Here is a 144,031-nt window from a genome sequence, read left to right on the forward strand (position 1 = left end):
TTAAAAGGATTATTCACCACGACCAAGTAGGATTTATTCCAGGGCTGCAAGGTTGGTTCAACATCCACAAATCAGTCAATGTGATACAACACATCAATAAAAGAAAGAACAAGAACCATATGATACTCTCAATAGATGCTGAAAAAGCATTTGACAAAGTACAGCATCCCTTCCTGATCAAAACTCTTCAAAGTGTAGGGATAGAGGGCACATACCTCAATATCATCAAAGCCATCTATGAAAAACCCACCGCAAATATCATTCTCAATGGAGAAAAGCTGAAAGCTTTTCCGCTAAGGTCAGGAACACGGCAGGGATGTCCTTTATCACCACTGCTATTCAACATAGTACTAGAAGTCCTAGCCTCAGCAATCAGACAACAAAAGGAAATTAAAGGCTTCTAAATCGGCAAAGAAGAAGTCAAATTATCACTCTTTACAGATGATATGATACTATATGTGGAAAACCCAAAAGACTCCACTCCAAAACTGCTAGAACTTGTACAGGAATTCAGTAAAGTGTCAGGATATAAAATCAATGAACAGATGGAACCAGAAAAGACCTCGAATAGCCAAAGGGATATTGAAAAAGAAAGCCAACGTTGGTGGCATCACAATTCCGGACTTCAAGCTGTATTACAAAGCTGTCATCATCAAGACAGCATGGTACTGGCACAAAAACAGACACATAGATCAATGGAACAGAATAGAGAGCCCAGAAATAGACCCTCAACTCTATGGTCAACTAATCTTCGACAAAGCAGGAAAGAATGTCCAATGGAAAAAAGACAGCCTCTTCAATAAATGGTGCTGGGAAAATTGGACAACCACATGCAGAAAAATGAAATTGGACCATTTCCTTACACCACACACAAAAATAGACTCAAAATGGATGAAGGACCTCAATGTGCGAAAGGAATCCATCAAAATCCTTGAGGAGAACACAGGCAGCAACCTCTTCGACCTCAGCCACAGCAACATCTTCCTAGGAACAATGCCAAAGGCAAGGGAAGCTAGGGCAAAAATAAACTATTGGGATTTCATCAAGATCAAAAGCTTTTGCACAGCAAAAGAAACAGTTAACAAAATCAAAAGACAACTGACAGAATGGGAGAAGATATTTGCAAATGACATATCAGATAAAGGACTAGTGTCCAGAATCTATAAAGAACTTAGCAAACTCAACACCCAAAGAACAAATAATCCAATCAAGAAATGGGCAGAGGACATGAACAGACATTTCTGCAAAGAAGACATCCAGATGGCCAACAGACACATGAAAAAGTGCTCCATATCACTCGGCATCAGGGAAATACAAATCAAAACCACAATGAGATATCACTTCACACCAGTCAGAATGGCTAAAATCAACAAGTCAGGAAATGACAGATGCTGGCGAGGATGCGGAGAAAGGGGAACCCTCCTCCACTGTTGGTGGGAATGCAAGCTGGTGCAGCCACTCTGGAAAACAGCATGGAGGTTCCTCATAATGTTGAAAATAGAACTGCCCTATGACCCAGCAATTGCACTATTGGGTATTTACCCTAAAGATACCAACGTAGTGATCCAAAGGGGCACGTGCACCCGAATGTTTATAGCAGCAATGTCCACAATAGCCAAACTATGGAAAGAACCTAGATGTCCATCAACAGATGAATGAATCAAGAAGATGTGGTATATATACACAATGGAATACTATGCAGCCATCAAAAGAAATGAAATCTTGCCATTTGCGACAACATGGATGGAACTAGAGCGTATCATGCTTAGCAAAATAAGTCAAGCGGAGAAAGACAACTATCATATGATCTCCCTGATATGAGGTAGTGGTGATGTAACATGGGGGCTTAAGTGGGTATGAGAAGAATAAATGAAACAAGATGGGATTGGGAGGGAGACAAACCATAAGTGACTCTTAATCTCACAAAACAAACTGAGCGTTGCTGGGGGGAGGGGGTTTGGGAGAAGGGGGTGGGATTATGGACATTGGGGAGGGTATGTGCTTCGGTGAGTGCTGTGAAGTGTGTAAACCTGGTGAATCACAGACCTGTACCCCTGGGGATAAAAATATATGTTTGTAAAAAGTAAAAAGACATACTGAATATGCAATATGTACAAAATACTGCAATATGTACAAAAATAAACATATAACATACCAAAAGACAAACAAACAAACAAAACCTTAGAGGATGCAGTGAAAACAGTTCTTAGAGGAAAATGTATTGCCATAAACACCTATATTTTTAAAAAGGAGACCCAAATCACTAACCTAGTTTTCTACCTTAACTAGAAATAGGAGAGCAACCTAAACCAGAAGTAAGAAGTTACAAAGGAAAAATAAAATTTGAGAGCAAATACAGAATATAAAAGCAATATAGAAAATCAGTGATACCACAAGATTTGTTTTTTTAAATCAACAAAATGTTAAAACTTTAGCTAGAATGACCAAGATAAAGACTGAATTCCTTATTGTCTGTCCTACTTGCCAGACTGCACACTCCTTAAAAGCACAGATATCATGGTTGAATTGTCAGTTCTGCGTCTCCAGTACCTATTTCGGTTTTTGGCACAAAGCAGCAGTCTGCTAAATATTTGTTAAATAAATAAATGAATAAATGAATGAGTGCAACTCAGTGGAATAGAGTGACTTCCCTATATTTATACATTACTAGCAGTCAATCTTCCAATTGCATCCATTTATGATTTCCAGCCCAGAATTCTACCACCTGCCTCACAAGATGTGTTAAGCTTCTCCATCTCATGCTTTTACTACTAAAGTGAGCCAGATATATTTTGTTTCCTTTTTATCTGATCTTGCTATTCCCCACCCACTTCTTTAAATTCTATTTGAGAAAACCTCTACAGTGTTGGACAATAGCACTTTAAACTTTTTTTTCAAGTTACCCGATGTGGTTTTAAATTTCCTGTTAGGAGACTAAGATAAATGTAAGCTAGGGACATAAAGTTCCAGAGCTTGAATATGAAGATCAGTAACAAAGATTTCTTTTTAGCAAATCTTTTCAATAATTGTTGCAAGTTGTTATGATTTTCTACCCAGTAAGCAATTTCTCCCTTCTTTTCTAATACAAGAGAGAGTCTATTCAGGCATTCAATCTCTTCCATGTGACTATGGTGTTCCAAGGGACAGTAAATACAATCATTTAACCTAGAAGATGAGTCCCCGTTGGTTCAATAATCATGGTGATATGCATTCTTTGCCAGCATCTGGGATATGAAAGACTAGTGAGAGATAAAAGCTAACATTTTTGTGAACACCAGCTTTGGGCCATGCACTATCTCACGTGATTTACATTGAACTTTTGCAACTGCCTCATATAATAGTTACACTTATTTCCACTTTAAGTTTAATATAATTAATGGACAACTAGAATAACTGGAATTTAATTATTGTAGATTTGACAAACCCTGATAAAGAGGAATTGGGTGGATTATCTAAAATAAACTTTCTCAGAAATATGTTGCATCTGGTCTAGAACTTTGAAATTACTAAAGTTTCTGGTACCTGTGTAAAAAGCCCAAGAAGAAATATGCTGATAACTAGAATGTGACTTATCTCCAGGCAGGAAGAAGAGTAAGAACTAGGAAGACTTGGAAAAGAAGGTTATTTCAAAGGATATGGTAATAGCGATAACCTGAATGCTGTGAGAATTTGAGGAGACCAAGGAAAATAGAAATGCTTATAAAGTCTAGTGAATTCTCACTGACAGACCACTTTCACTTTTTCCAAGCAGCATAAGCAAAAGGTCTGCTATTAGAGAATATATATATTCCTCTTCTTCACTGGTTGCCCTTGTGTCTGTATGTGATTCTTGGAACAGATACAGCCATTTTGTGACCATTGGTGACAATAATTCCAACTAATAAACAAAAATAACAAGATAAAAAGATGGAAAGCTCTTGATCCTTGAACTATTGAAATTGCTCTCTCTGAAATTACCCAGATAATGTTAAGCCATCTTGAGTCAAATTACCTGTTATGTGCATCCAAATGATTAATACAGATACCTTTCCTTTGACTTTCTTTTTTTCAGGAGACATTGATTCCTAATTGTTTTAGTCAACTGACATGTGTTTTTTTGCTGTTGTTTCTTGCAACTAAAGTCACCCTTGTTTTTACTGGAATGCAAGTTCAGAGTTATTGAAGATGAAGAGTGAATAGACAGACATAAAACCATCCTAAAGAGGAATTTCAGTGTCTAAGAAGTAACAGGTTGAATATTTAGAATGTTGACGTTAAAAGGATAATAAAAGTATATAATTACATAATAAACCAACAAATTCAAGAACTGAAATGAAGTGGCCAAAAACTTGTCTGTTCTCTCTAAAGATTGCTTTGACTATTCAAGGTCTTTTGTGGTTCCACACAAATTTTAGGATAGTTTGTTCTATTTCTGTGAAAAACATTTGGAACTTTGGTAAGAATTGCATTGAATCTATAGACTGCATTAGGCAGTAAAGACATTCTAATGATACAAATTCTTCCAATTCATGAGTACAAAATATTTTTTCTATTTATTCAAGACTTCTTCAATTTCTTTCATTAATGTCTTATCATTTTCAATATATAATTTTTTCTTGTAGTTTTCAATATATAGGTTTTTTACCTCCTTGTTTAAATCTACTTTTAAGTATTTTATTTTTTATGATACAATTGTACATAAGATTGTTTTCTTAATATTTTTCCAACAATTCATTTTTAGTGTAAAGAAATGCAGTAGATTTTTGTGTATTGATTTTTGCATGAGAAAATATAAAAATAAAATCACTATGATAAGAGGAAATAATCTTAGAGTTGTTAGATATTAAAATTATCTGACAAAAATTTTAAGATAACCACCATACAAAGTCTTCAACAAGTGATTATGGACACATTCAAAACAAATGAATAAATGGAATGTCTCAGCAAATAAGTACAAGATATGAAGAAGATCCAAATGGAAATTTTAGAACCTAATATGAAAATAATGCCCCCAATTTTTTCATTTAAATGAATAAATAGGATCAACAGCAGAATGCAAGGGACATAGGCAAAAAGTTGGTGAACTTAAAGATAGTAAAATAGAAAATAAACTGAACAATGGAGAGAAAATAGATGAGGGAGGAAAAAGCAAACGAACAAAGCCTCAGAGATCTATAGGACCATAATAAAGGATGTAGCATCCATAACATAGGAGTCCCAGAAAGAGAAGAGAAAAGGTAGAGCTAAAAAAGTACTCTAAAAATTAAAGGTTGAATGTCAAATCTGGCAGAAGATAGAAGATTTCATATTCAAGAAGGTGGGAAAACCTTGAAAAATGACAAATATAAAGAAATTCATGGCAAGACACATCATAATCAAACTTCTGAAAAGTAAGACAAAAACAAAATTTTGAAAGTAATGAGACAAAAACAAAGTTTACGTATAAAGAAGAAAAACTGAATGACAGGATATGGGAGTACCATTGCATTTTCCAAATGCTGAAATAAAGGACTGAAAATTCAGAATCCTATACCTAATGAAAATATCCTTCAGGACAGAATGGGAAATCTGGACATTCTTTCTTGAAAGTGAACTTTGAATTTGTCACCAACAGACCTATCCCAAATAGGTGGAATAGTAGAAATAATAGTTGAAGGAATGATAGTTAAAGAAAGTTCTCTAAATAGAAAGTTAGCATTTCAAGAAGAAACATTTGAACACAAGCGGGAAGAAAGAACACAGTAAGAGCAAAAATATGGGTAAATATGATAGACTTGACTTCTCATTTTGTGTTTTCCAAGTCTTTTCATGATTGATATGGTACTAAATGTATTTACAGAAAATATTTGTAAATTATATTTACTTAGGAGAGGACAAAGAGTAATAAAGAGATGTAAGTTTTCTACACCTGACTCAAGTTGGTATGTCAATGCCAGTAGACTGTGATAATTTTTATATATAAAATGAAATACCTAGAACAATCACTAAAAAAGCAATAAGAGACATCCATCCAAAATAATATAGGGAATTCAAAAGGAAATTTTAAAAAGTATGTTCAAGTAGTCCACAAGAAGATAGAAAAAAAAAAAAACAGAGAAACATAGAACAGACACATATCAAAAAATACAAGTGACTGGGGCGCCTAGGTGGCTCAGTGGGTTAAGCCGCTGCCTTCGGCTCAGGTCATGATCTCAGAGTCCTGGGATAGAGTCCCGCATCGGGCTCTCTGCTCAGCGGGGAGCCTGCTTCCCTCTCTCTCTCTCTGCCTGCCTCTCCATCTACTTGTGATTTATCTCTGTCAAATAAATAAATAAAATCTTTAAAAAAAATGTAAAAAAAAAAATACAAGTGACAAATTTAAGCCCTAACATTTCAATAATTATGCTGAATATAAATGGTTTAAATACAACACTTAAAAATAGAGATTGACAAAGTAGATTAAATATTACACAAATATGCTGAAAAAATAAATTAATTTTAATTATAATGTACATAGGTTGAAAGAAAAATTGTAGAAAGAGACCTATTATAGGCACCTTAATCAAAGGAGGATAGGAGGGGCACCTGAGTGTCTCAGTTGGTTAAGCAGCCAGCTCTTGATTTTGGTTCAGGTTATAATCTCACGGGTTGTGAGATCAAGACCTGAGTCAGGCTTCCCACTCAGAGTGGGGTCTGCATGGAAGTCTCTGCCTCTCCTTCTACCTTTCCTCTGCTTGTGCTTTCCCTCTCTCAAATAAATAAATAAAACTTGAAAAAAAAAAAAAGAGTAGGAGTGGCTATTTAATATTTAATAACAATTAAAATAGACTTGTAAGTTTTTAAAAAAACATTACCAGAAGTGAAGCTGAAGTTAATGATAAAATTTCACTTACCAAAAATATAATCTGTCTAATATGGGACGCAAAAACTTACAGAAAGAAAAAGAGATGAAAGCATGTCTGCAATCAGAGTAGAAGATGTTAATACTTCTCTTTCAACAATTGGTAGAATAAACATAAATTAAATAATATAGAAAGATGCAACAGCACCATCAACCAACAAGATCTAATAGACACTTATGTAACAATCAACCTAACAAGAGGAGGACATTCTTTTCAAAAACCTGATAAACACATATCAAGGTAGACTGTATCCTGGACAATTAAACAAACTTTAGTAAATTGGAAAGTATGAAAACAATACAGAGAATTTGCTCTGACCTCAATGGAATCAAACTAGATATTGAAAAAAAAGACAATAAGAACGTCTCCAGATACTTGTGAATGAAACAACATATTTCCAAATCATCCATGGATAAAATAGAAAGTCTCAAGGAAAATTGGCAAAGTTATTGGACTGAATAAATACAATCTATCAGTATCTGTGGGATGATTAAACGAAGGTCATGGTGAGAGGGGAATTTATAGTGCTAACTGCTTTTTTTTTTTATTGTGCCACTTTTTAAAATTTTTTTAATTTTTTTATAAACATATAATGTATTTTTAGCCCCAGGGGTACAGGTCTGTGAATCACCACGTTTTTACACTTCATAGCACTCACCCAGCACACACACCTCCCAATGTCCACAACCCCACTACCCTCTCCCTTCCCCCCTCCCCCCAGCAATCCTCAGTTTGTTCTGCGAGATTAAGAGTCTTTTATGGTTTGTCTACCTCCCAATCCCATCTTGTTTCATTTATTCTTTTTCTACCCCCCAAACCTCTTTTCCTCACCATAGCACATGCCCTTCCCAATGTCCATCACCCAGCCACCTTTATCAAGATAAAAAGCTTTTGCACAACAAAGGAAACAGTCAACAAACCAAAAGAAAACTGACAGAATGGGAGAAGATATTTGCAAATGTTATATCAGATAAAGGGCGAGTATCCAAAATCTATAAAGAACTTATCAAACTCAACACCCAAAAAACAAATAATCCAATCAAGAAATTGGCAGAAGACATGAACAGACATTTCTGCAAAGAAGACATCCAGATGGCCACAGACACATGAGACAGTGCTCCACATCACTTGGCATCAGGGAAATACAAACAACTGCTTTTATTATAAAAGAGAGAAAGTCTGATATCAATGATCTAAGATTCTACAACAAGAAATTGAAAAAGAAGAACAAAATAAACCCCTACAGGACTAAGTAGAAATACTGGTAGACTAGTAAACTAGTCTACTAAGGACTAGTAGAAGGAAGCACATAATAAATGCAAGATTAAAAATTAATGAAATTGAAATCAGAAAAACCATACGCACTCAATAAAAACAGAAGACTTTCGCTCTGTAAAAGACTCCATGAAGAATATGAAAAGGCAAGCTGCAGACTGGAGGTAAATATTTGTAAACATATATCAAACAAATGATCTAGATTTGGGCAAAAGACACAGATATTTTATTTCAGAGGACATACAAGTGGCAGCTAAGCACATGAGAGATGTTCAACATCATTAGCCCATAGGGAAATATGAACTAAAATCACAATTATATGTCACTGTATACTATCAGTATAGCCATTGGGAATGTACAATGCAGTGCTAATGGGAATGCACAATGGTACAGCCACTGTAAGGGTTGGACAATTTCTTAATAAACCAATATGAAACCACCAAACCACCCATTAATTACACCTCTGAACATTTATTCCAGAGAAATGAAAACTTAATTTCATGTAAGGATGTAGACACAAATGTTTGTAGCAAGAAATTTTATTCATAAGAGTTCCCAAACTGGCAACAAACCAAACATCTTTTGAAAGGTTTGTCTGTGGTACAGCTCTACAATTGAATGCTACTTAGCAATAGAGAAGAAGCTATTGGGAAAACTGAATGGGAAGAAATCAGAGAGGAAGACAAACCACGAGAGACTCTGGACTGAGGATTACAGAATGGAGGAGGGTAGAGAGATGGGGTAAATGGGTGATGGATATCAAGGAGGGCATGTATTGTGATGAGCCCTGGGTGTTATATGCAACTTATGAATCATTGAACACTGCATCAAAAATTAATGGTGTTATATGCAACTTATGAATCATTGAACACTGCATCAAAAATTAATGGTGTACTATATGCTGGCTATTTGAACATAATATATATTTTTTAAAGATGGAACTATTGATGCTTGCAGCTATTTGGATAAATTCACAGAGAACTTTACTGATTGAAAAAAAAAAAAAGCCAGGACACCTGGGTGGCTCAGTAGGTTAAGCCACTGCCTTCAGCTCAGGTCATGGTCTCAGGGTCCTGGGATCGAGCCCTGCATAGGGCTTTCTGCTCAGCAGGGATCCTGCTTCCCCCTCTCTCTCTGCCTGCTTCTCTGCCTACTTGTAATCTCTCTCTCTATCTGGGTCAAACAAATGAATAAAATCTTAAAGAAAAAAATCAATCTCCAGATGTTACATACTGTATGATTCTATTCATATAACTATGACAAAATCATAGAAATGAAGAATGGGTTAATGTTCGTCAAGGCTTATGGACAGGGGCAAGGGCAAATAGAGATGAAGGAGAGTCATTGTTCTTAAAGAACAATCAAGAGGATTGTTCTTAATGAACAATCAAAAATATTTATAGGGTAATGGATTTGTTCCATAATCTTAACTGCCTTGATGTCAATATCCTGGTTGTGATATTACATCATAATTTTCCAAAATGTTGCCATTGGGATGAATTGGTTAAAGCTTACAATTGCATTTGAATCTAAGATGATCTCAAATTTTTAAAAAAATAATTAAAAATGTTTGACCCTTTAACTTTTATTTGTTTATTTTTTATAGGTATATATTCATTCTCCCTGCATTAATACAACATCCTCATTTCTGATTTTACAGGAACGTTTTCTCAATTATTTATCCTTAAGTACAATATATTTATAAACACTCTTCTATAATCTATAAATTAAAGAAGTTCACAAAACTCTTAGTATGTTACAGGCATCAATCATGAATTTATGGTTAAATATATCAAATACATTATTTTATATTTTTGAGTTAGTTTTTTTTTCCTTTTAATCTGTTAATGTGGTAAATTTGGGTGATTATTTTTGAATGAAAAAACATTTTTTTTCCTGCAATAAAACGAATGCTGTTGTGGTATATTATTTTATATGTTGCTGAGTTCAATTTTCTAAACTTATTTTTAAAAGTTGTTCATTAATCTTCATGAGTAAGACGGGCTGGTCAGGTTTTAATTACAGTGTTTTACTGACAATATCTTTTTATCTTTGAAAGAATTTTTAATTTCTTATTTCTTCCTTATATGTTTGGCAAATTGGAACATGAAATTATCTGGGCATGGAGTTTTTGTTGATATGTTCTCATGTTTTATTTCTTTCCCAAAAGGATGTATTTAGTTATGGATTCAATTTATTTAATAGTTACAAAGCTATGCCATATTTTAAATATTTCTTCTTGTTTCAATTTTGGAAGAGGTGTTTGTCTGGGATGTGTCAATTTTACTTACATTGTCATCTATGTTAGACTAAAATTATTCATAATACAATGTTATGATTTTTTATGTTTGCCTTGACTTCTCCTACATTTGGAAAATTCCCTTTAAGGGTCTCCATTTTCCTTTCCTAACATCTTGCCTCAGTAAAGACAAACCCAATCCATCAGAAATATTTTAATGTGGGACGCCTGGGTGGCTCAGTCATTAAGCATCTGCCTTCTGCTTAGGTCATGATCCCAGGGTCCTGGGATCAAGCCCCACATTGACCTCCCTGCTCAGTGGAAGCTTGCTTCTCTCTCTCCCACTCTCCTTGCTTGTGTTCCTTCTCTTGCTGTCTTCTTTCCGTAAAATAAATAAATAAAATCTTAAATAAGAAAGAAGGAAAGAAAGAAAGAAAGAAAGAAAGAGAGAGAGGTAGAGAGAAAGAAAGAAAGATTTTAGTATGTTAGTGGTGCCTGGGTGGCTCAGTCAGTTAAGCTACTGACTTGGTTTGGGTTCAGGTCATGATCTCATGGGTCTTGAGTTTGAGTTCTAAATAGGACTCCAGGGGGGAATCTGTCGGAAGATTCTCTCCCTTTGCCCCTCCCCACTCGTGTGTTTTTTCCTCTCTCTCTCTCTCTCTGTTTCTCAAATAAGTGCAAATCTTAAAAAAAATTTTTTTAATTCATTTAAACTTTAGATTGATTGGGCAAAAGAATGGTAACAATTCCTGAATGTCTTCTACCTACAGGTTTTTCTCCCAGTATGTAAGCAAGTGCAAAGAGATCTACAAGAGGTATAAGTAGTTCTGTCCAAATTCATTGTGCATCTATCAAGATTCAAATATAAATGGATACATTATTTTAATTTTTAAATGTGGCTTCTTATGTTCTAAAGCTATATTTATGTATTTGAGAGAGAGAAAGAGCACAAGTGGGGGAAAGGGCAGAGGAAGAGAATCCCCAGCAGACTCCCCATTAAGCAGGGACTGGGAGCTTGATCTCAGGACCCCAAGATCACAACCCAAGCCAAAATCAAGAATCCATCACTCAACTAACTGAGCTACCCAAATGCCCCCAAATGGATATATTTTAAATCACTTAATGGATCAAACCTTGACCTGTCTAAAATTTCTATGTTACATTTGCCATTTCTACACTATTGTTTTTGAGAATATTCCCCCAAAGTGTTTTCTACATTTACTTGTAGAAAAGCCTGGGACTAATTTCTGTAAAGTACTAAGATATGGTTATGCATTATATCTCATCTTTGTTACAGTTCTTTTACATCTTCTACTTTCAAAAATAGCCAAATTTCTCAGAGTCCAAGTTTATGTATATGTGAACACTGTATTTAACCTTCACTGTTTCAAGTCAGGGAGAAGAACTATAACGACTCATACTTTCCAAAAAATTCAAAGAGAAAAGTCAGCGAGCAAAGAAGATTGGAAAGTGTTGAGAACTGGAAATTCCCCCACTTACTCATGGTTACCTGTGTTGACCCTTTACAGTAAGCAATTAGAAAGTACATGCACACCTGTGATTTAAAAATAAATTTTACCAACTTGCATAATTTATACTAATTTGAGCAAAATGTTAAAAACTAAAGGTTTTATTTCCAAGATTAAAAGCCATTCAGAAACCTAATTCACCCATTGAAAGAAAAAAGAAGTTTCAGGAAAAAAGAAAATGATGAACACTTTGTCTCCGGAAATTGTCTTAGGTCGGAAGTTTGCGGTCCCTATGAACGTGTGCTACCAAAAGCGTCCTCCTGAGCTGCTGTCTGATAAGGACTGTACATCCTGTCTTCTCTGCATCACTTTGCATCTAGCTCATATTACTTCATTTCCTTTCTGGGACCTTGCCCCGGATTCTTCATATAAGGTCAAGAGCTGCACTGACTTCTGGTGTCCTGAGTGGCTTCTTCCAAATTTGTCCAGACACTAATTTCTCTAAGCCTCACTTTTCTCAAATGAACTATGAAATGTTAATGATAATCTCAGCCTGTGGATATCCCTCAACTTTTTGATATGCTATGCATGAAATAAGACATATATCTCTGAAAGTATACTCATACGTTGTTATGTATATAGGAGATTGAAAAAAGTTTAGTTGCACTAGTTTTGTTTCTTTAGTTTTCTTCATGTGTTTCTTTGCTTTGGAGAATTGAATGCATCTGGGCTAACCACACAGGAAACTTGCTTCCATATTTAGATGAATAAGGGGCAACTGAAAAACCTGACCCCAAAATCTTTCCTGCATTGCATCCTGACTCTCTACACTTGGCTTTGTCCTATTTACTATAACTCCACATGTAGAAACACCTTTCTTTGATTTAACAAATACTGATTAGTAATATGAACATACAATTTGTTGTATATAGTAAGACACTCTGGTGAGTGAAGTGGCACCCTTTTTCATAATGACATCAGGACAAGTGTCAACCAGAACTGGGCTGGGCAAACCTCATTCATTGTTCTTCCACTGCTTTATGTGAATCTCATTTGATTGCTTTCTCAAATCTATGGGAGGTTTCTTACACTTAAAAAAAAAATGACTGGGGAAGCAGATTAGGGTCCATGGAAAAATATTAATTTTGCAGTGAAGTTCAGGTTATTGTCAAGGACTTGAATAGCAGGAGATCTGGTGGATACCTAGAAGGCTCATAGATGGCATATGTTCTCAGTAATTTGACTCGTTTTTATGTTTGTAGAGGCTGCCTACTTCCACCAATACAAGTGTTATTTCAATAGAATACTTTGGCTGCTCCCATAAAAACAGAAAAATTACTTCAGAAAAAGGTAACAGATTTTGATCAATGTTATAATGTTTACAGGTATTTATTTTCTTTTTTTAAGATTTATCTATTTGAGAGAGAGAGAAAGTGAGAGAGAGAGATAGAGAGAGAACTTATGTGGGAGGGCAGAGGGAGAGAGAGAATCTCAAGCAGACTCTGGGCTAAGCACAGAGCCCAACATTGGGCTCAATTTCACGACCTTGGGATCATGCCCTGAGCCAAAGCCAGAAGTTGGACCTTTAACTGACTTACCACTCAGGTGCCCCCAGATATTTATTTTCTTAAAATAAGATCTCATTATCATTTTTCTGTGCCCAGTGGTCTATATATATAGTACATATTACACATATGCAGTATATAATAGATGTCACATATATATGTAAATGTGTTTATAAATATTAGCATATAAAAATATATACACTTAATATCCATTAAGTTGATTATGGCTGAAGAAACAAGACGACTTGAGCACACAGACAAGTGTCTTAGTATCATGATCACTGTCAGAGGTGGACCTAGGAGACAGCAACTTCCTCTGCCTGTGTCCTAGACAGACACGGGCCACATTGCATCATTGCAGCAAGAATGCTGTGACTTCTTAATTTTATCTTCTACATCAAATTCAAAAATTTCCCTTTTTATGACGTATGTCAAACCGATTCCTTTGTACATCATTAAATGCCTAATATATACCAAACACCATAGTAGAACACTAATTTTCTAGTTTATTATTTTTTCTTCACTAAACTTTATAAGTTGGATGCTATTAATTTAATTTACTGATAACAAAGCCAAAGCTCAATGGAGCTGCAGAGTTAATGAATGTTTGAGCTGATATTCACATACATTCTGTCATGTATCTACCCAATGAATATTTATTGAACTCCTTCTGTGTTCTTGGTACTATTTTATCCTAGAGATTCATTGCTGAATAAGTTAGCCATGCCCCTGCTCTTAAAGATGTTACTTTCTAGTAAAGGAAATAATAATAATCATGATAATTATTTTTTGAGAGAAAAAGTGTGTGAGCAGGGAGGGACAGAGGGACAAGGAGAGAATCTTAAACAGGCTCCCCACTGAGTACAGAGCCAGATGTGGGACTTGATCTCATGACCCTGAAACCATGACCTGAGCTGAAATCAAGAGTCAGATGCTTAACCTTAACCAACCGATACTTAACCTAAACCAAGTGATACTTAACCTTAACCAACTTATACAGCCAGGTGCCCCAATAATGATCATTTTTAAAACTATAGAGCTAAACATACACATATATCTAATGAGCTACAAAATTTCAGACAAGAATATATTCAACAAGAGAGTGAGGTAATAAGTTGTGGCCGATGGGAGGTAATTTATATAGGGGGTTGGAGAAGTTCTTACTGAGAAGGTGACATGTGAGGTAACATAAATCAGAAGAAAGTGTCAGCCATGGAAAATCTGAAAGTGGGGAGAACAAGAGCAAGAACACACTTCATAAAATTAAGATAAATTCAACTTTTTCAAGAAACAGGAAAAAAGCATAGTGACTTATAGGGAGTAAGAGGGAAAATCATGGAAAATGATTATTTGTCTGTAAAATCTATACTTTTTAAATAATGCTTATCAGCCTAATTGTTCTTGAATATTCATATCAAAAATAATTAGTGTCTGACTAAGAAAGTTATGTTTTTCACACAAATATGGGCATCATCAGAGGGGAAAAGCCACATTAGTTAGTGGTTATACTGGAACACAATGCCTAGGATAGTCCAAGGAGCTGTTGAAAACTGCTCTGCATGTGGAGAACATGCAAGGCAAGGATTACCAGTGTGTGTAAAGATACTTTCTTTCTATCTCTTTATAGAGAGACTTGAGAGAGTTCAAATACTGTTGCAGATTTCTAACTGCTCTATTATCCTGTTACCGGACCCCCAGAACCATTCTTGAGCCTCAGTGTCATAAAAATGAACACTGGACACCAGACAAAGATAGCCAGGCAGAGTTTATGAGAAATAGCTTGTATACAAGGGAATCAACAAGAAGGAGGAATATCGCTCCCCAAAGGGGTAGAGTGCAAGGCTTATAAAGGCGCTCTTCCAAAGGAGGAGCTGGGAGTGGGGAAGCATACTTCAGTCCCATGGTCATCTGTTGTCTTTACTTTTCAATGGATATGAGACAATCACAGGATACCTTTCTCCACAGTCAACATTCTCCTAGGGCACCAAGAAAGTAGAAATACCTGTGCAAACAGACTAAATTGTGACTTCTAATTTTGCCCAGGCCACCATTAATCCCTAAAAGCTGTTATTTCTCATTTGTTTGCGTTCCCAGAAGCAGGTATTTGTTTCTAAGAATATGGAAACTTTTAACCTCAGACATTTGCCTCAGGCCTGTGGCCTTATAGGAATTAAGTCCCCTTTGATTTTCCTATACTGTTTCATTCCCATGCATTATTCACAATATAGGGTATGGGATTAGTATCAGAATGTGGACATTAATCCAGATGTCCCAAATTTAGAAGAAAATACAGATCTGATCTAAGTTGCTTTCATCCCAAAAAATTAGCAAAAGTATCAGCTGTTTCCCATAAGTACCCAACTTGACCCTTCCATCACTCATCGCAATATTCAAGTGTACACTTGCCATCCAGTGGCCATCTATAATCCTACATACGTCCCCAAGTAGCACACTACAGTTTAGAAATTTTGTTTTTATACATATAATCTGAATCATTAGTTCATATTTATTTACTCAACGCATTCAATAATGCATTGCTGTACTGTATGTACTGTACGTACTGAGTACATACCAGGTTCCAGTTACTATGTCAGGTGTTAGAGACACAGAAGGGACAAGTCAGAAGAAGTTCTTGTCCCCAAGCAGCTTACAGTCTAGTAGGGAAAGTAGACAATAAACAATGCTATAATATCAGATATCACCAAGTCATATAAAGAAAGGTAAAGGTATACAGTGGCATAGAGCATGAAGTTCTATTTTACATAGATAAGGTAAGTAAAGACCTTTCTGGGAAAATGACAGTTGAATAGTGAATCAAGGGAGTTGAAGGGAGAGGAAGACCTGCCAGGAGATGGAAGAAGAACATTTTAGAGAAGATACAAAGACTGTAATGAGGATGTGCTTGACATTTTTGTGGTATAGCAGAGGTTACAGCTGAAGAAGACAGTGACTAATAAAGAAAATGGCAGGAGAGGTAGCTAAATCATGGACCTTCTCAACTTTAAGAAGGCCTTCGGATCTTATGGTAATTTTGATAAGAAGCCTTTGGTGGGGACGGGGTTGGGAGAGGAAGAGATGAACATCTCACCGAAGTGATACGACTTAATTGTAAAACAATCCTTCTTGCTCTTATGTGTAGGAAATTGACTGAAAAAGTGGAGTGGAAGCAAAAAGAGCCCTTAAGACCAACATGTATCTCAACATGTCCTAGGTTAACAAATAAATACTATGGCCAAACTAAGCTGTGGTCGATGATAATTCCCAACCCACTTGGGTACAATACTTCCACAAAGGCTTTAATCTGAAAACACATAGTCTTTAAAGAGGTGCTATTATTAATGATGAAAATTCTGGCAGCAATATCAGTAACCAGAGTGACATTTTGATTCCCTCCTTAAATCACCACACATTCTGCCTTCATAGCTCATTGGGATGGTATTGATACTATGGCAATACATTTTTTATAATAATCACACTCCAAATGTCTGGCACCTCAGAGATACAGGAAAATAACCTAAAATAGGGAAAATTCCGAGAAGAATAAGATATTAGGACAAATTAGGGTAATCTAAATGAAAGTCAAATATGACCAAAAAGTTAACAGGAGATAAATGAAATAGATAATTTAAGATAAACAATTTTAGAACATAGAAAGGAAGTTCCAGACCACAAGGTTTCTATTTCCTTAAAGCAAGTATGTACTAAATGATACCTTAAAAGAACTAGTCCTTAGGGAAGAAGTGAACGATAACCCTTCTGACAGCCAATTGATAGTTTCCGAAGTAAAATTCTTCCAGAGTGGAGAGAGATTCATGAGGACAGAGATCTTAAAATTCTCATTGAACAGTAAATCCTCTCACCCCAGTCAGTGTCAGGTTCATACCGCATGTTCAATAAATACTAGTCATTAATTAAATAAAGGAATGAGTTTCCAAGGGAAATAATTACTCTCCAAATTATTTCCACCTCAAAGTTAGGAATCCTTAACTTTTCATTCTTTACTTAATATGTCGTCTCCTAAGTTATTTGTGTTTTTCACAAATTTAAAGAAGGATGTCTCAGATCCTGGGAAAACCCCGCTAGTCTCTTCATGCTACACCTACAGTTGTGAGAAAGCACATTGCAGACAACAGGGAAAACCCGCAGCTCACCACAATAACACGTTGTAAATTGTCTGGGCCGCTGGAGCATAAATTAAAGAGAACTGATGTAGTTGAGTGGTTAGGAGGCAGGAGGAAGAGGGTGGAGACAATACAACGGAATATAAAGGCTGAGATAGGTCATAGACTCAAGAGACTCAGTTAGAGCTTCAGCAAAGACTTTCACTCTAAACTGGCTTGGCCTGGGATTCACCAAGGAATCGTGACTAGAACAAAGATGAATTCTGAAGATTGTTCCATAACAGAGAACAGCTCCTTGCATCCAGAGGGTGGACAGCAAAGTAAGTCAGACCTTTGTTATACATTGGTCAGTCTCTTTCTCTCCCACACATCTACCTGTCATCTCTCTTTCTCTCTCTCTCTCTCTCTCACTCTCTCTCACACACACATCAATCTATCATCTGTCTGTCATCTATCATCTATCCCTCTGTCCTCTTATATTAGCAGTATTTTTTTTTAATGAGCATTTGTCTTTAGAAACATTTGATTATGATTTACTTTGGTCCAGGTAAAGGAGAAAATGAGAAAAAGTAAATATTTCTCTATCCATGAGAAGACAGGATACCTGAGATTTGAGGGAAACCACAAAGGTAGATTTCTGAAGATCATTAGAAATATGTTTTTGTTTCAGTTTATATCACATCAATTCTTCAGATTCAATTAGAAAACTCCCTGCACTGGCCCACCGCGTGTGTTCACCACCTTTTCCCCGTATCCATCTGTACATGCTTTGGGAAGCATTGCCCCTCTTTAGAGCAATGGTTTTCCCCATAACCAATTACACTCATTGTCTTCACCTTGCATTCTTGTATGCTTTCTGTTTGCTTCAGCTTGGGTTCCCATGACAGCACCCTCCAGTTGCTGGGAACGAGGGTTTCCAATCTTTGAAAGAATAGCTATAAACATATCTGAACATTAACCATGTCTGGAGGTAATTTCTTAGGAGAATGTCATGAAAAATTCTTGAAAATACAAACTTCTGTTTTCTGTACTCTTCATGGAACTCTTCGGAACTCTTCATTGCATCATTCTGTTTCCCCCTTTCAATCTCGGGCTTCAAATTCTACGCAAATGATACGTGGTTCTTCCTTTCTTTTGTTTTTCATCAAAATACATCAAAATAGGATCACCTTAGCTATTTACCTCTTCCTCTTTTCTGTTCATCTGTTCTGTCCACAGATCTGTTCTACTTCTTATTACTAGAATGCTCTCATTGCTTCTCCTATAATATGTTTCTGTGATCTTTTCTTGACTTCTTCTGTTTCTATCTCTTCCTCTCTAATTAATAAGATGCTCCAAAACACTAGCATGTGGCACAGACAGTTTACTTATAAGCAAAGTTATCCAGAAATAAAGGGGTGTGTTACAAACAGCAGAGCTGAACAATCTGGAGGAAGGGATTATTTTGTGAGTGTGTCTCTTAGACTGATTTACTTTAAAAAGACATCAGTCACTTCTGATAAACCCATCTTTTACCTAAGACAGAATCAACTGTAGATAGCAACTACAAGCCACAGAGATTTCTGGTGGCTAGGTAACCATACTTTCATGGCCCAGTTGAGCTGTTGAAAAGCAGAAATGTATATAATAATATATACTACAATAATGTAATATATATATAATAAAACACAGTATCTATTATGTAATATAATATAATAATAATATAATAATAAAACTACTCAATAAACAGAGAGCATAGTCGAAAGAACCTAATTCAGGGATCCTCAGCTTTTTCTGAGTTCATCCAATTTCCTGCTGAATGTTTAGTTTATGCTGCTCTTGTGGCTGCTTTATTAGTATGAACAATCCTTGAGCATCACTTCTGGATGTCTCAATATACAACTGTGGATCTATTTTCAGTTTCTTCATTAGTGAACAAGGACCATAATCAGAGCGGAAGTTTGCTGTTGGGGCAGTTTTTGTCACCTAGGTGATAAGTCAAACTGTGAGTAACAATAGCCCTCACGAATGGAAAACAAATGTACAGTCTGAGAATCATGTCCACAGCTTACCCACTGGATAAGCCAATAGACTGGTCTAGTCTCTGAGTCCATGAGCTATCCAGATGGGTTCGTGGGCCCTAAGGAACCAGAACTGTAGCTTCATTGAGTCTAAGTGGCATGGTTGACTCTCACATGGGGAGAAGTGAAACTAGACAGACAGCTCTGAACTTGTTACCCTACCTACCAAGGGCTGCTTCCGGTGATCAACTAGTGGAAAAAAGGAAGATTTGCTTTGAGAAGCTGTGAGAAATAGAAGTAGATACGGGCTTGGTAAAGGCTTCTCTTGCAAAATCTGAATGCAGACCTACACTGGGAAAAACAATCCCGAGCAGCAAAAACTGAATTGGCAACCAATAAACAATGAAAGAAAGCACATCTCTTTGCTCAGTTTGACTTCAGAGAAATGTTTAAGGCAAAGAAATAAAAAAATTTCAAGATATGTTCTCTGCTAACATCCTTTTAATTATGAAGGTCATACACATTGAAAAATGGGGTCTGTTTGCATTTGAAGCTATTTTGTATGGTAAACTCTAATATCATGCAAGTGGCCATTTTACATTTCAGGTTTTGAGAACGTAATAGGGAAATATGGATTTCTCGTGAGGCCAAATTTTAAAAATCCTGAGAGCTCATCCTAGCAAAAATCAAACTCAGACTCTGGACACAGAATCCACTCCACTTATTCCTCAATTATTTATTTATATTCTGAAACACATATTCTTCTAGTTTTCTTTAAACTAAGAATCATCATTCACATGAGATTCATATTCCACAAAAATATTTCTTATTGGTGAAATCAAATTTTTTACTCTATTTCAGCATTATATGGAAGGTAAATTAAATAATTAACTTCCACATACCATTTGTTGTTTAATGTTGTTATGTTTCTTCTATTATTTTGACTTCTCTTGGAAAATTCAAATATCTGACTCCTTATTCACATATTTTTAATTGAGGTATAATTTATGTACAATGAAAGCACAAATCTTAAATATGCAGTTTAATGAATTATAAAAATTCCAACCAACACTGAAATTTTCTTTTTTTAAAAGAATTTATTTATTTGACAGGCAGAATGAGAAAAAATAAGCAAGGGGAGCAGCAGGCAGAGGGAGAGGGAAAAGCAGGCTCCCCACTGAGCAAGGAGCCTGATGGGGAACTTGATCCCAGGACCCTGGGATCATGACTGAGCCAAAAGCAGATGCTCAAATGACTGAGCCACCTAGGCACCCCTGAAATTTTCTATCACCCTAGAAATTTCCTGTATTTCTTTCTGGACAAATTACATTTCCTACACACATAAAAGCAATCACTTTTCTGATTTATATCACTATAGTTTAGTTCAACTATTTTTTTAAAGCATAGTTTACACATATCGTTACATTATTTTCAGGTGTACAACACAGCACTGCCACATCCCTTTATGTTATGCACACTCACCACAAGTGTAACTACCATCTGTCAATACAGTGCTCCGACAATATCATTGACTATAATCCCTATGCACTGCCTCTCATCCCCACAATTTACTCAGACTTACTCATTCCATAACTGGAAGCCAGTATCTCCCATTCCCTCTTCACCCATTTTAACCATAACTTCATCCTTCTTCCCTCTGACAACCGTCATTTTGTTCTCCATATTTATAGGTCTGATTCTGCTTTTTGTTTGTTCCTTCATTTGTTTTGTTTTTAAATTCCACACATGACTGAAATCATATGGAAAAAAGACTTCTTATTTTTTTAAGATTCGATTTATTTATTTGACAGAGAGAGAGAGAGAGAGAGAGATCACACGTAGGCAGAGAGGCAGGCAGAGAGAGAGGCGGAAGCAGGCTCCCTGCTGAGCAGAGAGCCCAATGCAGGGCTCGATCCTAGGACCCTGAGATCATGACCTGAGCCGAAGGTAGAGGCAAACCCACTGAGCCATGCAGGCGCCCCATATTTGTCTTTCTCAGTCTGACTTATTTCACTTATAGTTCAGCAATTCTTGAAAATCATATCAATGGAAATATATAGTATATGATTGTAGCTGCAATTTCTTTAGTCAACATTTTTTGGTATTTATGCATTTTGTTGCATTTATCAGTTTTTCTTAATTTCTAAATAGTATTCAGATATACCATAATTTATCTTTATTCTTGTTGATGGATATGTGGATTATTTGGCTCTTAAGAGTAAAGCTGCTATGAACATTCTTGTTTTGTACAAGTCAAATTGCTGGATCATAGGGTAGGTGTGTATTTATTGTATAAAAAAGTTCCCAAGTTATTTTTCCATTTTGCTCTCCATGAGTAATATTTGAAAATTTCAATTGCTTCACATCTGTACCAATCACACCAAAAAGTACCATCAATCTTTTTTTTTTTTAATTTTCAGTCATGCTAGTTGTAGCTATTTATATATCGATTCAGTATTTTTTTTAAATTTGTATAGTTTTTTATTTTTTATAAACATATATTTTTATCCCCAGGGGTACAGGTCTGTGAATCACCAGGTTTACACACTTCACAGCACTCACCAAAGCACATACCCTCCCCAATGTCCATAATCCCACCCCCTTCTCGATTCAGTATTTTTTATTCATTATCCACATCTATTGTATTTATGTCATCTCTCTTAAACAATAACTACCCAGGGGTTAAAGTACTATGCTTAGGATGTCCATTTTATAGGTCTTCTAAGATAATCATATACTTAATAAATGTTTTTGCGATTCAAACAACAAAATTATAATATATTTAGAGTTTTTGGAGCTACTAAGTGCACAGATTGGGAAGATATTTTATGATCTCATTATCATCCCTGATTTGTTTCACTCTCCCAGCTCACTCAAAATTTGGGAGAAATTAACTTATAAATTTCAGATAAGAAGATAAGGAGACATTGAAATGTAAATGATGCCTGAATTCATCATCAACTTTCTCTCTTCAGATAATGCATCCAGGCCTCATTTTGCAACACAGCGTGAAGGGTGCCTTCAAGTTCCTATCCCATGTGCTGTCATGAATGTGGTCTTCATCACTGTTTTAATCATAGCTCTCGTTGCTATATCAGGTGGGTCTGTACTTCATGAATTCATTGAGTCTCTGCTGTTAGCATTCATGTCCAGCTGAAATCAACAGGGATTACTTGTTCTAATTAATCAGAAATTCTGATTAATTTCTGATTAATCAGAAATTCTGATTAATTTAGAATCACCTCAATCATGATATTTGGCTGATTTCTTCAAGAATACTAAATATAATTCCATATTCCTTAGATGATCAGTGCAGTGCTTTCTGAGTTTTTGAGAACTTCTTTATAAGTATTAAAAGTGTCTATGCTTTATAAATTATTGTGGGGGAAAATTACATTTGAACATATTTTAAGATCTGAAATAAAGGGACTGATTTAGATCCTAAATATATAGACATTTAGTTAGGCAAAAAAATGTGGGCTTCACATTCATTGTTGATAGGAAAAAAAATATATCTAATCCACAAATTAATCAAGAATTGATCAATCTTTTGTCTTTTATTTCCAAGACCACATAACGGTGGTTATGAATAATTTAAAATATATCTAGAATCTCCCGAAGAGTCAACTGTTATATGGTATTCAAAACATATAGCAACACCAAGATACGTTTGTGTCTTTACAAACAGGAAATTTTACAACTTTATGAAACATCCTGAGCCAGAGATCTTTCTGTATTCTGAATTAGTTCCCTGAAAATCATTCTGTCCTTCATCTCCCAAAAGAGTGTTATATTGACTTCATTGTAATTTATAATGCCCTTTCCCCTTTCCAGTCCAAAGACTACTTGCAAGATTTTTCTATTTTCCTACCCCTTTCTGAGATTATGACCCAAAAGATACCCTCTTACTTCTTATACTCTGACAATAACAATGAGGCAGAACAGATTAGACAAGGTGAGAAACTGCCTTCTTGCTTTTCTCAGAATTCACTCCTTGTCTCTCATCCTAAACATTGTCACCTAGCACAGCACAGCACCCCCTGAACTGATCTTGCATACTGTGAGTATTTACTTTCTTTTGTTACTAAAACAAACCACTTTCCTGTTCACAGTGGGCCAATACAATTGTCCAGGCCAAGATATGTCTCTATTTCCATCAAAGAGCCACGTTTCTTCATGCTCGGATGGTTGGATTGGATACCAGAGGAAATGCTACTTTATTTCTACTGAAAAGAGGGGCTGGACGCTGGCCCAAAACTTTTGCTACGAACAGGATGCGACTCTTGCGTTCATTGATTCTGAAAAGGACATGGTAAGATAGTATTCAAAAATAATTTCATAAACTACTGCTATTTTTTAAGAGAGATAATCTGTGATTTCTTTCTGTTTCCACTGTACCTAATGCCCTTGTAGGAAAATTTAGTCACAGCAAGCCATATGATCAGTCTGAGGTCACAATCAGGATTCCATTTAATCTTGTAAATTTGCTTTGATTACTTAATGTCAAAGACCAAAAATCCAAATGAGCTTGTCCTAACTAGAGCTAATAAGTGATCAGCTTTGCTATCATGCCTTGAATTGAAGCTTCTCAAAAATAGGATGAATTATATACTTACGCAGAGGGGTTATTTAATACACACCTCCTTTATGCTTTCTTCAAGAGCTTTTTAAAACGATATGTGGGTATAACTAATCACTGGATTGGGCTGAAAACTGAAGATAATCAAACATGGAAATGGTCAGATGGCAAAGAATTCAACAACTGGTAAGTTTCAAGATGTCTTTTTAAAAATTTTTTTATTATTAACATATAATATATTATTTGCTCCAGGGGTACAGGTCTGTGAATTGTCAGACTTACACACTTCACAGCACTCACCATAGCACATACCCTCCCCAATGTCCATAACCCCACCACCTTCTCCCTACCCACCTCCCCACAACAACCCTCAGTTTCTTTTGTGAGATTAAGAGTCTCTTGTGGTTTGTCTCCCTTCTGATCCCACCTTGTTTCATTTTTCCATTCCCTACCCCCCAAACTCTCCAGTTTGACTCTCAAATTCCTCATATCAGGGAGATCATATGACAATTGTCTTTCTCTGATTGACCCATTTCGCTCAGCATAATACCCTCTAGTTCCATCCACATCATTGCAAATGGCAAGATTTCATTTCTTTTGAGGGCTGTATAGTATTCCAGTGTGTGTGTGTGTGTGTGTGTGTGTGTGTGTGTGTGTGTGATACACACACACACACACACACCACATCTTCTTTATTCATTCATCTGTTGATGGACAGCTAGGTTCTTTCCATAGTTTGGCTATTGTGGACATTGTTGCTATAAACATTTGGGTGCTTGGGCCCCTTCGGATCACTACATTTTTATCTTTAGGGTAAATACCCAGTAGTGCGATTGCTGGGTCATAGGGTAGCTCTATTTTCAACTTTTTGAGGAACTTCCATGTTGTTTTCCAGAGTGGCTGCACCAACTTGCATTCCCACCAACAGCATAGGATCAAGACATCTCTTTATCTTCCCCAGAGTGGCAGCTCAGGAAAGCCATTTTTCTTTCAAAGCACTGTTGGATATGACTGTTGTGTCCTTGTGAGCAGAGCATTATCAATCTGATTTACGTGCTTATACCCCTCTGAATTCTTTAAAGAAGGGTTTTAATATTGCTATTTTTTTCTTTTTATCTACTTAGAAGTCATACAACAAATGCTTCTAGTAACTTTGTCTGAGTAAATTTTATGTGAATAATAGGCTCAACATAGTCCATAAATAATTACGATGATAAAAAGAAACACAGAACACTGACAATCTCATATACATTTTTTCCTGATAAGCTGACTTTTTAAAAAATAATTCCCTTTTACTCTTTCCCAGTTGTCATCCCCAGAGGAATAAAGCACAATATTTCTAATAGCAAATTAGAAGATTTTATGAACCTGACAGAAAACCGTCTCCAGAACAGAAGATGTTGACTTTAATTTTATTACCTGTAATTGATGTATATTTTGAAGTTTGAAGAACATTTTGTATAGTCAGTGTTAACGTTTGCCATCTGAAAACCCAGAACTGAATAAATTTCTTGCCTTCTAAATAGTTTTATGATGATTCCTGATATAGAAAATAAATTCAAATTTCTAGAAAAGGCACTCTTAATATGTGTCCTATGGTTCTTTATATGCAGATTGGCTTCAGGGGCCTTCCACCCTCTAACATTATATGCCTAACAGTTGAATGTGTAAACTTTCTGGGAACTGCTTCTCCAGGAATTTAGCTGAGAAATAGCCAAGAGTCAGTCCTCTGGTGGTATGCCGCCCAGATCATTGGAAGTCTTTGCTCTTAGCTTTTTATCTTCCTCCCACAGACCCTTTCACTCAATTTTTGTTTAGTGTCTCTATAGATTAGTTTATGGTCACTTGATCACCTGACTTGCTTCATGAACTCCTACCAAGCAAAAAAGAAATCAGAGGTTACCCTCACAAAGTTCATTCTCATGTAACTGAATGAAAATGATGAACTGAAAATAATTCTAAGTTTCTTTATTGTTTGACAGGTTCAATCTCACAGGATCTGAGAATTGTGCATATCTGAATAGTATGGGGGTCAGCAGCACAGCCTGTGGAAAGAATTTACACTCGATATGCAGCAAAGCCGCTAAATAACAAGGAAACCTATTTGCCTTTAGACTATTATAACACGAACTTGAGAAAATTTGTGTTGATCAATGCTGCTCCACAGTTAGAAATTTTCCACAAAGACTTGGTGAAAAAACTTTGTCTTATTTTGGAAATCTTCTTCCAAACAAGACTATGGAAAAAAGAAAGGGAAATTCCAGGAATATCTGCAGCGTGGAACACTTCGCCGTGAGCTGAAAAAGTCACAGGTTTGACTGATCGTTACATCCAAGAATGAGAAGAACAACTTTAAACCTTATGGATGCACTTTATATTTTTTAGAATTTAGAAATAATAAAATAACTAGGCTTAGAGTTACTATTTATTGTTAGATGACTACCAAAACTGAGTGTGCTTCGTGTATTTGCACTATTTGAAAATGTTAGGTGGTGGTATTAAAAACTGAATGTAAACATAAGACATTTTAACTGGTCACATGGACATTTAGTCTAAATGCATTTTTTTTTAAAATCAGAGAACATGTATAAGTGGACAAATGCTTACGAAACTAAGCTTTGTGATATTTCTCTCTTTTTAGAGAAGTTTGCCAGGTTACAGAATCATTTTCCCACCAAAAGTGTGGGGTGATCATGTATTTCTATTGTTGTTTTTACTTCTGTGTAACTCATCTTTTTCAATGATACATAATTCTCTGTCTTAAGAATCTTACATGTAGCATTTTACAGAGATACAGACAAAAACAAATTTGAGGAGTATTTGTGAAATGGATGAAAGTATTGAAAAATGTGCAATATGTGATGTGGCAAATTCCTGTCAGAAAAACTTCCATATTATTCAAACTTGGAATAATAATAGTTTTACCTGACTATAAATGTGTACCTTTCCTAATCAATTCTACCATGTGCAATGCTTCTTATGAAGTATTTTCTGAGTGCAATAGTGTTTCTTTGTTTGTCTTTTGTATTCAGTGCCATTATAAGCTGATTATATGTATGTTAAAATAAAAGTAGAATTGCCAATTGGTTTCTAAGAAATGTTTATTTCTTAGAATACACTAAAAATTATATATCATACTAAAAAAAGAAAACAAAATACTATATTTTTAAACTTATCTATCATAAATCCTTAGCTTTATAAATTTATACTTTTTGAACTGTTTTCATATGAATTTCCAAAAGAACTATATTTATTTTCTGTATAGCTGATGGTCAGTGAACATTCTAATTGACTTGGGAAGAATATATGTCACTTTTAACTCTATTATTTTCTTCCTTTCTGTTATTATTCATCACCCTCATACTAAAGGGGCATAGGAAATTAGGAGACCCCTAGAGTCATCTTGGGAGGACCTGTTTATAAAGCTCAATTTCTCTCCAATAAAAGTTTAACTGGTCCACGTAACTGATGGTCTGAAAGCATCTTATTCAATTTTGAAGCCCCCAGCATAATTTAGTAATTGACCCAAAGTAATCCATGAAGGAGATATAAGGCTTTGTGTTAATTTCTATGAGATACTTCAGTAAGGAAAAATTCTGTTACTTTCAAAAATGTTCTGTGAATGTATTTCACAGTGTTCTTCTCTGAAAGCTTCTCTGAATGCTATCGTGAGATCTCTAAACTGTTGTCCTTATTATAGCATACTGAAAAAAAAATGTGGATTCCAGACATTGTTTAGTGATACAAAATATAGAGGTTACTTCATCTCCATGTGCTTCAGTTCCCACAGCTGTAAAATGAAACAAATGGCCTCCATCTCTAATATCCTATCATTAGTAACAACAATATGCTCCTGAGTCACATGAGAAAACAATGTCTTTTAATTTATGTGTTATGAAATGTGTAAATGTAAAGGCTCACTAAAAGCCAGAGCACAAGAGAAGTACTGTCTGTTTCATCTTTGCCACTAGCTAGTTGCCCAGCTGTTTTAGTTAGCATTAGTGAGAAATTGCCCCCAAATTGGGTAGAAATTAAATTAATTAATACATGAAAATGAGCTTAGAATAGTACCTGGCTCAAAGTAATGTATTAATTTTTAGTGATGATTTTTTATAAATGACATTATGTCATTAAGTTTGCAGTATTGGCATAAAGCAGCATTTCTACATAACATGTATACTTCTGCATAGCCTGTCTTTCTTTTTGAAGGAGCTGTTTGAAAAACAAACAGTAAAGCAAACAATTACATTAGGGTAATGATGAAGTGTATAGTAGGGAAAGTGTAGGGGGCTGTGGAAGTATATTATAGATATATACTTGATTTGCTCCTGTGTGCAAGCTTTTAGCTAATTTTCAAAATGTTGAATTTATAGACTATATTCACCCCGGATAATTATGTTAGTATGTACTGAAGGTAAGTAGCAGTTGTTTGTGTTTTATTTGGCTTTTGCAACATAATTATAATTCCCTCCTCTAAAAAGGGTAATAACTCCTGCTTATTTCACATAAATATAGGGATTCAATAAAGTTAAAGCATTTTTCAAATGATCAAATGCCATTGATGTGTTAGGTCCTTGAGCCAGTATTGAGTTGATTCAAAATTTTTATAATACTATTATAGAAATTATCTTTCTAAGATTGTTTTCAATTTTCATAATTTTGACTAGATTTTAACACATGAAAATCTATCATAACTGAGATTAAAATGCTAATAAAATTCTAGAGAAAACGTGGTAAAATGTATAACCAGAAAGATTGCAGATGATCGCATAAATTGGTATAGTTTGACCTTTAGAATACAGTTTTAAAATACTTATCAAAAGCCCTAAAAAGATTCCATATTTCTTTTGATGTGATAATTTTTGGGGGGAGGGAGGAAGAAGGACACTAAAGGAATCATCTCTGATGTTCAAGACATAACCACAAAAATGTTTACCAAAGAGCTATTTTTACTAGTGATAAATTGGAAATCAAAATTAAAGATTTGGTTAAATAAATATGATTCTACTACATGATGAAATAATTTGACAACAATGAAAGATAACAGTAAAAAGAATGTTTAGGTATATAGGGGAACATACACACTATTATTGTTAAACCAGGTAAAATAATATAGCCATCAAGATTCTATCCTGTTAAATATTAAATAGAAATACAAAAAAATAGATATGCTTTGTGTTTCTATATGCTTAAAAAGAAAACTATGAAGGTAAGCACAATGGTGTGGAGGCCAAGAAAAACAGGGCTGTACCCACCTCGAGTCTATCCCTGACATAAGTATAGCCATCTTGGCAAAGCAAAAGCTGGCACCTTGCACCCCCTCTCCACCTGCTCCATCCCCTGGGCAGTATGTTTGACATTCCTCAGCCACCTCTAACTGCCCTAAAAGGAAAACAAATAATTAACTTGCAGAGATCACAATCCTGCAAAACAGGAGTCTCCCTAGGTTTACAAATGTCCTAGAGATCTACAAACAAAGAAGCTATCCAACAATAGCACAATTTCCAGAGGCAAATAACTCAGTTCCTCAAGCCCTAAATAAAGTTAAATTTCTTCTAAACCCAAATCTCACTAACAAGGATGCTTGATAGCAAGAATGTGACATTCCACCAGGAGACTCCCAATTGTCTTCATACTAGTGCCTCATTAAAGGGAAAAATGGCCTTGGCTTGATAGTAACCAGGCCTTCAATATCCTGACAGTCTTCTTTACCCTGATAGGCCTTCTAAACACCCCCTTTATCCTCACCCACCCCCAAGTCCACCCCTACTCTGCCTTTAAAAACTCTGACTATAATCTGGCTCGGAGTCCAAGTCCCTACTCCGCTGTGTCGGGCATACTTGGGCCCAAGCTTAAACTTGTCAAATAAACCCTCATGTGATTGCATCGGTGCTTGGCTCCTTGGTGGTCTCAGACGCGAAAACTTGGACACAACAATGGTTTTCCCAGAGTAATAAGAGTAAAGATAACATTTCTTTTCTTCTTTATGTTCCTTTAGAGTTTCAAGATACTCTATAAAAAATTATATTTAAAATAAACCCAAATATAATATCATTAAAGAATTGATTTATTATTTAAAATACAACTCTGTTTTCTAGTGACCAATTACAAATATCAAAAATCAGTTTGCTTTGAAGCAGACCCAGAAATAAGAGAACAAACTAATGGTTGAAGAGAGGAGGGGGCGGTGGGATGGGCAAATGGGTGAAGGGGAGTGGGAGTTACAGGCTTCCATCTCTGAAATGGGTAAGTCAGAGGGAGGAAACGCACAGCACAGGGAATATAATCAATGATAATGTGCTAACGCTGTGCGGTGACAGATGGTAGCTACAGGTAGCTACATTTGTGATGAGCACCACGCAAAATACTGAGCTGTTCAAACACTATGTTGTACACCTAAAATGAATAATATATTTGACACCATATTTCAATAAAGAAAAATAACCAAAATGAGTTTGTTCAAAAATCTCCTCTACCCTAAAGAACTCGAGTTCCCTCAATGCTATGGGCAGCCACAAGCTGCAGTGCCATCTAGTGACTGAACAAAATCACTGCAGTTTTGTTTTCTTTGGTTTCTTGATCCACGAGATGTATTTAACCCGAGAAAAAATATAATTTTGTTTTTCTTTTTAAATATAGTTTAAACACAGTTTAAAGTCATGGGTAGTATAATAAGGTTTACGTGTTTTGTTAGAAAGACACTGAATCTGGTTTCTGCCCCACAGTACAAACCAAGGAAGTGATCTACACTGCAAATAATAATAGCTAACATGTATCTTTATGTCTCCATTTGTTTTGTTTTTCAGATTAATTTCAGGTACAAATAGTATACAAAAACACCTGCCCATAATTAATGTATACAAGTTGGTGAGTTTGGGCACACTCATGCTCCCATTGCCACAATCCAGATGATAAACATATTCATCATCTCCAAAAGTTTGCTTGTGTTCTTTTGGGATTTGTTTGTTTGTTTGTGTTGCAAGATTACAACATGAAATCTAACCTCTTAATGGATTCAATACAGTTGTAGGATACAAAATCAACATACATATATCACTTGTGTTTCTACACACCAACAAGAAACAAAAGAAAATTAAGAAAACAATCCCATTTACAATAGCCTCAAAAATAATTTTTAAAAACTTAGAAATAAATCTAACCATAAAGGTGAATAACTTGTACATTGAGAACTTATAAACACTTATGGAATAAATTAGAGCACATACAAATATATTTTGTGTTCATGGATTATAAGAATTAATATTCTTAAAAGGTCTATACTACCTAAAGCAATCTACAAATACAGTGTAATTCCTATCTAAATCCTAAAGGCATTTTGTATAGAAATAGAAGAAAAAAAAATCCCAAAATTCATATGGAACCACAAAAGACCCCAAATAGACAAAGTAACCTTGAATAAGAATGAAACTAGAGGCTTCACACTTCCTGATTTCAAAATATATTAGAAAGCCTAAGGAACCAAACAGTTTGGTACTGGCATGAAAATTGACATGTAGAACAGTGGAACTAAAAAGAAAGTCCAGAAAAAAAAATGCATACACAGACAGTTGGTCTTTGACAAGGGTATAAAAATACACAGCACAGAAAGAATAGTCTCTTGAATAAACAGTGTTGGAAAAACTGAATATCCACATCCAAAAGAATGAAATCGGATCCTTATCTTTCACCATACATAAAAATTAGCTCAAAATGGATTAAAGACTTGAAAGTAAGATTTCTTTTTTAAAGATTTTATTTATTTATTTGACAGATAGAGACCAGAAGTGGGCAGAGAGGTGGCGGAGGGGGGGGGGAGCAGGTTCCTGTGAGCAGAGAGCCTGATGTGGGGCTTGATCCCAGGACCCTGAGATCATGACCTAAGCTGAAGGCAGAGGCTTTAACCCACTGAGCCACCCAGGCACCTCTTGAAAGTAAGATCTGAAACTATAAAAATCCAAGAAAGAAAAACATGGGGAAAAATCTTCTTGATGTTGCTTTCCGCAATAATTTCTTCTTTTTTTAATGATTTTATTTTATTTGAGAGAGAAAGAGAATTTTAAGCAGGCACTTCACTGAGCCTGGAGCCCAGGGCTTAATCCCACCACCCTGAGATCATAACCTGAGCTGAAATCAAGAGTCAGATGCTTGGATAATGAGTCACCCAGGTACCTCCACAATGATTTCTTGAATGACACAAAAAGAACAGGCAGCAAAAACAAAAATAGAAAAGTAGGATTGTATCAACTAAAAGCTCTTATGTAGCAGAGGAAATGGAAGAATAAAAAGGTAACCTACTGAACAAGAGAGAATATTTGCAAACCATATATCTGGATAAAGTGTTAATTTTAAAATTATATAAGAAATTCTTAAAATTCCATGGCAAAAAAAATAATAGTAACAATGTGATTTTAAAATGGGCAAAAGACTTGAATAGACATTTCTCCAAAGAAGAATGCACTTTTTTGTTTTTGTTTTTTTTAAGTAGCTCCCTGTGAAAAGACATGGAAAAGACGTCTTGGTTCTTTTCTGTGTGTGGTAATGATGCGTGGTTTCAGTAATGCCTCCTTCTCCGATTCATGAATGAAAGCGGTTGTGGTATTGACTCTCTCTCTCTCTCTCTCTCTGACAAATAAATAAATAAAATCTTAAAAAAATAAATAAATAAAATAAAATAATACATGTAAAAATGTTTAGACAGGTATTAGGTAACATGTGCAAATATGCTAAAACACTTTGTATATGCTAAAGCCTATACTACCAAAACATACTTCAAAATTTCTACTTTTTAAAACCTGAAGGTCACATTTTTCTTGATATATAATAATTAATTATTAATATAATATTAATGATTAATACAGAATATATTGATATAATGAGAATTAATACATTATCTATTTTATATATTACATAATATATTCTATTTTATATGTTATATGTGTTTAACAGCTTTGCAATGAACACAAGACTGTATTACTTAATATCAATCAAATATATTTAATAACTTGCAGCCAGCATACTGAACACTGCACAGGACATAAATGTAGGTTTAATGATTTTTGCAAAACAAACATCTGTGAAACCTCTACCCAAATCAAAAACCAGAACATTCTAGCACCAAAAAAATCACCCTTTTCTCCTCTCTTAATCTCTATCCCTTTCCTCTCCCCCAGATATAGAGAGATATCTGTTTTCATGATTTCTAAGACTGATGTCTAAGGCTTGTTTTTAAGACTTCTATAAATGGAATTATGTGGTAAGTGTTCTTCTGTGTCCAGTTTCCTTCAACATATCTCAAGCTAAAACTCATAGTCAACATCATGTGCATGAGTTTCACGCTTGCTGGTAAGTGTAGATGTAGTTAATTACTTTTCATTACTATTACTTTTTATTATTTCTTGCATGAATAGGGAATAGTGATAGATATTTGGGCTGTTTTCTATTATTGACGAAGAAAAAAATTTCCTTCTACCCTTCTAAGACTGGTCTATTAATCAAATTAACGTAAGACAGAGTAACAGGAGAGAAAGAAATGTAATCACAAATGTACAGGTGGCCCATGAAAGTATAAGGCCCAAGGACAAGCAGGTCATCAAGATTTACATGTCATCTTGAGCCAGAAAATAGGATAGAGCCTAGGGCTTCAAAGGGATGGAGAGTAATCACAAGACAATGAGAAGAGCAGATATTTGGTAATTAGATATTTGGCCTGCCACACAGATAAATCATTCAGGTAAAAAGGTTATCTCTTAGTAATCTCTTAGTGATGCCTTTCTTTCTGAGCCAGGCTGCTTAGCTAAATATTTTTTAGGTAGTTTAAGGGAGTGGTAAAAGCATTCTGGAATCGGCTGAGTCTTGACTGTCTTCAGCTCAAAATAGTCCATTTGTGGGTGCCTGGGTGGCTCAGTGGGTTAATGCCTCTGCCTTTGGCTCAGGTCATGATTCCAGGGTTCTGGGATCGAGTCCCACATTGGGCTCTCTTGTCAGCAGGGAGCCTGTTCCACACCCCCCTCTGCCTCCTTCTCTGCCTAATTGTGAACTCTGTCTTTTAAATAAATAAAATCTTTTTCAAAAAAATAGTCCATTTGCCAACGTGGCACATTTTAGAATTATGATTGGTATTCTCTCTGAACCCCTTCATTACTGTTTTTAAACAATGCTGTGATTGGTATTCCAGGACCTTTTATATATATATATATATATATATATATATATATATATATATATATATATAAAACATATATATATAAAACATATATATATATATGTTTTAATTTCTATTGGCCATATACCTGCATCATCCTAGATATAGGAATCTTAAATTTTCAAAGTAGTTTTATCAATTTACATTTCCATTAACCATATATCATTTCTGTAGCCCCCACACCTTGCCAAAATGTGACAGCTCGATCTTTTAATTTTTAGTTATTTTAGTACATACATAGAGGTATCTAATTGTATTTTAAACAATTTGCATTTCCTTTATTATTACTGAAGTGGAGCACCTTTTCATAGGTTTACAATCCATTTGACTATTATATTTTGTGTGGTGCCCTTTCAAGTCTCTTGAATATTTTTCTTCCAGTATTTTTATTATTATTATTATTATTATTATTATTTTAATATTTTATTTATTCATCTGGCAGAAGACATCACATGTAGGCAGAGGCAGGCAGGGAGAGAAGAAGGGAAGGAGGCTCCCTGCTGAGCAGGGAACCCAATGCAGGGCTTGATCCCAGGACCCTGGGATCATGACCTGAGCCAGAGGCAGAGGCTTTAAACCACTCAGGTGCCCCAGTATTTTTATTATTGGTTCATAGCTTTTCAGATAAATGATAGATAGATAGATAGATAGATAGATGCTTTTGTCAATTACGTGTGTTACAATATCTTCCTCTCTGTGGCTTTCCTAGTCATCCTATTATGGTTTCTTTTGATAAATAGGAGTCTCTAATTTCAAGATAATATAGCTTATGCATTTTTCCTTATTTTTGTACTTTTAGCTTTCCAAAGAGACATTTTCCTACACTGCAATTCTGTGTTTTCTGTTATCTTCCAGAAGCCTTATTGTTTTATGATTTATTCGTATTTGCATGTATAATCCAATTGGAATTAGTCTTTTGTGTATGAGGTATAAGGTATGGGTCAATTTTTACTTTTTCTCAAATGAGTAACTAGTTGCAACAACACCATTTGGTGAGTTATCTTTTCTCTACTGCTCTACAGAGCCACTGTGATCGTAAGTCAAGTATTCAGGCTTAGGCTGTCATTCTCCTTCATGGATATATTTATCTATTATTCTGACAAACTATATTGCCTTAGCCACTGTCACTTTATAAGAGCCTTGATAGTTAATGGAGCAACTTTTCCCTACTTTATTTTTCTTTATGAGCATCTTGATTATTCCTGACATGTTATTTTTCCAAATAAATTTTAAACTTATCTTCACTACTTTCACAGGAAACCTGCAGAGATGATCGAATGAGTTGATAAACCAAGTTGGCAAAAATTGATATCTTTATTAATCTTTTAATCCCTGCCTATCACATAATTCTCTTTTTATTTTAGTTTTCCTTAGTTTCTCTCTTTAGTTTCTTTTTGAATTTTGCAGATTTGGGCATAGAGATCTTGTATATCTCTTTAAATTTATTCTTATGTATATTACATGAGTAATGCTCTTGTAAATGGTATCTGTGGTAGGTGAAGGCGAGCAGAATTTGTTGCCCCAAAATATGCCTCTTTAAGAAATAGCAGACACAGTTGAATCTCTGGAAGCTGAATAGAAGTTACCCTTTTGTAAGACAGGCATTTGGCTGAGCACAGATGATAGAGGGACAAAAATTATCGTATCCACAACCACAAGAACATCCCTCTGTCACTCTGATTCCATCACTATCCTAAAAACACGAACTGAAAAAAATTTCCCTTTACAATGGACTCAGACATGCTACTAGACTTCTCCTGAGAGTTATAGCAAGACTGTATTGCAAGCAAACCCTGAAGTCTGATGTTGAAAATGGCATTCTCAGGTGTGACAAGGAAATCAAAAACAATTCTACCATAGAGGTGTGCCAAATTGCCAAATGTTTTACAGATCAGGCAGGTACAATGTGGGCTGCCTAGCACGTTAGATCACCTAATACCACAAGCTATATGTGAGTGGACCAAAATCTAGACTTCCTTGGATGGGTGACAAAACTAAGCTCTCTGGGGCACCTGGGTGGCTCAATCAGATAAATGTCTGCCTTCGGCTCCAGTCACGATCCAGAATCCTGGGATGGAGCTCTGAGTTGGGCTGTCTGCTCAGTGGGGAGTCAGCGTCTCCCTCTCCCTCTGCCTGCCCTTCCATCTGCTTGTTCTCTTCTTTCTCTCTCTCTCTCTATCAAATAAATAAATAAATAAAATCTAAAAAACCAAAACAAGGGCGCCTGGGTGGCTCAGTGGGTTAAGCCGCTGCCTTCGGCTCAGGTCATGATCTCAGGGTCCTGGGATCGAGTCCCGCATCGGGCTCTCTGCTCAGCAGGGAGCCTGCTTCCTCCTCTCTCTGCCTGCCTCTCTGCTTACTTGTAATTTCTCTCTGTCAAATAAATAAATAAAATCTTTAAAAAAAAAATAAAAAAAAATAATAAACCAAAACAAAAAAACCCCTAAGCATACTAGCTGCCAGAACCAAGCTACAGGCATATTCAATCATTTATTTTTCAACTTGTTCTGCTCTCACGGACTGACAGAACCACACGAAAAATGGAGGCATATGGATGTTAACATTATCGGTGGTTGAGCTCATGAAATAATCCAGACTTTTGAATATTTCAGGTTTTCAACTTAATCTTGCCTCTAAACCACACTGGTCTTTCTATTTAATGTGACAACAAAATATAAATGGGCTTCCCTCTTACACGGTCAGGACAATGTGATCTTGGATACCTGGCGACTTTTTGTCACTTAGTACTCCACCCTAAATGCCAGCCAAATTACAAACTCGTGCAACGTGAACATGTCCATCAAGAAATCATAGAAAAATTCCCTAGCATAGCGCAACTCCAAATTCTATTCCGCAGTAAGGGTCTCATTAGTCAAGTTTGGGAGATTATGAATTAGAAAAGCAATCCTACATCTCTCCATGGTAATGGAACAGGAGTTCAAACCACAAAGTAAACTTTTAATAAAACCACCTTTTTGTACCAAAACAAAACAAAGAAACCAAAAACAAAAACATCAGAAATTCACAGCTTAGCCTCTATGGTACGTCAATGTCCTTATGCTCTAGATACACTGACTACTCAGCAAAGAATGAACAGGGCAATCCTCAGTGAAAAATGTCACTTCTGTGTAAACCAAAAGGAGCAAAGGAGATCTAACTTACACCTGTTAAAAGAAAGAATTAATATTTTTCATCAGGTGAAAGAAGAACAGACATTATATTCCACTGGCTTAATGGGATGTGGGAAATGTGCTCTGATTTGTTCTTTTCTGTTTATTCAACCTCATTCTAATCTATCATTTTTTTACTCTTTGCCGATCTCTTACCAAGCATTTACTAATTCACTTTCTCTCCCCATGGTCACCAGCTCAGCTTTTAATGTTGACGTTTCCAGGGAAGTTTCAGAGCCAGGAACTGAAGGGGGCCAGGCAAGCCATCCCCAAATACACTACAATAGCATATTGATTATTTTGAATTACAGCTATTTGAAAAAAAAAAATACAAAGACACACCCTCCTATGTTTCCCTGAAAGCAGGAAAAAAATCTCCCTGTGAAAAATGTCCTCCCCGTCGCAGAAAGTAAAAAGACATCCTTATCATCAGAAACAGGGTCTTTGAAGTTGAGAAAGCTGTAGAAAAAACTTGATTACTTTTTTACTACAATCGACTACCTCAGCCCAAATTGTGCTTAGAATTCCTTGCTAATTACAGTTCTCAAAAAAACCTGGCGTTAGTTTTTTGTTTTTTTTTTTTTTTTTTTAATCCTGTCAATTCCTCACAAATTTATTGTCTCTTTGTCTAAAATGTATCAAAACTGCCTGCCTTGGTCATTTCTTTTGGGCTCAATTTCATTATTGGGTTTCCATGTACATGTCATAAAACTTTGTCCCTTTTTCCCCCTATTAATCTGTCTCATAACAATTTAATTCCTATATAGTGAAAATAACCCTGGGAGAGAGGGAAGAAGCAAGTCTCTCCTTCCTTAACACTAGCAATCTGGGATCACTCCCCTTCAATTTTATCGATGGAAAGTTTCGAAGTTGAGCTCCATCTCCTTCAAAGGCGGGTCCGCTTTTCGTCAGCCTTACTCCATGGGCAGTGTTTTTCAACCTGGGATGATTTTGCCCCTCAAAGGATATTTAGCAGTGTTTACAGATATTTTTGATTGTCCAACATGGTGAGCGGCCAACATTAGGAAAGGCTTGATATTGGCTTCTAGATGGTAGAAGTAAGAGATTATTTTAAACTATTCAGGGCACACAGGACAACTCCTAAAACAAATATGTGACTCAAAATGTCCATAGTGTCAAGGTTGGAAAATCTTGTCCTGAGGTGTAGCTTTTTGGTGAATCAACCAGATATATTGATTTTTCGTCTCTCTATCTCTGCTTGAGGACTGGAACCACCTTAGCTCTTAGATTGCCAAAAGCCTTCCTCTGGTCCTGTTTCTCCTTCTGACTCTGAGAAACTTATATAGGAAAGGTAACTCTTCTTTCCGGGTTTCAGCTTTCTTTTGGACTTGCATTGCTTTATTCACTAATTTGTTATCTCACCAGTGTCTTTATTTATTTGTTTATTTACTTATTTATTATATTTTGAGAGAGAGAGAGCATGTGAGTGGGGGGAGGGGAAAAGGGGGAGACTGAACCCCAACTTGAGTGTGGAACCTATTGTGGAGTTTAATCTCATAACCCCAAATTCATGACCTGAACCAAAATGAAGTGTTGGACACCTAACCAACTCAGCCATCCAGGTGTCCCTCACCAATATCTTTAATATATTTCAAATATTTTGCTAGCTTTACAGGTTGTCCTTGGTGGAGAGAGGATTGGTATTACCTAGTGAGTGATTTTTCCATGCTCCTTTGAATAGTCAAAAAAAAAAAAGTACTTGAAGTCTCATCCTACCTTTAAGAAATCTCGTCTTTTGGGTAATACACAGGCTCAGGTAGTGCTTAAAAACTTGTGCTCCATTAATCACATGTTGCTGATTTATACCTGCTTCCACATGGTACAGCATAATCGATGTGCTTTGCTAAATGCAAGGACATTTGCTCCCTGTATTATTCAAAGCACCAAAAAAAAAAAAAAGTAACAAGTTTGTATTGAATGATGGATGATATGACTATTGAAAAGGATAATAAAATATAGCAATAATTATAACCAACACTACATACTGCTTCTATATGTCAGAGACTAAACAGGTTACAGATGATAATTCACTGATTCCTCACAACAGTTCTATGACTTAGGTGTTACTAATATCTTACTTTATATATAAGGACACCAAGTTACAAAGAAAGTAAGTTCTTTGCCCCAGGCCTTAAAATTTTAGATGGAGGCAATCTGACACTTTGGGAAAACACGACTTACTTTGGCATATAAAAAATAAAGAATGTTTCAAACTAAGAAGCAAGTTTCATTGCTGTTGAAGTTAATCACAGAGAGCCCCCTACTGGCAAAACATCTTCTCTTCTACCAGCTTGCCCCCACTTACTACTAAAGCTTGCCTAGCTGACTTCAAATGAGACTTTGTAAAAAACCATCTAGTCTTTCTCAAATTCCTGTAGGTGTTTGTCCAAAATGTCAGTGACAACTGTTTTGCTTTCAGAGACAACAATAATAACACTGGAGATAATGTATTATATTTCCTGCATTTTGTGGGTTCAATGCAAGTCCTGGGTTCCACCCACACTTAAGGAGAGGGGATCATACAAGGGAAGGAGGACCCGAACAGAGGGATTGGGGGGCGGTCATACAGTTTTTCCACCACATCCAGCTTAGAAATGCATGCTCTCTCTCTAATTCCTTAGCATCCAGAGTTCTGTGGCTTAAGTCACTTGATATATTATTCTAAAATGTGTGAACATTTATCTTTTGTGTTCATTTCCTCCTAATCCTTTTTATTCCATTAAATTTATTTTTCAATGAATGTTGTTTTAATGGCGCTCTTGAAGAAAGAAGAAACAAATACAGCTATTTAATACTACAAGGGCATCTGAAAGTCCCCTACTGAATTAAGTAATCTTCGTTCAACAACAAAAAAATCCAGTACTCTTTTTATATATATTATATACATAATACATATAACACATACATATAAAAATACATATAATGTGTAATAATATATACATATAGTGCATATACATATAAATATATAATACATATTTATATATGATGCATATATGTATAATATAAATATATAAATACATTTAATGTATTTAGATTTAATATAAAATACATACAATATATAATAATATAGTATAATGTATAATATATTATAATATACATGTAATATCTATTTTTAAAATTACATAATATGTATAAAAACATATATGTAATATAATATATAAAATATATGTATATAAAAAGAGTAACATGTCTATGTTATTTCCAAAATGTAATGGAATTTATATATATATGTAATTATACATATTATATATGTACATGTCATGTCTAGAATCCTAGCACACATAAAGTGAGATAATAAGTAAAATTATTTTATTTTATTGTTTTTTTATTTTTATTTATTTTTTATAAACATATAATATATTTTTGTCCCCAGGGTTACAAGCCTGTGAACCACCAGGTTTACACACTTCACAGCACTCACCATAGCACAAACCCTCCCCAGTGTCCATAACCCCAGCCCCCTTCTCCCAAACCCCCTCCCTCCAGCAACCCTCAGTTTGTTTTGTGAGATTAAGAGTCACTTATGGTTTGTCAGTAAAATTATTTTAAACTACTAAATGTATGGTGATTTGTTGGTCAGAAATAAAAAACTAATACAATAGAGGGAAAATAAGGGGAAAAACTAGAGTATTAGTTGAAAATACATGACAAGGAACATTTTAATCTCTTGAGATCCTTTCCACCTTCAACAACCAAACTGCAAGTTGACATCTCTGTAAAAAGTTGGAAGTTTACTGGCTGGCATGACTAAACCAAAAAGAAATCTGAATTCAAGTTGGGAGTCTTTAGTAAACACTAAAGGTGGAAGCATTTTATTAAAAAGAGATATTAATTGGAATTATAATTAATGAGATCAGAGACTCTGACTATATTTTAATTAGCTTCAGGATCTTAAGAGACCAGCTTACATCACCCAGGCCAAAAATGAGAGATTGTTTTTTTCTGTTTTTCAATTAAAGTGTAATTGACACATAATATATATTAGTTTCAGGTTTACAACATAATGATTTGATATATGTATATATTGTGAAAGCATCGTAATATCTAGTTGACATTCTTTAGCACATATAGTTAGTTACCTTTCTTCTTGTAATGAGAATTTTTAAGATCTTCTATTAGCAACTTTCAAATATACAAAAGGATTATTAACTATAGTCCCTATGCTGTAAATTACATTGTTGGAACTTATTTATTTTATAACTGGAAGTTTGTACCTTTTGATCACCTTCACCTATTATTTCCACCATGAAGCCCCACTTTGGGCAACCACCAATCTGTTCTCTGTATCTATGAGTTGTTTTTCTTATTGTTGTTTTTAAAAGTTCAGAATTTCAGAATTCCAGGGAGAAATTGACGATTCTTAAAGTTTCCAAGTAGAAAAGTTAGGCCACAGATACAGAATCAGAAATTGGAATGATAATGTATTTTTCAATAACAATATATGGTCTTACAGAAAGTGCCACTAAAAATTCAGAGAAAACACAATTACTTAACTTTACATCCAAACTATACTTCTAGTTAACAAGTATAATAAAAATCTATTTCAGACAAATTACTGAAAACTCTAATCTCTTTCTTTTTTTCTCTTTCATATGTATCTCATACTGGACAAAAATCTCTTACCTGTATGTGAACAAATTTCTGTGCTGAGATGTAGATGTCTTTGAGTTACTTTTGACATCACTGACTAGTTAGAGAATATTGGACCTTTCACCTTTGATTAAACCTAATTTCTTTATCTGCAACTGAAATTAATGATTCTATGATTCCTCTTAAGCTAAAATTTTACTATTTATTTCAGAACATATTTCCTCTTTTTGTCACGAACACTCCTGATCTCACAACTTCTCTTTTTGCAGACTTCCCCCAAATGTGGTTAATTACTTAACACACTATTTTTCTGTTCTTTGTCTTTTATACTGTAGACCTTTAATCTTTTATTGAGATGTTGTATCTTATTTTTCTGCCTTGTACTTTATTGATACTGATGGAGAAAGGGAACTTTACAAATTCTTTTTTTTTCCCCCTTGGGAGGACAGTATGTATTTTTTTAAAATTGTTTTCAGCGTAACAGTATTCATTATTTTTGCACCACACCCAGTGCTCTATGCAATCCGTGCCCTCTCTAATACCCACCACCTGGTTCCCCCAACCTCCCACTCCCCGCCCCTTCATAACCCTCAGATTGTTTTTCAGAGTCCATAGTCTCTCATGGTTCACCTCCCCTTCCAAATTCCCTCAACTCCTTTCTCCTCTCCATCTCCCCTTGTCCTCCAAGCCATTTGTTATGCTCCACAAATAAGTGAAACCATATGATAATTGACTCTCTCTGCTTGACTTATTTCACTCAGCATAATCTCTTCCAGTCCCATCCATGTTGCTTCAAAAGTTGGGTATTCATCCCTTCTGATGGAGGCATACTACTCCACAGTGTATATGGACCACATCTTCTTTATCCATTCGTCCGTTGAAGGGCATCTTTGTTCTTTCCACAGTTTGGCAACCGTGGCCAATGTTGCTATAAACATTGGGGTACAGATGGCCCTTCTTTTCACTATATCTGTATCTTTGGGGTAAATACCCAGTAGTGCAATTGCAGGGTCATAGGGAGGCTCTATTTTTAATTTCTTAAGGAATCTCTACACTGTTCTCCAAAGTGGCTGCACCAACTTGAATTCTCACCAACAGTATAAGAGGGTTCCCCTTTCTCCACATCCCCTCCAACACATATTATTTCCTGTCTTGCTAATTTTGGCCATTCTAACTGGTGTAAGGTGGTATCTCAATGTGGTTTTAATTTGAATCTCCCTGATGGCTAGTGATGATGAACATTTTTTTATGTGTATGTCTTCATTGGAGAAGTGCTGCCAACATATTATTAGAAGTCCTAGCAACAGCAATCAGACAGCAAATAGAAATAAAAGGTATCCAAATTGGCAATGAAGAAGTCAAACTCTCTCTCTTCGCAGATGACATGATTCCTTATATGGAAAACCCAAAAGACTCCACTCCAAACTACTAGAACTCATACAACAATTCAGCAATGTGGCAGGATACAAAGTCAATATACAGAAATTAGTGGCTTTCTTATACGCTAACAATGAAAATACAGAAAGGGAAATTAGAGAATAGATTCCATTTACTATAGCACCAAGAACCATAACATGCCTAGGAATAAACCTAACCAAAGAGGTAAAGGATCTGTACTTGAGGAACTACAGAACACTCATGAAAGAAACTGAAGAAGACACAAATAGATGGAAGACCATTCCATGCTCTTGGATTGGAAGAATAAACATTGTTAAAATGTCTATACTGCCTAGAGCAATCTATACTTTTAATGTCGTTCTGATCAAAATTCCACTGGTATTTTTCAAAGAGCTGGAGCAAATAATCCAAAAATTTGTATGGAATCAGAAGAGACCCCGAATCACTAACAAAATGTTGAAAAACAAAAATAAAACTGGGGGCATCACGTTATCTGATATCAAGCTTTACTACAAAGCTGTGATCACCAAGACAGCATTGTACTGGCATAAAAACAGACACATAGACCAGTGGAACAGAGTAGAGAGCCCAGATATGGACCCTCAACTCTATGGTCAAATAATCTTCGACAAAACAGGAAAAAATATACTGTGGAAAAAAGTCTCTTCAATAAATGGTACTGGGAAAACTGGACAGCTATATGTAGAATAATGAAACTCGACCATTCTCTTACACCAAACACTCAAAATGGATAAAAGACCTCAATGTGAGACAGGATTTCATCAGAATCCTAGAGGAGAATATAGGCAGTAATCTCTTCGATATCAGCCACGGCAACTTCTTTCAAGATATGTCTCCAATGGCAAAGGAAACAAAAGCGAAAATGAACTTTTGGGACTTCATCAAAATCAAAAGCTTCTGCACAGCAAAGGAAACAGTCAACAAACAAAGAGGCAACCCACGGAATGGGAGAAGATATTTGCAAATGACAGTACAGACAAAAGGTTGATATCCAGGATCTATAAAGAAGTCCTCAAACTCAACACACACAAAACAGATAATAATAATAAAAAAAAATGGGCAGAAGATATGAACTTTACAAATTCTTAAGAATGTGTACAATTTTTAATTAAATAACTGTTCTTCCTTAAACATTACTATACTGTCTTTTTTCTAAACACAAAGATGCCTCTTTGAAAACACCAGATTAATAGAACAGGCAAAATGAAATAAAGTCTTGGAGCTTGAGAAAGGGCTTTAAAAACTACTTGAGTAAATGTCACAGAAAGTCAGTTGTAAGGATTCACACAGGCAGCTCCAGAATTTGCCCCAAAGGCATATTGATTACTCTGAATTAAAGCTATTTAAGAAATAGCCAATGCAAGAAGGACACGCTGACCCTCTTTTGCCTCTCTGCAAATGGAAATAAATTTTTCATGTGAAATTTACCGTCCCTGGACCAGAAAGTCAAGAGGCATCCTTATCACCTGCTAGGCGATTTAGAGCCAGGAAAGTTATATAAACAAACCTTGGTACTTTTTATTAATTTGCTACCTTAGCCAAAATTCTGTTTAGAATTCCTTATTAATTGAAGCTCCCAAACATAACACTCTTTGTCCTGTCAATTCTTCACAAATGTATTGTCTCTTTTTCTAAGATGTATCAAAACTTCCTGCTTTTGTCATTTCTTTGGCCCTCAATTTCATTATTGGGCTTCCGTGTGTACGTAATTAAACTTTGGGGTTTTATTCTCTTGTTAAGCTGTCTCAGGTCAATTTAGTTCTTAGTCTAGCTGGAAGATGCTTAAAGGGTAGAGTAAAATTTTTCCTTCCTCACAGTGGTAAACAAGAGATAAACAATAATATTTTTATAGTTTATTAAAGGTTACAATGCCCCATGTGTTACAATAGTGGTTTAATATTACTGTATATCTGTTGTAAATTGGAACATTTCCATTAAATAGATAAATTTGCCCAAAGTTGTCTAGGTCCAACACTTTGAAGTCAGAATTCAAGCCCAGGTGTTGTGAATTCCAAATTCAATATCTTATAAGGGTTATGATAGAAAGTCAAAACCAAATAATATAGAAAAATAAAACCAAAACAATTAGCAATATAATATTCACCTTTTAAAAATATTTGATTATAAAATATAATATGAATGAAAATATGTAAATATACAACACCACTTGTCATGATGGATTAACAATGATCATTCTTGGGGCACCTGGGTGGTTCAGTGGGTTAAGCCTCTGCCTTCAGCTCAGGTCACAATCTCAGGGTCCTGGGATCAAGCCCCACATTGAGCTCTCTGTTCAGCAGGGAGTCTGTTTACCCCCCACCCCGCCTCTCTCTGCCCACCTCTCTGCCTACTTGTCATCACTCTCTCTCTGTCAAATAAACAATTAAAATCTTTAAAAAAAAAATTCTTAACTTCCTATAATAATCAACTAGAAAATTCAACACATATATCAAAAAATGATTTCAGAAATTATACAACAGATAGCTCAGAACTTTGACCCTTCAGAAAAGGGAAACAAGTAAGGTGGACACTAAGGTGACCCCGGATTTTACTGGAATAATTTTCCATAATCCAAAAACAGGAAAAAGCATCTAAAGGAAGATAGCAGTCTCACTGAAATTGAGGAGACAAAGAAAAATTTTAGGAGTTTGGGGCAGCTGGAAGTTGTGGGCAGAATTTCAAAAAAGAAGCTCCTTTGATTCTGCTGAATTTTCCAATGCTTATATCTAGAATAATAATGCACAAAGCTGGGTAAATATCAACAAAGTAGTTACCTGCAGACCAATTCTCAGAGCCCAAACAGGGTGGGGAGACATTCAAGCTCTTACTAGCCAAAATGGAGAGTCATTAGTATTTACCATTGCTACAGAAGTTATCGGACCTTAGCAGTAGGAGTAGACTATCCCTGCAGTGAAGGCACAAGTTTCACAATGTTAACTTAACCTGCAGGTGGCTTAACTGTCTGACATTCTCAATGAAGACAAGAAACATAAGGTTCTTTTTCTTTTTAAGATTTATTTTAGAGAGAGAGAGAGTGAGGGAGAGAGAAAATCTTCAGGTAGGCTCTTCGTTTCGTGTGGAGCCCATCCTAGGACTCCATCTCACCACCCATGAGATCAGGACCTGAGCCAAAACCAAGAGTTAGGCACTCAACCGAGTCACCCAGGTGTCCCAGGAAACCTAACATTCTTTAAACAAAACCCAGAAAACCAGATGACCATAACCATGAAGTCACATTTTCCCATATCTAATCAGATTTTACCTATCATGTCAAAAAACAGGACATGTGAACAATAACAAGTAACTATGTAAATAAAAATATATCCTGAAATGGCAAATGATGCAACTAGCATACAGAATTTTTGCATTAACTATTATAATCATTAACTATTATTATCAAGGCTGCCATGTGAGCAGCCTTCTTTTTGCACTAACCATAAAAATCCTTCCTTTCAAAAACTTAACAACCCAAGTGTCCATCAACAGATGAATGTATAAACAAAATGTCATCCCTCTATACAAAGGAATAGTATTTTATGCCATAAAAAGAAACGCCACAACCACAAATGGAAATGTACACATCATAAAGCATATAGCCCTTCCACTAAGAGAAATAGTTTGATGCAATTACTGTATTTATCTTCATCTCTAGGATCTCAAAACTATGTATATGTCTCCAAGTCAATTTGTGTATAACTTGTGGGCTGTTGATTTACATTTGAATTGTAATTTGAGCACTTCTAGCATCAAGAGAAAATAAATAGGATGACCTTGTTAAAAACTCATATCTAAAAGAGCTATTTTGAAACAAACTTTACTGGTTTAGGTCAATAGACTAATTCTCTATATTGTAGATAATAATGACTCCTTGCCCGATGTGGGATGCAAGTCTTTAATAATTCAACCAGTTGATAATGATAAGAATGATGGACTTGGTTTGTTGTACTGAGGATTCTTGCTGGGGAAATAAAAGAGAGAGGAAGAGGAAGAGGAAAAGAGGAAGGAAGGAAGGAAAAAACACTACACCCAAGTAGGAAAGGAAGCAGAAAAAAATCTCTATTTGTAGTTGACACGATCTTGTATACAGAAAATCCTAAGGAATCCACTAAAACAACAATTAGAGCTTTAAAAAAAAAACAAATTTGTCAAGATTACAGGACACAAAATCAATATACAAAATTCAATTGTATTTCTATACCCTAACAATGAATAATCCTGAAATAAAATTTTAACGGTTTTCATTTATAATAGCACCAAAAAGAATAAAATACTTAAGAATAAATTTAATAAAAGAAATGTAAGTTATACCAGTAGAATAGCTATGATCAAAAAGGTGAAAAGTAACAAGTGTCCCTAAGAATATGGAGGAAATTGAATACTCATACATTGTTGATGAGAATGTAAAATGATAGAGCCTTCTGTAGTAGACAATTTAACAATTTCTCAAAACTTTAAAAAGTTACCAAATGACCTAACAATTCCACTTTGAGGTATAGACCTAGAAGAACTGAACGCACATTCACACCAAAACTTCTGCATGAATGTTTGTTGCAGCATTATTAATAAAATCCATAAAGTGGAAACAGCACAAATGTCCATTAACTGACGAATGTATCCACAAATGTGATATCCTCACACAGTGGAATAGTATTCTGCCATAAAAGAAAATGAGGTACTGATACATGTGACAACCTCAATGAACTTTAAGAACATTCAGTGAAACAACCAGAAACAAAAGACCACGTATGAAATGACCAGATAGGCACATTATAAAAATTTTATCAATATAAAAGTGTTCCATAAAAACAGTCCAACTGGCTGCCCCCAGTAACCTCCCCCTGGGAGGAATTTCCTTGTCCATTGTTCTAAATCATTGTATTTCCTACCTGGAATTAGGAGCCATACTTCTTGATGTTGCTGGTTCTGGACTAAAGAATATTTTGATCATTAAGGCGCCATAGACTCTTTGTTCACTGGCTCCCAGTTTTTATGGAAAAATCACTTAAAACTTCAGAAATCTACAATTTTATTTGATTTCTAGGAATTTCTTATGTTGAAAACCAAAGCTAAGTATCTTGTTCTTTTGAAGTCTTTGTGCTTTCTGGCTGTATCTAAAGTAAGTTTTACTTTTTCAGGCAGAACATACATAATAGAAGATATTTGGGAAATATCTGGAAGAATGAATTTTTTTCCTAGTGCTCTGGCCCTCATTTATTGTCTCCTTTTCTTTGTTCCAACCAACTTTTTTGTTGTCAGAACTTTGTCTCTTTTGTTTTAATGAATGTAAAACTTTCTAGCTGCATGAGGATAGATCTCTTAGATGGCTTCTATGTTTCCTCTCTTCTTTCAAGGAGGATGCGCTGGGTTTTCACCCTCCTTATTTGGGGATCATAGTGAAGTCCTCCAGATACAAGCAACAGTTAAAACATCTGGATCTTTTCTGGTCCTTAAGTCTCCATGCAAGTAAGCAGGTCATCAGATAGCTCCAAAAAAGATGCTTTGCTACAACAGATGGCAAATTGGTCGTGGCTGGAATAACAGAACGCTGACTATCCTGCACTTCTGCTAAGTTTAGAATATGCAAACCTAGGAGCAGGAACAGGCAACATCATGCCTCTCAAATCCATTAAAGCACTGCAGATCCTCCAACACTTCCTACTTTTCCTCTGCTAGAAGGCAAAGGGTATTATATCCACGCACACTCCCTTAGTTGTTTTATTTCTGTAGGAAGCATTTCCAAGACTCATTCTATAGGGAATAAAGACAACTGGGGTAGGCCCATGGATCAAAAGCAACCCACGGATGCATTTCATTTAGTTCACACTGAGTTATGGGCTCTGTTCTGAAAAAGAAATCAAAGCTAACTTAGAAGAGTCACATGTTCTCCTTGGGTTTGGCGTCTCATACTAAGGCATTTCGCCAGTTTGGGAAAGTTAATAACTTTGTTTTCATGGGTGCTTTGGTGTATAGGAACCTGGTCTCTTCTTTGTCAGTGGTGCTGCTATTTCCGCTTCTTTCACAGATGTCTGATTTTTTCTTCCTTTTTTTGCAAAATCTGTACCTCACTCCAAACTCACAAGTGAGAGTTTGACCGTTTTCAACCTTGACTACATATGGAATCATATATAAAGGAAATTTTTAAAATTCTAATGTTCAGGACATAACCCAAATGAAAATTGAAATTCCTCACATAAAGTTCACACATCACTTTTTTTTTCCTCTTAAAATAACGTGTAATTGACATATTAGTTTCAGGTGCGCAACAGAATGATTCAGTATTTGTTTTTTGTTTTTTTAAGATTTTATTTATTTATTTGTCAGAGAAAGAAAGAGTACACACAAGCAGGCAGAGTGGCAGGCAGAGGCAGCGAGAGAAGCAGGCTTCCTCCTGCTGCGCAAAGAGCCCAATGTGGGACTCAATCCAAGGATCCCGGGATCATGACCTGAGCCAAAGGCAGCGGCTTAACCACCTGAGCCACCCAGGCATTCCTCAGTATTTGTATATATCTTGGAAAACCGTCATCACAATAAGTCTAGTTAACATTATTATCATATATAGTACCAGAAATTATTTTTCTTGTGAGGAAAACTTTTCAGATTAACTATTTTAGCCACTTTTAAATATGCAATACAGTATTATCACTGTAATCACCACTCTAGGCATTACATCCCTATGACATATTTATTCTTTCTTCTTTCTTGTCTTTTTTTCTCACTTTACTGATAGGAGTGGGATTGATTGAAGGATTTTTTTTTTTGGCAATAACTTTATTTATTGTTATTTATCTTTAAACTTATTTTTATTTCAGTTTATCTTTTATTGGAGCATAATTAACACACACTGTTACATTTCGGGTGTACAACAGTAATTTGACAAGTCTAAGCATTATGCTGTGATCACCACCAGTGTAGCCACCATCTGTCACCATACAACACTATTACAATACTACATTCCCTATAATGTGCCTTTCATCCCTGGGACTTACTCATTCCATAACCAGAAGCCGGTATCTTTCACTCCCTTTCACCCATTTTGCCCATCCCACAACCCCTTTCCCTCTGGCAGCATAAGTTTGTTCTCTGTACTTACAGGTATGTTTCTGGATTTCATCTTTTTGTTTTGTTCTTTAGATTCCACATATAAGTGGAAATCGCATGCTACTTGTCTTTCCTTTTTTTACTTATTTTTCTTATTTTTTATTTTTTTTACTTATTTTTTACTTATTTTTTATTTTACTTCTTATTTTTTTACTTATTTTACTCCTTTTTCTTACTTATTTCACTTAGCGTAATGCCTGTTAAGTCTATCCGTGTTGCTGCAAATGGCACATCTTCTTTATCCGTTCATCTGTTGATGGACACAGGCTGCTTCCATATAAATGTAAATAATGCTGCAATATGTAAATAGTATGTAAATAATGCTGCAATAAGCATAGGGGTGCATATATCTTTTCAGATTACTGATTTTGTTTTCTTTTTGTAAATACCAAATTACTGAATCATAGGGCATTTTCATTTTTAATTCCTTGAGGAACCTCCATGCTGTTTTGCACAAATTTATATTCCCACCAACAGCGCAAAAGTGTTCCTGTTTCCCCACATCCTTTTTCTAATGGTCTCCAAAAGATTTCAATGTCCAGTCAAGGCTGAAAACAACTAACCCAGAATAATTAGATAATTAAGAGAGCTATACATTACCAAAAAAGGGCAAACAATATCATTCCATCTAAAATTAAATATTTCTTACAGCTGGGGTACCTGGGTGGCTCAGATGGTTAAGCATCTGCCTTTGGCCCAGGTCATGATCTCAGGGTCCTAAGATCGAGCTCCAAGTCAGGCTCCTGGCTCAGTGAGGAGTCTGCTTCTCCCTCTCCCCCTGTCCCTACCCCTACTTGTGCTATCTGTCTCTTTCAAATGAAAAAATTTTTTTTTAATTTAAAAAAATTTCACACACTTTATAAAGTGTTTATGTCTGGATAGATAGATAGAGATATCATATATCATTAACCTTAAAAATCTCTATGCACATGCATACATACATACACACGGAAATGCACACACACACACACACACAAATCAATACAAATATATCACAGGACTACTAATTCTTTCCCACTACCCAAGGTCTAGCCAATCTGCAAAATAAAACTTCTCTTCCCTTCAAAAGTATACAAAGAAATACATTTTTCTATTTCACATGCTTACCATTACAGAAAGAGTTTACTTACATGATTGGTAAGCCTTTAATCATTCTCTGTATTTTCCTTCCTCACCCACATGGCATTATCTTTCTCTGAGCCTGTTGTCAATAAAATGCTCCTCTAAATTGAAAAGGACTCCATCTCAAATTAATAAATTATTATATGCTACTGTCCATCACTCACCCACACATACATTTTGGAATATGACAGGAAGTATACACAGGAGGGATATTAAGCCTGAGTTTCTTCAAAGGAAATGAGGCAACCAAAAGAAAGTGGTGACACAGTGGAAGGAGAGGAGAAGTTGGATTACTTTTGATTATTTTGAGTCTGAGGTATTGGAAGGCAGTTGGAATTTAGAACTTTTACTCCAGAAAATATGCCAAGATTGAGGATTCCACTTGGAATTCATGCATAGAATCATGATTAATAAAATTAGGGATAAGACACATTTCAAATGTATACTATTTAACTAGTGAGATCTGGTATCCATCAATAATGATAACACCACATATTTTAAAGATTTTATTTATTTATTTGACAGAGAGAAAGCACAAGTAGGCAGAGAGGCAGGCAGAGAGAGAGAGGAGGAAGCAGGCTCCCTGCTGAGCAGAGAGTCCAATGCAGGATCGATCCCACGAACCTGGGATCATGACCTGAGCTGAAGGCAAAGCCACCCAGGCACCCCAACACCACATATTTTAATCACTAATGCTTAACTGAACTCAATGTTTAAAATTGAACTCAATATATAAAAAGTTATAGACTGGGAAAGTTGTCACCAAATTTGAGAATATCATTTTAAGCTGTCATATACATCTGATGAATATTAGATGAATCTAGGGTACTTAGCTGAACAGTTCTACCTTGTTTCTGGACATATTTTATTTCTATTATGTAATGACACATATTGCAAGCCACCACTATTTTTAATATCCCACTATTTAACTAATCCACATGTTGACTGTCTATATATATGTCCTTCCGGCTGAAGGAGCCCTACCTACAAGAATCATGACACTCAATCAAAGTTAAATCGCAACAAAGTTAGATATTACTTCAGAACTCATTCCTTGGTTACTTACTTTGGACATAGAGAGGAGACAGATATTATTAATATTAAATGTGGATATCCCAAGGATTTATCACCTAACTTATAGTAGATTCTCTACATGCTAGTATTTTTTTAATTTTATATGATTAAACTCTCAATAGTATTTTTCATATGAATAGAAGTCTACTTTTTAGTCAAAAATCATTGCTCTCATTTTGGAAAAATGTTAAGAGTACAGTAATAAAATTCAACATAACATTAACTGTTTTGGTAACCCAACATACAATTATCAAGTATCTGTTGTGTTTCAGGCATAGATTGAGTGATGAATATAACAAATAAGAATAATAACATGTGATTCTCACTCTTAAAATCTAGAAAGCATTATCACATCACAGTGTGGGCTTTGGACTGTTTGATAGGAGTTCAAATCCTCACTCTGAAAATGTACTGTTCATGCAACTATTTGCATATAACCTCTCAAAGTCAGTTTTTCATGTAAAAAATACAGACCAACATATAAAGTATTAGACAACCCGGGAAAGAGAGAGTGTCTCAGCCATCTTGAGAGGCAGAGGTCCTCCCATAGTCACTCCATGTCAGAAGCCTTGTGGGTTAGCCATTATACTGAGGGAACCCTCAATGCCAGAAAACCAAGGTCTGTTCTCCAGCTATTTGATTAACGTAGATAAAATTCCTTGGATCCAAGGGAGTGAGGATGATTACAGTTTAAATAATTCTATGCAATGTATTTGGGTGAGTGTTGAGGGAATCAGCTCCTTCATGCACAGAATTCCAATTAATCTACTGGTTATAATAATGCCTCCTGTCATTTTTTATATCTGATATTTCTGAGCTCTGTATCTTATGAGGTTTTGCAGGTGGTTGGTCCCTCCTCAGGTATTTCCCTCTGCTTATTCTAGACTTCACTTCCTTCTGCTTTGTTTCATCCATGATTATATCTTTATCTTTCAGAAATTGGCTGATTTTTTTTTCCTTAGCTGCCAGAACTCACTTCTTTTTCATTATTGTTCGAGGCTTTTAAATTTTTATTCCTTTAATATAATTTTAATGGAGGTTTAGAAGAACTAGGAGATTAAAATCTATGTTTTCTATATTGTGCTCAAAAGGAAAATTCTATGAACATTTTTTAAACATAAGATTTACTTTTTTTTTAATGACACAACCTTGAGTTATTTTGACCGAGAGTTTATTTCTGCCTCTTAAACATAATTTTCCAGTTTGGAAATTCTCTGCAGAATCCATGCTTTAACTCAGTTTGATGCTAATATCATAAAGCACATGAGAGAATAAGAGGTTTAAGGGAATTTTTATTTAGGTGTTAAAAAAAAGTATTAGCTAGGTAAATGCAATGTATTTCAAGATAAGAAGTCTATCAATTATTTCTATCATCTCCATAATAAAATCTCTTTTTCTTTATCCTCCTTCCAAATTGCTATTCCACGTTGGAGAGAATGTTGAAAGATCAGAGCTCTGCCAGAGAATATATGTCTGAACTAAAACAGGAAGTGGTTTATAGAAGGGAAAAAAGGGTTATGATATCTTCTGTGGTATTAGAATTATTCTAAAGTTAGAATTATTCCAAACTTAGAAAACTAACCGTAGAGCAAGAAAACTGCTATAAGAATAGTAGTTTTCTTCCATATCACGAAGTGTTCAAAAATCTATTCCTTGATTGGTAAGACTGAGCACATTGTTTTTGTCCTATATTCATAAAGGAAATCCACCAAATTTGAGAGAGCAAAAGAAAATTGTCCATCTCGATTTATTTCACTTACCGGAAGTTTATTTGCAGAACTATGAGACTCCCTTCAGGAGAATGTCATTTTTGGTCTTCTCTCTCTTTTTAAATGTGCAATGGCTGGAGATACAATCTATGCTGATATTAAAATTGATAGGACTGTTTCTTTAAAAAAGTCATCGTCACTTCAGAAATCTGGTAAGTTGACTTTAGGGGTCCTTTTAAAATTAATATTTTAATTTTAATCTCCTTTATTTCTATCCTGCATTTGTACATGTCTTCAATAGTTAGCAGGCTGGATTCCAAGAAAAGTTGATTGAATGCAAGAATAAGAGTGACTGGGTGATGGACATTGGGGAGGGTATGTGCTATGGTGAGTGCTGTAAAATGTGTAAGCCTGATGATTCACAGACATGTACCGCAGGGGCAAATAATACATTATATGTTAATAATTTTTAAAAATAAAATAAAATAAGTGTAATAAAACTAAAATAAATAAAATAAAATAATAAAAATAAAAAAGAATGAGTGAATGTTTTTAATCAGACAAAATTAATTGTAGTTTTGGTTTTTTCTTTTCATTTTCAAGTTTTTTTTTTTTTTTTAAATTCCAGTTAGTTAACCTACAGTGTAATATTAGTTTCAGGTATAGAATTTAGTGATTCATCATTTACATATAACACTGTGGATGCAACTAGACAGTATTATGCTAAATGAAATAAGTCATTCAGAGAAAGACAAATACCATATGATTTCACCCATATATGGAATTTAAAAGACAAAACAAATGAATATAGGAAGAAAAAAACAGAGAGAAAAACCAAAAAACAGATTCTTAACCGCATAGAACAAACTGAGGGTTCCTGAAAGGAGGGTGAGTAGGGGGATGAGTTGAACTTTGCTTTTGATTGTCATAGCCTTTCTATTCTTTTTATTTCTTACAGTGAACATTTATACAGTGACTTCTATATTTATGACCCCCTTTCTTTACAGTTTCATGTACGTCTGATTAAATCTGTCCTTTGACTATAATATAAATTCTCTTAAACAAAGGAAAAAAGTACTTGGCTATAATTCACATTGTTAATTATCTTTTTGAAATTTGCATAATGTTAGGATAACAATGTTAAACTAAACTAAGAGGACATGAAATGCTGGTATTTTATTTCATGAAGTTTAGAATTAATGAAACTCTGAGTAATAGAATATTTGTGGAATACGAAGAGAAAGGCACATAACTAAGGATAACATTGTACCTTAAACACAAGCCACCGCAAAGGGTGGTAGATTTTCATATTCAGTGCATTTTTTCGTCCTCTAAAGTATTAGGGAAACTTTCGTGTTGCATTTCTGTTCTTTTCTCTAGAGTAAGAATTTGTTATATTATAAAGTTTATATAAAATGTTTACATAATTTAAGTCTCATTGCATTTGTACTGTGTAATGAATATAATGTTTTGCTTTACTATATTTCCAAATAATGTATTTCTTCTTTTATATTTTTTAATTTGCTGTTACCAAATAAATCTGAGGTGTGGTTTTCTCTGATTGTGAAAACATATTATTCCTTATTTTTAAACATTACCTCTCTGAGCTTGTCCAATAAAAGCTTATCCGCTTTCTTTTCTCCCTAGTCTGGGTGCTTTCATTTTCAATGAGAAGATAGAACTTAATTTAAAAAATAATGTGGACTAGAGTTGCCTTCTTATTCTTCCACCCAGAAAAACTCTCATACGATTAGTCCAATTTCCCAGAAGTTATTTTAGCGTAGTTCAAGGAACAAAACTAGTATTTTCAATTCTGCATTCCAGGGTTTGATTTCCTTTTTGTTTACAGATAGAACTTTACTTCCTTCCTGGTTTAGAGATTTGGGGATAACATTTTTAATGCTATCTGGTCCAGTCTACTAATATTAAAAAGAGAACACCTAAATATATAAAGATTAAGTTACCTACTCACAATGGTGCTTGTGACCAGAAGCCAAATATTTTATTACTTCTTCACTGCATATCCCTAGGGTAGGATAAATAAAACTTCTGTTCTCATGTGTCATATCATTGTAAATGGAAAGAATTATTTGATACACTGAATTGTCATGTTCTACAGAGCCCTACATATGCTATGACATGGTCTTAGTTCTCCTCTTCTAAGTCCCTGTTTTACTTATTTTGCTCTGGCTGTTGTCCTCTTTCCTCGTTGAAGTTACATATGCCTTACCACTTCAGAGCCTCACATGTGCTGAGACCCTTTCCCTATTCTCTTCATCTTCATATTCATTTGTTCTTTAAGATAAAACAAAGAGATTGTCATGATAAAATTGAGCAGATTACTAGGGAGAAAGTATGATTCCACTGGGAATATCTCAGACGAACATTGAGAAATTCGTGCTTTTCATAAATCTTACTTTGGGGCCTGAAAGAATGACCTAATAACCCTTATGTCAGTGTTCTAATGAAATCTGAAATTTTATTCTGTAAGTTTTTAGGTCCACACACCCAGCTGTTTATATTAAAAACAGATGTAGGGATACAATCCCCTTCTTCTTGCAATTGCCTTGATGGGCACAATTTGCTTTGTTTTACATGAAATGTACATGAAAACAAATGGATATTTTATGCTCTGAGAATTAATAAGCTTCCATGAAAGATATTTTATTCAACAACAGTAGTCATTTGAACATAGAGCAAAGTTCTCTGTAGTAATAGATAAGAATTCAGGTTAATCGGTCTTGATGCTTGACTTTATAGTGGTTATATTTCAACATCAGTTATTTCATTACTTTCTCAATGTATTGTATATATGTTTGCATATATCATATATATAGTGGGTTTGATATACTGCAATTATTTTGGATTAGAGATTGTTGGTTTAACTATCAGCCAAAGCTAATAATTCTTGCTTCTTTTCCTGATTTATTTTTATCTTTCAGTACTCCAAAGACAATGAGATAGTATGGATAGCAAACTAGTCACTGTTTGGGTAGTCAAGAGAGCTGAGGCTTGATCTCAGCTCTCTTTTCAAATAACTGTAATTGTGGAATTGAATATCCACATAAATATGTAGACATTGGACAAGGTAATCCCTAAAAGTACTTCTATTTCAAAATAAAAATGAGTGAAATATATGAAATTATTGTTATGTATCATTATGTAAAGTAGGCATATTACATAAGAGAGAAAATAATGGATTAATCCAAATAGGTGGGTGTTGTCAACAAACTTACAAGAGAATCTGGAGGGTCTCAGTCTTATATAAAAACATTGGACTTTTGTAGTAACATGGGCGGGACTGGAAGAGATTATGCTGAGTAAAATAAGTCAAGCAGAGAGAGTCAATTATCATATGGTTCCACTTATTTATGGAGCGTAACAAATAGCATGGAGGACATGGGGAGTTAGAGAGGAGAAGGGAGTTGGGGGAAATTGAAAGGGGAGGTGAATCATAAGAGACTATGGACTCTGAAAAACAATCTGAGGGGTTTGAAGTGGTGGGCAGGTGGGAGGTTGGGGTACCAGGTGGTGGGTATTATAGAGGGCACGGATTGCATGGAGCACTGGGTGAGGTAAAAAAAATAATGAATACTGTTATGCTGAAAATAAATAAAAAAATTTTTAAAGAGACCTTCTTACCTTCTTACTATAAAAAAATCTGCAGAGAGCAGATCACTGTAAGATTAATGCTGTGAAACACGTATGATGAACCCACAAAGAAAAACTCATATCCATTCACAGTTTTATAAGTCTCCTCTTCACAAACCAGAAAGCCAAATATGTCCTGTGTGTGTATGCACATGAGCAAAAAGAAGCTGGGTCTATGTATTTCAAAGGAAATTAACTTAGAAGCTTGATAACCAAGAAAGTTTATTCAGCTCCCTCTTACCTCTAACTATATAAGGATTTAACTGCTGGTCTTATGATCAAATTCTATCTGTCCAATCTATGCAATATTGTAGATTCTCACCATCATGGAATTTTCCTGAAAGTTGGATGTGCAATGATCATCACCCTATTTGTAGCAGTAATTGTGCTGAGCATTTTGAGTAAGTAATTAATCAAGATTATTCATTTATCCTAAATCATTTTTCTTTAATGACCTGTTGTAATTGTGTTTGCTGTTCAAGTGTTTCCTGAACAATACAGGACAGCTTCACAGAACATATGAAATTTGAAAAAATTAAGATTAGAGATTTTTTCATAGACCTTCAGCAGGCAATGTCATTATGGATTCATTTCACTAATAAAGGAAAGAGAAGTCAAGAATATGTTAATATTTTGTGATCAAATCGCACAATGCAGGTTGATAATGAGTTATACACAAGCTTCTCTAAAACTACATTCAGATGAAAGGAAATTAAATTATGTCGTATATTTCTATAGAAGTTTATTCATATTAGCTACTCCTGGCCACTATCAATCTTGTATCAATAAGTGAAAAATCTGCCTACAATTAATCAACTAACTTGAGTATTTAAAAATTGTACTCATGTACTTTGGACATAAGAGCATAATTCAATATTCAGATAGCAAATATTTTAATTATTGAATAAATGTTTGAAGAAAAGTTCTTCACATATATCTATAGAACAAAGGTAATATACAGACTATATATATTCCAAGGAATTCAGGCTTTCAGATGAAATCCTAGAACAGGCCAATGCATACAAATCTTAAGCCCCAGAAAGCTATTTAACCAGTTTAAGATAACCTATTGTCTAATTGCAGCTATAAAATTAGGGCAGAGGGAAGCAAAAATAAAATCTCTTCTATATATTTTTTGTTATGTTAATAGATTTGTTTGTTACCAGCATAGCAGTTTTTTAATAAAATATTTTTGTTACTAATAGATTCATTACTAAAATAGATTTTAAAGATTTAATTGCATAATGCACAATATTATGAAATTAGAAGTTACCAAAAGTAAGCTCAGTTAAATGGCCCTCAAAAAAAAAAAAAAAAAAAAAAAAAGATACCTTCCTCATTGGAGAAAAACTACTCTGGGCCCACCCTACCCTTCTCTATGCAGCATTTACATGCAAAATCCTGAAAGAACCAGAATTATGAACCAAACCAAAACATATAACATCTTCCCTCTGAATCAGGTGAGACTGGACATAATTTAACAATATCTCACTAAACCCAAACTATACAAATGAGGCTTATGGCCACAGCTGGTTATTTTGTGTTCATTAAAATAAATATGAAAACTCCAAGAAAAAAATTAGGTGACTAGCCCTCCTCTCCCAGATCATATTTTATTAATATGTTAATAAAAGTAATAAGAATGTAAAGAAAAGATCAAGCCTTAGAAAAATAGTGTTGTTTGTCTCTTCAAGTTTTTAATTATTTAACTTACAATAGAATTTCTACATTATTGAACTTTAGAGAGTCACTAGAACCCAATAGTTTTATGCTTTGTATTTAATTAGGAAAATATGTTTGTTCTTTCATCAGTTATACAGTTGAAATATGCAAGACACAATGCAGTGGAAAATGAATCAAAAGAGAAATTCTGTACTGGTAAAAATAAATCTGAAGTAATCACCTCAACAGGTAACATTATTTTATGTTGTCTAATTCCAGAGACATGGACAGTAACATCGGTTTTACCAGAATATATTTGAAGAGAGATTCCTCTGCCTTATAGAGGGATGGTTAAGGTCATTGTTTTTTATGGATCCATTACAGTCTATGACAAAAATGTTCAAGGATCCAAGGCAAATGAGAAAAATGAGCTTATAAAGAGTTCTAGATTAATGAAAAGGTATTTCATGGAAATGATTGCATTTATCATTTTTATTTCAATTGGGACATACACAAGTGCAGAATGTAGTCAAAATATTTTCATTCTTATTTTTTTAAAGATTTTATTTGTTTATTTGACAGAGAGAGAAACAGCAAGAGAGGGAACACAAGCAGGGGGAGTGGGAGAGAGAGAAGCAGGCTCCTGCTGAGCAGGGAGCCCAATGAAGGACTCCATTCCGGGACCCTGGGATCATGACCTGAGCCAAAGACAGACACTTTTTTAATGACTGAGACACCCAGGCACCCTTATTTTCATTCTTAAAGTTTATGACATATTCAGTTTTTTTTTTAACTAGGTAATGTTATTACATGCAAAATTATTGTAAATGGTAATGTTATGTTAATCTTTCTTTTGCTCTTACATATACGCACACTTTTAAAAGTCAAGAAAACAATTATTCAGCCTTTCTGCATTTTTTGCCAGTGGTTTTATTACATCTTTAAATTTGTTAAAGTCAATCAGAGAAAGACAACGGTCATATGATCTCTCTGATATGAGGAATTTGAGAGGCAGGGCAGGGGGGTTGCAGGGAGAAGGAAGTGAAAAAGTGAAACAAGACGGAACTGGGAAGGGAGACAAACCATAAGAGACTCTTAATCTCAGGAAACAAACTGAGAGTTGCTGGGGTTGGGGTGTAGGGATAGGGTGGCTGGGCGATGGACATTGGGGAGGGTATTAAAAACATTTGTTAATTTAATTCTTAACTCCATATTGAAAAACTATATATTATTCTTCTTTTGAACATCCAGGTGTAATTCTATTAGAAAGACCTACCTGTCCATAATGTAGTGTACATACAAATTCTAGGAATGCATTAAAACTTTAAATTGGACTTTGATATTTCCAAGTCCCCTTGACCACATACTGAAAACTATCTGATACACCGTATGTTCTATTTTTTTTTTAAACTTGTGTGATTCTGAGGGCAAATTTTATGAGACATTATCTCCAGAGAAAAAGCACTGCAGTATACTATTACCTACTACAGGAACAGTAGTAGTGTATTAAATAAAGCTCTAGCTTTAAATTCTGTCAAACCTGTTTTCTTTTTTCTTTTTTTTTTTTTTTTTAGGATTTTATTCTTTATCTTAAGTCACAGAGGGAGAGAGCACAAGCATGGGGAGCGGCAGACAGAGAGAAAAGCAGGCTCCCCACTGAGAAAGGAACTTGATGCAGGACTCTTCCCAGAACCCTGGGATCCTGACCTGAGCCAAATGCACACTTAACCAACTGAGTCACCCAGGCGCCCCAAACCTGTTTTCTAATCCTCATCCTATTCTTATAAATGTGTAAGCCACCGCTCCTAGAGTCTTAGATCAATTCATCAGGAAAGAAAAACAATAAAACTTTAAAGTATGTGAAGTAAAACCCAATTGATCTATTCAGCCATCATTCCTAATGCTTTGTTAACCTTCTCTCTATTTTCTTTCTAGAATCTAAATCTAGAATTTAGAAGTACAATAGGCTTATGCTCCTCCATTTCACTTACCATCCCATTTTTGTCTTCAATGTTGTCGACTTGTGCTGAAGGCAATGTTTCCAGGTGTATCCTGCAGCTTACGAGTGCCCTCTCTTCCTGTGTCTAAGCAACGGATTCATTCATGGAGTCTAATTTCAATGATCAGAGTTTTCTCTTTTTAAAAAAAAAAATATATATATATATATATATACCTTTAAAAAAGGTATATATTGGGGCACTTGGGTGGCTCAGTGGGTTAAGCCTCTGCCTTTGGCTCAGGTCATGATCTCAGGGTCCTGGGATCGAGTCCCGCACCGGGCTCTCTGCGCAGCATGGAGCCTGCTTCCTTCTCTCTCTCTGCCTGCCTCTCTGCCTACTTGTGATCTCTCTCTCTCTGTGTGTCAAATAAATAAATAAAATCTTTTAAAAAATTAAAATTAAAAAGGTATTTATTTATTTATTTGTTTTAGAGAGAGCGAGCAGGGGGAGGATCAGAGGGAGAGAATCAAGTGGAATCACCCAAAGCTGGACCCAGGGCCAGACCCAAGGCCTGATCTCACGAACTTGAGATCACTACCTGAACTGAAACCAGGATTTGGAGGCTTAACCAACTGAGCCACCTAAACTCCTCCAATGATCAGTTTTCAATCCTAAGGACTTCTTCTCAAACAAACTTGTTAGCTTTTGATAGTCTCCTGTTATCTGATCTTTTCTTTTTTTTTTTTTTTTTACTTACTCTTTTATTTCTTAAAATAATTTAAAACATTATTATTTGTGATACATTTGATTTTGTAAACACCTAAAGTCTTTGGTGACCAAATCTGCTATTTGTACTTCCTGCTGTGTTGTGTGTTTTTTCAAGTATTTGGGATATTTTTATCTTAATTTGATTTCAGTTGATGGAATTGCTAAAAAAATAAAGATATTTTCTTGCAAAGTTTACATTTTCATGTGCAGGGAGACACAAAAGAGCTAATAATGATTGGATGACTTCAGGCACTTTTGAAGACCCTGGACTAATCAGTCACACTGACTCACTCCCTCATCTTTTGGTGAACCCAACATTTGGTCATATGACCCTAGCACTGATATATAAATCATTAACCTCCAGGGAAACCTTGCCTTATGAACTCATTTATGCAAACATTTCCCCATTCCACCTCTAGCTAAGTGTCTACCTTTAGCTATTTCCCTTACTTCTTACATGCTAAGCAACACTTTAATTCTTTTAGGATCTAATTATCTCTAGCAAAAGGTATCTTCAAAATAACATATACGTAAACTATAAACTTTTTGTAAAGCTACCATCTAATTACAGAGCATAATGTGTAAGTGCTCAGTGAAGTGAATCCTAGTATAGTGAACTCGGCTGCTTACCAGAACTCTGCTGAAGAGATTATTACTATACCCCAGAAGCCCACACTCACAAATACATTATTTTTATCTGGCTTTGAACTTTATAGAAATAAAATATAGTTTGTACGCTAAAAAAAAAAAAAAAAAAAAAAAAAAGCATTTTTTCAGTGGTGTGCCCTAACATTTGTATGTATTAAGGTTCTTGAACTAAAAAGATCCAGGTGGGGGCGCCTGGGTGGCTCAGTGGGTTAAAGCCTCTGCCTTTGGCTCAGGTCATGATCCCAGGGTGCTGGGATCAAGCTGCGCATTGGGCTCTCTGCTCAGCAGGGAACCTGCTTCCTCCTCCCTCTCTGCCTGCCTCTTTGCCTAAAATAAATAAAATCTTAAAAAAAATAAAAAAAAATAAAAAGATCCAGGTGGTTAACAGGTAGACTGTAGACTTTTATTCATTTATCTTGCTGCACTTTAGAAAAAATTTTTTTAATATTCTGTGATACAAAAAATGGTTGGAGGGGCACCTTGGTGGCTCAGTGGGTTAGAGCCTCTGCCTTTGGCTCAGGTCATGATCCCAGGGTCCTGAGATTGCCCAACATTGCATCGGGCTTTCTGCTCAGTAGGGAGCCTGCTTCCCACCCCCCCTCTCTGCCTGCCTCTCTGCCTACTTGTGATCTCTGTCTGTCAAATAAATAAATAAAATCTTTTTTTTAAAAAAAATGGTTGGGAAGCCCTGCTTCATACTATCTAGTCAAATTATCTACTATCAGAAATATAGAAGTGAAAATATAGTAGTTTCTTATTAAATATGTTCTTAAAAGTCCCAGTTGCATAGTTGCTCTCTTTAACTATAATCACAGCATATATTTGGCATTATTTCGTGGAAAGGTTTGGATTTGGTGTATTCTATGAATCTAAAGAAAAACTGTACAACTGAGATAAGTGTGAGGACTTAATATTGAAAGCAAGAGCAAGGATCCTTTGAATATACATTGCTCACCTTCCACTTCTATTTTTACCTCTATGCTTGCCATTTCTGATGTTGTTCTCTCTCCGATATGAAAGTTTCCACTTAGAAACATTTCCCATCGGTCTGAAGAATGTCCTCTGATATTCACTGTAGTGACTATTTGATAATGGGTCCTTTTAGTTTTCTTTTCTCTGAAAGTGTCTTAAATGTGCCATGTTTTTAGAAAGATATTTTCATGGAATGTGAAATATTTTATTGATTTTTTTTCCTTAAACAATTTTTAAGGTTTTTATTTAAATTCCAGTTTGTCGATGTACAGTGTAATATTAGTTTTGGGTATACAATCTAGTGATTCAGCAGTCCCATACAGCACAGTCCCCTCCTTAATCCCCAACTCCTACGACACTCGTTCCCCATCCACCTCCCCTCAGTTTGCTCTCTCTAGGTAAGAGTCTGTTTCTTAGTTCCCTTCAAAACCTTGAAGACATTTTTCACTATGTTCTGTCCCCCTCAGTACATGATGAGAATGAGGGTTTTTTTCTTTTTAAACAGTCATATCTTTGTAAATGGCATGCAGTTTTTCTCTGCTTTCAAGATTTTCCTCTATCTTTGGTTTTACGCAGTTTGTTTTCTTTTCACATTATGGTTTTTCTCATATTTATCCTGCTTAGGGCTGGAAGAGTTTCTTGAAAGTATAAATTTATAAATTTAAATACGTTGGAGAGATTTTAGCTATTATCCTTTTTTCCCTTTATTTTCTCTTTCCTCTGGTTGTAAGACTTCAATTTCTTTTTTTTTTTTCCTTACTTTTCTTTAAAGGTCTTATTTCTTTATTTGTCTGAGAGAAAGAGAGCAAAAGCAGGGGGAGCGGCAGGCAGAGGGAGAAGCAGTCAGGCTCCCACTGAGCAAGGGGCAAAGAGCCCGATGCAGGATTAGATTCCAGGACCCTGGGATCATGACCTGACCCAGGGCAGATACTTAACTTCTTCAGTATAATATTAGGGATATGGTTCTGAGTTTCTTTTAATTACTTATCCTTGTTCCTTCTAGTTTCTTTCAATTTCTCCGCTGCTCACAAATCATGCCCCTCTAAAGACTGGAAGCTACATGGAGGGAAATGTTACTGGATTGCTGAAGATAAGAAATCTTGGGATGAAAGCAAAAATGACTGTGCCATGAAAAATTCACATCTCCTGGTGATTCGAGACTTCATTGATATGGTGAGATATCAAACAGAGATTAGAGCATCTTTCACATTTTCAAGGTAGTCATTGGGCTACATATTTGCAAATTTATTTTTTTGAAGATTATTTATTTATTTATGTGTCAGAGAGAGCCCAAGCAGGGGAAGTGGCAGACAGAGCACACAGAGGGAGAAGCAGGCTCCCTCCTGACCAGGGAACCTGAGGCAGCATTCGATCCCAGGACCCTGGGATCATGACCTGAGCCAAAGGCAGATGCTTAATCTACTGAGTTACCCAGGCGTCCCACACATTTGAAAATTTCTATGAAATAAATTCTAAACTTCATTGCTATTAACTATGCAAATACTGTTTGAATGAATCATTGAACTACAGGATTATTTTAGGCTTTTTTTTTTTTTTTTTTTTTTTTTTTTGGGCTATGGATTGAAGGAATACATTTGGTACTGTACACCTAAGTTCTCCTCCACAAGAGATCCCCACTGATAACTAGATTCCATTTTAAAATATAAGACAGCAAGTATCTTATCTCATCTTTCATGTTTATTGCAATATTCCCAAAGGCTGCAGCCAGATATCATGGCAACTAAAATTAAGATGATAACTGAGAGAAAGGAAATACAGAATAGTCCTCACTAACATTTCATTCTCCCTTGAGCAGAACACTTCGTTAAGACTGGTTTAATTTAAATGGGAGTTTTATTGCGTGAATGTTGAACACAAAACCTTTAATTAATAAGGCCAATGTAGATGTTAATTAGCAAGCATCAAATAAGGATAATCAGCATGAGGATTAGTATATCGACATAACAAGTTATGTCAAAGGTTCTGGTTCTGAAAACCCAGTGACCAGCAGTGCTGTACTACCCTGGTTGAGTCATAGCCATCTGGGGTGGATAGCACAGCTGTTCAAACTTCCGAAGAGAAAAAAAAAAGTCTCCTGAGTTTGAGAGGAATCCACCACCACAAGAAAAACAAGAGCAGAAGTAAACTATCGTCTCGCTGTAACCAGAGTAACCCCAAATCTCAAACTGTCAGACTGTCAGATGTAGTTCAAATTGATTCAAATATAAGCCAAATTCAGTATAGATTAAGAGCTGAAAAGAGATCCATTTTCTTCTCCAAGAGAAAATTTTAAGACAAAAAAAGGGAAGCAGATATCAACTGGAAAGCATTTCGTGAGAATGCTCTGAAAGGGATAAATAATAAATCATTTCATGGAGAAATTATGCAATGAAAGATTTCACTCAGAAACCCATCTATTTCCTGCTCACCATCAAAAGGAAGAACGCTGAAATGCAGAAAAGACATGTCTTCTAGGCAAGTGATTAACCAGACTAGGGAGACCAGTAAACTGAGGCAACTTTTTAAAAAAATTTTCATTTAAATTCAATTTAGTTAACATACAGAGCCCGGCTAGCTCAGTCGGTAGAGCATGAGACTCTTAGTTAACATAGAGTATATTATTAGTTTCAGGGATAGAATTTAGTGATTCACCAGCTGTGTATAACACCCAGTGCTCATTACATCATGTGCCCTCCTTAATGTCCATCATCCAGTTACCCCATCTTCCCACCCAGCTCCCCTCTAGCAACCCTCAGTTTGTTTAGAAACTTTGTTCTTCCTGTTCAGATTACCTCTCTCACATTATTCCTAAGCAAATGAATGGGTCAGATATAATTGCTCTCTTTCATGGATAAATAAAGAATCTGAATGGAATCACCATAGGATTTATGCATATATATTTCTTTTCCAAAAAAGACATGTAAAAATCAGATTACAATATATATTAGAGTTGGTGGGAATACAAGTTAGTGCAGCCTCTTTGGAGAACAGTGTGGAGATTCCTTAAGAAATTAAAAATAGAACTTTCCTATGACCCTGCCATTGCACTACTGGGTATTTACCCCAAAGATACAGATGTCGTGAAAAGAAGGGCCATCTGTACCCCAATGTTTATAGCAGCAAGGGCCTTGGTCGCCAAACTGTGGAGAGAATCAAGATGCCCTTCAACGGACGAATGGATAAAGAAGATGTGGTCCATATACACTATGGAGTATTATGCCTCCATCAGAAAGGTTGAATACCCAACTTTTGTAGCAACATGGACGGGACTGGAGGAGATTATGCTGAGTGAAATAAGTCAAGCAGAGAGTCAATTATCATATGGTTTCACTTATTTGTGGAGCATAACAAATAACATGGAGAACATAGGGAGATAGAGAGGAGAAGGGAGTTGGGGGAAACTGGAAGAGGAGGTGAACCATGAGAGACTATGGACTCTGAAAAACAGCCTGAGGGTACAAATTGCATGGAGCACTGGGTGTGGTGCAAAAACAATGAATTCTGTTCCACTGAAAAGAAATAAAAATAAATAAATAAATAAATATAATATATATATATATAATAATTATATATATAATATATATTAGAAAAAATAATTTCTCCAAAAACGAGAAAATAATTTTCTAGCAAATACTTTTCCAGCTCTCAAATAAGTGAAGAATAAAATGAAACAAAGAGAATTATTAGTCCATCTAGAATTCCCTTGTGCCATCATATGGCAAAAAAAAAAAGAAAGAAAGAAAAGTAGAAAGAGGAAGGAAAGGGGAGGAAGAAGAAGAGAGTGAGAAAAAGATATAGTTCAACAAAAAAACAGGAAAAGAAAGGTTTACAGCTTTCATGAAGGATGCAAAGATCTTGAAATGTTACTACAATTTTTAAATGAGAAAGAGTCGATTAACTTTAAATTGCCAGCTTGTTTCAAATTCATTGGAAAGTTAAGCTTGCAGAGTCAAAACCTCTGCTGAAACAGGTACCTGTGGGAGAGAAGACATGTCCTCACTTACTTGGAACACACAAATCAGACACCAGACATCAGAAAGGGGAGTTCTGTCAGAGTAATTGAAAAATGGGTTAAGTCTGAGTGCAAGTGGGCAAAAACAATGTGAATGAAGCTTCTGGGCTTGGCAGAAACTGGGGGATTCTACAACCCCTTGAAGACTATTTTTTTTCTGTAAATGCCACTGGTTCTCAAGATTAGAAAGAACAAGAATGTGTCCTTCGCGGTCCCAGCCCTGGAGGAGAAGAAAACAGCAATGTTGAAGTGGCAAGGAATTCCGCCAAGATCCTTGTCCCTAGTCTGCCCTGTGCTCTATGGAACAACAGCTTTCATGCATGTATGTGTTGGTGAGAAGGACAAGTGCCCTTGGGGAACTGGTGCGAAACACCGCTGCACGTGCGAAAGAGGATGGGGAGAGGTGAGAATACTGGATGGGATCACAGTTACAGGCAGGGTAGGGGTGGCAGAAGGGAGAAAGCCACACAGAGAAGACACAGGGATGAGTGATTGCCTAAGACTGAGGCATAATCAGAACAAGCAAAACCACTGCGTCCACTGCCTCTAACTGCCACGCTAACAGATTTCAAACAGGAAGTCAAGAAGAACGCTGCTGGGAGAGGGGCAGGGGAGGAGGAAGAACATGCAGAGAGATCTCTGAGGCATGGTGCAAAGGGAAACTGAAATGCTCCAGTCAAGCAGACATTTCTCTGGCAAACAAACAAATAAAACCCAGAAAACACGAGACATTACAGGAATTGGAAACCGGTGGCGCATTGAGGATAGCAATAATTCGCACACTCACCCCTGTAATGATAAATTTAAACCCCACATTGAAGACACAGGAGAAGGTACTCTGTGTTCATTTCTATCCACAAAACCATTTAACTCAGTCGCCACATGCTAGACAGCTTTCAATAATCAAGTACGAGATATAAAAAGAAGAAGGAGGAGGGGGAGGGAGGTGGGGGAGGAAAAGGAGAAGAAGAAGAGGAGGAAGAAGAAGAAACAAGACCTTCCCAAGAACAAGGAGAACTGTTGCACAATGATAAAAGGGTTGTATGAGTTCGCTAGGGCTGCCATAACAGAGTACCACAAATTTAATGACTTAGGCAATAAAGATTAATTTCTCCAGGTTCTGAAGGTTGCAAGTCCAAGATCAAGATATTGGCAGGTTTCATTTCTCATGATGACTCTCTCCTTGGCTTTCAGATGGCCACCTTTCTACTGTGTCCTCACATGGTCTTTCCTCTGTGTATGTGCATCTGTGTCTCTCTGTGTGTCCAAATTTTTCTTATAAGACCACCAATCAGACTTAATTAAGACCCACTCTAATAGCCCTACTTTAGCTTCATGACCTCGTTAAAGGCTGTGACTTCAAATGCAGTCATATTTTGAGGTACTGGGGTTAAGACTGCAACATAGGAATTTTAGAGAGACACAATTCAGTCCATAATATTAACCCACTCTGTCCCCTGAATCTCATAGCAGGGGTCAATTATATATGTATATGCAGCAAGGTTAACACCAATAGAACTAAAAAAGGAAATGGAGAAATTCACAATTACAGTTGGAGTTGTCAACACTCCTTTTTGAGTAACTGAAAAAACAAGTCTCATAAATAAATAAATAAATAACCTAAACAATGCTTTCAACCAATTCGACCTAATTAATCTTTTTAAAAATTATTCTTATTAACATATAATGTATTATTTGCCCCAGAAGTACAGGTCTGTGAATCACTGGGTTTACACATTTCATGGCACTCACCATAGCACTTATCCTCTCCAATGTCCATAACCCAACCACTCTCTTCCTACCCACCCCCCGCAATGCTGTTTGTTTCCTGAGATTAAGAGTCTCTTATGGTTTATCTCCCTCCCCAGTCCCATCTTGTTTCACTTTTTCCCTCCCTCCCTCCACGACCCCCTGCCCTGCTTCTCAAATTCCTCATGTCAGAGAGATCATATAATTGTCTTTCTCTGATTGACTTGTTTCGCTTAGCATAATACCCTCTAGTTCCATCCATGTTGTTGCAAATGGCAAGATTTCATTTCTTTTGAAGGCTCCATAGTATTCCACATCTTCTTTGTCCATTCATCTGTTGATGGACATCTAGGTTCTTTCCATAGTTTGGCTATTGTAGACATTGTTCCTATAATTCAGGTGCACGTGCCCTTCGGATAACTACATTTGTATCTTTAGGGTAAACACCCAGTAGTGCAATTGCTGGGTTGTAGGGTAGCTCTATTTTCAACTTTTTGAGGAACATCCATGCTGTTTTCCAGAGTGGCTGCACCAACTTGCATTCCCACCAGCAGTGTAGGAGGGTTCCCTTTCTCAGCATCTCTGCTAACATCCTTGACCTAATTAATCTTATAGAAAACTATATCCAATAAAAGCAGATTGCACTTTTTTTTCAATACATCTAGAACTTTCATGAAGACAGACCATATTTGGAGACCCAGTAAACTTTAAAAAAATTACAAATACAGATATTATACAAAACATGTGTCAGACCATAACAAAATTAAACTGGAAATTAGAAATGAGGTAGTATTTAGAAAATTCCCAAATATTTGAAAATAAATCAACACACTTCTAAATAATGTATGGATCAAAGAAGTAGTGATCAGAGAAAAATTTTTAAATTATATGATGAATTGAATGAAAACAACATTTTAACATCAAAAGTCACAGGTTTCAGCTTAAGCAGAGCTTAGAAGGAAATTTATAGCATTGAGTGCTTACATTTGAGAAGAAGATAATGTAAAATCAATCATCTAAACTTCTCTTTAAAAAAAAAAAAAGGCTAGAAAAAGGGAAAACTAGACCCAAAGCAAGCAGAAGAATGGAAAATGTAAATGCAAGTCTTACTATAAAGCAAAATTAATTAATATAGTATAAAATTGGCAGAAGAGAGATATGCAGATCAGGGAAACTGAACAGAGACACTAGAAACAGGCCTACCAAAACTTAGTCAACTGATTTTTTGGCCATAGTGCAAAGATAGTTCAATGGAATAACACTATTCTCTCTCTCGTATGCCAATGACTATTTATGTTCCTACAAACACTTATGACATTTGGCATATGAGTTTGGCTGCAGGTGAGGGAGAACCAAAATCACTGCATCTTAAACAAGGTAATTGTGTACTTTGTTTATTGAATCTAAAACACTTTTAATTATAAGAGGTAACATTAGTACACTTAAAAGCATGTAAACCTGGTGATTCACAGATCTGTACCCCCTGGGGATAAAAATATATGTTTATAAACAATAAAAAATTAAAAAGATTTAAAAAAAAATTCCTTTTCAAAAAAAAAAAAAAGCATTAGCACAACTAAAAAGCATAAACAAAGCTCCCAATTAAACTGCTACAAGCTATTGACTGATGTTTCCGATTTCAAAGTGTTAAAATAGGAGGGAAATCTGTCTATTCGTATATGCAATAGGTCATGTCAACCACATTGTAGTCTGTACAGCTATGGATTTCTGGGCTCAACAGTAGGGTGCTCTCTGTGTCTACCTATTTCCGGTTGATTTACACCATATCCACGGCTAGCCATCAGAAAAGAGGAAAATGAAGAATGGAAGGATAGAGCCCTAGAATTTAAATGTGTGATTAGAATTTCAGTATCTGGCTAATTCACTAGCCAGAAATTAGGTCAGTCACATTGTCACCCTTAGCCAAAAGGGAGCCTTAGAAACATAGCCTTCATTACATCTGGCCATATATATGGCTCAGGGGTTATAGTCCTATAGAATAAGAGATATTCATGGGGCACCTGGGTGGCTCAGTGGATTAAAGCCTCTGCCTTCAGCTCAGGTCATGATCCCAAAGTCCTGGGATTGAGCCCCACATTGGGCTCTCTGCTCAGCGAGGAGCCTGCTTCCTCCTCTCTCTCTGCCTACTTGTGATTTCTGGCAAATAAATAAATAAAATCTTAAAAAAAAAAGAATGTTTAAAAAAAAAAGAATAAGAGATATTCAGAAACTATGAACAGTATGTCTCACACCAGCTCAAACATTGCTTGCTTTCTTTAATTTTCCCTGTATATTCCCTTCCTTCTATATATTATTTAATACTCGTATTTAACAATAACCACTAACATTTATGTAATGAGAATTTATTATGTGCTAGGCAGTATATCATAATATTATTTAATAGCAAAACAATGGTAACTCTTTGGGATAGGTACTATAATAATCTGAGTTGCAGAGATTGGGGAAAACAAGTAAAAAAATCTAATAACTGCAGAGACGCATGGTAGTAAACAGTAGAGGCAGGACACAAATTTGGAAGTTTCACTTCACAGCCTTAGTATCTCCTGCAACCATACATAATTCCACCTTATTGTTGCCACATTGCATGGCAGTAGTCTGTCCCTCTGCTCTGATCTGTTAGAAAAATGTGAAGTAGGCGCACCTGGGTGGCTCAGTCGGTTAAGTGTCTGACTTCAGCTAGGTCATGATCCCAGGGTCCTGGGATCCAGCCCCATTTCTCCCTCTTCTTCTGCCTCTCCCCTCAACTCATTTTCTCTCTCAAATAAATAAAATCTTTTTTGAAAAAAAAAAGAAAGAAAGAAAGAAAAATGTGAAATATGTCTTACCTGTCCCTTTCCTGCTTCTAACACAGGGCCAAACACATAGGAGCTTCTCTAAAGATATATAGTTTTTTGTATCTGTAAGGATCAGTCAGTTGTTTCATGTAACATTTACGATTCTCTTTAGAGTTTCCTGTGGCGGTACCTCAATACCTCAGTGTTTTACTGGATTGGCCTATCTATTCCACCTGGAAGGCAGTCATGGACCTGGGTAGACAACAAACCATTTGACTCCCATCTGTGAGTTTATTGTTTTTTAGCTTTCTTGCAGTCTGAATCCCATATTGTGTGACAAGAAAGAGTCCTCTGATGTTGTTAGAAACAAGTATAAATTTCCTGACTGACTCATGACCTGATAAATACATGTATAAAATGGTCTGGTTGGAAAGTTGAGAAACAAAAGAAATCTCTCTCAACCCACTCAGATTTAGGTGTGAAATAGGGCTTGCCAATGGTGCCTTTTTATTTTATCACCTTATTCAAGAGGTAAATGGAAAAGTGTAAAATCTCTTATAAGAGCACAAGTTTAGTTTACAAAAATATAAATTTACAAAATATAAATTTATGCTCATTTCAATAATTTCTAAATAAGCAAACCAGAGGTGCCCTTTTGGCGACATCCATACTCATCTCTGACTAACCATCATTAGCTATTAACTTCTCTTGAGAAATAAAACTGAGGGTGGGAAGAATTACTTTACTCATCATACTATGTATTGTTTATATTGTTTTCATGATCATATTTTGATGTTAAAAATTAGAAAGTATTTTCTGAAGCCTTCTTGAGTCTCTGGATATATAATGATGCAAAGATAAGCATTTTCTTTTTTATAGGTTTTCAATAGAAGAAAAACGGATAACCCGGAGCACGAAATGTGCCCAGGTGTCTCGTAGGAGGGTTGCCAACCAAAACTGTGAGCAAAATGACCAGTGGATCTGTCAACTCTAATCCGCACTGCAGAAAATCCGTCTCCGTTTCTCTGACTAAAAGACACATGACACTACATGATGTTTGATGTCAGACCATATCAGAGTCCAGAGGGCTCTGTGTGCACACGCACACACACATTTGTTCATTCGTGTGGGTATAGTACTATTTCTCAGAGATGGAGGAAGGCTAATAGAGGAAATGAAATGTCATAGAAACTGAGTAGATAGAAGGAATATATTTTTCATCTGCATAATCAATGACCAATGACTCTCTTTGCCTGTATTTTTGGAACTTCAGTCTTCTCTACATCTTGCCTCTACAATATCCTTACATTCTTCCAACTTCAGTGACCACAACGAACAAAGCAATTCCTCCCAAATTTCCATCTCTGGCCCAGTCCTTCCCTAATCACCAGACCCTAGTGCTTATTTAACCTATCAAATCCAAAATCTCAAAGGCATTTCAAACTCAATGTATAAAAATAATTCATTAACTTTCCTCACAAAAGGAAAGACCCTCTAGTCCTTAGCCTCTCAGTCAATGGCACAACATATAAGAAGTTATACAACCTATAAACTGGCTGTCCCGTTACCACTCTCTCTCTGGCCCACACTTCCGGGCTGCTCTCCACTCTACTTCTCACAAAACCAAGTCTTATCACCTGTTTTTTTACTTATATCTCTCAAATCTGACCTCTTCTCTTCACCGTTTTCACAATCTTAATAACAAAGAATTAAAATATTAAATAACTGCCATAACAGGGTCTTCCTGTTCTACTCCTAACCCATTTCAGTTACTCTCTGCCATGCAACCTAGGTGATACTTAAAAAATACATATACTGACAATTCACACTTTCTTTGGAAAAACGCTTCAACATCTTTCTTAAAATAACACCAAACTCTGTAACACAGCTTAGAAATCCCTCGTTAGGTCTCACCCTTGCTTACTGAGCCAGTGTCTGTCTACACAAAACTTACCCAAACTCCCAACACCACAGCCACATTAGACAAAATTTTAAGAACTCATACAGAATTCCACCAAACTGCATTACAGACATTTTCCCTACATCTTGAATTCTCATTTCTGTCCTCTCCATTGGGTGAACTCTCAAACATCCTTTGTGTAGAAGCTGAATTTTTAAGAACCCTTTCTTGAGTTCCATAACAAGGTCGAATATCCCAACATTATAGTCCTTTCCCCAATACTTATCACATTTTTGGTCTTACATATATTAATCTTTGAGTGAATATTTGATTAATGTTCTCCACCTGACTATAAATTACATAAGGTTTCCGTATCTGTTTTTGTATTTCTAGTGTCTTTTAAATTGTCTAGCACATAAATAAATCCTCAAAAGACGATTTAGTATATTAAGTATATTAGTATATTACGTTTTCTCTAAACAATCGCAGAAGTAAAATACAGATGTGTGGCTGGGGAGACAGGCTGGAAAAGAAACAGAAACTCCAACAATGGAGAATCAATTGGTAAGTCATTGTGTGCCAGGGGAAAACTGAAGAATTATTCTGCATGGGAGACTGATATTGAAAGAGAATCGTACAAATGCCAAGGAAGTTTATGTGAAGGGTTAAATGCTTCAGAGACAAACTTTATTTGTGATGTTTATGTTCCCCTCTTTATGGTGATCACAAACTTACATGTTTTCTTGCACATGATATCATAACAACAAACCAACTCGTGTATGTTGAGTTGGACAGCTATATAAAATGATGGGTAAAACTTTTGTATTGTGGTATGCTGGCACTACATTCCAGAAAAAAAAAAAAAAAAAGTTTTATTATATGAGCACAATAGTGTTTATAAAACTATAAGAATATTTATTTGCCTGATTTTCAGACTAAACTACTTGAAAACACAAAATATTTCAAGGAACCATAATCACCAAGGCCTTGCTTTGTACAAGGGATAGACACAAAAATACCTAACATTTGGGATGCCTAGGTGGCCCAGTCTGTTAAGAAGCTGGCTTCTGCTCAGTTCATGACCCTGGGGTCCTGGGATCGAGCCCCACATCAGGCTCCAGGTGCAGAGGGAGAAGCATACTCCTACTGAAACTGCTCAGCAGGAGTATGCTTCTCCCTCTGCACCTGCCCTCTCCAAATAAACAAATAAAATCTTTAAAAACAATACCTAGCACTTTATGCTGCAAGTGGTCTACAAAGGTCTTGGAATTCAGACACTACTGCTGACACTGCGGATACTCTGGTTCACATTCTTTCACTAAAGGGCATGGAGTGGGGTGTTTCCCGCTCCCGTGATTCTAGGGTGGAGTCTAGCAAGTGATTCTTTGGTCATCCCAGAATAATTCATTTGCTAATCTTGCCTCAGATATTTTGGGAATGATCCCTTATTTTCTTTTTTCACTCAAGTTTGGAAATCCATATATATATATGAATATATATATGTATTTATATATATACACACACACATATATATATGTATACACACACACACACACACACACACACACATCCAGGAGTTCTTGGATTATAGTCTTCAGGAGATAGAAGCTACCGACATCCACGGGCTTAGCTGAAGCGTCTTCCCAGGGAGAAGTCTCTGATGGTTGAAGAAAATAGGCCGACCTATGAGCAGACCTAAGCCACAACTTCATTCATCATTTGACCTCCTTATGCCCCTACTCTGATCAGTATAATACAATGACGGTTTGGGTCTCCTGAAATTAGTGTCCATTCAGAGCCACTGCCCAGCAGCTCCTCAAAAGTCTAATTATTTCCCTTTCCTTAATGCATAGTCATTCAGGTTAATGGTCATAGATCCTTTTGGGGAAGAATGGGGGAAAATGAACTATATAATTTGTTTTCTTGTTTCATAGAGTTCTTTCTCAAAAGCTTGCCTCCCAGTTTTAATTAAAGAGATTCTGGGCCTGTACAATGGTTCAAGTCAGGAAATTGACTGAAGGGACATTATCTCTTACTTATAGAATTCAGTTTAAACTTCTGTTCACTTGACCTAGAATCCATCTACTTAAGGGAGGGCATTACAGGTGCTTCAAGCAAAGCATGGTTAACCTCTTCGGATGGGTGGAATGACTACATTAATTAGCAAAAAAAAAAAAAAAAAAAAAAGAAAAGAAAAGAAAAAAAAAACTCAATAGAATTTAGGGTTCCATGTCCCTAGCTTGCTTGATTAGAATCTTTTCCTATGTCCCCATTCCTGTTTTCAAGATCTCAGTCCTTCCCAATTGATGCCCTCATTTTAACAAAAGACATTTTGCAATGCTGAAAATCCAGAACTTCCCTCTACTCAGTCCCTCACAATGCTGCTAACAGTAGTCTTATCTTTAGGCCAAATTCCTGAAAAATGTCCAGCTGTATCTAGGAACTTTTCTAGCTTATCTCAGACAACTTTATCTAGTAACAAAAACAAGCAGTACAGACTCTCTCCAGCAGATGGAGCCAGAAAACTTTGCCCTTTTTCTCTATGGTCTTCTGAGATACTGACAGCAACTGTTCACATCAGTAACTGACTGACTTACTGCAGCTTACCAATAAGAAAGGAAAAAAGAAAAGAAATGCAATTAGTAGACACCATACAACAAACTTAGGGAATGAGAGAAAATCCTGACCACAGCAGGAACAAATTGATAGGGAGACAAGAATATCCAAGTAGGAGCGGACTCATCTGCAGAGCTTAGTGACACCTTGTGGTCTCCAGTGCTTCTCAAGAATAACAGGAGGGAGGAGGGACATGTGGGGGAAGTACCTAGGGAATGAGGGTGTGAGGAGACTGAAAGAAAGTTTCAAGTTTCCTGCAGCCTGGCAAGCTGTCTATCCATGTCTTGGGAACAAAACCTGTACCCCGAAACTGAAAGCTGATCTAATGATTCATAAGGAATCATAAGATCACTTTTTGCTCATCTCCACGATGCTTCTGATTCCTTGTACAGTCCAATCAAATAGTTAAATTAGCCTTAAATTTCGGGGGAGGGGGAGAAAGCATGGAAACATGTAAATAAATCAGTATCAATACATCTTATTTTTGCAGTTTCCATTAACCAGAGAACCATACCACCCCACTCTAAATATAGAAATGAACCATAAAACTGACACAGACTGTTTGATAAGAACGGTGGCAACAGAACCTGGACAGTAACTCTGAAATATATGAGTTGAGGGGAAAAGAAAACAAAACTCAGGGCACTACAAGATCAACATGAATACTAAAAATCAGATGTTCTATAAAAAAAATTGACTACAGAGGTATGATTTAGAAATTTTCATCAGAATGCTAAGAACAATTGAAATGAATAGGATCTCTGATGTAAATTGAACAAATAGAAGGTAATCATACAAAATCATCCCAAGTTGGCTTTAAACACCTCATTTTCTTGGGTCCCCAACTTGAATACTAAAAAGTCACCACTTAAATAGTAGCTACTACTTGTTGAACATAGTTCTAAGGTACTTAAGAATTTTAAATATATTTGAACCTCATCAAAAAGCTGCTATGCGGGCGCCTGGGTGGCTCAGTAGGTTAAGCCACTGCCTTCGGCTCAGGTCATGATCTCAGGGTCCTGGGATCGAGTCCCGCGTTGGGCTCTCTGCTCAGTGGGGAGCCTGGTTCCCTCTCTCTCTCTCTGCCTGCCTCTCCATCTACTTGTGATTTCTCTCTGTCAAATAAATAAATAAAATCTTAAAAAAAAAAAAAAAGCTGCTATGCTAGGTAGAGGCACATGAGTGGCTCAGTCAGTTAAGTATCCAACTCTCGATTTCAGCTCAGGTCATAATCTCAGGGTCATGAGACTGAGCCCCACACCGGGTTCAATACTCAGCACGGAGTCTGTTTGAGATTCCCTCTCTCTCTCCCTCTGCCCCTACACACTCCCCACTCTTTCTCTCTCAAACAAATAAACAAATCTTTTTTTTTTTTTTTTTTTAACTGCTAGGTAGGCATGGTTATGATTCTCATTTTAGAGATGGAAAAATTTATCCTTCTGGAGAATCTGAGTAAATTTTACAAAATCTTACATCTAGTAAGTGATAGAGTGGAAATTTAATCTCAAGTAATCTGATCTCAGAGTCCATGTGTAACCATTCAGTTATATTGCATCTATCAGCCAGATGGGAAAGTTAGCTGAGTGAAGATGAGAGCTATGGGGCCTGTGGTGAACTTGGGTGGCCCTTCAAAATTGGTATTGGTATTTTCTATTTACACCTAACCTCTTGCGTGACAAAAATCCTATAATCGTAAACCAAATACCATGGTTGTCCATGATATGAAGTCTCCTTTGGACCAGCATTATATAAACTTGATCATGAACATCACACATATGTCTTAGCCCAGAAATATTAACAACATCAATCATTAATTCTCTTAGTCCTAAAGGAACCACCTGTGTTTTGGCAACAGTGTGTCAATAAAATAAAAGTTTGCCTGTGATCTAATATACCTCAATACAGAAAAGATCATGTAAGAGATACACTTTTGAGTACTACAAAATCAATTTTACAACCCCTAAAGAATTGATATGCTCCATAATTTTAATAGTGAGAACTGTATAAATAATCATGTTTCACTCTCACTTTTAGCTACCTGAAATCTCAAAGTTAGTTCTGGCTATGAGAAAGCTCAGAGTTAGATTGAGTATTGAAAAATCATAGATTTTGCCCAGTTTTACGGCAGTATATTAAGTCTCGTCCCTTTCTTTCATTCCTGATAATGAGTGAATATTTCTTTAAGTGTATGTATTTTTATAAATCAACTCAAAAGCTTTTAAAATAAATTTTAGTAGAAATAAATTTATTTTTGTTTTATTTATTGTGTTCGAGCCAACTCCAGGATATTTCTTCTCTTAGTTGATGTCTGGATTTGCATTCACACCAAAATATCTTCCAGAATAATTTGAGACTAGGCTACTGAAGACCAAGAGTCTTATTTTACCTGTATCACTTCCTGTCCCTCGAGGAACTACATATTCTGCCTCTCCCGTACCACCAACCCCAATTCTATGAACAGAGTAGTCATTTGAATGAATTAATTAATAAATGAGTGAATGAAGTCAAAATTTTCATTCTCAAGGGGCTTGGAAACACCAGTCAAGTCTCTAACTCTCCTTTCTTTGGGGTCTAGGTGGCAACCTATGAACTCAAAGGATTCAGTTTTATCTCAAGCTTCTATCAGAAAAGTCCTAGTTCACAAGAGTTCACATGAATAATTGGCCTAGCAATTGATTGCCACTTAACCCCAGACCCATCATTCACTATCTGCTCTGTTGTCATGGAGATGGACTGTAAATTTTTCTGCCATGCCAGATGGCACAGAGTTAAGTTTTGTCAGTTGAGGGTACCGGAAGAACTCTGTAAGACAAAGGAGTTTCTCTTCCTGATTCCAGTGTACTTGGTTCACCAGACTGTTACACAGTTGGGTTTTTTTCAGTACCCAAAGGCCAGCTGCACAGAGCACCTGCACCTAGGAAACTTTTGATGACATTATTTCAGGTGCCTTCAAAATTGAGTGGTGCCAGCAGGGCAACCCTGATGGTGGACTCCCCCGCCCCCCATCGCCATGTGCTCTGGTGGCTCTGGAGTGAACTCCTGATGGTAGCACCTTCCTGTGGACACTTTACCCAGAAGATTTGAAGATTCCTGATGACTTGGCATCTTTCCAAGTGTTCCAGTCGTCTGGTGAGCCATGCTGGCATCCCTCTGCTGAGGTCAGGATTTCAATCCACAGTGTGGCATTGGACAGAGGATCTTCTTTCTGTCTTCTCTCCCAGCCCAAGCACTAGTGGATGACTGCTTCCTGTGTCTGATACTGTATTCTTTAGAGTTTTCCTTACCTCCTTTTAACCAACAACCTATAACTTTAATCCTTTATTAATATTTTTATTAAATTTTCCCAGTTCAACTTATTGTGGATTCCAATCCCTTGCTTAGACCCTGCCTGATATAAGAATGTAGTAAATTCGATTGAAATTTTACTTGATCTATTTTTTTCACCTCTAGTGCCTCTATAATTTCCCTCTGATTCAGTGATATTCGAACATTTTAAGTAACAAAATCCTGTTTAGAGACAAAAACCCACATGGAATACCAATAGGTATAACACATAAAAAACAAAAGTGCTTTGATTTAAGTGGGTATGGATTGCAAGATGTCTTAGGTGTGGCTTCTCCTCCTCCTCATTCTTTGCCCATGGTTGTCTTGAAACATCTCTCTGGCACACAGAAGATTCTCAGGACACAGTGTCTTAGTTAGTTAGGACTGCTATTAACAAAATATCACAGTCTGAATGAAATTTATTTCTCATAGTTCTGGAGGATGGAAGAAGTCCAGGTCAGGATGTCAGCATTGGTGAGTGAGGAGCCTTTTCCAGACTGTAGACCTCCGGTTGTAGCCTCCCATGGTAGAAAGGGCCAGGAGCTGTATGGGGTCTCTTTTATAAGGCACTAATTCCATTCATGAGGGCCTCACCCTCAAGAACTAATCAACTCCCAAAGCCCCCACTGGCTGATACCATTACACTTGGTGTTAAGATTTCAACATACAAATTTTGGGGACTACAAACATTCAGATCATAGTATGCACTTGAGAAACAACTCTGTGTCCATCTTATGTATAATAAAATAAAGAACCTTCCTCCAAATTTACAAGTTATATTGGCATATTGGTTATAACTGGTTCCTTTTTATTCAAGAAATAAAATAATGCCTTTAGACCGATCCAATTACCTAATCGTGAAGCTATAAGGTAAAGTAGCAAGAACTTAAGGATCCCTGAACCAAATGTCCTTATTTCTATTAAACCAGAAAGTGGACTTAAAATGAGAGGAAATGATAGGAAGGGATGGGATGTTTAAAAGGATGAATTTCTCAAACGGAGGGTTTTGGAGAGTAAGGGGGTGAGAGGCTGGGAGGGCCTGGTGGTGGGTATTATGGAGGGCATGTATTGCATGGAGCACTGAGTGTGGTGCATAAACAATGAATCTTGGAACACTGAAAAATAAGATTTTTTAAAGGATGGATTTCTAATTTCTGTAGCTGAGTATTAAAAATTACATAAACATTAACAAACATAAACTTCTAATTCACTTCTTGCATGGAAGACAGAAACTGCCAGTTTCTCTGGAAAGTCCCTGTTCTCAAGGGGGCGAAAAGGGAAATGCTGAGAGAGATAGCTTCTCCTTTCATAAGGGACCATTCCGTCAAGAGTAGACTTACCTTCTCACCAGAGTCCTCAGTCTGAAAAGCCCTCCTTTCAAATCTGCATGTTAGCTTTGTATTACCCACCCTCTAATTCAGAGAATGATTGAATATGAGCTACACCGCAGAGGTCTCATCCTATAGCATCAGCATCCGAGAACTGCATATCACAAAGCCCATTAATATTCCAAAGTAAAGTGGAATAAAACTATTTATCTTTACAATGACTTGCTTTCCTGACATCAACATAAAATGAACCTGGTTTTCCAAAATAATATGGAAAGGAGTAGGATGTAGTGATCATACAGTACAGATTTTGGTGTTCTGGAAGAATTTCGTGGAAGGAGGAAAGTATAAAATAAAAAATATCATAAAAATACGATAGCATTCTCCTGAGATTTCAGTGTAATAGGTACATTCTGGAAACAAGATACAACCAGGTTTCATGTTAGCAATCATCCACAAAAACAAAAAACAAACATAAAATACTTCTCTGCAGCTTGTATTATAGTAAAAAGGTTCATGTATTGTCACTCTTAGACTCTTAGACTATGCATCGATTATTTCTAATTTGATAACCCTCATTTGAAAGAGAATGGCACAATTTTCTGAGAACAAGTAAAACTAAAAGAAGTAAGTTTTGATTATTGAACACAGAAGTTCAAATTGCTGGATGAGTCATAAGTTGAGAATGTGATAATACAGAATTGACAACTCAGACTTCTACAAAGGTCAAGAGGTCATGTGAGTATGGAAGGTTAAGTGAGGGCTGGTTTAGTGGTAAACCAAAGAGCATGTACCCCACCACATACCCCATGTCAGTGCCTGCACATAGAATTTACTATGGTTGAGCCTCCATTCGAAGATTATAGTGGAGTGAGTCACAAGTGGGACCCAGGCTTGTGTGCTTTAAAATCGAAGTGTTTCTAAAATATTCAGGTTTGAGAACCCTATCATCTTCCATTCTTGCCCTCAGCTCCCACAGAAATTGTTGCTAAAAATGATTATAGACCCAATGATGATATATTCCTGTATTTTGGGAAACCTTATTTTTTGTGTAATAGCTCATGACATTCAAGTGTCATCTAATATGGCACAATGTTTTTCTGTATCATTGTTTATGCACATAAAGGAAGTATAAATACTGAATCCCATCCATAGGTTACCTTTTTTACCTTTTGAATCACAGACTTTTTCCCCAAAGGAAATATAAAATATTCAAAAGGAAACTTGGCTTTTGAAGTGAAATTCAATAGGAAAAAAACATGAGTTTTCAAATCAGACAACATATGTTTAGCTGTGTCATACTGAGTAGCTTAATATTTTGATTCCTGATCTATAAAATGTGTATCATAAAAAAATGTTCTACCTATAAAACACAGAAGTTTCGTGAGGATCAACTAGTATGGGAAAACAATTTATAATTTTCTGAAACTTTGACAAATTTTTGTTAGGTTTGGGGTTACATGCCACACTTTTACCTCAAACTTTCTTCCTTTTTGGAAAAGAGGAAGATGGAAGAAATAAAACAAAACTCACAAAAGGCACAAAAAAAAAAAAAGAAAAAAGAGAAAGAAATAAAAGAAAAAAGTACCAGTGTGATAATCTTTTCACTGTTTTTGGAAACCCTGTCGTCATCTGGACCATCTTACCTCTCTAGTAATATTGACCACTTCTCAATGTAAACCTGCAATCCAACTGGGCCTCTCACTTTTCTGTTAATTAAAAAAGACATAATCATAATTATTCCAAAAGGAGGGGGCTGTGATATTTGCCTAGGTCTGGATTAGAAGAACAATTATTTTAGAGAAGGTGATAAATTATGATCCATGGTTAAGACCTGCTCCCCTTGGGAAAAAAAATAGAAATGGGATTACAAAGAAAAACTGCAACAGTAAATGAAGGCCCCACACAGCAGAGTCTTAACCCTACCCTGTTCCCTCCAAGATGCACATCAGTGCCTGAATCTGGGGACATCAAGATACTGGTGAAAAGAGGTTCTGGGGAAGGAAAAGACATTCATCTGCTTAGCCTTGGCCCAGAGTCAAGGTATGAAGAAGCTCAAGGTGAAATGAAAATAGCAAGAAGGGCAAAAGTGCTTGTTATTTTCCATGAAGAATTCATATGTCTGTATCTTCTTTGCCAACAGTATAAATTATCTGGTAGAATAATGCCAGCTGACACAAACTCCATGTGTAGACAGCACCTCCCCCTCTCACAATGATTCAGAACTCACATGCCCCATTCTTGCATCTCCAATCACAAAAATAGAAGAGTGGATCCTGGATTACCCAGAGATCAATGTCATCAAGAAAGGAATGCACAGCACCTGTACTAAAGAGGTTAATATCTCATGTACTTTTGTAATGAGAAAATAAACATATTAAAAATATAAATGATAGGCGCCTGGCTGTCTCAGTCAGTTAAGGGTTGGACTCCTGCTTTTGGCTCAGGTCATGATCTCAGGGTCATGAAATCAAGCCCCTTGTAGGGCTTGTGCTCAATGTGGAGTCTGCTTGGGATTTTCTCCCCACCCCACAAAAAGATAAATAAATAAATACAATCTTTTTAAAAATAAATAAATAAAAATTAAACTAGTTTTTGTCTGTTTTCAACTATATCAATCAAGCAATCTAGTGGAGGTGAATTAACAAATAGCCCTCCACATATCAAATGTCTTAACACTGAGTTAAAGGAAAGAAAAATTAGTACTCATAAATATAAATTTGAGGCTAAAAGAAAAAATTAATTATTTCACATTCTATATTGAAGTTTGAAATGCAGTACGGTAGATCTTACCTTTACAAAATTGCACATGAGACATTTATTTATATATATGTTGATTCTTAAAGTAAAAGTTAAAATTAGAAAAATTTCATCTATACAAATAATTAATTCTACATTAATAAGTAAATATATAACTTTTGTTAAAGACACAAAATTACAAATATTCTATCAAAATGAAGAAGTTATACTTGTTATATTGCAAAGTAGTAATTGACTTTTCTCAGTGAGGATTAAAATTTCATTATATGCTTTTATTTGAAAGAATCCACAGCACCCACAAATACAAATGTAATAATAAGATATTTGCTCTTCTAAGCAGTTGGCTCAATTTATTTATAGAGAACAACTCAATTTGTACAGATAACTGAATTGAATCGAATTGTTGCTGAGTGGAGGTGAGCTTTGGTCTGGGACCCAAGTTCCACAAGAAAGAAGGAAGCCACATTGCCTAACAAAACATAAAGAATTAAGAAAAATGGACAAAAAAATAAGTCTTTGCAATATATTAGGGAAAGTGTATGAAAAATATTCTTTTAAGAATGAAGCAATTTTTTTGAAAAAAGAGTCAATTATAAAATAACATGAATAATATGATATCCCTATTTAAAAATTTTGTTCAGCCTTTATATGTATTCTTACTCCATATATTATTTGTATGTTCAGTTCACCCTTGGACAATAATGGGGGTCAAGGGTATTGACCCACCGCACAGTCAAAAATCCAGTTTACATTTGATTCCTTTCAAACTCAACTACTACTAACCAACTGTTGACCAAGAGCCTTAGTGATAAACATAAAGAGTATATGTATAATATACAGTATTCTCACAATGAAGCAAGCTAGAGAAAAGAAAAATGTTATTAAGAAGATCATAAGAGAAAACACATTTATAGTATTGTACTGTATCATTTATCAAAAAAATCCACATATAATTGAACCCATGCAATTTTAACAAGTTGTTCAAACATCAACTATGCTGAAAATCAATAAAGAAATAAGAACATTGAACAACACATTGGACCAGATGGACCTCATAGATATATACAGAACATCCACCCTAAAACAACAGAATACTCATTCTTCTCTAGTGCACATGGAACTTCCTCCAGAATAGACCACATACTGGGTCACAAATCAGGACTCAACTGATACCAAAAGACTGAGATTATTCCCTGCATATTCTCAGATCACAGTGCTTTGAAACTGGAGCTCAACCACAAGAGAAAGTTTGGAGGGAATTCAAACACCTGAAAGGTAAAGACCACTTTGCTTAAGAATGTTTGGATCAACCAGGAAATCAAAGAAGAACTTAAACAATTCTTGAAAACCAATGAGAATGAAACACTTTGGTCCAAAACCTATGGGATACATCAGAGGCAGTCCTAAGATGGAAATACATAACCATCCAAGACTCCCTCATAAAAATTTTTTAAAAATCCAGAATATACGAGCTATCTTTACACCTTAAAGAACTGGAGAATCAACAACAAATTAAGCCAACCCCACACGCAAGGAGGGAAATAATCAAGATTAGAGCAGAGATCAATGAGATAGAAACTAGAGATACAGTAGAACACATCAACAAAACTAGAAGCTGGTTTTTTGAAAGAATCATTAAGATTGATAAACCATTGGCCAAACTAACCCAAAAGAAAAGAGAGAAGACCCAAATTAATAAAATTATGAATGAAAAGGGAGAGATCACAACTAACACCAAGGAAATAGAAACAATCATGAGAAATTATTATCATCAGTTATATGTCAATAAGTTAAGCAACCTAGATGAAATGGATGCATTCCTGGAAATCTATAAGCTTCCAAAACTGAATCAGGAAGAAATTGACAACCTGAATAGAACAATATCTAGTAACAAGATTGAAGCAGTGATGAAAAACCTCCCAAAACACAAGAACCCAGGACCTGACCTGACGGATTCCTTGGGGAATTCTACCAAACTTTCAAAGAAGAAATAATACCTACTCTCCTGAAACTGTTTCAAAAAATTGAAGCAGAAGGAAAACTTCCAGACTCTTTTTATAAAGCTAACATTACCCTGATCCCCAAACCAGGCAAAGATCCTACCAAAAAGGAGAATTTCAGACCAATATCCCTGATGAATATGGAAGCTAAGTTTCTCAACAAGAAACTAGCTAATAGGATCCAACAGTACATTAAAAAGATTATCCACCATAACCAGGTGGGATTTATCCCTGGGTTGCAAGTGTGGTTCAACATTCACAAATCAATCAATGTGATAGAACAAGTCAATAAGAGAAGAGGGAAGAACCACATGGTCTTCTCAATTGATGCAGAAAAAGCATTTGACAAAATAAAGTATCAGTTCTCAATTAAAATACTTCAAAGGGATTAGCGGGAACATTCCTCAACATCATAGAATCTATCTATGAAAAACCCACAACGAATGTCATCCTCAATGGGGAAAAGCTAATAACCTTCTCTTTGAGATCAGGAACATGACAAGGATGCACCTAGTCTCACCACTGTTATTCAACATAGGTTAGAAGTCCTAGCAATAGCAATCAGACAACAAATAGAAAAAAAAGGTACTCAAATTGGCAATGAAGAAGTCAAACTTTCTCTCTCCACAGAGGACATGATACTTTATATGGAAAACTCAAAAGACTCCACCCCCAAACTACTGGAACTCTTACAGCAATCCAATAATGTGGCAGGATACAAAATCAATGTACAGAAATCAGTTGCTTTCTTATACAATGAAAATACAGAAAGGGAAATTAGAGAATCAGTTCCATTTAGTATAGCCCCAAGAATCGTAAGATGCCTGGGAATAACCTAGCCAAAGAGGTAAAGGATCTGTACTCAAGGAAGTACAGAACACTCATGAAAGAAATTGCGGAAGACACTAAAAAATGGAAGAGCATTCCATGCTCATGGATTGGAAGGATAAGCATTGTTAAAATGTCTATATTGCCTAGAGCAATCTACACTTTAAATGTCAATCCGATCAAAATTCCACTGGCATTTTTCAAAGAGCTAGAGCAAACAATCCTAAAATTTGTATGGAATCAGAAGAGACCCCTAATTACTAAGGAAATGTTGAAGAAGAAAAACAAAACTGAGGGCATCACATTGCCTGATTTCAAGCTTTACTACAAAGCTGTGATGACCAAGATAGCATGGTACTGGCAGAAGAACAAACACATAGGCCAGGGGAACAGAGTAGAGAGCCCAGATATGGACCCTCAGATTTATGGTCAACTAAATTTTGACAAAGCAGGAAAAAATATACAGTGGAAAAAAGACAGTCTCTTCAATAAATGGTGCTGGGAAAATTGGACAGCTATGTGCAGAAGAATGGAACACTACCATTCTCTTACACCATACACAAAGAGAAATTTGAAATGGATAAAAGACCTCAATGTGAGGCAGGAATCCATCAGAATCCCAGAGGAAAAAATAGGCAGTAACCTCTTTGACAATGGCCACAGCAACTTCTTTCATGATATGTCTCCAAAGGCAAAAGAAACAAAAGCGATAATGAACTTTTGACTTCATCAAGATCAAAAGCTTCTGCACAGCAAAGGAAACAGTCAACAAAACAAAGGGGCAACCCACGGAATGGGAGAAGATATTCACAAATGACACTACAGACAAAGGGCTGATATCTGAGGTCTATAAAGAACTCCTCAAACTCAACACATACAAAACAGATAATCATGTCAAAAAATGGGCAGAAGATATGAACAGACATTTCTCCAAAGAAAACATACAAATGGCTAACAGACACATAAAAGAATGTTCATCATTACTAGCCATCAGGGAGACTCAAATCAAAACCACATTGAGATACCACTTACACCAATTAGAATGGCCAAAATTAACAAGGTAGTAAACATCATGTGTTGGAGAGGATGTGGAGAAAGAGGAACCCTCTTACACTGTTGGTGGGAATGCAAGTTGGTGCAGCCACTTTGGAAAATAGTGTGGAGTTTCATTAAGAAATTAAATATAGAGCTACCCTACGACCCTACAATTGCTCTACTGGGTATTTACCAAAGATACAGATGTAGTGAAAAAAAGAGCCATCTGTACCCCAATATTCACGGTGGCAATGGCCACAGTTGCCAAACTGTAGAAAGAACCAAGATGCCCTTCAATGGACGAATGGATAAAGAAGATGTGGTCCATATATACTATGGAGTATTATGCCTCCACCAGAAAAGTTGAATACCCAAGTTTTGTATCAACATGGGCAGGTCTGGAAGAGATTATGCTGAGTGAAATAAGTCAAGCAGAGAGAGTCAGTTATCATATGGTTTTGCTTATTTGTGGAGCATAAGGAACAACATGGAGGACATGGGGAGATGGAGAGGAGAAGGGAGTTGGGGGAAGTTGGAAGGTGAGATGAATCATGAGAGACTGTGGACTCTGAGGAACAGAGAGTTTTAGAGGGGAGAGGGGTAGGAGGCTGGGTGAGCCTAGTGGTGGATATTTGGTGGGGGCATGTACTGCATGGAGCACTGGGTGTGGTGCTTAAACAATGAATTCTGGAACACAGAAAAGAAATTTTAAAAAATTTAAAATAGATAAATCTGTTTTGCTTTAAAAAATCAACTATGGTTTCTATTGCCTAATATATATGGACAATGTCCAACCTTTAGCTTTATCGCTTCCCTACAATTTGAAATTGTATATACCAATACCTACTAGACAATTTTACTTAGATGTTCAGAGGAACTTTAATACCAATGTGCCCCAAAATAAACTAGTTCTATTATTCAACTATGTTCTTTCTGAATTTCGGATCTCAGGTGCTGCAAGAAGAAACTGTTAACACCAATGGAAACATTTTTGACTCCAAGAATACCCTGTAATCTAAATATTTATGATCCCACCCCTACCCCAGACTGACTTCCTCATATCTAATGCTTCTGAGCATAAATATATCCCTACTCAAGATCTGACTAGTGTGCCTCTAACTGGGTATATCCCACATGCTCCTCAGCATCCGCAGTTCCAGGGGAAGTTGGGAAAGGGAAACCTTTTTAGTTTCTACAATGGAGAAAGGCTTACCTGCCTTCTGGACTCATGTGGCAAAGAACAGCCTCAGCAGAGAAAAGTTGCTCAGTTGCCATACATCTGAAATAATGACAAATAAATATCCACTACACTATATCCTTCTGGTTATGAAAGTCAAATGCCTGGAAGTTATCCTATAGCTACCTGTCTACTCATATAAATATTTGATGGGATGTGTCTTGATGGGAACAAAGGAAAGCGGAGTAGGGCCTTGGCATGACACTAAAGATGGTAAACAGAAGACGGATTTAAAAATAAAGGCACATAGGGATGATTGATGAGATAAGTCCAGGGGCTAAGGATACCAACAACTGAAAAGATCTCTTATGTGAAGTTCTCTGAGGGTCTAGTGAAAGGATGGCACAGAAAAAGTACAAAACAGACACACAAATACATATACACACACCCACACTTTTGGATTTTTGCAAAATGGTTCATAAATCCCTTGAAGTTTAAAAACGTACTTTATAATGTATCTTTCAGTGCAGTATCTTTTGTCTTTAAAAAAAATGACAGCACCTAGTACAATATTAAGTGGTGTGGACTCAAAAATTTCTGGTCTTGACTAGAGTTTTTATATCCAACACTAATCAATTAAATTCCCATGCAGAATTAAGAAATTAATCTCATCAATTAGAAATATTAAAATAAATGGCATATTTTTTTTTCCATGAACAAAAAGGAAATCTCAAATAGCAGTGATTGAGCATGGTAAGAAAAGCATGGGTTATTTTTGAAAATATGAAAAGTGATGTAATTGAAGTGGCAAAACTACTTCTTCTAATATTTTTAATATACTTCTCATCTTCAGCAACTAGTATGTTTATGGTTAACTGTAAGAGGAAGAGGGCAATGAAAAAGAATATGAGGAACTCTGGTCTTTCATTTCCATTGACATGCACTAAAATACTTTATCCTGAAAGACTGACATGCTGATTCTTTCAAACAATATTTATTTCATCAAAGAAATGAGGCTACTCATATAAAAATATAACTAGTAATAAATGCATGTTTGAGGTGTTCCAAATAAGTTCTATCAACACACTTGAAAAGGATAGCTATTTTGAAGGCAGATTAGAATGGAATAAATAGAATAAATAGAAGGGAGAATGACATTATCAAAAGGATGGAAGAGATTTACAGTTTATGCTTTAGCCTTGCATGGTACTTCCAGTTTGGACGGTTCCTTATGTCTCCCCATTTCTCACCCATGCATTCGGCTTTGGTACTTTTTTTTTGTAATTAGGTGACAATTTTGCTGTATTTTTTTTCCTCATAAACACAGACCCATGGTTAGGTTTGAAATTTTTCAAGCTCTGCTAGTTATTATCTCAACCCTTTCCATTCCCTAGTAGGGCTGAAAACATGGGTCATGTCTTATTGTTGCTTCAAGCCTAGCTCCTACAGAGGACAAGGAAGATGTGGAGTTAAGCTGGAGAACTAGCATAGTTTCCCAGGGTTAGTCATCTTGCTTTTATAGGGGGTCGGTGCTCTGAAATGTCCCTGGTAGGTATTGAATACCTACAAGGATATCAATGAACTAGATGTAATGTAAACAGAGCGGGAAGGACTATAGAGAAAATTTCTAAGTATGAGGTACCCCAAGGCAAGGAGAGAACTAGAAAGAAAGAGTTGTTTTAGAGAATTTTCCTATTTTCTTTTAGAGTGATCATTATCAAAAGTCTGAGTTGAATGAATGACCTTAGAGACCATTTTAGCAAACAATTTCAAAGTAAAAAAAAAAAAAAAAAAAGAAAGAAAGGAGAATTTCAAAATGAATATAATTGGGTATTGTAAGATAATTCAGTGATACAATTAAGCTTGTGATCTACCAATTATTAAGTATTTTTGATTATTCTTTATTTAACAAAAGATGATTTTCTGGCTCTTCTTAAAGAAATACAACTTGGGCGATGGTAGCAAGCAACAGGTTAATGGAAGACGAAGGTGCCTGTGTGAGAAACTGCGGGCAAGAGGGGAAAAGTAAAATCATGTTAGTGTTAGACCTAGGTTGTTTTTAATGAGAATCATATTATTTTGGCTCCTGGGGAAATATCATCAATAACTTACCTAATCTAGGGAAAGTGGCATGAAATAAAACCAAAAACCAACAGGATAGAGAGGAATGAATGCTTGTTTTGTAATTTGTCAAAAGAAATTCATTTTTACAAAGTGTAGATGAGCCCAACTGGCCTCTATAAGAGGGATCTAGAACTTTTATTTATTCATTCATCAGACACTGGTTTTAGCACTTTATTTTGTGTCAATGACTGTGTGGTGATACAAAGATGAAAACATGGGGGCTTAAGTGGGTACAAGAAGAATAAATGAAAGAAGATGGGATTGGGAGGGAGACAAACCATTAAGTGACTCTTAATCTCACAAAACAAACTGAGGGTTGTTGGGGGGAGGGGGTTTGGGAGAAGGGGGTGGTATTATGGACATTGGGGAGGGTATGTGTTTTGGTGAGTGCTGTGAAGTGTGTAAACCTGGTGATTCACAGACCTGTACCCCTGGGGATAAAAATATATGTTTATAAAAAATAAAAAATTATATTAAAATTTCAAAAAAAAAAAAACAAAGATGAAAAGAGTCCCTTCTATCTTGGAGTTTACAGTCCATTAGAAAAGATAGATATGAACAAATAAATATAATTTAATATAGCAAGTTCTATAATAAGTTATATACAACCCAAAATAGAAGTATAAGATTGATAGGGAAGTTTCCTAACTCTGCCAAAAGATTTAGGAGAGTAGGTTGTTGGGGTGCCTGGGTGGCTCAGTGGGTTAAGCCTCTGCCTTCAGCTCAGATCATGATCTTGGGGTCCTGGGATCAAGTCCCATATTGGGATCTCTGCTCAGCAGGGATCCTGCTTCCCCCCATCTCTCTCTCTCTCTGCCTGCCTCTCTGCCTACTTGTGATCGCTCTGTGTCAAATAAATAAATAAAATCTTTAAAAAGAGAGAAAGAGTAGGTTGTTTGTTTGATTGTAAATTTGGTTTCAACAGAGGCAACTCTTGAGCTGAGTAGACAAGTGGAGGAGGGCACATCAGATAAAGGTAAGAGCCTGAGCTAAGGCAACAGAGTGAAAGAATGTGTGTTTGGAAAATGATGCAAAGTCCACTACAGAAAAGATGAAAGGGAGATGACCCAGATAATGTAATTCGACATTTGAATTGCTTAGGGTTATTCTAAGGTGCTTAATTTTTATTTTGGAAATGATAGAGAAGAACTGACAAAAATTAAGCAGTGAATATATTATTATGAATAGATTAGTGATCTAGGAAAAAAAAAAGATTTTGACAGTAATGTGAATGTTGGATTGAAAGAGAAGGAAGAAACTGGCCTGGAGGAGAAGTAACTAGTTAGAGGTTGTCACAAATGTCTGGTTGAGAGAAAATAAGCAACTAAAATATTCATTAAAATTGGGGTGGGAGAGAAATAGACAAATTAGGTTTTGATGTATAATTGTAATCAATTTTATTTGTGGGTAAAAGAATTAAACAATTTGAATACTAGTTCTCAGTCTATTATTTGACTGTCTTAAGAAAGTGAGAATAGGCTTTCAAATCCCAGGTAAGTTTATCTACAGAGCTGGACATAGATGTTGGAGAGAAAATGAATTGGCAAACAAAGAACCAGAAGCCTTTACCAGGGGCGCCTGGGTGGCTCAGTGGGTTAAGCTGCTGCCTTCAGCTCAGGTCATGATCTCGGAGTCCTGGGATCGAGTCCCGCATCGGACTCTCTGCTCAGCGGAGAGCCTGCTTCCCTCTCTCTCTCTCTGCCTGCCTCTCCATCTACTTGTGATTTCTCTCTGTCAAATAAATAAATAAAATCTTTAAAAAAAAAAAAAAAAAAAGAAGCCTTTACCAATCAGCTGAGTACCTTGAGTAATTTACTCATTTATGTTTGATTCATTTTCCTCATTGATAAAACACAGTGGTTGAAACACAGCCTTTCATCTGTTAAATCACAACTACTGGTGTGGATTAGTTTTGCATTGCTATACAACTTTATCTTGGCAGAGTTATGGTACTGTATCTGCAACACATCTTTTTGAAAACATAGCAGAACCATCATGAAGCAAACCTAATAGTGGAGTGAAGGAAAAAGGAAAGTGAAAATACATAGGAGAAATAAGAAAAGTTTATATGGAACTCATTTTGAAAAAAGATTGACCTGACTTAGCATAAGATGCTATTGACCATAAGGGAAAAAAAGAAGAGGCAGAAAGTAGCAGTCTTAGGTAAAGTTCTCAATTTAAAAAGCAAAACAAAACTAATAAGATCTAAGAGATGGATCCCAAAAATAAATAAATAAATTCAAAAAAAAAAAAAAAAACAATCGCAAAATTTGACTGGAAGTCCTCAAGAAGGAACACAACAAGTTGTGGCTTATGACGTGTTGGCCCTTGATCCACTCCTTATAGATATATATATATATTGCTCTGCAATTCCTCTTACTAGTTGTAAAGTGTACTTCCCCACTCCCTGACTTTGAGGTCAACCAGAGACTTGAAATATGCCAAGTTGATCGGCTTAGTCTCTTGCACCTCTGACATCTCTGTGAGAAAAGCTTCTGGAGTAGCTGCTGCCTCTTCAGCCTGGACCTCAGGATAGCAAAGAGACAAGAACACAAACTCACAGCTTGAGGTTGAGCCTTAACCTGAAATCCAGACGACTCAGCCAACACACCACAGACTAGTGAGTGAGCCAGCGTTTGGGATAAGGTTTGTAAAATAGCATTACTATGGCAATAACAAACTGGTACATGAGCAAAATTTATGGGTTTTGAATAGCATTTAGAGTGTGGGGGTAATTTTTGCTTCAGATAAAGGTGAATAAAATAGTCTAGCCAGGGGTTTTCCCAATCTTTCTTTCTCTGTCTGTTTCTGTCTGTCTCTTTCTCTGTTGTTCTCGCTCTCTCTCTCTCTGTCTCTCTCTAACACACACTCACGGCTCCTGAAGTAATTGGTTTTTCAGAGATGTGAATTAATATCCATATATTAAAAACATCAACATACAAAATTAGGGAGAACTGTATACCTTATAATCCAGTTTTTAAAAATGTTAACCCATTACTTTCTGTTTGTCTCTCATGGAAGGGACTTTGAAATATAGGCTGTCATGTTTGTCATGAATACATGAGAGCCTATATCAAATGATACTATATGACTACAATGATTTTGGCATAATACCAATGGCACTATAGTTTTATTGTTATTGCTGAGCTTGAAGTCTGTTTTCTATATCTGGAAGTAGGAGTTACGCTTATGAGAACACTCCCGGCAAGGTCCCAAACAGACAGAAGCAGGACGGTAGAGCAGAGTGGTTAAATGATCAGAGCCAATTGATATCTCAATTTGACCACATATTGGCTACCTTACTTTAAGGAAATCTTTTTACCTCTCTGTTACTTTAAGGAATTTGCCTCATCTGTAAATTAATGATAATAATTAGCTCCTATTTCATGTGATTATGAGTATAAATTGTATCACAAAAGTTAAAAGCTCAGAACTAGGCTTACCTAGAGTAAGCACACAACAAATAGGAGATATGATTGTTCCCATTATTATTATTATTACTATTAAAGACACTTGATGTTCTTTTCACTGCAATCTAAATTGCTATTTCATGCTCAAATCCTTTAGAACTGGCTCATGACTGGAATTCATAATGGCCAAAATTAACTAAAAACTTTGGTAGGTCAGGGTGATAGTGTGAAGACTCAGTTTGTTGGCTTCATAAACTACTGGATCTCACTTCATTTCTGCCAACCCCAACAGTCAGAAGAATCATGTCAGAGTCTCCCACCACCTCCAGTGGCTCCTCCAACTGCAGTGAGATAGAATGATATCTGGACAGAAATGTAGCAAAAAGGCAGGAGTTATGTCATTGATCAGACTTCTGAGGTAATTCATCATAATTCTTATACTACTGTGGTATTCTCAGTTTAGGATATTGTAACACTGTATTCTCCTTTTAGACTTTAACTCTTTAACTCCCTTTAGTCTTTAACTCTATATCCTTATTTTAGACTGTCTTCATATTACTGACAAGAGATCCAACAGTGGGCAGGGATCTTGAATCCAGTGCTTTCCTTACAACCAATCTGTATTTTTGCTTTGCTGAAAAGGAGGCATGGATAATAACACAACACTGACGAACTCAGGAAATTCCCAGTCCTCAGGTAAGAAGCACACATATGCCAGGCTTTATGCACTATTTGTAAAGTAAATAAATTTACATTTGATGGGCACCTGTTATCAATTCTGAGTGCTAACCCTCCTGAGAGAGTGGTATCTCCATTCTCTTCATTTCTTCTCTCTGTGTCATATGATTTTTAGCTATTTTTCCAAAGTATCTTACAAAGACCCACACTGTGTGGATAAAAGGTAATTTTTTTGGTATGATTTTAACAGCTTTATTAGATAAAATTGACATACATCAAAATGCTTAGAAACAGCTTGCCAATTTCTACTTTCCAAAAAAAGTGCCTGCTGGGAATTTTGTTTGGAATTGTGATGAAACTATAAATTATTTTGAATTGAATTGACATCTTCACAAAATTGTGTCTTCTGACTCACTTAAATGGTATCTTTCTCCATGTATTTATATCTGTAATTTATTTCACAATGTTTTCTGGTCTTCAAAGTACAAGTTTTGCACGTCTTCTGTCAGATTTATCCATGAGTATTTAATATACTTATGCTATTGCAAATAGTATAGTTTAATTTTGTATTGATCACTGCTAGCATATAGAAATATAATCAGTTTGTATATATTGACCTTGTTCCTACAACATTCTAAACTCCCATTTTAGTAGTTACTAAAAACTGATTGATTTCCTTATAGGAGATGTTATTACTTTCAATCTTACTAGAAAATCACAAGGACCCTCAAAAAGGGATGAAAAGCACCTTTGTAGCTCTAAAATTATCACCACTCTCATCTTCTTCCTGGTGCTTTTGATAACTACACTGGCCACAATGTTAGCAGGTGAGTTGCTCACTTCCCAAATATTCTCATGTTAACTCTACTACAAAATATTACATCATCTGTGTGCCTTTCACACTGTAGCTCAAGGTTAAGGGTAATTTCAGACATTTTTGTACATGGGATGAATATATGTTTCTTCTATAAAATGAGGATAATATTTATACTGCATATTGTGAGGATAATAGTAATTTAACACATATGAAACTTCCTTCTAAACCAGTATTAGCTATAGACCTTACAAGGTAAGGGGATCATAGTAAAAATGTAAATCACTATACAGTATATTTGGTGACACAGTTAGTTACCAATGTACCACAAGGTCCTTATCTCCCTTTGGAGACTCTTTTATAAACCATATAGTAGCAAATAGTTTATGGAACATTATCTAGACATGGACTACCTTTCCCTAAACCATATACTTTTACATAAATATTGGTATCTTTTTTTAAGCTGCTTTTGGCTAATGACTATTTTTACAAGACTGCGAAACGGAGTTAAAGTTGTAAAACATCTGCTTTCTCTCTCTGATTATGCAGCTTCCAATGATGCAGTCAGATTTACAAGTCCCAATCATAATTCACAGCTGTGTGAGCTATAGAGAATTGGACAAGAAAAAGTCGTTACTATACTAATAACCATATTTTTTATACAAAATATAGATTACTTTTAGCCTCTAAAAGCACATTTAGGATGACATATCTCCCCCTCATGAGGCCAAAATATGCACATGTATGCTAAAAATAACTTGAAGCAATTTTAACGAGATGTTTGAAAATATCTACACAAGAATATATTTATATAGATGTGCATATAAAAATATGTATATGGTTTATACAGGAATATATGTATTATAAATATATAATATTTATAATACATAGATATGTAATTTGTAGAAATTAATGTGCATATGTATTATATACACTGTATATATAAATGTGCACATAAGTATGTATAAATGAGTTTATATAATATAGCTATAATGTTCAAGCTTATACTATCAACTAGGCATTAAGCCTTGCATATATACATGATTATGTACAGATACTGGACTATATTTACATATGTATAGAAATGAATAAATATGTAAGTAAACTATATATATATATATAAATGGATGGATAGATAGATATATAGATAAGGAGACAGAGAAAAAATCATTATGTGAAATGGGCACTATGTTAGGTGTTGACCAATGATTCTTGCCCTCATGGAACTTACTCAACTGGAGACAAAGGAGGATGATGAAAAGGTGCAGAAGGAAGAGGAGTTGGAAGAGGAGGAGGAAGAGTTGGAGGAAAAGGAGGAGGAAAAAGGTTTTTGATAAAGCTATATATTTACAAAGCATTTTATGCTTTATATTTTAATACACAATATTTTATTTGCATCTTTGAGTGACCCAGAGAAGTAATGAAGTATTATTTCCCTTATTGTCTTCTGTTATATACAAGGACTTTGAAACTCAGAGATAGTAGCTATCTAAACACAGCTAAGTAAAAACTGAGTCTAAGTCTTCTGAATTTTATTCATTGTTCTTTAGCACGTCTACAATGTTGTGTCTTCCTAAATGAGCTTATTTCCTACAGTTTATATCATATAAGCACCCAGTGATTTATTAAAGGAAATAAAATATGTTCAACCTGTTATTAGAAAGAGTTTCTTCTAGGCCACCTGCTGAAGTCCGTGCAGGCCTTACCAGGGGCTCCTAATTTTCCCTCAGTGGAATTTATTCAATGGAATTCCTAAGAATTCTCATTTTTGTTCTCTGATTCAAGTTATATTCAAAGGACTATTTTATAAACTGTATGACATTACACTCTAGTCAGTTTATAAAGGTTAATATGATTTATCCTGCAGTGATACTGAAATGTGGGGCCAGAATTCCATCTCGAGGTTTTGTTATTAGTTATAAGTCTTCTAGGGTCTAACATCTCAGCTTCCCTATCTATACAACACAGAACTGGACAGGATAATTTTTAGTGTTGCTTGCAGTGCTGAAACTCTGATTTCCTAAAGTTATTAAGTAAAAATAAAGGTTATTTAAAATAATCTAGGAGAGGAGAAATAAATATGCTGAATGCCTATGCCACATCAGATGATTGATTCTGGACTTTGGCATAAAACTAGACTTTTCGTACATAATAGACATTACAGCCTAGGTTAAAATAGTCTGCAACACATAAGTCAAAAATATAATCAGATCTAGAATAAAAATTTTTCTTTATCTAGGCATGCTTGAGAATGGTTACATAGATTTTTCTCAGAGACGTATGACAGTTACATATTTTGTTTATTTATACAGCAAACAGACATAACATAATCTTCAGGTGCTGGGATAGAGAAAGAAGAGGCAAAATTTATAGTCATTACTAGAATGTATTAAATCTGATGGTCTATGGGAAGCCAAAAGCATGGAAAAGAGAATATGATCGATTCCACTGGGATAGAGTAGGGGGAATTTGTAGAGAAAATTAGCTTTAACATAATAGATTATTGAAATACAAGTAGATACTTTCCAGTTGGACAGGGGTAGACTTCTTTATTGCAAGTTAGGGTGGGGCTATGGCATTGGGAACACACAGGTCAGCAGGAACAAAGGCCCATATATCACCTAAAAGTAACATGACATGTATTAGGGACTGCAACAAGCTTGGTATACAAGGAAATTAAGAGGAAAACAAAGTGCCTACAGAAAAATAAGACAAAATAAAGCCAAATATGTAAACAAAGATCAAATCCTGATGCAAATTTCATTACAGTTTAAAGAAAAATTTAGGGGCACCTGAGTGGTTCACTTGGCTAAGTGGCTGTCTTTGGCTCAGGTCATGATCTCAGGGCTCTAAGATTGAGCCCCACATCAGGCTCTCTGCTAAGTGGGATGTCTGCTTCTCCCTCTCTCTCTGTGCTCTTGTCTTCTGTGTTCTCTCTCTTGCTCACTCTCAAATAAATAAATAAAATAAATTTTTTAAATCTTTTTTAAAAATTAAAACAAAAATAAAGAAAAGCTAGACTTTAACCATGGTTTAAGCTTAGTGGAAGTCTAGGTGGAACTGGATCAGATATATCCCACTTAGTTGTTTTCATACACTTCAAATGGAACACTTGTCTTTTTCCCAAATCTGATTTTCTTCTGACAATTCTTTTTATGAATCAACATGCCATCCATCCAGCCCATACATCACCACCTATCTCTAGTTTGGAACAATCCTTTTAGGATAAGTTGTAAAATCTTTACTGTGTACATAGGGAACTTCTCGTTCCTGTTCATTCTTCTGGCCTCAGTTCTTGTTATGTTTCTTCTTTCTCTCTATACTCCACTCAGATTGATCTTCCTTTCTCAAGTGAAAAGATCACTCACCCCAGGACCTTTACACATTCACTTCCTCTTTTCTGAGAACATGCTTTCCTCATTCTTCATCTGGCGATCCAGCTCTCTCCATCCTTAAAGTGTCAGCTGAAATATCTACTCCAATTCCTAACCTTGAACTAGACTAGTTCCTCTCAACTCATGTTCTCTCAGTGTGGCTATTCCGCTTGTACCATTCCTTGGTTTTGTAATTATTTGTTGAATATCTATCTGCCCCACTAGACTCAGCACAGTGATGGCAGGGATTATGTCTCTAATAAACATATACAATAGTGCTTATCATAGTGTCTACTCACAAATACCTTGTTATTCAATGAATGGGTGTCCATTAGGTAGTTGTATATGGGAAATTTCTGATGAGAGGCCTGGGTTGGACACATCACTTTAGTAATTACCTGTATAAACATGATATAACGTCATGAAAATAACTATGTTCTCCTAGGTGAGTGTGTCACTTGAGAAGACACCCACCCCTGAATCTGAGCCATAACAACATATACGTGAGTGCCATCTCCCAAGGATTTCTTTCAATTTAGCAAGAAAAATAAATATAAAAATTTAGGAGATGACCTCATTTGAAGAAAAATAAAGAATGATTAATGAACTCCAAAACCTTCAGATCAAAGGGCCAAAGCTAGTTTGATGAATTTCATTGATGTGGATAAGATAACTGTTTTAAATTAAATTCTATTATATCTCAGAGCAGGACATTCAGGTTATGCCACCAGTAATTAATATGTTATTAAATCACTTTCAGTTGAAAAACACAAATATTCCACTGAACCTATGCCATGCTCGAATGGCTGGATTGGTTACCTGGGAAAGTGCTTCTATTTTTCTGAAAATACAAGAACCTGGGCAGCAAGCCAGAACTTCTGTGCCTCTCATTCAGCCACTCTTGCTGTCTTCAACACCACAAAAGAACTGGTAAGGCAATTCTTTTTTTTTTTTTTAATTAACATATAATGTATTTTTAGCCCCAGGTGTACAGGTCTGTGAATCCCCAGGTTTACACACTTCACAGCACTCACCAATGCACATACCTTCCCCAGTGTCCATAACCCAACCACCCTCTCCCTAACTCCCTTTCCCCGGAAACCCTCAGTTTGTTTTGTGAGATTAAGAGTCTCTTATGGTTTGTCTCCCTCCCAATCCCATCTTGTTTCATTTTTTCCTTCCCTACCCCCCAAACCTCCCACTTTGCCTCTCAACTTAGTAAGGCAATTCTTTTGAATTATTGTTATGTTTTCAGAGATCACAGCTGATGTGGAGAAGGCACTGAAAATGGAAAGAGCCAGAAAAGACCCTCTCACCCAACCTCAAAGCCCTTTTTATCCACATCAGCTTAATCATAGAAAGAGCTCACATCAGGTCAGAACAATCCTTAGAGTACAAATTATCAGGAGATGACTGCCCTACTTGACTTTTCAAGTGGGAGTAAAAAGAATTTAAAAATAAGTTACCGGGGGGAGGGGGTTGGGGAGAAGGGGGTGGGATTATGGACATTGGGGAGGGTATGTGATTTGGTGAGTGCTGTGAAGTGTGTAAACCTGGTGATTCACAGACCTGGGGATAAAAATATATGTTTATAAAAAATATATGTTATAAAAAATAAAAAATTAAAAAAAAAAAAAATAAGTTACATAGTAGGCATTTTCCCTATGCCCTGTATAGAGCAATTTATATACTACTACCTACCAGAAAGACCCCAACTATTGTCCAAAGACGTTCAACCACATATTACCCAGCTCTACATTTTCAAGTTGGAATACAGCACCAAAATCCAGGGAAAACCCAAAACTACCTTCCATGAAGTTCAGACCCATGAAGCCATAAGAAAGCCCTCATTAATGAACTATTATTACCTACCTATTTCACACCAAACTAAAGTTGCCTTTGGGGGAACTATATTCAGAAACATAATAAGCAGAAAGTTATGGTAAACCAGTTGTCAGAGAGACTGGAAAGGACTGAAAATGTGTCACTATAACCAAGAAGGTCTGGAGCTTCTGGCACAGAAAAAGATCAATGGAGAAACCAACCACACAGTACAAACCTCCCCAAACCTGAAATAATAGAGATGTAGAAAGCAGAAGTGTTAGGAGACAGAAGAGTTAAGACCTCAAGGAGCATAGGGATATATTTAACATTTACTGACCATATACTCTACCAGGAAAGGTCAGAAGAGGGATTGTCCCAAATTGATATTAATTTGGTAGACCATTCTGACAAAGATTTTTAGATAAGTACATTTGGATGGCTGAAAAATATAAATAAAGTCATATAGTCCATTCTATAGAATAATAAATCGAGAAAAACCAAAGCAGAGAAAAATGAGAAATGATGAATATTAATACAAAACAAAAGAAATATTTTAACTAAAAACACAGTAATTGAAATAATTTGGGAAATAAACATAAAAAAGTCCAACAAAATAGTGAGGATATACAAAAGCAAAACTGGTTCTGTGCATACACAGGATTGATCACAGAAAAGGAAAAAAGACATGCACCTAATAAATACAAACAGTAGGAATTTAAAAGCATAAAATCTTCAAATAATTTTATGTCCATAAATTTGAAAACTTTGAAGAAATGGTTAATTGCCTTCACAATTATTTGAATAATTGTTTAGACAACCTATATTGAGATATGCATAGACAGGCATTTATTTTTAGATAAATGGTAAGCACCAAATAGTAAAAAATGTCCTAACAAATGAAGGTGTTCAAATAAATTAAAGATGTAGAAAAAGTCTCAATCCAATAGTATTCAGAAAAGGGAAAAGAACAAAGAAAAACTAGTAGTCAGAAAACACAACCTTAATAAATCCAAATACAACAGTGATCATGATAAAACATGAATGTTCTGATTTGTTTCTTAAATGAAAAAAATTATCAGACTGTTTTTTTAAAAAAAATAACAAAGTCCAGTAACATGCTACTTACAGAGACATACCTAAGTGCATGTACACACACACACACACACACACACACGCAGAAAATGAAAGGAATAGTTATGCAAACCAATTGCTAACCAAACCCAAACAAAACACAAAAGCAAGGTTAGTGGTAATACTATCAGAAAATATAATGTATCATAATAAATTATGAAGATATATAAAAACCTGGATGAACCAACTATCTTACTGTTAAGATTCTCCCATCCTAAAAGACACCTAACCTAGGATTTACTGGCAAATAGGAGAAAGGTATCACAGAACAGGTCATTTCTGTCTTTTAAAAACTCTTTGGAAAATAGAAAAGAATGCTACTCAATGCAATTTACTATGGTAATTGTTAGAGAAGTAACCCAATCCATGAACTAAACTGTGAACCAGATAAGGATGCTTTCCCTTCTATGATCACTTCCAAATATAAAAGTTTGTATTCTATAAAGAGTATACTGAGACAAAAGAAAATGCAACTGAATGAAGCATTTGCTATTCATCCTATAAATGTACTCTATTAAAGGATTTCCTGAAAAGATATTCTGACCATTCTCAGTATTGGATAGGACTGAGTCGAGAACCAGGACAGACGTGGAAGTGGATAGATGGAACCATATACAGTGGCTGGTAAGTCCTGGGTATATAACTTATACACCTAAAGCCGGGGCTCTGAGCCCTTTGCCACCACGGAAAAATCTGAGTTACAGCCCATATGCACCGTTCTCCTGGAAGTTTCCTCTGTGGTGGAAAATAAAATGAGCCCAGAGGAAAAGTAGTAATGTAAATATTACTATACAGAGTATTAATACCTACAGTATTCCAAACAGTGCTTCATAATCGTGATCTCATTTGACCTGCACAACAACTGTGGGAAGCAGGTATATTTATCGCCACTTTACTTGCTGTTCAAAGATGTGAAGACCTACACTATTTTACAACACATATATAAAATGTATTTGTTTATTATATAAAATATAAATAAATTTATATAAAATTTATATAAAATATAAACAAAATTTGTTTATATAAAATATAAAATGTATTTGGCAATAAATCCCACAAATCTCCATCACATAGCTTATAGATTTCTCAAGTTTATAAAGCCACATTTTAGATCAAAACATATGAATTCACTTTGCTTTGTATTCAAACACTGCAGTGTTGGGTGAGACAAAAGCTCACAGCAGAAAAATCTTTAAGAAAAAAAAATTTTTAAAGGGCACCTGGGTGGCTCAGTGGTTTAAGCCTCTGCCTTCGGTTCAGGTCATGATCTCAGGGTCCTTGGGATGGAGCCCTGCATAGGGCTCTCTGCTCAGCAGGAAGCCTCCTCCCTCTCTGCCTGCGGCTGCCTACTTGTGATCTCTGTCTGTCAAATAAATAAATAAAATCTTTTAAAATTAAAAAAAAAAAAACTCAGAAGAAAAAATGTTTTTTACTAATTCTTCCAAACAGTGCTCACCAATCTATTGCCTTTCATTTTTCCTTCTGTGTTTTGTTTCAGGCTTAAAATAATTGGAATTGGAGAATGTGCCTATCTACACAGAATTGGAATTAGCAGTGCCAGTACGCACTTGGTTAGGAAATGGATTTGCAGCAAACCAGACACATGTATACCCAGAAGTTAAGACATCATAGTTCTAAGATATCTTATATAAAAGATAGTTTCTATTCCTCTTAAGATACATATATTATATTAATATAAAGTACATGAAATTCATGTTTAGAAATTTTCATTGGTGCTTTTTATTCCCCAATATATAAACCCACTTTTATAGATCTACTAAATACTTAGTATTCAAGAAATTATATGCCCAATATATGTCCCCAAACTCTTATGGAGTAAAATTTCTGATACATTAAAATATAAATGAAAAATTTAAATGATATTTTAAGATATTTACTCATATGAATTCAGACTAAGATTGTTTAAAGTTACTTCTTTTTCAAGAACTTTAATAATATATTTGCCCCATCTCTTTACTTATATTATCAATATTAGTTGTTGATTTTCTTTCAATTTGGCAAGATGAGATCCACTCATGAAATTAGTGTAAATTAAACTCAGCATTGTATTTAAGTGTGTTGATTTCCTAGTGAAATGAATCTCTTTCATAGCCCAAACTCGCAGAAAAAAAAAAAAAAATCATGTTCAGACCATCATGGGCATCAAGATTCTGACTGAACAGGCTGAACCAGCAGCTTTCTAGTAGTGAAAGCCAAGAAGCTGTTGCATAATGAGCAATATGAATGGTACAAATTTGGGGAGCAGATGGGTGAGGGAACAATTTGCACTTTGAGGCTCAAGCTTCTAGTTGAGAAAATGATAATTAGGTTCTGTGTCAGAATATGTAACTTTTCATGTTTACTCAAGGTTAACAAGATCTCTTTGTTAAATATCATCCTTTTCTTAAAAGTGAAATCTGTAATCTACATCCTATGGGTGAGCAATCTATACTCATTGATAGAAATTAGAACACTTGTAATAGAACACATACTTGAGAATGGGATGGGTAAGAATTTAGGGAAATCATTTAAGAAAGTCTCATTCTTGTATCTTCTACAAGCCAGGCCACATTTCCCATCTTTTCAACCCCTCTCTGCACCCTCATTTTCACTTCCTTTTCCTCCCTGTACTTCCCCCTCCCCCATTCTTTAGAAAATCAGAGATGGGCTAGATGAACTTTCAACAGGTCCTTACCAAACAGTGTAAGGAGTGCACAGACAAATGTAGATGATGTATGAAAAGTTTCAGTGGCAGCATAAGAAAGAAAGTGTCCAAAGTCTGACAAAGACATTCCCAGGGAAATCATTACAGGGAAACTATTGTTAAATTGACAAAAAAGTAAGGGTTTTCCAGGAAGAAAATTCTCAGGAAGAACATTGCCAGCAGAGGGGAAAGCACTGATTGCTGCTGCATTGGGAATTATACTTGTTTGGAAGCACTGGGATGAGAGGTGTGAGATAGGAGAGAGCAGGAGCTGAGGTTGGGAGTGAGGAGGAAGGGGAGGAGGGGGGAGGGCTAGGGCCAGGTTTAGGAGAAATTCTATGTCATGTCAGGGGAGGGTTAGCATTGATGCTCTAGGTTGTTGATCTAAAGTTATTGAATACTTGCAGATAGGATACTCACATCTTCAAATATATAATTTAGAATAATTCTCAGGGCAATATAAGATCCATCTGACAGACAAAGAAATTATTTAGAAGGCTTTCCAATTGATTAGAAGAAGAAATGATAAGAAGAGTGCCAGAAACAGTGTCAAGAATAACAGAGACAAATGAGTGGATTCGGGAACTCTTTCAGAGACAAAATCTTAGAAAATATAGGATGAGGGAGATGAAGGGGAAATAGACAGCAAGAATAAATCCCAGGTTAGGTAGATGAATCGTGCTGCTCTTATTTGATAATGTAAAGTAAAAGATATTTTCAGATTACTGAGCGTTAGGAGCCCATGGGAAATTCAGGTGATGTTTAGTGGGATGTCCATTGTACTATTCTGGAACTCATGAGCAAGTCTGGGTTGGATACATGACTTGGACACAAATAGAGCTGCAGAGGTCTGAGGGGTGAGCTGACATGACAAAAGACACAAAGCGCTTGGGAGCAAAGAGCAGATGATTATTTGCTTAATAAAAAAATAATCTTTTATAAATGCTTATTTCTTGATTTTTTTTGTTTTATTATTTTTAGGTAAGCTCTAAATTTAGGTTGTTTATTTTTAATCCCAGAACGGAATCTGTGTGCATAAGAACACTAGTAGAACAATAGTGCAACTTTAGACAAATAAATTAGTTCATGTGTATTTACAGAAGTCTTAAATGAGAGAAGTGCATATTTTTCAGAAGACAGATGCTGAAATACTCTGAAGTAGTAAATCTGCAAAACTTCTAATACAGAATTGTGTCCGAAATCAAGTAGGAAAATGTACTAATCTTTCTTTGCCCTTTCAATGTATGATGTTAAAAATTATATGATCATTGTATCAGCCCTCTCTAATAATAGAGCAGTAATGTCAAGAATCCCTTTGCATGACTTGTGGCTTTTACAGCACCTAATGCTATTGCATACTTAATAACATAGATTTTAAAGTTGTCTGCCTCAAGTGTACTAATTAGTACTAAAATAAAGTTGTTGCTTTAGAAGCAAATTAAGATTTTTGGTGTTTTTTAAATAAAATCAAAATATTCTTACATCTGTCTTGCAAGGAAACAATGAATAATTATGCTTGGCAGTGCATATCCATAAAATTTGGAAAGACAATTTATGAAAGGTAAAACATTTTTTATATTTGATTTAAAATTTTATTATACCTTTAAGTATACTGTATTTGCACTTAAGTTTAATTACACATGTATATGTTATATATATATGTATATATACAGAACTAAGTATACATATTTAGTATGTATATATTTGTAGTATATATATAATATATATGTGTGTGTATTTTATATATACCAAGTATAAACAAAGTATGAAAGTAACATGTTAATTTACACAATGATTAGCGAAAAAGCCGGGGTGTTCAAAGCAATTGAAGATAAATGGGGCAGGGGGAGATGTTTAGGATTATAATCTTATCACTGTGTAAGAATGAATACATGATTTTTCATTTGACTTGAAAAATGTTTTTTTGAAAATGGGAATACTAATTCAGTCGCTATACAGTATTCACGGGATGGTTTCCTGAATAGTAATTTAATACATATAAACAGGGCGCCTGGGTGGCTCAGTTGGTTGGGTGACTGCCTTCAGCTCAGGTCATGATCCTGGAGTCCCAGGATGGGGTCCCACACCCGGCTCCTTGCTCAGCAGGGGGTTTGCTTCTCCTTCTGACTTTCCCCCTCTCTCTCTCATTTTCTCTCAAATAAATAAATAAAGTCTTTAAAAAAAAATACGTATGGACAGTTTACTGTTAAGGGTTTATTGAACAATTCTTTTTTCTCCTTCAGAGTTCTGCTATGGGTTTGGCCTAATGCCATACCCAACATTTATCTCAGACTCACCACCTTTGAGTTGCCATACCATCCAGTGTACATCTTAACTACTAAAATAATCCCATTTTTTCTTCTTTGTTTTTTGGGAAATAATCCAATTGGTTTCTGGGAATTAAAAAAAGTTCAGTGGGAAAATAAGGATAATGAAAGGAAGCCCTCAAGAGTAAAGAAGAAAAGCAGTATGGAGAGTTCCTTAGCTAAGGGTGTTCCAACAGGTCCACTCTGGGACACCGGCTACTCAGTTAAACCGGCGTGAAGGGAGCATGCGCTGAGGTGCACCTTACTGTGTTAACAACGTCAGAGAGAAACGTGCTGAGGGGACAAGCGGGCGGCAAAACTGGTCCTTATATCTTTTTCACATTTCCTATCTACCTAATGTTAGCTCTTTTTTGGTTATTAGAGGTAATGCATCAGATGAGGTGAAAAAGTGTTAGAATTTTCAAAGGTGAAAAAGGGTCAAGGAACAATAGGAGCCAGAAATGACGTAATAAGACTTCGGGAGAAAAAGAATCTTAGCTGGTCTTCCCTTCCAGGGAAAGGGAGGCAGTCTTAGCACTCAGTTTTAATAGAAGTATAAATGGGAAGTTGAACGTGATCTCATCAAAGTCTTTAGTGAAGCAATAGTGAAGCAGCAGTTTTCCCCAACTGCATGTATACACATAAACCTATATATGTATCAAAATAAGTCTAAAGTGTAAGGATAAAAACTTTGGAAGTGCCATAAATTATAAATTTATTCCTAAAGGATCTGCTACTGAGAATCTTCTAATTTATGTCATTTGATATTCTCCCATCCCAACAATTAGAATCACTGTATAATTAAAAATATTAATTTGGAGAACTGGGTAATCTAAAAGTAACTTTAGTTATTATGATTCAGGCAGTCTAACCTCTTAGAAATATATATATATGTAGATCTATAGTGGAAACAATAAGACAAACTTTGATTACTAGAAGGATTTTTAGACATGGCTAATTAAATTCACAGTAGTTTTTAAACTTCATGTATCAAAATTTCAGCAAAAAATATTTCCTTAGATACAAATGCAAATTTTAGAACTTAATGGGAAATAATATTTCAAGAATAATCCTTGAACAAATTTTTTTTAAAAATCCAGCTAGGCTAATTGTTTTATTTTTTAATATTTAATTGAATGCTTAAATATTTAAATCAAATCTGAGTTACAAAGAGCATTGATAACTTAGCTTTGAATTTTAAAAATATCCACAGACTTCTTAATCTTTCATCATTTTTCCCTTCCTTTTCTTTAACTGCAAATTCTGTCCTAACACTCTTCCTGCATTTCTCAAATGTACACATTTAAAAACTAGCATATGTTTGCATTTATTATACTAAATAAATGGACTTGTGTCCTCTGTGTTTAATTTTTTAAGTGAGTTGAATTATATTTATAATTATATTTCATTTCCTATAAACTATAATACTTCTATTCACACATACCAGTTTGCAATAATTTTTTTAAATTCATGTATGACCTTTAAGTTTTTCTCTTCGTGGATCTAAGATTTTAAAGTAGGTTTCCCATTGGCGATTTCATATTTAATTGACAAATATTACTGTAATAATCTATCTGCTCCAAGTCTCATTGTAGGTTCTAGGTCAAAAACAAAAACAAACAAATAATAAACCTGGAAAATGTTATTTATTAGCTCATGTATACCTAATACTGACCTTTATTGAAAAAAACAAAACAAAAAAGAGTTGGCAGATAATGATCACCGAGCCTAAGGGAAGCAGGGAAGCTCTGTACAAATAGGAAGCTGTGCTGGGGAAACAATAAAATGTTACAAATAATCTCAAAAACAGAACAAGTACTTATTTATCATCCATCATGCATCAGGCACCATGTCTCTCCCATACAGTAATGAGGATCATGTCCTTCCAGAGCTTAAAGTAGTTTAATAAATACAAATAATTAAACAATGGTCCAATAATAGGATATTAAATGTTAAGATATGTACAGGAAACTATGAGAATATAAATCAAATGCATATAATTTAGTCTGGAGTGGAGAATGGTTAAGGAAATATTTTCCACCAAATGCATTTAACTAGCCTTCTCAAACATAAGCAAGAGGAGAAATGAAAGGGAAGCATATCAAGCCAAGCCAAACATATGATTAGATATGAGGCAAGAGAAAGCATGACATATTTGAGAAAATGAATAAAATTTAGGTTATCTGCTTCATTACAATCATGGTGGTGTGGGGGGAGAGTGAAGAGGAACCAAGACACAAAGGGTCTGGTCAGAGATGGTCAAAGATTTAAGCAAGGAAAAACCCCTACACAGAAATACATAGTGAGTAATGTGGCCTGATATCAGATTTAGACAATCTCTGTGGTCATGATATGGAGAATGAACTTTGGCAGGGAAAGCTAGAAACAGACAAACAAGTGTTGAGGGAATCCAGAACCACAGGACCAGTCTGTAGATACGTAGATGAATTCAGAAATAATTATGTGGTAAAATTGACAGGTTGAAATAAGAGTTTGAATATCATGGGTGAAAAGAAAGAAGTCATGGTTGACTCCAAGGACTCTGGTTGGACTAATGGGCACGTTGCTGTCATTCGCTAAGCTAATGAGTTTCATTTTAACATGTGAAGGCTAAGGGGCTTTGAGGTGTCCAGTTAGAGATGTCCAGTGGCTAAGACCTATAATAAGTTCTGGGTTAGAAATATGGGTTTGGAAGTTACCAATAAATTTATGACAATAGAACTTCCAGTGTGGGTGAGTTTAGCCAAGAATTGTGTACGATTGAGAATTCACCCAAAACTCTGAGGAATGTCAGTACTGAAGAGATCAGAAGAAAGAAGAGATCCTCCAGAAAAAACTGAGGAGCAACAGCAGGCAACGTAGATACAGGTTCAACAGAGCATTCTGTCATAGATGCTGAGGTTAGAGAATATTTCTAGAAGAAAGAACAAGTCAATAATGAGCAACACTGCTGAGAGTTAAAATGAAAGCTAGAACATCATTGTGTTTCGCCAGAGGAAAGGCATTTATGACGTTGCGAGAACAGTGGAATAGGAAAAGCAGAAACCAGATTTTAGAAGAACCTGGAGCGGGAGGTGAAAAGAGGAAAGTACAAGTAGAAACAATTTCTAGGAGGTTTGACTTAAAAGAGGTGGGAGAAACTGGGCAGAAACTGGAAGCCACATGTGGTTCAGGGAAAATTTTCTTGTGCTCTTGCATGTTTTGTTGCTGAAAGAAAAGGAGACAGAAGAAAAGAGGGACCAGAATGGAGATGATAGAGGAGGGACTGTCCTAGAAAAAAATGAAAAGAGGCAATCCCAAATGTAGCACTTAGAAATTTTATTTAGACAGACAGAGGGATACCCCTTTGTTGGAAATAGGGAGTGAGGAAAAAGAAATAAGATGCAGACAATTGTGTAGACTCAGTAGTAGAAAGTCAATGAATAATGTATCATCTATCTGATGGCTTCTTTAAAAAAAAAAAAAAAAAAGCTCCTTTGCTAATGGTGAATGAGAAGTGTAGGAAATTTTTTAAAATTAATTAATTAGTTAATTTACTTTTTAGAGTGGGAGAAAGGGCAGAGGAAGAGGGAAAAAGAAAGAATCCCAAGCTGACTCCTCCCTCCACCAGCACAGAGTTCAATGCCATGACCCGGAGATAATCACCCAAGCCCAAATCAAGAGCCCAAGCTTAACAGACTGAGCTGCCCAGGTGCCCTGGGGACAGAATTATTGAGTAGACAAAGGGACAGCTGTGTCTAAAATGCACAGGAGATAGCTGTGGAAATATAGCACCAGTTACCCGGTAGAGCTAGGGCGATGAGTTGAGGCTGATTGCCTGAATCGAGAGTGACACAAATCAACACCATTATCATCATTATCACCATATTTGTTGTAAAAGTAATGTGTTTCAACAAAATACATAAATTAAAAAGTCCTTTTGAATGGTTTTTACAGGAAGGATAAACTGGGATCAGTTTTAGAGGTCAGTGTCTGCAGAAAGCGCACGTTGACAAATCCAGAAACTCTGATTGCAACACTTTTCGGAAAACACACCGTTCTTTGTTATCACAGCACAGGCATTATCTTCAGGCTGGCCCAGGACTTGAAATCTGTGGAAAAGGCAACAAGCATTCTGTTCTCATTCAGCTGAAAACATAACTGTGTGTGTTTTGTATGTTTTCTCTCAGACAAGGAACAGCTGTTAAAAAATGACTTCTTTAATAAAGGTAGTTGCTCCAAATAGTTTCTTAAACAAAAATGGTCATTTTTAAATGGAAAGGCTGTATGGAATTAAAATAAAAATGTGAATAAGAGGCACTGGTTTCCCAGTTCCATGTGATCATACAAAAAAATAAAGATCTTAGAAGACTGTTATCTGGTATGGTCTAAAAGTATGTGTTCCCCCCAAAATTCATATGTTAAAAATTATAACCCATTAAAGTGATGAATTAGGAAGTGGGGCCTTTGGGAGGCACTTAAATCATGAGGTGGAACCCTCATTAATTCTTTATTAAAAAGACTCCAGAGAGATCCCTAACCCCTTCCACTATGTCCTCACTTGGCTACAAACCAGGAAGAGGGCCCTACCAACATGACCACGCTGATGCCTTGATCTTGGAGACTCATTTTCCAGAAGAGTAAGAAATAAACTTCTGTTGATTGTAAGCTACCCAATCTGTGGTATTTTGTCATAATAGCCCAAATGGATTAAGACAGAGGACAGTCCTGCCCTTTTAGGAGAAAAATTCATTTTATTACTCCAAAGATTCTCGATTCAATTTTTTGAATATCTGCAACAATGGAATGATATCAACTTTATAACAGACAATATCATATTTATCATTCTAAGATTTAGAAATATCAACACATCTAAAAATATGTATGTTTTTCAAAAAGTATTAAATCAATTTTCCGTAGAAAATTAAACTATTACCCTTTTCATTTTCCTGACCCACATCCCAAGTGTCACACCTTTTAAAAATATTCCTTCATTGTTTGCCTATAAGAAGCCTCCTTACTTCTATAAGAGATCCTAAGAATGAATGGTGTATCTACACTGTACATGTTAAATGTGGCAACAGTAATCCCAGACAGTAAGAGGGAAGGAGTTAAAGTCTTCCTCACTTTTAAATGTTTTAAACTCATATAGACACCTCAGCAAGGGAATTTTCACACATTTGTGTATATGTGGGTATATCCAAATACTTTACCCTGTACACAAAAGAAGAAAAACTCCCCTAAGTTCTGTTTTTCCATATTTTTTGTTTACTTTTCCATATTTTAGGCCAACTTCTCTTGTCTGAAACAAATAAGCCACAAGGCACATTAAAAAATCAGAAAAAAAACCCTCAATTTTAAAAACCAAACTGGCAAATTAAAAATTCTAAGCAAGTTTTCAAGTGGGTGGATCGCATCACTTTAAAAATACGGTGATACATTTCTATTAAAAATAATCAAAGCTGTGATGCCTGGGTGTGGCTCAATTGGTTAAGCATCCGCCTTCAGCTCAGGTCATGATCCCAGGGTCCTGGGATCGAGTACTGCATTGGGGCCTCTGCTCATTGAGAAGTCTGCTTCTCCCTCTCCTTCTGCCTGCCCCTCCCCCTACTAGTGCTCTTTCTCTCTCTCTCTATCTATCTATCTCTCCTTCTGCCAAATAAATAAATAAATTAAATCTTAAAAAAAGAAGAATTAATGTTAAGTATGGTAAGTTTTAAAATTAATTTAGTGTTTGATATACAGAGTATGATGGCATGGGTGGGTATGGAGTTTAAATTTTAACAAGAAATATTTTAAGTAGTCTCTGGATAAAAATATTCATTTGTAAAGTGACTTTCTCTGTTTCAGAGCATTTTTCCCCCTACCCTCACCCAGACTATCACTCCAAAGCATCTATAGTCTTCCTAAAACCCCTTAACTTCACATCTCTTTGAGAGACACAACAAAATTCCACATTTTCAAGAAGTGTAATTAACTTTTGATAATTCCTGGAACCTGGATGCCTAGAGTAGAAAGTTTCACCCTGGACCCCCAGGAGCTTCTGCCTGTGTTTTGGGGATTAATGCCTAACCTCCAAAGATTTTAGCACTCTCTATCCATGGAATTCAAACAGAAATGAATGAAGTACATAAAAATAGATACACATAATGCCGACTGGGTGACACTATTTAAAAAGAATCAAATGATATTTGTATTATGTACAAAATATTCCATAATATTTCCCAATAATTGAAGTCTTCCTACTAATCAAAATAAGGATTGTTTGGTAAACTTTTAAGAAATACTTCAAAGAAATGAAACTTGGAGAATTTTCATTACCTACAATTTTCCATTTCTACCTCTAGTATTATAGATAAATTCAAAGCCCAAATAAAATAAATTCTCTTAGCAGACTTCATTTCTCTAAGGCAAATTTCCTAATCATTCACACATTAACAAAGGTCAAAGTCTGCAGTCTATGGAACCATTTGGCTATCTGGGGTTTTAGTCAATCCTCAAGAGAAACGGCTGCTGAGAGACTCAAATGTTAAATACTCACAACTGTAGATTCAGTGGGGTGCCACCCAGCCAGGTCCATGTCTTTTGTGGGTGTGTGATGTTCAACCCAATCCAAAAATAGATTCCATCTTGTATATTATTCTGTATGAAATCCTATGAAAAGACGGAGTTAAACCCTATTAAAATAGCCTCTTCTGACTTTTGTCCAAACTTAAGTCTTGATATTTATCTCCTTATTCAGGAAAATCTTAAGAAGCCTTAAGAAGTTTCTATATATTTAGGGAAGGAGACCGATATAGGAAGGATTTCACAACACACGACTCATATATTATGTGCAGGCATGTGGTGCTTAATGGAATTCATGGGGATGGTGGTTGAACAGCAACTGCTGAGGGGGCTCAAAGAGGATGTGAAGGCAAACCTAGGGAAGAACAGGTCGGCTTAAAGGAGCAAGAACTATTCCCAGCGTGCTGTTGCCAATGTGCAGTCTTGGGGAAACTTGGTACCTACGGTAGCCTACCCATGAGCAAAACTAAAGAGCCCATTTTCCCTACCCAAGGTACTCAGAATATTGCCAGATACTGAAAATGTGCAAAGAGAATCTTTCTTTCCAAGAAGTCCTACGGAAGGATGGCATTGATATCCCAGCTTTGTCATTCATATGCTGAGTGAAACAGGCAAGTTTTACAACCTGCCAAGTTCTGAAGAGTCCTCTGGAAATAGGGGAAATCCTGCTTATCTCAAAGTTATTGTGAGCACTAAGTTTAACATTCATAGCATGCCTACGACAGTGCCTGGCATCTGCTAGGAATTCAATAAATGGCCATAATTAAGAGCAGTATAATTCTTTTATTATAAAACCTACTTTGGGGGCACCTGGGTGGCTCAGCCCCTTAACCTTCTGCCTTCAGCTCAGATCATCATCCCAGGTTCCTCAGACTGAGCACTGCATGGGCTCTCTGCTCAGTGGGGAGTCCACTTCTCCTTCTCCCTCTGCCGCTTTCCCTGCTCAAGCCCGCTCTCGCGCTCTCTCTCTCATTCCCCTGCTCTAGTTCACTCTCAAATAAATAAGAAATAAATCTTTTAAAAACCTACTTATTTCTTCCAGCTTTAGAAGGGCTAATTTTCATAGCAAATTAGCTCTTACCAGTTCAGCCTTGTCTTGGATCATCAAGAGATGTGATTTCATTATTAAACAGGATTTTTGGCTATCGGTCCATGATTTAAAGTTTTTAAAAAAATTATAGCATTTCCCCTTTTTCTGCAGCCAGTTACTAGGACATAAGTTTAGCTTTGGTTTTGCTGAAATGCAAAAATAGGAAGAAATAGAAAAGCAAGATTTGAACATCAAATAATTGTTTGCACTAATCTTGTAAACTTTTCCCTTAAAAGTAAAGATTTGTCCCACTTCTAAGAAAAGCACTCCCTTTCCACTGATGAATAGTCTTTAGAAGAAATAAATGCCAGAAGTATTCATAATTACTGAGTAATTACCACATGTCAAACAATTTCCTGTCATGCTCACAGATATGTGAAATATTTTTCCTTAAAAGAAATGTATAAGATATATATAATTATTAATTTTGTATTCCTCATTTTGTAAATAAAGATACTAAAGTTAAGGTGAAGTAAACTTAAGTATAAAGGGGAAGACAAAGGTTAAGGTTAAGTAATTTACTCAAGGTTATAATTAATACTGCTAATATAGTAAGTGGTAAGACATAAGAAAACTTAAACTAAAAAGGAGATTCCAAAAGGCATCAGGAGAAAACTGCTATGGAAAAAATAATACATATATATCCTTTTCATAGTCCCTTGTTGGTACAAAAAATATATGTATTTCATAGTATGTTTTATTAGTAACTTTGTAAAGCAAACTGTTCACCGTCACCCCAATAACCTGCCATGTATCTCTGAAAAGGAAAAACTTGAAATAGGCATTAAAATAAACTTATCTACAAAAATAGGTACACACAGGTTTCAAGTGAACTAATAATTTCTTATATATTAAGCTGAGTGATAGGTACATAAGTATTAATTGCATTCTATTTAAACTTTTGGGGCTCCTGAGTGGCTCCGTGGATTAAAGCCTTTGCCTTCGGCTCAGGTCATGATCCCGGGGTCCTGGGATCGAGCCCCGCATTGGGCTCTCTGCTCCGTGGGAAGCCAGTTTCCTCCTCTCTCTTCCTGCCTCTCTGCCTACTTGTGATCTCCGTCAAATAAATAAATATTTGAACTTTTGTATATCTTAAGTAATGCATATTTTAAGATGCCCACAAATTTGTGTGCAAACTTGTCTGATATATTAAATAAAATGAAATGAAAATGTAAATTATAAAATACTCTGTACAAAAGTGAGTTATCACTGGTAAAGGTTTTTGAGGGATGGTAGGAGGAATCATATTACTTGTAGAAAATTTCATATACTAAGTTTCTGTTTTGAATCAGCAAACTACCCTGATATTTGCAACACTCTTCCCAGAGCATTTTATTTTATAAGTCATAACAACATGGGCATTGAAATATTAATGAACTAGATTTAACTACACTGGTTAGGAAAAATACTTCAAAACACACCTCAGACTAAAGCTAGGGACAAATTTTCATTTTACTGAAATTTGGTATTGTAAATTATTGACAGAAATAAATGACTTTAAGGTCTTGTGCTTATTTAGATGTTTATTGTGACACGACCTTTGCTGTGGTAGCATTTGTTCTCTAAAACAAAACATGAATCATTTACTTCACTCTTCTATTTATTTGCCTGAAATTCACATACTACAGCAATAAAAAAAACCCAGGCTCTTGTCAGTGTGGTAAAGTGGAAAGAAATCCACCCATTGGAAAGTACAGTTATTTAGAAAGTGGGAGACTATTATTGATATGCCAAAGACAATGAGATGAAAACAGCAAACAATTTTTTAATGCTTTAGTTCTGGGACCTTCATGGTAGAAAGGCTTCCAAGTGGTCTAGAGGAACCCAGAAGAGTAATGTATGGGGAGCAATATAGAAATGTCTATAATGAAGAAGCAATGAGTTGACCTATTACAGAGATGTGATATAAAGACTTAAGTCTTAAGGGAAAAGTGCCAACATAAGCATGCACATTGGTTATATTTTTCATGCTATTTTCTATCACTCCCTATGACCATCAATATTTAATTAGAATACATTTATTAATTATCCAAACTTACCCTAAAATCTAAACATATATTTTGGCATAATTCATGGTATTTTGACCATGCAAAAGTTTATAGTTTGGGGTAATTTTTTACTTGGAAAATAGCTGTAACTTGGGAGAAAAAGTTAATTTTCTTATTCTACAATAAACATTGATAAGTAAGAAAAAAAACACTAATTTTTATAAAAGGACAAAGTGAGAACCAGTTTACAAAGTTTTTACTTTAAAGCATATAAATATCCAATGTATGTGATTTTATTTTTAATTTCCTATTATATGAGAAATGTAACTAAAACCAACTATGTGTAGTTTTACCAGATGATATCAGCATTATAGTCTGAACTCTGTGTGTGTGTGTCTATGTTTGTGTATTTATGTGTGTGTTAGAAGGGTTCAGAGAGTATGAAGTCACAACAGAGATAAATATGCAAAAGAAATGGATTGGATCAGTAATGAACAAAGAATTGAGGATGAGAGACTATGTTGCATTTTATTACCATATTGAGGTTTGTTTTGCTTTAGCCTGGAGCACAAAGTGGAGAGTTGCATTGTGAGAAATGAGACTGCTATTGTAAGAAATCAAGTCTCAGAGGGAGACAATGTTAAAATGCTTAGACTTACAGTCCTGAGATTTATAGCCCTGAGACTACAGAAATTCACTGGAGAGTTTGAAGCCCAAGAGTGCCGAAGGAGAGCAAAATATACCACCCCGAAATATCCCTCCCTGGCATGAGGTTTATGCTGAGATGGTTGTTTTTAAGAAAATGCAGACACAGAAGTTCTAAAAACCTAGTAGAAATTATCATTTTGTAATAGACAGTTACAGTTACAAGGGAAATCTCCATTTGTAGATGGAGATTTCACTCATAACAAGAAGAGGATGACCAAAATCTCTAGAAAGCTTACCGAAGGAGAAGGCATGGATTTAAATTTTTACAACAACCACACCCTGTGCTTTGCCTGAAAACCTCCTATAACTGGTGAAGGTATTAGGAGTTAGTGACTTTCTATATTTTGTATATGCCTAATATAATCAACAGGTTCAGGAAGAAACTTCCTCTGAGCTTCCCTATCTGACTAAAGATAGAATCTTCTGAAATAAGAGGTTGTCATAAATTCCTCTTTGGAGTGGTTTACTCCCAGAAAGAAAAAAAAGAAAAAAGAAAAAAGATGACTAAGAACTCTACCATAAATCCCCTTTCTGGAGGAATTTTATGACTACAAAGAAGGAAAGACTACTCACACCTATGTATACAGACACTATTATTCGCTTTATTATCTACACTTTGTTCTCCTGAAGAGGCCATTTTTCTTTCCTAAAGAAATATATTTGTTTTTCCCAGAGAGGCCACTTCTTCCCATTCACTTTCTCCTTCTAAGCTAGGTGTATAAACCTTTCACTGAACCCTGGTAGAGCAAGCTACTTGTTTTGTTTGCAAATAAACCTTTCTTCCTATTACTTGGTCTTTTGACAGGTTAATTCACAGGCACCCTGGTACCAAACTTAAGAGGGTAGAGGAAAATTTTTCCTCCCCTACAATAAAATGAAATATAACCACTTACTTGTGAAGTTTGTATTGTTCTGCTGTTTCCTGGGAGAAATATTTATACAATCGCAATCTTTGGTTCCATTCTCACTACTTAGGCGACTTACTATTAAGTGAAGGAAAGTAGTAACACTAATTAGATTTCTACAAATATAAGCTTGTGCCTTTTAATTATCCGTTAAAACAAAACTACATATGAATGCACACACTGGTGGCTGATGAATCTGTCTATAGGATTTCAACCCTATAATTTAACAAAACATGAATAAACTTAGAAACTCGGTAGATATCTACTTATGAAAAAGTAAGTAGAAAAAAAAACAATAAAAAATCATCTAAGCAAAATTTAAAATATTTTGAAATTTGTGTCTGTTTGGCATGATCTTGAACAGGTTATGTAGATTTTCTGTTTCTCAGTTCACTCACATATAAAAGGGGAAAATGCTTAACGAACTTAGAGTTGACTCCAGACTAAAAAGTAATGTATGTAAAATGCTTATCTCAATTTCTAACACATAGAAGGTCACAAGAGGGACACCTGGGTGGCTCCATCAGTTAAGTGTCTGACTGTTGATTTCCGTTCAGGTCATGATCTCAGGGTTGTGAGATCAAGCCCCATATAGAGCTCTGTCCTGAGTGTGGAACCTGCTTAAAATTCTCTCTCTTCCTCTCCCTTTTTCTTTTGAAAAAAGAAAAAAAGAAGGTCACAACAAACAGAAACAATAACATATAATTACCCATAACTCTTCTTGAAGTAGAGCTCATTTTATGAATAATTCAAGTTAAATTGGCCTTAAATTTTCAAACAACCAATAGATTTTGTCAAAACTTCAAAATATCAAATTACTTCCAAAGTCCAAAAATTTTATTTAAGGGCCAAATAATCAACTTCCATAAAAGTAAGTGCTTTTACCAAAATATAAAACTTCACTTCATAGAATTGTGACTACCAAACCCACACGATTTATGAATTAATTAAAATTATAAGCTGAATAGGCTTCTAAATTTCTAAGTTTGTTGTCTCCTCTGTATAAGGGGTAAAAGTATTCATATAAAAAACTACTTACTACAAATTATCAACTGTGTCATTTATTACTAATGTAGTTAAGTAATAATGAAAGAATATGTTAGGTAAGTGTGAAAGATGATTCTGGAAAAGTTCGAGAAATAAAGGTAAACTTCTCTAGTTGAACATACAGCTCTCAATTTACTCACCCCAAGTAGTTAGTCCTATGACTGTGGCAATGAGTATAACCAGCACAGTACAGCTTAGTCTCAGAGCAGTGCGATGCCACTTGGGACATTTAGGGTAATCTGTAATAAATAATTTTTCCTTCTGAAACATTTAGTCATTTAAAACAAACTTGAAATACATCATAGAAATGTAAAATTTTCTTAAGTAGGGGAAGAAACATACAATCTCTGTTTAAATTACCTTGAGATGAACACATACTTAATTATCTTTAAAGAATTGGATTTATTGATGCTATGAGGTTAATATGTTTTATTTCCTATTTATTAAATATCCTTCTTATGTAACACTTCCATTCAAAAACTACAATTCGCAAACAATGAAATTGGTGGATTATTAGTTGATCAGCTGGTTATTCAAACAATTGCCACTGAAATTTGTCAACTACCTTCATTTAGGTCTTTTCTGAATGACACAGATATTATTCAATGGGAATAAAACCTGGGAAGGAAAATATAAGTAATGCCAAAATAATTGAATAATAGTAAAAATGAGTGCCAAAAAGAGAAACATAAGCAAGAGTGAGTATTGCAGCCATCTTCTCAAACCTTATTTGAAATAGGAGTTATATTTATATCAATTCATGAAACAAATCTCAGATGCTAACCTTTATAACTACACACTTTGCTTTAATAAAATAGCATTATAACACTTTCAAAATCTTCAACCCAGGTCAAATCAAATCTGACCCATTACATTCAATTTAACAAGATCTATATAAACATCATTTAAAAGTAAGATAAAACATTTTCTGATTAACAGATTCTAGTTGAAGTTCTTAAAAGTTTTCATTAAAAGTCTAGGATTAAAAGACCCACAGAAAATTCTAACTGTATTACAATCTGTGGTCTAATGGAGGGTTATGAGTCCTTACCTTTGCGTGCCCACTTGTGTTGGCAATGATAGGAATGCTTTCTTGGCTTCTGCATCATTGATCTCTCTGTGTTCTGTGTCTGTCCAAACATCCTGTAAATAGAATAATCCATATTTGAATGAGATGGAAAGAGAGACATTACCTGATCAAAAGCAGAGTCAGTCTCTACAAACTGTGGCATTGAAATAAACCCAATGCTGAAAACCACAAAGGATGTGATTCATGAGTAAGTTGAGTTTCATCTTTTTTAAATAATCTATTCCTTTTAGGATAGTTTTAGACTGGAAGAAAAACTGTGAAAGTAGTAGAGAAAGTTCCCATATACATCATACCCAATTTCTCCTACCATTACCATGTTACATTGGTATGGTATGTCAAAATTAATGAATCAATATTCATGCATAACTATTAATTAAAGTCCTTAATTAATTCATTTTTCAACTAACACCTTTTCTTAGTTTTTCCTGAATACATTTTTCTATTCAAGGACCACATTCAGGATACCACAGTACCTTTATTCTTCACGTCTTTTCGGATAATCTTGGCTGACACTATCTCACTCTTTCCTTGGTTTTTTTGTTGTTGTTGTTGTTTTGTTTTTTGGTTTTTTTTTTTTTTTTTTTGATGTTTGGTTTTGTTTTTTTTTTTACAGTTTCAAGAAAAGTGGGTCAGATAGCTTGTAGAATATTCTCAAATCAGGGTAGTCTGATATTTTTCTCATCATTACACTTAGGGTAAAGTTTTTTGGAGGAAGATCACAGAGAAGAATTGACATTCTTATCACAATTTATAAAGAGTGCATACTACCTGGGCGCCTGGGTGGCTCAGTGGGTTGAGCCTCTGCTTTTGGCTCAGGTCATGATCTCAGGGTCCTGGGATCGAGCCCCGCATCGGGCTCTCTGCTCAGTGGGGAGCCTGCTTCCCTCTCTCTCTCTCTGCCTCTCAGCCTACTTGTGATCTCTCTGTCAAATAAATAAATGATGAAAAAAAATTTTTTAAATAAAAAAAGAGTGCATACTACCAACATTCCTTATCACTGCTGTTAATTTTGATCACTTGACTGTAGTAGTGTTTGTGGTTTATGTACTATAATGTTACTCTTTTTTCCTCCATTTCCAAACTGTACCCTTTGAAAGGAAGTTAATATGTACAGCCCACATTTAAGAAGTGGAGAGTTAGGGGTGCCTGGGTGGCTCAGTTGTCAAATGTCTGCCTTTGGCTCAGGTCATGATGCCAACATCCTGAGATCGGATCGAGCCCCACATCGGGCTCCCCGCTCAGTAGAAAGCCTGCTTCTCCCTCTGCCACTCCCCCTACTTGTGTTCCCTCTCTCGCTGTGTCTCTCTGTCAAATAAATAAATGAAATCTTAAAAAAAAAAAGAAGTAGAGAGTTATACCATTTCTCTTTCACAACAGAGTTTCTACATGAATTATTTAGAAATCTACAGGTGATTTTTGTCTAATCTCCCATTTATTTCTTTATCAAGCATTTATATCAGTAAAACTGATTCATATTTATTTGATATTTTCTGTTATAATCCAATGCTACTTTATTTATTTTGTTATTCCCATTGCCCCAGCTTTGGCTATCAGAACTGCTTCAGTTGGTTCCATGAGTTCACACTGACGTCTCCAACTTTAATAAATTATAACATGGATCATGTTAACCCTTACCCTTGCATTTCTATTACCTCCTGTTCCAGTAATGAGAAACATGGCTACCACCATCACCATTCATTTACTTAATTATTCAATTCCAGTATATATATTTTGTGGTTTTAGGATTTTTATTCCATACCCTGTGGGAAATTACCATTGACAGTGCTATGTACAGTTCCTTTTGTTACTAGTCTTAAAAGCTAAGATGACACATTTCTAAGATTACACAGACTTTATCTCCACACCCTTCAATGAGGCTGCTTCATACCTCTGCAATACAGTCAAAGTCTTTTAGCAGCTTTTGCATTTCATGCTGAAGTACCATAGCCTCCAAAATTATTTTTTTTTAATTTGCATACCTCAAGGTTCACTCTTTCTGCCATAAAGTTCTGTGGGTTTTGACTTAAACATAATGTCAGGAATCCACCATTATAATATCATACAGAATAAGTTCACTGTCCTAAAATTTAAATCCCTTGTACTCCACTGAAATAGAAAAGACTTGGGAGTAAAAGATTAAGGAGACATAATTGGAAAAAGAATGATCTGATTCTGGACATAAGTTTGAGATGCCTATTAGATATCTAGAGGGAAATGTCATATAGGCAGACAGATATTTGTACCAGGAAGTCAGGAAAAAGAACTGTTCATGAAGCAGAATGAGCTCTAAAAAGTGCTTAAAGGGGGCTGAGTCCTGTCCCTTGAGGAACTTTGACAGCTGGAACTAAAACAAAGGGACTGTGGGATGTGTGGGTGGCTCAGTGGGTTAAGCCTCTGCCTTCAGCTCGGGTCATGATCTTGGGGTCCTGCGATCGAGCCCCACATGGGGGTCCCTGTTCAGTGAGAGCCTGCTTCCCCCTCCCTCCACTGCCTCTGCCTGTCTCTCCACCTACTTGTGACCTGTATCTGTCAAATAAATAAATAAAATCTTAAAAAAAAAATTGGAGGGATGGAAGCCAGTAGGTAAGATTGAGAAGGGTAAGCTATGGATGGAAGAAGAAATACAAAGACAAGTTCAGAAATCCACAGAAGAAATTTTGTATTGAATGAGATGTGGTAAACTGTGTTAAATGCTGCACAAAGTTCAAGAAACACAAGTATAGCAAAATGGCCATTGAATCTGGCAAGATAGAATCATTAGTAACATTGATCAGAACTTATTTTATGAAGAGAAGAGAAAACATATTGAAAAGAGAACAGAAGGTGAAGTATTTGAGAGTGTGTACTTATCCAAATCTTTTGACAAGTATACTCTGAGAGGAGTAATGAGATAGTAGCTAGAGGAATATGTCTGGTCATGGGAGTTTTTTTAAAAAATATATAGTGAGTCAAGTCAAGAGTAAAATGGGTTCCAGAGGTACAAGTGGCTGGGTTTGCTTTTTATAAAAGCAAAGATACTATTTCTATTGTGACAGTAGGGAAAATAGTAGAGATAAAGGTTTTAAATGTATATTATTGATGGATAGAACAAGGGTGATCCTGTGTTTGCATTCTAGACACATTTGGTGCAATCTGCCAAGGGCTGTGTACAGACCTATAAATTATTTTTCTGCATCAAAGAAAAGAAGTTGTGGAAGTACAACCACAGTCTCTTCCTTTGCTGGGCACTTATTTCCTCTCTGCAGTGGTTCTGGCATTTCCTCAGCATATTTTGAAGACTGTGGCTTACCTAAGACTTCATCATGTATGTTCTAGGCTTTTGTGATTTATTCGAAATTTTACAGAAAAAAATAATAAATTAGACCAGTATGCATCTAAGTGCATATGATGCAGCAAACTCACTAATTGGAAGCCAGGTATATTATGAAGACTTGCTGTGAAAGGGAGAAGATTTGGAACTAAAGAAGAAGGTGTTTTTTTGTTTATTGGACAGACACAAGAGACAGATAGAGAGAAAGGAGGAAACAGGCTCCCCATGAAGCAGAGAGCCTCATGTGGACTCGATCCCAGGACCCTGGGATCATGTCCTGAGCCAAAGGCAGAGGCCTTAACCCACCGAGCCATCCAGGTGCCCCAGAAGAAGTTCTTTTAATAGTGTGTTTACCTGAAGAGACTATCCTCCAAAAGGCTGGAGGAAAGTGGGGCAAAATAGAGAACAAATAGGCATTTTTTTAAAAAGGAGAAAAGTGATAATGACTTAAAAATGACATTAACAATGTTATGGCAATAGAACTTAAAGCAATTTTAAAAGCAAAGTAAAGGGTGCTTGGTCTCAGTCATTAACCATCTGACTTTGGCTCATGTCATGATCCCAGGGTCCTGGGATCTAGCCCTGCATTGGGTTCCCCGCTCAGCAGGAAGCCTGCTTCTCCCTCTCCCACTCCCCCTGTATTGCATTCCCTCTCTCGCTGTGTCCCTCTCTGTCAAAAAATAAATAAAACCTAAAAAAAAAAAAAAAAAGCCAGGGTGGCTCAGTGGGTTAAACCTCTGCCCTTTGGCTCAGGTCCTGGTCTCAGGGTCCTGGGATTGAGCCCTGCATCCGGCTCTCTCCTCAGCGGGGAGCCTGCTTCCTCCTCTCCTTCTGCCTCCCTCTCTGCCTACTTGTGATCTCCCAATCTCTGTCAGATAAATAAATAAAATCTTAAAAAAAAAAAAGGCAAAATAAAAAGCTAAGATTGAGCTCAAGATCATTCAGTAACTAAGAATTGTTTGTATTCTTATGCTTATCAGAGATCATTTCTGTGTAAGTAGCAGAGATCATTTCTTTTCTGTCTTTGGATTTACATCATCTAGTAGAACACTTGATGAATGTAGCTTTAAAAATATGTATGTGTTGAGTAAACAAATACACAAGTGGGATTGACAAAGCCCAGTTGGTACAAAGTGCAATTCATTTACATAAACACACTTATGACTGGAGGCAGAAAATGAAAAAGAAGAGGTAGGTATTCACTTATTTTGAAATAATAAAAACAGCTATTTTATTATTTATATCACTTATTTAAATTATAGATATTATTTTTTTAAATTTTTCTGAGTATTTGGACAAACCACTCTATGACAGCTATTATTGCCAGTTCATAGATGAGGAAACTAAGAGGCAGAGAGAACAAGTTACTTAAAGTAGAACTGGATCAAGAATATGGTTCTTGGGGCACCTGGGTGACTCAGACATTAAGTATCTGCCTTTAGCTTAGGTAGTGATCCCAGGGTCCTAGGATCCAGCTCCACACTGGCTCCTTGCTCCGCAGGAAGCCTTCTTCTCCCTCTCCCACTCCCACTGTTTAGGTTCCTTCTCTTGCTGTCTCTCTCTCTCTCTGACAAATAAATAAATAAAATCTTAAAAAAAAAAAAGAGATTAAGAGTCACTTATGGTTTGTCTCCCTCCCAATCCCATCTTGTTTCATTTATTCTTCTTCTACCCACTTAAGCCTCCATGTTGTATCACCACTTCCTCATATCAGGGAGATCATATGATAGTTGTCTTTCTCTGCTTGACTTATTTCGCTAAGCATGTGAAGTGTGTAAACCTGGTGATTCACAGACCTGTACCCTTGGGGATAAAAATATATGTTTATAAAAAATAAAAAATTAAAAAAAAAATAAATAAAAAGCAAAACAGCAACAAAAAATAAAAGCAAACTAAACCATAAAAAAAAAAAAAAAAAAAAAAGAATGGATCTCTACAGTCTCTTAAATAAATAACTATAACATTTCTCAAAACAAGCAGACACACACACCACACACACACACACACACACACACACACATTTTCCCAAAGACATCTATTCTATACCATCTCAAAGTCTTCAGTTTCTCTTGATCCTAGGAGAAATTTTTTTACCAGTGATTACTAATGTGTGAGTAATCACCTTTTCAATCACTTACTGTGCATACTGTACTACCATATTCCTAATTACTTGTTATTAAGGAAACATTTTGATGGGTAAAATAATCAAAATGAGCACTAAGAACTTCAGGGTCTCCAAGATGAAGAGAGCAGAGCAAAGTGGTCTTTGGACAACCATTAAATAATTTAGTCCTGTGGAAGCTTGATCAAAAGATTCAAGAGGGAGAAATAAGTTATATAGAGAATGACTTTCTATAATTATCTAGAAAAGACACGAATCATAATGAAAAAATGGATAGGGGACGCCTGGGTGGCTCAGTTGGTTAAGCAGTTGCCTTCGGCTCAGGTCATGTGGGATCGAGTCCCACATCGGGCTCCTTGCTCGGCAGGGAGCCTGCTTCTCTCTCTGCCTCTGCCTGCCATTCTGTCTGCCTGTGCTCGCTCTCCCCACCCCCTCTGATAAATAAATAAAATCTTTAAAAAAAAAATGGATAGATTTACTGATAATCAAACGTGAAACTTGTGTACATCCTAGCAAAAATGAAAGAAAAAGAGCCACAGAACTGCATGGACAATTAGGGAGCTAGAAGTTTCCTTCCCTATTCAATACCATTTGCCAAATAGTCAAATAACAAAGCATTATTTGATGGCACGCAGATAACTTATTCAATGGCCAGAGAATGTAGAAGGGGAACAGGTGCTCTAAGGGCTCCTTCTTCTGAGAGGTGGAGGAGCATAGATGACAGGGCTGCGGGGCAAAACAGCAGTGCTTAATGCTGGCCAGATTGCAGGAGGAGGACATGATTTCTAGGAAGGTAAGCCGCACTTTTTTCTTACTTATTTGGTCAAGGACTTCCTGTCACAATGCCTTTGAGGAGGAGATTTTGGTAAGTTAATGTAATATAATAAGGGAATATAATGAACTTTGGCCCACTTTGTCATCTTGGGACTGTCTGGTTCGATTTAGTTTCTTGTGGTCTGACATCAGTCTTATCTGAGCAGAAACACCTCTAGGGAATATACTAGAAAAACACTCACCTTTTAGAAAAATTCTCTCTGGAGCTCTTTGGGGCTCATCTAGTGACAGAAACATAACTTATTGTATATTAGTTGATTGATTACATATTCTCTTATACTTAAATTTCTTAACAGATCTATTGAGGAATAATTGACATAAAATAAAATATACATGTTTAAAGAATACAAATTTATAAATCTGATATATATATGCATCTGAACATATCTATTATCTTCAGTTTACTCCTGCTCCTCTGTGATCTTCCCAAATTTCTCTGCCCCACCTCAGACATGAGGTTATGTCTTCCATCACTGTAGTTAGGTTTGAATTTTCTGGAATTTTATATAAATTGAACTACAAAGTATACACTTATTTTTCATAGACTTAGTTCATTCACTACAATTATTTTAAAACTGATTGGTGGTATTTTATATGTCAGATGTCATTGCTGTTTTATCACTGAATAGTATTGTCTTATCTGAATGTACCACAATTTCTTTAACCGATTCACTGATTATTGGACTTTGGCTTATTTCCAATTTTGGCTGCTGGAAATAAATTTGCTATGAATATTCATATACAAGTGTCTGTATGAACATATGTTTCATTATTCCTGAATAAAAACCTAAGCATGGAATGGTTCAGTTATATGAAATGCGTATGCTACCTTTTTAAAATAACTTTATGGAGATAGGATTTACATACCACAAAGTCCATCAGCTTAAAATGTTTTCTAGCATATTTACAGGGTTGTAAAGCCAAACATAAAACCTTGTAGCTATTAGCAATCACTCACACCCCTTCCACCTGAGTCCTTGCCTACCCAAAACCATAGGAAACTGCTAATCTACTTACTGTTACCACAGACTTATTTATTCTAGATGTATTAATGTCACTGTCTTTTTAAGAAAGAGACAAACTGTTTTCCAAGGAGATTGTACCATTTTCTGTTCCCCCACCAACATCATATGAGTTCCAACAGCTGCATCATTTGCTGACACTTAATGTGGGCAACCTCTTTGACTTTGTACATGTCCTAGTCTCTAATTTTCCTTTTCATTTTCTTAATGACTAAAGATGAAAATGTCCTTTCATGTGCTTATTTACCATCCATATATCTTTTTTTGTGAAGTGCCATTCAACTCTTTTTTTTCAATTGTTTGTTTTACTATCATTGTGTTTTGAGTAATATATATAATAAATATAAATGTATATATTTATATATAATGGATGTAAAATATTTTTCTTCAGGTCCTTTATGAGAAATCTGATTTGAAAAAATGTTTTTCCTAGTCCATGGCCTGTCTTTTCATTTCTTTAAGAGCATCTTTCTAAGCCTGTTCTTAATTTTGATGAAGTCCAATTTATTTATATATTTTTTTCTTTTATGTAGCAGGCATTTGGGATTGTATCTTAAAAAATCTTCACTTATCTCAGGCTCAAAAGATTTTCCTCTGTTTTCTTCCAGAACTATTACAGTTTAAGGCTTTATATTAGATCTATGACTCTTTACAGATTAATTTAGAGATAATTAACTTTATTCTCAGGTTAATACTTGTATATTATGTGAATTACACACTGAAGTTTATTGTTTTTGTATCTTGATCTTATATCCTACAACCTGGCAAACTCATTTGTTGAAGGTAACAACTTTTTTCTATTTTCTCTGGTATTCTCTACAAATCACCTACAATCCTGCCTTTCCAGTCTGGGTACCCTTTATTCTTTTTCTTTTTCTTGACCTACTGTAGTTCTTCTGTGTTCTATTTCATTGATTTTTCAGTTTCATCATAACCATTTCCTTTCTTTTGCTTACACTGGATTACACTTGTCTTTTTTTTTCTAATTTTGAAAGATGAAAACTATAATCCTTAAGATCTTTCTTCTTTTTAAACATGGTATTTAGAGCTATAAATTTTTCAGCAAGTACTGCTTTACTAGCATCTTACAAATTTTTATGTTTGTGCTCATTTACAAATAGTTTCTAATTTTTTTCTTGATTTCTTATTTTATCCTGAAATGCCTTTCCTCTTGGATAATTATTAAAAAATATTTGCTACCAGGAAGGTAGGGGTGGTTCTGCGTGTCTCAGTTGCTTAAGTGTCTGCCTTCATCTCAGGTTATGATCCCAGGATCCTGGGATTGAGCCCCACATTGGGCTCCCTGCTCTGTTTCTACCCCTCCCTCCTGCTCTGCTTCTCGCTCACTATCTCTCTTTCTCAAATAAATAAATAAAAACCTTCAAAAAAAATATTTGCTAGTATTTTTCCAGGATAATCCTAACTTACATCACACAACTAGAAAGAATGACTACTTTTAATTACTGGACTATACTAAGGAAATGCATAGGATGAGATCAGAAATATGCTCACTTTTTTTTTTAACTTAAAATGTCCATTCAGATTCTTGATACATTTTGACACTATACTTTGGGGAAAAAACAAAAAGGTCGATATGTCTCAAGTCAGAAGTGAGCACCTGAACTATTAATTTACATTTTTTTCCTCTAGCAAACAAGTGCAAATATTCTCAATTGTTTTCTCTAGTCATTACTACATATTCTGAATAATCTTATGAAAGATAATGGCATGGTCATCTTTGAAATAATACTAATTCTGAATGAAGGACTTGATTTCTGGAGTATTAGAGAAAAGAAGCACTAGTCAAAGAATCAAGCACAATTTCCGTGAAAAGGAAAGATAGCATCTCCTATTCACACGTAACCTGTGTTACCTGATCGTCAGAAAAAAGAAAAACTTAGTCACAAGCTGTACAGGATTTAGTCATAGCAACTGACCATATTTTGTAAAAATTTCCTTTGTTCTTTTCATGTTGTTGAAAACTTAAGACACGTGAAAATAAATCTTAAGCTAAACCAAAACTAAAACGTGTTTTTAGACTTGTGTCTCATAACTCCTATGGTAACAACCTGTTAACATAAACAATTTTGAGTTGTTGACCCTGAAATGGCAATATAGATTGAAACAATGTAGAAATCATTACAGTGTTATAAAAGTACTTTTGTAACTAAAGAAATCATAGAATTTGAGTGTGGGAAAAGATAATGAAATGGATTACATTTGTTTGTTACTTTGGAACAGAAATCAATCATAAATATAAGCATTGCTCCAAATGTGTCTTCTTAGCTTTTAAAAAATGCAGATTACTAGTCCAGAACCCAGAATATTCTAATCCAATAGACTTGGGACAGTACATAGGAAGATAGATAGATGGATGATAGATAGAAAATGATAGTTTGGTTTTTTTAAAGAATCAGAGACAAGAGAGAGCATGGAGGAGGGGGTTGCAGAAGGGAGGGAAAGTGACAGAATCCCAAACAGACTCTACACTCAGTGAGGAGCCCAATGCCAGGCTCAATCTCAGGACCCTGAGATCATGACTTGAGCAAAATCAAGAGTCTGACTCTTAACCAACTGAGCCACTGAGGCTCCCCTAGGGATATATATGTCAAATAAACAAAAAAGTCCCCAGATTGTTGTGACACACATCATAGTATAGAGCCATTGATCTAAACTAATAGTTTATTTTTGAAAAATAAAAGAAAAAAATGTGAAGGTGTTAACTGGTCACCCAAATAAGTGTGATAAAAGAAGATGGCACACAGTGTACCTGAGTCTGCCTCCAGCATTCTTCTTATCATACAATACTGCTCTATTAATTATGAGATATGTTATTACAATAGGGACCCTTTTGCTTCAATAAATGTACTTTCACTAAAATGATATTGATAGCTTAAAAATAAGGAAAATTGAGCATGTTACTATTTTTATTACCCCGAATCTCAATCTTAACTAGGTAGATCATATGCCTGGTCATATTTTCCCTTGGTGCCCAAATCACAATATTGCAAGCTCTATCTCTTTTTTACAGAAGAGAGTCAGCATTCACAAGGTCACCCTTCCCAAATTTGATTCCGGGGAGATTTTTACCTTTTTTACACATATGCATTAAATGTTCATTTAATTTCACCCAGGATGGTTCTAGAAGGTAAAATTGAATTACAAGAAGTTGAGTAGCTTGCCCAGAGTCACACAGGGAATAAGCTGAAAGTCAAGGCTTTCCCACAGGCAGCCTGATTCCTACACTTACCTAATCCCACACTACCGTCTGGGGCCTAGGTGGTACTGGAGCTTTTGGCAAAACCACTCACCTCCTCAGCAAAGTGAAAGGAGCCCTCCCAACCCCTAGAGGTTGAGATTCCACAGTCCCTAACCTCCCTGCTGGTTTTAAGATGCTGTTGTTGAGGCACTTCCCTCAGGAAAGCCCCGCGGAGCCCACGGTTTGAAGCTGTCTTGTCAAATATGACTGGAGAGAATGGAACCACCAAGATTAATCCCTGTGAACGCCAAGGAGCTGAGAGAACCACGGCTAGTCATGTGGTATCCTTTTTATCCACAGGATAAAAAGCACCCTGGGTTGGGGATGGAGGGGATGGGGGTACTTTTCTAGAAGATATCTCCTCTGAGTTGAGGAATTACAAAATGTCCCCCTTCTGGCCTGAGGTGGCACGCCCCCCCGCCCCCCCCCCACACCCATAACCGACCCAGATGCAAGACTTTCGGGTTTTCTTAAAATTGACGATTCCTCTCTCTGTTTTCTCCCATTATAGATTGAAGCTTATTTTTTTAATCCAAAATTGTTTGCTTTAAAAGTACCTTGGCCACGGACAACGTTGTAGCTAGAGTATTGCGCCTTAGAGACGGAGATTCTTTGCAACTGCCAACAACATATGGACCGTGTAGCCATAAGGATTAAATGATATTGTGCACAGGGGAACACCAAGTTCCACCATGGTACCGCCAGGACCAGCAGTAGATTTGATTATATTCCCGGTTAAAAAAAAAAAAAAAAAAGAAAAAGAAACAAAAGCAATGCTCTATCGTGTTTTCTTTCCGTTCCGTGATAAACTAGACGGTTCTGCAGAATCGTCACCCTCCACGGAAGAAACACCTTCGGTCTCAGCGGGAGGAAGTGGTGCACCCACAGTAGCGATTCTTCTCTCTGCAAGGGCGGCAGGGCGCAGGGGAGCAGGGGCGGGGATGTGGGCGGACTGGCTGCGCTACGGCATCGGGTGCCCAGGGTCCGACGCGCGCCCCCGGCCGGCCCTCCGGCGCGACCCGCGTGATTGCGGTGGCGCTGTGCAACCGGGACTGGAGGAGGAGAGGAAGTGGGCGCGGCTTGGGAGCTCTGCTCCGCAGGCGAGTTCCCCGGATCTGTGGGGCGCTGCGAGGCCCCCTGCTGGCCTTCAGCTATTTTCCCCGTCTGAAGCTGGGGGCCCAGATGCCCCGGCATCCCGACCATCCCTGAGAGCAGCTGGAGGCTGGCCTGGAGAGACCATGGAGGCGCCTAGGAGTCCTGGAGGAAGATACCCGCTCTGGATTCCCCCTAAAGAAAGCCACAGGTGATATGGACAGGGCCGGTTTGGGTGCAGTGGGTAAGAAAAAAAAGCAAACACTTAGCCAAATGGGTTCAGGAGAGAACAGAAGGGGATGTGAAGAGGGGCCTGTAGACATTCTTTTCTAAAGCTATGCACCAGAACAGCTGGGAACTGTAATCAATACAACGCAGTAGTGATTAAAGCTGTTTATTTAACCCGAAACGATCCTTAGCTTTTCTAGACTCTGGTTTATGTTAACTTATTTAGGAATTAAATCAGTTAGCTAAAAACCATTTGTTTTATTCCTGGTCTCAGAGGACAGAGGCAGGACTGGACCATGGAAGTTTCCACGTGGGTAGTAGGAACCGGAAAGGAGACCCCCGGAGGAATAGCGCTGAAAGGCAGTAGAAAACCACAGCTGTGTGTAGAAGAATGAAACTCTACCATTCTCTTAAATCATACACAAAGATGAACTTGAAATGGGTAAAAGACCTCAACCTGAGGCAGGAATCCATCAGAATCCTAGAGGAGACCATAGGCAGTAACCTCTTCAACAATGGCCACAGCAACTTTTTTCATGATATGTCTCCAAAGGCAAAGGAAACAAAAGCGAAAATGAACTTTTAGCAAGATCAAAAGCTTCTGCACAGCAAAGGAAATAGTCAACAAAACCAAGAGGCAACCCAGGGAATGGGAGAAGATATTCACAAATAACACTACAGACAAAGGGCTGATATCTGAGGTCTATAAAGAACTCCTCAAACTCAACACCCACAAAACAGATAATCACATCAAAGTATGGGCTGAAGACATGAACAGACACTTCTCCAATGAAGACATACAAATGACTAACAGACACATAAAAAAATGTTCATCATCACTAGCCATCAGAACCACATTGAGATACCACTTACACCAGTTAGAATGCCCAAAATTAACAAGACAGTAAACAAGTGTTGGAGAGGATGTGGAGAAAGGGGAACTCTCTTACACATGTGTTAGTGAAGATTTATAGGGAGCTTCATTAAAGGAGAAGTTTACAGTGCATAGCAGACACCATTTAAAAAAATACATCATTTCTTATTTCTGTGCCATTTCTTATTTCCTTGAAAGCTGAGCAGACAGCTAATTTCCTTGATCTCACCTGTGCCCTATACGTGTTACTCTAGGAGAATGACAACATTTTAGGGCATATGGCTCCTGAAGTTATCCTACCCTGCAGCAAGCTTTGAGGTCAGACTGTCAGTGTAACTACTAAGAACCTTCCCCTTTATCTTTCTTTAGTCATGTGTTTATTGTCTGTAACTTCTATTCCATTCTTCTCAACCTACTGTCTTAAAGAGGGCATATGGAACAAAAGGAAATTTGTGCTAAGGATCCACTTTGACCATAGATTTTAATACCATACCATGATGATGGAGACTTCAAGAAGAATACATACATGGGGCTGTATACCTCCAAACTAAGGGACTCAAAGTGGTAAGCTTTTTGTGTTAAATACATCTGCTTTTTATTGCTTGTTTTTTTCTTCCCATTGTCATCCTTTGCTGCTCAGTCTCGTGTTCGTCTCTGGACATATTTTCATCCCTTCCTTCTCATCTACTGTTGATAGCTTGTGAACTGGTCAGATGATCAAACCCATTAGAATTGTGCGTAATATAACTACATAACTGATCTTGAATCAGGGTTCAAATGGGACATTCCTCTGAATAGTACATATTGGCCTTATTTTGAGTATATTGTTTCAGCAGACTTTTACATAAAGTATTTATGTCTCTAATTATTATGTATTTTATTTTAAATGCCATTATGGGACTTTTTCCACAGATAAAATTGAATTAATCAAATGTTTTAATTCTTGAATAGTATATAGTCTTTAGTGACTAAATGCAGATTTCTTAACATGTAAAAGCAGAGTCAAAGACATCCTGGGAATAATTCATTTAATAGGGTTCTATCTTTCCCTATTACAAATAAGGCTGCAAGGTACATCACTACACAGGAACTTATTCTAAGAACTTCTGTCCAGTAGAAAAGTACAATTAGGATTGCAAGTATATATACATTCTTCTTCAACTTCAATTTTTCTTTAAAGTAATTTTAATAATATATTTTATTAAAAATGAGAATTATGGAAAATTATTAGTCATTGATTCCTCAAATATTGCCTCTCTTATTTTTTTTTTATTTTACTGTTTGCTCCTAGACTTATTAGATATGTTCTGGAATATTCTCATTCTATCTTCTGAGTTTTTAAATGTCTTACATATTTTTAACCTTTTTATTATCCCCAGACTTAAATTCCATTACACTAATAGTTCCTTCAGTTTAACTTAATAAGTTGTACAATTCATTAAAAAAATGCTATTATACTTTTCATTTCTAAAACTCCTCTGTAGTTATGTTTAAAAAATTCTTATTTTCATAGAGTCTTGTTCTTTCCTTATAATTTCCATCAATTCCTACTATACTGTTTCATGTCATTACTTAAACATGGTTTTGGGTTCTTCTCTTTATAATCTTCCTGTTTGTTGCTTCTGTTGACTCTCCCAGGTGGTGTTTTTGGTTTTCTACTCTGAACTAGATATGGGTGTGGATTTTCCCACATTGTGGAAGTGTCACTCCAGATTTTTTTTTTTTAATTTGAGGTAAAATTGGCATAATATAAAATTAACTCCTTTAAAGTGAAAAACTTGGTGACATTTAGTACACTCACAATATTGTGCAACCACCACTTCTATCTAGTTTCAAAATATTTTGATCATCCTAAGACAAGCCCCCATACCATTCAGCAGCTGTCCCCCACTCCTCATCACCACAAATAGCCCCTTTCAACCAATCTGCATTTGTCTCTATATTGTCACCTCCTCTGGATATTTCATGTACATGGAATCACACACCGTGTGATCTTTTTGTGTGGTTTCTTTCACTCATCATGTTTTCAAGAATTATCTACATTGTAGCATATATCAATACTTCATTTTTTAAAAAGACTTTATTCATGTATTTATTTATTTATTTGAGAGAGAGAATAAATAGGTGGAGGGGCAGAGCAAGAGACAATCTGAAGCAGACTCCATACTGAACATGGAACACAATGTGAGGCTCAGTCTCACAAGGCCTAATCTCTCCACCCTGAGATAATGACCTAAGATATAATGAGGAATCAGATGCTTAACTAGCTGAATCATTCAGGTGCCCCAATACTTCATTTTTTATGTCTAAATAATAATCCAACTCCAGGGGCGCTTGGGTGGCACAGTGGGCTAAAGCCTCTGCCTTCGGCTCAGGTCATGATCTCAGGGTCTTGGGATCGAGCCCCGCATCGGGCTCTCTGCTCAACAGGGAGCCTGCTTCCTCCCCTCTTTCTGCCTCCTTCTCTGACTACTTGTGATCTCTCTCTGTCAAATAAACAAAAAAAATTTTTAAAATAAATAAATAAAATAATCCAACTCCAAAAATGATTTTGTCTCTTCTTGTTACCACAGGACTATTGATGGTTTAGTTTCATTTTTTGTTTGTGTCAGTTTCATGTCCCAGTGTAGCAAGAGCAAAAAGAGAACAAAACAGAAATATCAGAATCAAGAAGGGAAGCTCTGGACATTTCTTCTTTTCTGCTGTAGACTCAAGTGGCTGTGTCCCCAAGTTCATGAAACCTGGAAAGGTGGTTCTGATCCTTAAGTGGCTGTGTCAAGATGGGCAAGTTCATGAAACCTGGAAAGATGGTGCTAGTGCTAGTCCTGGCCTGATGTTACTCTGGAAGCAAAGTGGCCATTGTGAAGAACGTTTATGGTGGTACCTCAGACCATTCCTCCAGCTGGCTATGAGAAAATCACCAAGAGGTCAAAGGTTAAGTCTTTTATGAAAGTTTGTAACTACAACCACCTCATGCCCACGAGATACTCTGTGGATATCCCCTGGGACAAAACTATCATCAACAGGATGTCTTCAGAGACCCTGCGCTTAAATGCAAGGCCCAACAAGAGGCCAAGGTCAAGTTAAAGGAGAGATACAAGACTGGCAAGAACAAATGGCTTTCCAGAAGCTGCAGTTATAGATCTGTTCTGTTTTGGTCACTAAAAATAAATAAATAAGAGAAAGAGAGAGACAGAGAGAAGCAACAGCAGCAGCCCTGTCCTGCTGCAATATCCCTTCAAAAAGAAAAAAAGCTTAGAGTCTAGCCCATTAAAGCAGAACAGGTAATGGAAGCATGAACTGTAAATAGGACACTAATGTGATACTTGCCATAAACTGAGAGTGACTGCTCTCTATTAGGGAGAAACTTGTATAAGGAGAAAATATTTTAATTATGAGTTAAAAGATTAGGGGTAGCTAGTCTTCCATATCACCTGGACTTAATGATCATACAGATGGCTTCGATGTGCTGCAGTATATAGTATTGAAATCCCAGCGTTAGTTTGAATGTGATTTTAGCTGTTTTATGATCTAGGAATATCTGTTGTATACAAAAGCTAATAATGCAGCATTTCAAGTTCATCAAGGATTGCTCAAGATATTTGCTAGTTTCTCATTCCCTTTCTGTACCATGAGAGCCAACCATGAAATATAAAACTATACTTGTTTTGAAAGTGGTGAAGCCATAGAAGTTATTGCTTTCCTTGGCCACTCATACTCCATAGGATGTAGCTGATGATTTCGCATTTTAGTCTACATATTATTCAATTTCTACATGTAAGCCCCTACTGTAATCAAAAGTTTCTCCATGTTTCAGTTTGTAACCAACAAAGATATTTACAACAGAAAATAAAACCAGCCATTGTACACTCTCCTTCTCCTCCTCCTACTTTTTCTTCCTCTTCTTCTTCTTCTTCCTTCTTCCTTTTTATTCTTCTTTCTTCCCCCTGTTTTTCTTTTAACTCAGATGATCTCCTGAAGCTCATAGCAAATATATCACCTACGCTTGTCATATTGGAGCCTCGACATTGGTCAAAAAACCCCATGGTCCAGGCCCAGAGATGGTATTACATACACCCTGTAAGTTCTTCAGATGATTTTATTATCATTTCTCTGCTGTGCCCTTTTAGTATTCCTAATAGATGTATATTTGAGTTTCTCCATGAATCATGTGCCTCTTAATTTTTTAATATTCATCAACTCTTCATCTCTTCATTCTGATTTCTCAGTGATACCTTCAACCCAATCTATTCCTTCACTCTTTTGTTTGTCAGCTGGGTCCTTTCATAGATGTAGCTCTTCTATTGAGTATATTTCAACAATAAATTTTGTTTTCAAGATTATGATCAGGTCTTTTAGATTGTTTTGCCTATTTTATGCCCTATTCCTTTATCTCCTCAAGAATAATAAATATAAACATTTTAAAAGTTTTTTTAGGGAGATTGAGATTATTTTCCATTTGTTTGTTTTTATAAATTCTTCTATTTGCACTATTTCCTCAGATACAAATAGTTTTTTCATCTTTCTCTTCCATTTGGTAAATTTCGCATATGAACTCCTTTTTTGGAATGAGATGGCTTCCTCATGAGGCAATTTCAGGAAGGCTGACTCCTCTTCACTGCAGCAGGCCTGGCTACAAGCTGGCATTTCTTGCGAATGCCTCCTTTAGGCTTCTGGGCCCCTCCAGGTAGTATGGTTCCTTTGCAAGTCTCTACCATTTGACTAAGAATGTGAAAGGTAGACTAGTGTAAATCTTTATTTGACTCCTTCAAATACTAACACACCATCACATCTTAAGATTATTGGTGAAAATAGGTGTTTTCTGTAACCTGAGGGATACTGAAGAGAAATGGAGGAATGTATTCCCCATTCACATCTATTGAACAGAGTATACAAAAAAGGGGAAATGCTAAAAAAAAAAAGGGGGGGGGGAATGGAAACTAAATCTTTGGTCCATAAACTATATAATTGACTACTGTATCACAAATAACCCATAATTTCTTCAGCAGGAGGCTAATATCTAAAGTCCAAAATGATTGTGCTTCTTTTTTCTCCCATTAGTTTCCTACAAAAAAGTAGAATGGAGCTAAAATGGAGATTTGTTAAAATATAATGCTGACTCACTTGTAAGAAATATCAGATCCTAGGACAAAAATCATATTTTTATGAAGTCAGATGTGTGGAGGTGCTCTATCACAATGGACATATGGAAAAATTAGAGTGCCTTGCTCAGCTTCAATATAAGATTCTCTTACGGAATTTTTTTTTAATTGAGCCCTTACTTGGGAATAGATGTTGATGCAAAAAAAAAAAAAAAAAAATACAAAAGACTAAAGTACTCATGAAAGAAATTGAGGAAGACACAAAGAAATGGAAAAATGTTCCATGCTCCTGGATTGGAAGAATAAATATTGTGAAAATGTCTATGCTACCTAAAGCAATCTACACATTTAATGCGATTCCTATCAAAGTACCATCCATCTTTTTCAAAGAAATGAAACAAATAATTCTAAAATTTATATGGAACCAGAAAAGACCTCGAATAGCCAAAGGGATATTGAAAAAAAAAGCCAACGTTGGTGGCATCACAATTCCGGACTTCAAGCTCTATTACAAAGCTGTCGTCATCAAGACAGTATGGTACTGGCACAAAAACAGACACATAGATCAATGAAACAGAATAAAGAGCCCAGAAATAGACCCTCAACTCTACAGTCAACTAATCTTCGACAAAGCAGGAAAGAATGTCCAATGGAAAAAAGACAGCCTCTTCAATAAATGGTGCTGGAAAAATTGGACAGCCACATGCAGAAAAATGAAATTGGACCATTTCCTTACACCACACACAAAAATAGACTCAAAATGGATGAAGGACCTCAATGTGCGAAAGGAATCCATCAAAATCCTTGAGGAGAACACAGGCAGCAACCTCTTCGACCTCTGCCGCAGCAACATCTTCTTAGGAAGAACGCCAAAGGCAAGGGAAGCAAGGGCAAACATGAACTATTGGGATTTCATCAAGATCAAAAGCTTTTGCACAGCAAAGGAAACAGTGAACAAAATCAAAAGACAACTGACAGAATGGGAGAAGATATTTGTAAACGACATATCAGATAAAGGACTAGTGTCCAAAATCTATAAAGAACTTAGCAAACTCAACACCCAAAGAACAAATAATCCAATCAAGAAATGGGCAGAGGACATGAACAGACATTTCTGCAAAGAAGACATCCAGATGGCCAACAGACACATGAAAAAGTGCTCCATATCACTCGGCATCAGGGAAATACAAATCAAAACCACAATGAGATATGACCTCACACCAGTCAGAATGGCTAAAATCAACAAGTCAGGAAATGACAGATGCTGGCGAGGATGCGGAGAAAGGGGAACCCTCCTACACTGTTGGTGGGAATGCAAACTGGTGCAGCCACTCTGGAAAACAGCATGGAGGTTCCTCATAATGTTGAAAATAGAACTGCCCTATGACCCAGCAATTGCACTACTGGGTATTTACCCTAAAGATACAAACGTAATGATCCAAAGGGGCACATGCACCCGAATGTTTATAGCAGCAATGTCCACAATAGCCAAACTATGGAAAGAACCTAGATGTCCATCAACAGATGAATGGATCAAGAAGATGTGGTATATATACACAATGGAATACTATGCAGCCATCAAAAGAAATGAAATCTTGCCATTTGCGACAACATGGATGGAACTAGAGTGTATCATGCTTAGTGAAATAAGTCAAGCAGAGAAAGACAACTATCATAGATCTCCCTGATATGAGGAAGTGATGATGCAACATGGGGGCTTAAGTGGGTAGGAGAAGAATAAATGAAACAAGATGGGATTGGGAGGGAGACAAACCATAAGTGACTCTTAATCTCACAAAACAAACTGAGGGTTGCTGCGGGGAGGGGGTTTGGGAGAAGGGGTGGGATTATGGACATTGGGGAGGGTATGTGCTTTGGTGAGTGCTGTGAAGTGTGTAAACCTGGTGATTCACAGACCTGTACTCCTGGGGATAAAAATATATGTTTATAAAAAATAAAAATTAAAAAAAAATACAAAAGACTGCTGAGAAAAGTCAAGTGCCTGAGTAGATATTTCTAAACCATAATTTTAGTATTTTAATGTTCAACACAGAATTAGAAACCCCATATATCTGCCGAAATGTGTATTTTTCAACAGAAAATAGGTGATTATTAATAAGAGATAACTCAGTAAACATATTTTAATCTCACTAAACAGGTTTATTTTAGTACTACCAAATTTTACCTTTACCACAACCAAGATATCACATCACCATGGATTTTGAATTTTTAAAAATTTTTGCTTATTTTACTTTACAATGTAATTAACATACAGTATTATAATAGATTCAGGTGTACAATATAATGATTCAACAAACTTATGCATTACTTGGTGCTCATCGTGATAAGTGTGCTTTTAGTCCCCTTCACCTATTCCACATCCCCTCTGGCAACTACAAGTTTGTTCTGGTGTGGTTAGGATTTTGCTTTTTCATTTGTCTCTTTTTTTGTTTATTTTGTTTCTTAAATTCCACACATGAGTGGATCATACAGTATTTGTCTTTCTCTGTCTTATTTCACTTAGCTATTATATCTGCTAGATCCATCCATGTTGTTGCAAATGGCAAGATTTCATTCTTTTTGTGGCCAAGTAATATTCCATTATATATGGCAAATGTTCTTTATCCAGTCATCCATGTCTTGGCTACTGTAAATAATATACAATAAATAGCACAGTGTGTATCTTTTCAAATCAGTATATTTTGTTTTCTTTGGGTAAAATATCCAGTAGTAGAATTTCTGGATCATATGGTGATGCTATTTTTAATATTTGAGGAACATCCCTACTGCTTTTTACCATAGTTGCACCAGTTCGCATTCCCACCAACAATGCACAGGGAATCCTTTTTCTCCATATCTTCTTTTTTTTTTTTTTTTATTCTAGTCATTCTGACAGGTGTGAGGTGATACCTCATTGTAATTTTGATTTGCCTTTCCCTGATGGTGAGTGATATTAAGCATCTTTTTACATATTTATTGGCCATCTGAATGTCTTCTTTGGAAAAATGTTTGTTCATGTCTTCTGCTCATTCTTAATTGGATTATTTAGGGGGGTGTTCAGTTGTATAAGTTTTTAATATATATTTTGGCTATTAACCCCTTATTGGATATATCATTTGCAAATATCTTCTCCCATTCAGTGGGTTATCTTGTTTTATTGATGGTTTCCTTCTCTGTGCAAAGCTTTCTATTTTGATGTACAGAGTCAATCGTTCAATTTTGCTTTTGTTTTCCTTACCAAAGGAGAAATATTTAGAAAAATGTCTTTATAGCTAATATCAAGATTAGTGTCTGTATTTTCCTCTAGGAATTTTATGGTTTAAGATGTCACATTTAGGTGCTTAATCTATCTTGAGTTTATTTTTGTGTGCTGGATAAGAAAGGGGTCTAGGGGTGCCTGGGTGGATCAGTGGGTTAAAGCTTCTGCCTTCGGCTCAGGTCATGATGCCAGGGTCCTGTGATCAAGCCCCGCATTGGGCTCTCTGCTCAGCAGGCAGCCTGCTTTCCTTCCTGTCTCTCTGCCTGCCTCTCTGCCTACTTGTGATCTCTCTCTTTCAAATAAATAAATAAAATCTTTAAAAAAAAAAAAGAAAAAGAAAGAAAGAAAGAAAAGGTTCTGGTTGCATTCTTTTGCAGGTAGCTGTCCAGTTTTACCAGTATTATTTGTTAAAAAGACTTCTTCCCATTGTATATACTTGCCTCTTTTGTCATAGATTAATAGACCATATAATTGTGGGTTTCTTTCTGGATCTCTAATCTTTTATATTTATCTGTCTGTTTTTGTACCCACATCATACTGTTTTGATTACTATAGCTTACATTAGTCTAATTTAATTTGGAGGTTGCTCATTTGAACCCGTTTTAAAATCACTAAATTTTTACCCCAGTTCTCCCCACATTTTAGGTACATGGTGTCCTACTTTACATCCTTGTGTTTTGTGAATCCCTTGGCTGATTGTTACAGATATATTTAATTTTATTGCTTTTGTGCTTTAACTTCCATACTGGTTTTATAAGCAATAAATCTACTACTTTTATTATGTTAGTATGAATCTGTGAAATATTTTCCTTTCTTACTTTTATTTCTCTTTATGATATTTCCTTTCCACTCAAAGAATCCCCTTTAATTTAAGGATGGCTTAGTGGTGATGAATTCCTTTAATTTTTGTTTGTCTGGGAAACTCTTAATCTCCACTTCTTTCTGAATGATAGCCTTGCCAGAAAGGATGATTTTGGTTACACATTTTTCCCATTTAGCACTTTGACTATATCATGCCTCTTCTTTCAGGCCTGCAAAGTTTTTGCTGAAAAATCAGCTGATAGTCTCATAGGGTTTCCATTGAATTGTTATTGTGGAGGGGTTGTTTTGTTTTGTTTTTTCTCTTACAGCTTTTTTTTTTTTTTTTTTTTTGAGAGAGAGAGAGAGAAATGGGGCAGAGAGGGAGAGGGAGAGAATCTTAAGCAGGCTCCACACCCAGCACAGAGTCCAATGCAGGTTTTGATCTGACAACCCTGAAATCATGACCTGAGCCAAAACCAAGTAATGGATGCTTAACAGATTGAGCCACCCAGGCACCCCCATTCTCTTGCTGCTTTTAAAATTCTCTCTTTATCACTACCTTTTGTCATTTTAATTATTGTGTGTCTTAGTGTGGATCTCCTTGGGTTGACTTTGTTGGGAGTTCCCTTTGTCTTGTAGAGCTGCACGTTTGTTGCCTTCCCCAGATTAGGGAAGTTTTCAGCTACTATTTCTTCAAATAAATTTTCTGCCT

The 144,031-nt window shown here is 35.9% G+C and overlaps 3 protein-coding genes across 5 annotated transcripts; 2 read left to right on the forward strand and 1 right to left on the reverse strand.

The window, feature by feature from the left end:
• The first annotated feature begins 17,678 nt into the window (after positions 1–17,678).
• Positions 17,679–27,573, forward strand: CD69 (CD69 molecule). The gene is made up of 5 exons (XM_059186164.1): positions 17,679–17,849; positions 22,505–22,627; positions 23,642–23,841; positions 24,191–24,294; positions 26,091–27,573. The coding sequence occupies exons 1-5, from the start codon at positions 17,786–17,788 to the stop codon at positions 26,197–26,199; spliced, it is 600 nt and encodes a 199-aa protein (XP_059042147.1). The 5' UTR covers positions 17,679–17,785; the 3' UTR covers positions 26,200–27,573.
• A 26,856-nt stretch (positions 27,574–54,429) lies between these two features.
• Positions 54,430–75,047, forward strand: LOC131839074 (killer cell lectin-like receptor subfamily B member 1B allele B). Its single transcript, XM_059186166.1, has 6 exons — positions 54,430–54,724; positions 58,478–58,564; positions 59,976–60,074; positions 65,157–65,326; positions 72,882–72,994; positions 73,589–75,047. The coding sequence occupies exons 1-6, from the start codon at positions 54,643–54,645 to the stop codon at positions 73,701–73,703; spliced, it is 666 nt and encodes a 221-aa protein (XP_059042149.1). The 5' UTR covers positions 54,430–54,642; the 3' UTR covers positions 73,704–75,047.
• A 34,622-nt stretch (positions 75,048–109,669) lies between these two features.
• On the reverse strand, positions 109,670–122,825 carry LOC131839075 (killer cell lectin-like receptor subfamily F member 2). Of its 3 annotated transcripts, XM_059186168.1 has the most exons (7): positions 122,185–122,825; positions 121,378–121,469; positions 120,467–120,565; positions 119,268–119,357; positions 115,670–115,824; positions 114,563–114,675; positions 109,670–112,133 (listed from the first exon to the last, which is right to left on the reverse strand). In XM_059186168.1, the coding sequence occupies exons 2-7, from the start codon at positions 121,466–121,468 to the stop codon at positions 112,001–112,003; spliced, it is 681 nt and encodes a 226-aa protein (XP_059042151.1). In that variant the 5' UTR covers position 121,469; positions 122,185–122,825; the 3' UTR covers positions 109,670–112,000. The 3 variants fall into 3 exon arrangements, with proteins under 3 accessions (XP_059042151.1, XP_059042150.1, XP_059042152.1); XM_059186167.1 differs by lacking the exon at positions 122,185–122,825 and having other exon boundaries at positions 121,378–122,126; XM_059186169.1 differs by lacking the exons at positions 119,268–119,357; positions 122,185–122,825 and having other exon boundaries at positions 121,378–122,127.
• Between the last annotated feature and the right edge of the window lie 21,206 nt (positions 122,826–144,031).

The sequence above is a fragment of the Mustela lutreola genome, chromosome 8, assembly GCF_030435805.1.
Source record: "Mustela lutreola isolate mMusLut2 chromosome 8, mMusLut2.pri, whole genome shotgun sequence".
Taxonomy (NCBI): domain Eukaryota; kingdom Metazoa; phylum Chordata; class Mammalia; order Carnivora; family Mustelidae; genus Mustela; species Mustela lutreola.

Bases quoted from the DNA above. Each gene is read 5' to 3' on its own strand.
- CD69 (XM_059186164.1), top strand. From the start codon at position 17,786: ATGAATTCTGAAGATTGTTCCATAACAGAGAACAGCTCCTTGCATCCA. The intron at 22,628-23,641 runs GTGGGTCTGTAC...TCCTGTTCACAG, and splicing joins AGCTCTCGTTGCTATATCAG to TGGGCCAATACAATTGTCCA. The intron at 23,842-24,190 runs GTAAGATAGTAT...GCTTTCTTCAAG, and splicing joins TTGATTCTGAAAAGGACATG to AGCTTTTTAAAACGATATGT.
- LOC131839074 (XM_059186166.1), top strand. From the start codon at position 54,643: ATGGCTGGAGATACAATCTATGCTGATATTAAAATTGATAGGACTGTT. The intron at 65,327-72,881 runs GTGAGATATCAA...GATTCTCTTTAG, and splicing joins TTCGAGACTTCATTGATATG to AGTTTCCTGTGGCGGTACCT. The intron at 72,995-73,588 runs GTGAGTTTATTG...TCTTTTTTATAG, and splicing joins AAACCATTTGACTCCCATCT to GTTTTCAATAGAAGAAAAAC.
- LOC131839075 (XM_059186167.1), bottom strand. From the start codon at position 121,558: ATGCCACAGTTTGTAGAGACTGACTCTGCTTTTGATCAGGTAATGTCT. The intron at 120,566-121,377 runs GTAAGGACTCAT...TATTTATTACAG, and splicing joins ACACAAGTGGGCACGCAAAG to ATTACCCTAAATGTCCCAAG. The intron at 115,825-119,267 runs GTAAGTGGTTAT...TTTGCATTTCAG, and splicing joins GAACAATACAAACTTCACAA to CAAAACCAAAGCTAAACTTA.